The sequence below is a fragment of the Martes martes genome, assembly GCF_963455335.1.
Source record: "Martes martes genome assembly, chromosome: 7".
NCBI lineage: Eukaryota > Metazoa > Chordata > Mammalia > Carnivora > Mustelidae > Martes > Martes martes.
Genome location: NC_137894.1, coordinates 134488192 through 134630637, shown reverse-complemented (window position 1 = coordinate 134630637; position 142446 = coordinate 134488192). Strand labels below are relative to the sequence as shown.

The 142446-nt window shown below is 52.7% G+C and overlaps 1 protein-coding gene across 1 annotated transcript; it reads left to right on the top strand.

Annotated features, from left to right (window-relative positions):
* Positions 1-85649: 85649 nt before the first annotated feature.
* Positions 85650-141994, top strand: PRIMA1 (proline rich membrane anchor 1; the record flags this gene model as incomplete). Its single annotated transcript, XM_080809395.1, has 4 exons — positions 85650-85742; positions 92956-93091; positions 128524-128653; positions 141892-141994. 4 exons carry the CDS (start codon positions 85650-85652, stop codon positions 141992-141994), a joined length of 462 nt encoding a protein of 153 aa, XP_080665521.1.
* Between the last annotated feature and the right edge of the window lie 452 nt (positions 141995-142446).

Genomic DNA, 142446 nt, shown 5'->3' with positions numbered 1-142446 from the left:
GGCCAGGAGGATCTCTCAGTCCGGGGCGAAGAGCATCATTGGGATGTTGGCACCGCCCGGTCGCCCCTTCTCTGTCTTTTTAGACAACACAAATGACGAGCTCTTTCCAAGTTCATTCTCCCAACAGGGTCCTCCCGGTCTAGGGTGAGGGTGGAATGAGAGGCAGACCCCCGAGTGCTCCAGCAGCCCCTCTGCAGCCCGGGGAGATGCGCTAAACATCGCAGACAGCACGCTGATGTCCCCACACCTGTGGTTCTGGTGGGACGTACACTCCGTTCTGTATTCCCTGCTCGCCTCACTGTGCGGAACCAGATTTGTCCCTCTAGTTCTCCCAAACACATCTTCCTCCAGAGAGTGTTCTCCTAGGGCAGGGGGAGCTGCTGCGGCTTCCTAAACACAGCTCAGGTCCTGCAGGCTCTCTGGGGGGGGGGGGGTGGGCTCTGGTTCAGCCCAGGAGCCCCGCCGCTCCCATGCCTGGGCTCTGCGTCCAGGATCGAGGGCTCAGAGGGTTTGGCCCTGGGGTGAGTGGAACTGTCCCTCCTCAGCCAAGGAGAAGGACGTGGGGCAACCAACTACAGCTCCGAGGCTGAAGTCTCACGCGCCTACCGTGCTCCTTTTCCAGTGACAGCTGCCCTAAAGACCCCCTTTAGGCCGATTCCAGCTGGATTTGAAGGTTGAGACCATCACGCATGTCATATTTGTCTGCTAACACCCAGGGCTGTCATGGATGTGGACAGATACCCTTAAGCACTGTGACTCTGAGTATACATTGTATCAACTTTTTGGAGAGTATTTGGCAGGATCTATTACAACACGAAAGATGTCTGCCCTTAGACCCCGCCCTCCCACTTCCAGGAGTCAATTCGACAGGAATTTGACCACATGGGCACAAGGCTTTGTGCCTGAGGATGTTTGCAGAACTGTTGTTTGCAACAGCAACAGACAAACAAAAAGACAAAGACCTGAAACGCACACAGTGTGGCAGGTAGTACAGAAAGTTCTGGAGGCACTAGAAAGACTGTCATGAGCTTGGGGGTGCTGATTTAGCGGGACCTCAAGATGGAAAAAAATAAAGTTCAGAGTTATGTGTCTGTTAAAAAAAAAAAAAAGGAAGAAAAGGTAAAACAAAGTAAAAGGGAATGCTTCGGGAAAGCCTGGGAGGAAGGCACCCCAAGCAGTTAACGGTACTGATTTAGGAAAGGTTGTAGGATGGGTGGGGTTTGAAAGGCATTTCATTTTTTTAGTTTATAAAACTTACATTTTTTGGAATTTTTTTTTTCTCAATGAGCATCTATGTACATAAAATGCTTTCGTCTCATGTATATTTGGTTTTGCTCCAGAGTACCCACCTCAGAGTAGTCCCGCTTAGAACCTCTTCAGGAGGACGACGGTAAAATCATTTGACCAACAAACATTTCCCACATGAGCCTCGGCTCCACAAAGCTCTGAGCTGGGTCCCCTGGACAGGAGACACTGTGCCTACAGAGAAAGACACCTCAATGGACAACGACCTCCCAGCACGACAAAAGCTGCGATGGGGTTTTCACAGGGAGAGCAGGAACAGGAAGCAGGTGTAATCGGTTTCCCCGGGTGAAGTCAAGGGAGGCTTCTTGGAGGAAGTGGTGCCTTGTATTCTTAGAGATGACTGGGGCATATCACTGGGAGGAGAGTGGGGGAGTCTTGTGGGGAGAAGCATTTCTGGAGGGGAGATGTGAATGTCTAGTGCATTTGAGGGATCACACTGGGACGGTGACGGGCATGACAAGGGGCAGGACAAGGGCAGAGGAGATGCGGCTGACCCTCTCAGCCGGTTGTTGCTCTGATGTGCAGGGGCTCAGCCAGCTGCCAGCAGGGGGCACTCGAATCTCTTCAAACCACGGAATCTAGAGCCCACTGGAGGAGTTGGTCACCGGGCTTCCTGGGACCTGGGGGGGACGCTGGGCTCTTGGGGTTCCAGACTGGATGCTGAAGGCAGGAGGGTGGACAGGAGACGCCACCATAGACCTTGAAGAGAGACGGATGCAAGGGTGGGAGGGGGCCTACCCGGCCCCCTGAGGGACCATGGGGCCACTGGTGGTGTCCTACGGGTCCACTCCCGAGCCCCTGGCTTCCGCAGCCCACCATGGCGATTGCAGGGATTTTGCTGTGCTCCTCCCAGCGCGCACTCCTGGAGTCTTGGCTCTGCTCCTGAGCACCCCAAGGTCTTTCCCCTGACCTCCTGCAGACCCCCTGGAGCACTGCTCTGCGCCCGGTCTTCTTGGGGACTGTGGGGCCACCGCAGGAGCCCAGGATGGCTGCGTGCGAGAGACAGACACTGAGCACGGCAGAGCTTCGACAGCAATGGTCCCCCGCAGGAAGCAAAACAGGGCCACAGGCAGGTTGGCAAGAGCCTTTCTGGGAAGGGGACCTAAACTGAGACCTGAATATCCAGTGGAGCCAGACGTGAGAGTAGGAATGTCCCAGAGAGAGCCCCCGAGGCCGGAATGAGTGTGCGGCTTTCAAGACAAAGGGCGAGATTGGAGGCCACCCCCAGACTTGTGACCTGGGCAACGAGCTCAATGGCAGGTGGTGGAAGAGGTGACTTTGTGGGACACCCAGCGTTAGATGTGCAGGGGGAATGTCCACTCTTCCCTCAGGCAGCTGGAAATAGGAGTTTGGTTCTCAGGGAGAGCCCAGCGGAGGGGCTCCGTGGTGGGCAGGTACGCAATGCCCGGAAGTAGGTGAGGTTGCTGCCTGGTCTGGATTTATAAAGGTGACCGAGTGGTGACACAGAGAGGCCAATGCCACTGAAAGGCAGTGTGAGCATCACTCCCTAGAAGCGGGAGGCCCCACGTGCCCTGCAGGACCACAGGGTGGGGGCGGGCACTGGGCTGGGGAGGAGGCAGCGAGAAGCAAGGGGCCAGAGGGCGGGGGGGTCACAGGCTTTACTGGGGTCTCCTCGGTAAAGGCAAGGCTTGCAGGCAGGCAGACTGGGATATGAGACTGAATACTTGGGGCGGGCTGGGGACACAGGGTGGTTGCCAACTGTTGGGTACCCGGCATCAGGTGCTGAAGGCAGTGGAGGCCAGCAGGCTGTAGGGGAGCAGTCGGGGTGTGGAGCCCGGAGCAGTTGGAGATTTTGTGCTGGGGTGTCCTCGCACCCGGGAATGCTGGACGGCAGGGAGTCGCAAACAACCTTGCTGTTCATTTGGCCCTGTGATTGATGGATGTCACAAAATCTAAGGGAACACAGGACAGTGGCCCAGGAGACAAGGGACAAGAGGGGCTGGACCCCAGCCCCGGGGCCGACAATGTGAGTGAGAGGAGGAGGAAGGGAAGAAGAATGGAGAGCCCCCCAAGGTAAGGGGGCATCCAGGTGAGGAAGGTATCCAGTTCAGAGGCGTGACCCCCAAAGATGCAAAAGAACAAAGAATAAAAAGTGACTCTCACCCCCTCCCCCTCCCCTGCACCAGCCTCTTGGGTCCCCTCCCTGGAGGCAGCTGTCATTTCCAGCTCCTGGAGGCTCCTTCCAGAGATGGTCCAGGCAACAAACTCAAGGCTGCTGGATGTAGACACAGCCTCCAACACCTTCCATTGTTTGTACATTAGTACACAGATGGTAGCACGCTCCATCTGGCCACAGGATCATGGGATCGGTCCACGCCAGTGTGTAAGTGAGCTTCTCATTCTCTTTATCACTTGCATAAAGGCGGGCCCTTAACTGGCATCCCCGATTCTGGTCTCCCCCCACCTGAAGCCAGACTGGTGTTTTCAGAGCCGTCTTTAAATGCCCGCGTGAAACTCTCCTCCTTGGGCAGTGTGTCATCAGTTCATGGTAGCTACTAGTACTTAAAGCACCAGAGTTTGTGAATAATTTCATTCTTTTCCTGAAGGAATGACAGCACTTATAATGCTATCCCTCTAATAATACCAAAGTGGGTTAGGAATTGTTTGGTTGCGTGGAACAGAAAAGGTGCCAATCTGTCTGAAATAAAAGGGGAAATGTATTGGCTCTGGGTAGCTGAGAAGTGGAGAGTAGAGTCAGCTGCAGGTTTGGCTGGATCCAGGATTCAGACAATGTCATCAGGACCAGGTTGGTCTCTAATTCTTCCACATCCTCCCCTCTCCAGGCATAAGCCCCAAGATTCACTTGTAACACTATGGGCACCAATTTGGTCCCTGTCCTGAATTTCAGGTCTAGGAAGTAAGGTAAGAATCTCTTTCCCAGAAGTCTAAGTGAAAGTCTTACTTTGTCTCTGTAACAGTTAGGCAAGGCTAAGCTGCAATGACCAAGAGACCCCAAAATTACGTTATATTATATTGTGTTATTATATATGTCACATTATTATATCATGTTATATATCTTATGTAATGTAATTTTATTATATAAACTATAAAATTCTATTTCACTCTCTTGTAATTTCCATGGTGGACATTCCCGATCAGGTTGTTCAAGGATTCTGATCCTTTCCATCCTGGGGTTCCACCACCCTCTGGGGCAAGGGTCTGTAACTTTTTCTGTAAAGGGGCCAGGTGGTAAATATTTTAGGCTTTGAGGGTCTCTGTCACACAGACATTGTCTTCTTCTAATTCTTCTTCTCCTTCCTCCTCTCCTCCTCCTCCTCCTTCTTCTTTACAACCTTTAACAATATAAAAACCAGGGTCATGTCCTCGCTTCGGCAGCTCATATACTAAAAAACCAGGGGCACCTGGCTGGCTCCGTCAGAGGCTCGTGCGACTCTTGACTTTGGGGTTCTGAGTTTGAGTCCCATGTTGGGGGTAGAGATTATGTAAATAAATACGTTTTTTTAAAAAAAAACTATAAAACCCATTCTTACCTTGCGGGTTCGGCAAAAACCATCCCACAGACCACACGCGGCCCACAGGCCTTGGCTGGCTGCCCTCCCCGCTGAGCCTTGTCATCTGCCCCTTGGCCGCAGAAGGGAAAAGGAAAACCGGCAGACAACACTCCCCCTTCTAAGCCCTGGCCAGGCAGCCACACGCATCTCTTCACCTCCTGTTCCATTACGTAGCCCCAGGCACACGCCCAGGCCAAGCTCAGTCTGAACTGGAAGGACGGGAACCGGGTTCCTGTCTCAGTGATGCAGGCCTCACTGGCTCTCGTAAAAGTCACGTGCTTACCGCTTACTGAATCTGTGAAATGTACAGTTAGTTTGGGCTGCATGACAAGCCGTCTTGGTCTCCCCAGGGCACCGAAACAAGGAACCCCCTACTGGGTGGTTCAAAACCACAGAGACGTAGCCTCTCCCCATTCTGGAGGCCAGACATCGGACACTAAGATGCCAGCAGGGCCTCGCTCCCTCTGAAAGCTTGGGAGGACACTCTGTCCTTGTCATCACCTAGCTTCTGGGGGCCGCCCGCAGTGCTGGGCGTTCTTGAACTTGTGGCCATATCACTCTGCCTCCGTCTTCACGCGGTCTCTCTCCCTGTGCCTCCTCCATGCATCCTCCATGCATGTGCCCTCCTCCGGCGGGACCTCATCTGACCTTGATCACGTCCACAAAGACCCTGTTTTGGAATAGGGTCACAATCCCAGGTCCTGAGGACGAGAACTTCAAGATACCTTCTTGCGAGACACAATTCAACCCACTACACACGCCACTGAGTCTGCTCACTCCAGAGTGCGCACGCCGTCCGCCGTCCCACGGGGTATGGGCACCGGGCTGGCTGATCGCTGACCACGGCAGGGAGCCATGTGGGTCTCAATGACAGAGTCCACGGGTTGTACCTGATCCTAGGGACTGAGCACTCTGTCCTGGGAGGTGTGAAAGCCAAACTGGGTTTGAAAGCGACTCAACTGAAGGAACTTAATTCACGTCCATTAACACACGAGCACTCTCCTGGGCTGGGTGCCAGGAAGGGAGATGATCGCAGTCTTCGGGGGAGATAAATGAAAAAACAACTGGGAGTGCACCCCTAGAAGGGGCTAAGCACAAAAGGCTAATAAGAAGCCAGAGGTGGGAGAGAGAAGGAGTGTTGGGGAAGGCTTTCTAGGTGAGTAGGTAGAGTTGAGTCCATCCGATGGGAGAGCTGAGGGGCGGGTCTGGACAGCACGGACACAGATGGACACGTTCATCATTCAGGAGCGGTGACAAAGGCCCAGGGAGTGGGCAGGCCCTGAGGGAAGTGGGGGCAGGTTGAGAGAGAGAGAGGCAGGAAAGTGAAAGGGGAGGGGAGGGACAGGAGGGGGAGGAGAGGCAAAGGGAGGGAGGGGCAGAATGAGCTAAGGGAACAGGGTTCAAGACAGAGCAAAGCAAACTGAGGAGGACAAGCACAGTCTGACAGAAACGCCGCACAAATGAAGCCACTTGTTTTCAGCGAATTCGAAATTATATGGAAATACATTTTCAGATGGACTCAGAGAACCCAGGACAAGCTGCCAACAGCGGGCCGTGGCGGGGTGGACCCCAGGAATAAAAGGGGGTGGGGCAAGGGGGAGTCCAACTGGAACTGAGGTGACGTCCCTGATTTTATGAAAGAGAATATATGTATGTACTGTTTCTTTTCTTTGATGTAACACAGAGCAAAAGGACTGAGAGCCAATATGCAAAGAAGGCAGCGGCGGCCAGTTCTGGGTAGTGCGAGGAGATGGTGGTTTTTTAATCTTTACTCTTAAAATGAGCATGTATCATTTTCAATTTAAAAAAAGGGGGAGCGCCTGGGTGGCTCAGTGGGTTAAGCGCCTGCCTTCAGCTCTGGTCATCACCCCACAGTCCTGGGATCGAGCCCTGCATTGGGCTCCCTGCTCAGCGGGGAGCCTGCTTCCCTCCTCTCTCTCTCTGCCTGACTCTCTGCCTACTTGTGATCTCTGTCTGTCAAATAAGTAAATAAAATCTCTAAAAAAAAAAAAAAAAAGAGGAGAGCGGTTTTTCTTAAAAACAAAAAACAAAAAAAAAACCTCTGAAAGGAAAAATGCCCAAATGTCGCATATTAACAGTGGTTCATTCTGAGTCGTGGGGCATATGATGTCATTTTCCTATGAGTCCAATTTCCCCCAATTAAAATGAGGCACAGGACGGGGGCCAGAGCCTGAGGACCCCAGCCCCGGGGAGCCGGCCGAGCCCCCGGCAGCCCTATTACCCTGACTCGGGAGCCCCCCAGCCAGAGTCTTGTTGAAAACACACCAACCCTTCTTCCCAAGTCCCACACCAGTGCGGCTTTTTCCTTCTCGAGGCTTTTAGAAGAAAGGAGAAAAAGTCCATCTTGCATATGTTTATCTCACTCCAGGGAATTCTCTGGAATGGAGAAAAGAACCCAAGGGGCATTTGTCTGCAGGGAAAAACAGAAGAAGAAAAGCGCTGTCAGCTGGAAAGTGTCCTCTACCCTGGGAAGGGCCCTCTCCTGCGCGGCCTGTTATTAATACGGAGGTAATGACATTAGGCCGCCCATTAAGTCAGCAGCCCTGGGCCCCGCCCCGCTTTGTCCTGCAGTTACAGCCTCATTTTTTCAATCACACTTTTTAATTTGAACATCTTCCAAAAATGCCTGGTGAACACAAGAGTCCAGGGGGAGAACCAAGCACGTTTCAGCCTGTCCCGTTTCTTTCCCCGGGAAGCCGACTGAGCCTGTTGCAGCTCAAGGAGTCTGGGATCGCTCCCCACACCCTGACACTCCGTCTCTCGAGAAAGAGTCATGGGAGCCCCATCAACGTGTCACCGGCTGTCCCTCGTAATAACACAGAAGACGTGTAGAGCTGAGAGGATCCCCCGGAGATCTAATCCCAGCCTCTTCACTGATGATCTGGAGAAACTGAGGCCCAAAGGGGCCCTAACTCACTTGCAGCGGAGCCCGACCCAACTCGGAGACTCCAGATTTCCAAGCCTGAATCAAAACAGCAAAGACCTCAAATGGATATTGGTGCCTCTGTGGCGCCATCCCGTCGCCATAATAAACGGAGGGACCTTTGGCACCCAAGAGGCTGTACAGATGTGAGGGGGACCGGGGGACAGCGGAAGGGGGTGGTGGGGGGCAGGTCCTGGGTACCTACTTGCAGTTCCCAGAGTCGCCACCAGGTGGCCCCTGGCATCGCCAACAGCCGCTTCTGGGTTCAAGCAGCCTGGCTCCACTCCCAGGGGCAAGAGGAGTGCAGAATGCTCAGGGCTCCCCCCACCGTCCCCCTCACTGCAAATCTGACCAGCTGAACACTGAGAAGTGTGGGTCTTCAAGGTTTGGGAGGCGCAGGAGCGCAGGGCCTGGAGGGAGAGACCTGCATGTGTCCTGAGCATCTCGTCTCCTGTCTCTGAGCCTTGCCTTACTCGCCTGTGAATTGGTATGTTACTAGCCACCTGCTCCATAGAGTTAGGATGATGATAATGGGCACAAAGCCCATTTGGCTTTCCGGAAGTTTCCAAATGCCCGACTGCAAAGCAGATCCCCTGGGAGCTTGTTAATAAGCATCACCCGGGGTCCACACCTACAGAGTCAGATGGAGAAGGTTCGGAGCCGGCAAGTCCATAGTGAGGCCCCTCCCTCCTCGCAGGGAGGGGGCAATGCAACTGTGTCTACCATCTTCACACAGGATACTGGCGAGGGGAGCAGGTGTCCTGACCCTCGGCCCTGGCCCAGAGCCCTCCCCACTGCACCACAGCCTCTCCCCACCATGCCACTTGCCACACCTGCCTGGAAAGGGGTGATCTGGCAGTGGGATGGGGCACGCTGGGAAGCTGTCCCTTGGTGAGGGGCGTGGCAAGGCACCTGTGACCAGCCATGGCCCAGAGCCTGGCACTTGTTGGTAACTGACTCTACAAATGAAAGAGGGTTTCAAGTTATTCCTATGCTAACATTGGTCTCATCTAGGATTTCTAGAATGTCCTGGGGTACGGTTCGTACCACCAGGCAGAGATCTGGGTCTGACCCATGCACTTGCGTCCTGCTGAGGCTGCCCTGGGAAAGCACAAAGACGGATTCTTTGTGCTTTGAGGGTGTAGGGATGGCGCTTGGTGAAGAGGGCATTTGAGCCGGGTCTTTGAGGAGGTGAGAGGATGACTCCAGGAAGTGAGGGTGTGTGGGAAAAGGGACAAAGGTCTGCAAAAGGCTGATATTTTGACAGGGCTGGAGAGAAGGCAGTGGGCAGTGGGTGATGGGGTGGGCATTCTGCAGGGATTGTTCTGGAAGCCTTGTGCCTTGGTGACCAGAGGTTGAGGACAGCCCCCCGGGAAGGTGAGCCTGGAGCAGCGGGCCAGGGAAAGGCCTGGGAGGGGAGCCAGACAAATGGTAGGTGGCTGCTCTCTGGGACGGTTCCCTCCATGACACACAGGATAGATGGGAGAGAAACAGGTGAGGAGGCAGGCACAGGCTGTGAGTGCAGGGAGCACAGGTGGCTCTGGTATGAGTGAAACCAAGGACAGGTTCTCTGGAACTCCAGGACCACAGAGGGGTGGGGGGAGCAGACAGTGAAACATAATTGGGACCAACTCACTTTGTGACTGGGAACAAGTCTCTTCTCTCTCAGCTTTAGTTTCCTTATTTATGTAGTAAAAAATAACAAAAACAAAACAAAACAAACAAACAAACAAACAAAAATGTGCGTGAGGTGGCCTCAAAAGGATTTTCCCGGGATTTTCCAGTGTGGACATTCCAGAGTTGTCTAACAAGGGCATATTCTCATTCCCTCAGGAAAACACCAGCTAACAAGAATGATAGAGACATCTAGGCCGCATATAGGTCACTTCTGGACATGACCTTGACCCTGTCTGAAGAGTCTATTTCATGTGAGTTCCAGCAAGGGCTGCTGCATATGGTTGCACAGGTTGCACACTGCACAACTCCAGGCACTGCTATAACTTTAGACCAGAGTATGATGGAGGCATGCTGTCTGCTGAGAGCATCCTGGCTGTTGCATGGACATGCCACACACAGACCGCCTGGAATGCCGAGTCCCAGGATCCTGGATTCTAGGATCACATGGCAAAACCATCTCCTCTCTGTTCCTCTGTCCCTTTCTCCATAAAGTAACTGGAATGCGCAGCCTCTGAGGCCTTGTCCAGCAGCTATGCTCACACTGAGAGGACTACTCACCTCTGAGGAATGAGCAGCAGCCCCCATGGCTGATACAGAGGTCATGACCACTTCCCGCAATCTTGACAGACTCCAACACTGAAAGGGTCACGTGGCCTCTCCTGGATGGCCCCTCTCTGCCAATCCTGGGAGCCTCCTAGGAGCCCCAGGGGACTCATTCTGTGCATCGGCTGCTTCCTCCTGGCCACGGCCATGACCCTGGGCTTCATGACTGCCTTGGCTGCCAGGCCACCATTACACGTCCGGGCTGAGCGGTTGCTCACAACGGCACCTGACAGCTGGGGGGTTCTTACTCAAGCGGTCATTATCTCCTTTAAATAAAACAGCTGGATTTGCTGCTGAGGAAAGCAAACAGGACATTCATTTCAGGGACTCTAGCCCACGGACAGGGTTGATGGGATTCATTGCCTTGCAGGAACCTGGCCCATTACAGAGCATAAGTAACATAATGAGCAGCATTTCCTCCATGCCTCAGTCTGTGAAGTTCCTTTCACTCATTAAGTCATTCAGCAAACACTGGGGGCCGGCTCTGAGCTAGCTCATAGGGGTGTGGACCGGAATCAGCTCCAGGTTTTGCTCAGAATTGCTCACAGCCTGCCTGGCTCCTAGTTCATTTGATTCTTATAATCACCTTGAGACAGGAATTACGCTCATCCCCGTTTTGCAGAGTGGGAAACAGGACAGGAAGATGAGGGGGCTTATCCAAGATCCCAGAGCTAAAGGCCAAGCTAAGCCCCGGAGGCAGGCAAGAGACGCCAGCCCCCACTTTCTTTATCCCCCCTCCTCCAGGTGCTGTGGCCTGGGGCCAACACGTTCCCTTTCCTCCGGTGTCCCTGTCTGTACAGAGAAAGGGAGCCCTGGGTGATGACGCGCACAGATCCTTTGATCCCATGTCTTGCGCAGATTTGGCAAACAAGGGAGTTTGCTTCAAAAATCAAGTTGGCAGATCTAGAGCTCTAAATCAGAGTGGACCCTGCCTGACAAGCCAATTGGGCAAGCAGGTGTTTGGGCCAAGTTGGAAATACGCACAACTCACCCTTATAAGCTATAAACACATCGCGATCCGAGTTCGTTCTGTCCATCATCCCGCCTGTGAGTTGACGTCCACAGTTTCTGAGCCAAGTTTCAGCCCAGAAGCAGAAGTTCATTGCTCCCGCAGGGTCCCACGTTGTAAATCAGGTGCTGTGCAGGGAGAAGGGAGTGAGGGGCGGGGTCGCCGAGGACGGCGGAGTGGGGCGGGGTGTGGGGGAGGGGGCCACAGCCCACTAGTGAGCCGCCACAGCCCCCTAGTGAGCCTCCACATCACTGAGGGAGCTCAAGCTGCCCCATCCACCTGGTCAGCTGACCTTGACCGCAGAGCCTAAGCGCGGAGCACTGTGGTCGGGTGCAGGGGCGGTGGAGTAGAAGCCGCCTTGGGAATACTGGCCCTACTGTGGCAGGCAGCTGGCCCCTAGCCCCGCCCCTAGCTCCACCCCTACTCTCCCTGCTGTTCTGTGTCCCTGGAGGCCCATCCCTGCTTCTCAGTGGTTTCGCACAATGGTAGGCACCTGCATAGGATCAGGGTGCGGGAAAGTGAGGCTGGGGTGTCTATTCTCCTGGCTCTTTCCCCACCAGCTAGGCTGCTCTCTCCCGCAGCCTCTGCTGGGGTTTTGGCAACCTCTCACCCTCCTTGCCCTTCAGGTCCAGAGGTGGCAATAGCTCCGAGGTTTTGTCAGCCCTGAGACACTGCACTGTCCCTTGTTGATTTCCCTTAGCCCTGGCCGTGACGTTGTGAATGTCCCCTTTCTCAGACTTGCAGCATTTCTTCCAGGATCCTGGCAAAGCAACCATTTCTGTGCATCAGAGAATCTAGAACATCAACCTTGAGATGCATTAACATTTCTATCTCCCACTAAGAATAAACCTCTGCCATAACAGTGACACAAATGAGACCCTTAAATAGTGACATTTCTGGGACGCCTGGGTGGCTCAGTGGGTCAAGCCTCTGCCTTCGGCTCAGGTCATGATCCCAGAGTCCTGGGACTGAGCCCCGCCTTGGGCTCCCTGCTCATGGGGAGCCTGCCTCTCCCTCCCTCTGCCTGCTGCTCCCCCTGCTTGTGCTGTCTCTCTGTCAAATAAATAAAGTCTTTAAAAATAAATAAATTCAAAATAAAATAAATAAAATAAATTTAAAAAACCAGTGACACTTCCCTGTCGCTTTAAACTTTCTAATTCCATATCTATTGAAGAACCTGTTTTAGATTTATTTAGACCCTGTTTTAAATTTTTATATTTTATTTATTTATTTATTTATAGAAAGAGAGAGTGTGCAGGAGGTGGGGGGAGGGGCAGAGGGAGAGGGGAAATTTTTTTTAATTTAATCTTATTTTAAGATGTTATTTATTTATTTAACACGTAGAGAGGGCACGAGAATGGGGGGAGGGGCAGAGGGACAAGAAGACTCCACACTGAGCTCAGAGCCTGGTACGGGGACTCCCTCTCAGGACTCTGAGAGCATGACCCAAGCTGAAACAAAGAGTTGGAGGCTTAACTGAATGAGCTGTCCTGAGGGTTTTTTTTTTTTTTAAGATTTTATTTATTTATTTGACAGAGATCACAGGTAGGCAGAGAGGCAGGCAGAGAGAGAGGAGGAAGCAGGCTTCCCGCTGAGCAGAGAGCCCGATGCAGGGCTCGATCCCAGGACCCCGGGATCATGACCTGAGCCGAAGGCAGAGGCCTTAACCCCCTGAGCCACCCAGGTGCCCCTCCTGAGGGTTTTTTAAAAACAATGCATCACTCTTGTACATTAAAAGGAAAATATAAGCAAAACAAGTCAATTAAGGTATTAAGGTATTCCCTTTGCACTCAGAGCTCACTCTTGCCTCCGGGTCTTCACATCCATGTTTGTCCACACTGAACCAGCTCTGGACCATCATGAGCACTGGGGATGCAACATTTCTTACAGAAGTGCTCCACTGTTGTCTCTGGGATTTTTTCCCCAAGCCACTGCCCACATTCTGCAGATTCTTGTATGCAAGCGTGGGCAATGCCAACTCCACAATGACTATCAACCGTTAGCAGCAACTGTAAAGCACGCCTCCATTTCAGAGATGATACAATGTGTGTGTCAGAATCAATGAAATATGAGTTTTAATTCCATTTAATTCCATTCGCCCCTCAGGGACTTTGTGGTTTCATCTGGAACAAGGTATTGTTGCTCAAACTGATCGACAGATTTGATGTCATCCCCACCAAAACTGCAGCAAGTTATCTTGCAGATATCAACAAACTGGTTCTAAAGTTTATTTGGAAAGATAAGAGACCAAGAATAGCCAATTCCACCCTGGAGAAGAACAAAGTCAGAGAACGGATACTACACAATATCAAGATTACTGTAAATTTACAACAATCAAGGTGGCATGGAACAGGTGAAAAAAAATAGATAGATCAAAGGAACAGAATAAAGAGCCCAGAAATAGACCCACACATATAGTCAGCTGCTCTTCGAAGGAGCAAAGACAACACAATGAGGCAAGGAGAGTCTCTTTAACATATGTCGCCAGAGCAAGCAGACATCCACACGTCAAAAAAAAAAAAAAAAAAAAGGAAAAAAAGGAAAGAAAAGGATCTAGACACTGACCTTACCCCTTCTGTAAACACTAACTCAAAATGGATCAAGACTTAATATAAAACTCAAAACTATAAAACCTCTAGAAGATAACATAGATGACCTTGGGTCTGGCTGTGAGTTTTTAGATTCAACACTATCCATGAAAGAAACAACAGGTAAGTTGAACTTCAGTAAAATAAAAAACCTCTCTGTGAAAAAACAGTTGAGAGAACAAAAACACAGGCTATAGATGAGGGGAAAATACTCACAAAACATGTGTCTGATAAAGGACTTGTATCCACAATATATAAAGAACGCTAAGAATGCAATACTTAAGGGAACAAACAACCCAGTTTAAAAAATGGGCAAAGGGTCCGAGCAGACATCTCTCCAAAGAAGATACTCAGACAGCAAAGAAACCTATGAAAAGAAGCTTCACGTAGTGTGTCATCAGGGCAATGCAAATTAAAACAACAATGAGATGCCATCTCGTGCCAACAATGAGATACATAGTAACGTATCTAAGTGGCATCATCAATGATGATCCCCCAATCAGAATAGGGATTCTGATCACCTATCAGAATAGCCCAAATCTGGACCATGAAATCTGACAACATCAAATGCTGGCAAGGATGTGGAGCAACAGGAACTCATTCATTCATTGGGAATGGCAAACAGTCACTTTGGAAGATAGTTTTGTGGTTTCTTACAAAACTGAACAAATGGGAGGATGGTTTAAGGTAGTAAAACTCTTCCATATGATCCTGTAATGGGGGATACGTGATATTATATGCTTGTCAAAACCCATAGAATATACAACGGAGTGAGCCCCGATATCAACTACAGACTCTAGTTCATAGTAACATATCTAAATTAGCTCGCTGGTCTCAGCAAGCGTACCACACTAATGCAAGATGTTGATTAGGGGACACGGTGCGTGCAAGGAGGGCATATGGGAAATCTCTGCAGCACCTCCTCAATTTTCTCTAAACCCAAACCATTCTAAAAAAATGAAGTCCATTTAAAAAACAAGGAGGCACATTGATATCTTCCTCCTTGGGCTGCTGTGAGGTTTGAACAAAGTGACGAGGGGCAAGCACATGTAAAAGGTCACCAACACCTGCCAACAGCTGAGGGTGCTGTCACGTTGTCGGGTGGGCTGGGCCGGGTTCTATTCCACAGGAAGCTGACTGCCAAACACCCAGGGAACCTTCTGAGTTTACGGAGAAAGGGCCTGAATTTCAAAGAGCACTCAGTTTTGTAAGATGGAAGAGTTGAACACAACTCACCTTAGGCAAAAGAGGCTGATGTCATGAGGAAATGGCCCAAGCATGAAGAAGCAGGAGATGAGGGATAGAACTGGGTCAGGGATAGCTAGCCCCGGCAGCTCCAACACCACAGACCTGATCCCTGCTTCCGTGGAGGTGGCATTCTAGAATGTGGCTCACCATTGATAGAATTCTGTAGAAGTTGTGTAGTTTTTTAAATAGGAAAGTTTTGGGGGTGCGTGTGTGGCTCAGTGGGTTAAAGCCTCTGCCTTCGGCTCAGGTCATGATCCCAGGGTCCTGGGATCGAGCCCCGCATCGGGCTCTCTGCTCAGCGGGGAGCCTGCTTCCTCCTCTCTCTCTGCCTGCCTCTCTGCCTACTTGTGATCTCTCTCTGTCAAATAAATAAATAAAATCTTAAAAAAAAAAGGAAAAAAAAGGAAAGTTTTTTTAAAAGATTCATTTATTTATTTGAGAGAGAGAGAGAGAGAGAATGTGCAAGCAGTGGGAAGGGGCAGAGGAAGAGGGAGAGAAAACTCAAGCAGACTCTACACTGAGCACAGAGCCCGTCTCAGGACTCAATGTCATGACCCTGAGATCGCGACCTGAACCAAAACCAAGAGTCAGATGCCCAACCAAAAGCGCCACCCAGTTGCCCTGATGGGAAAGACTTTTAAAAAATGAAGCGGGGGGGAAACCAGCCATGCCCAGTGCTGGGACAAGCTGCCCTCTCAGCTCAGAAGCTTTAGATCCACCAGAGAAAAGGGCTAGAGTTCATGGGCTGGGTTCCCCCTGCCTCCCATCCTCCTCCGGGCATACCAGTGGTGGCAGGAGTGGTGATCCTCTGTGTTTCTCCTCCGTTCTAGAATGCCATGGCTGGCACCAGGTCCCTTCTGCTCTTGGCTCTGAGAGTTGCAGATCACGGCCTCCTAGGACGCAAGCTCCTACCTTTAGTTCCTGCCCTTCCAAGAAGGATTTGAGGTCTTGCAGTAATTGGAAGGAGGCCGAGGAAGGAAGTATGGAACAAGAATAAGCAGGACAATTGGCGGGAGGGAGGAAGATGGCCATGAGGGTTCACTGCCAACAGCCCTGTCAGTGGAGCAGGGACCTGCAAATGCCAAGCCAGAGGCAGCAGCCCTCTGGGCCTTCCGAGGGAGCCTCTGACTCAGCTGGGCATCGAAGAAGACTGGGGTCTTTCCCTCTCGAGTAGCATCTCGGTGATGCAGTCAACTCTCTCCCAATCCTGTCTGTCCCCTAGGAGTATGACTCCACGCTGGCCGTGTCACTTGCTTCCAAACAGGCTGTGGTGGGAGTGACAGTGTCAGCTCTGACCCTAGACCTCAACAGCTCCTTTAGCTTTCTCCTCGGACCACCATCAGCATCCCAGGCCTGCGTGTCACAGGCTGGCAGGTGACCACGGGCAGCAGAGGACGCCCAGCCACCTATCCAGAAATCAGCCAAGACTGGCTCATATCAACAGAACAGCTCAACCAACACATACATAGACTGGGGAGAAAGAAAAATGGTTGCTTTAATCTCCTAAAATCAGGGCTATTTTATGCCTCTATAGCTAATTAACACAAGTATGTTTTCTTTAATATTTTCCTGTGGGTTTCTTTGCATAGCTATGACAATATGTATTTGGGCATTTAATTAGGTAGGCAGAATTTTCGTTTTGCTTTATAGTCTAAGTATGTTTCCACATAACTACATGCAAATGGGGCAGGGGATTGGCAAACCATGGCCGGAGGGGCAAATCCAGTCCATCACCTGTTCTTACCAATAAAGTTTTATTGGAACACAGCCTTGTTCGTTAACGTATACATCGTCTATGGCTGCTTTCAAACTACAACAGGGGGTTGAGAAGTTGCAACAGAGATCCTATGGTTCAGTAAGCCAGAACTATTTACCATCCGGCCCTTTTCAGGTAACATTGGCCAACCCCTGTTTTAAACATGCTTTTGCCAAATTCTTTTCAAAATGATCATCAGAGAAGAACTTTCTATGTTCAGGACAGCACCCTATGTCTTTTTGTTTTAATCTTTGTCCATTTTAAAGATGAGAAGCATAGTAACTTGTTTAATTTGGGTGTCTTAGATTACTAGTAAGCCCAAGTATTTTTTTCTATGCTTTATTTACTTCCTGGATCATTTCTTTTGTGAATTCCCTTTTGTTCACTTATCAGCTGGAGGATTGTCCTTACTTTGTTGACTGACTTATGTAAGCTCTTTGTGTAATTAAAATAATGATTTTAAAAAGCCCAAAGACCAGATATTAGCCAATAAATAAGTAAATAAACTTTCAATCCACCTCTGTCATTACATGTCAAAAAGCCATAAACACAAAAGCCTTTGCAGAGGCACTTCCAGTCACGAACCTGTGTAATGCCCTCGAGCTCCCAAGCCCAGTTTCCTCCTCCACAAGACAAATTTTTTTTCATGGTGTTCTCCTGGAAACTGAGTGAGAGCTGAGAACCGCTCAAGAAGAGAGAGGGGTTGTTGCTATCCGTACTACCTGCCCAAACAGGCCAGCAGAAGTTAAAGCATCAAATGTGTTCCGCCTGACCATTTAAGGGTAACATGGAGCCGTGGCGTTAAACCATGTTTGTGGCCCCAAACCCCGAAGTCAAGATTCTCTCAGTTATGAGTGAGAGAAAGCCCAGCTCAAACAGGTGTAAGCCAAGCAGGACACCCGTTGGCTCCAGTAACTGTGAAGTTCAGGGCTGCAGGTACAGCTGGATCCAGAAGCCCAGACAATGTCACAAGCCCTCACTTACTTTCACTCCATCTCCTGAGTCCGCCATCCTCTGATTTGCTTTGTTACTGGGAAGGCTGTCTCCTGTGGACGCCCATAGATCCTGGCTTACACTCAAACGGCCCGGCCACCCCAGCACGAAGAGCAGACTTCCTATTCAGTGCCTCTAGGAAACATTCCAAGGCCAGACTCCAGATGGGGCTCACGTGTCCTTCCCGAGCCAACCACTGTGACCAGGGCGTGGCACCGGCTGAGGGGCTAGGTTTAGCGGATGGACTCCCCGCCTGAGCATGGGCGAAGGTGGGTCCCCAGAGGAAAAGGAGGGGCTGTTGCCAGACCACAGGCACAAACCAGGCATCTCTGCAGGTGTCTGAGGACCCACGCAGGGAGCCGGGGGTGGGGGGGGTCAAGCGGTGAAGGGGTGCAGGGACATTGCTTCAGGCACACCACCTGCCTGGTTATCCGTTTTGTAGACTGGGCCTGCTGCAAGATTGTGTTTGGGGAACAGCTGCTGCTGCTAAGTGAGTTAGGACCTTCCTGATGTAGGCAGAGGGAAGCATATCCAGAGAAGAGGCTGAGCCTGTGCCCCATCCCACTTTTCACCAGCAGCCAGTGAGGAATCAGTGGCATGGAGACACTGAGGATGCGAGTGTCGCACTCCCAGAAGGAGCATTTATTGGGCACCTACTGTGTGCTGGACTTGGGATAACAGCAGGAACAAGACACAGACCTATCCCTGGGGGGCTCACATTCAAATTGGGCAGACGGCAACAGGAAAAGAAGTAAATGCCGTGCTGCCTTACATCGTAGTCAGATGGGAAACCACACGGGAAAATGTGAGAGTTAGGGGACACCTCAGCAAGGATGGCCAGAGAGCACTTCTTGGAGGAAGTGACGCTAAGCTGAGATCCTTGAGAAGGAAACTCACAAAAGGAGCATCCTGGCAGAGGGAACGGCAGGTGCAAAGGTCCCAGCGTGGGACGGTGCTTTGTGCATTGGAGAAACAGATGCCAGCAGCTTTGGAGCAGAGCAAGTAAGCGGGAGAGCAGCTGAGGGTGAGCAAGGGGCCGGGTGGTGCAGGATGTCACAGGCCGTGGCAAGGAGGTCGGAGCACTGGTCAGGTGCAGGGAGGAAATAATCGAGGAAGACATGGCAAGCAGGTTCTACGGGGCCAGGGCAAGGCGAAGCTCAAGGGTGTGGCAATAACAATGATAGGAAGAGAGTTTCAATTCCAGCTCACTTAGAAAGAAGACTTTTCCATCAGTCAGTGGTGTCCTACTATGGAATGGGAAGCCTGGAGGTAGTGAGATCTCTGTCCCCAGAGGTATGCAACCAGGATACAATGACAGAACAGGTTAGAATGCTGGGAGTGGACAGCTCGGTGAGATCAGCCGAGGAAAACAGAACCAAACATGATAATAATGCTTGACAAAGTTTACAGTGGCAAAGGACCCACTTAAAACATTTTAGCAGCAGCCTGCTGTGATCAGAGCAATCGCTGGAAATGATTTATTTACATATAAAAATGAGACATTTCCCAACAGCCTCGAGACAGCCCCTGGGGTGCGGCTCTCATTGGACAGCGCCTCCCCCGGGTCCAGGATGCTCGGCCTGCTGGCCTCCAGCCTTGGCGGGGGGCTGATTGCCTCTCCGAGGGGAGGCGGGGGCGCCACCCTGCCAGCATTCTGGAGAGCTACTTCTCCAAAATAAACCTCGCATAAGCATTTAAATGTGCGGCTGAGCATGAAGTACAGTCAACAATTTTATTCCAAGAATGCAAATGAGTCCCTGAGGGGCCAGGAAGAGACGAAATGCCCTGGTCCAGAAGCACTTTTTTTTTTAAAGTCCTGAGTAGGGCATAGCAAATCCCACCCCCTCAAACCAGAATTGGGGAAACTGCGGCTCGGGGGTCAGATCAAGCTCAAAGATCGAGGAAAGGGCAGAGTGGGCTAGAATGAGCTTTATTCCTGTGGGCTGAGCATAGTCCCTGATGTAGGCAAGTAGCCCCAGGAAGGACAGGGAATTCAGTCATTTCGTGGAAGGGAATCGCTCAGTGAACTTGCGTGGAGTCTGTACTGGGCACCAGTGACCTGGGGGCGGGGGGGGGGTTGGTGCAGCGATCTCAGCTACCCTGGCAGCAGCATCTGCTGGGACCCCCCTCTGGATGCTGCAGTCTGGCCTGGGTCCCTCCCCACCCGAGGCTCCTCCTGGAAACCCCAGGGGCCTGCCTACCTCCCCAACCTAGTACTGATTAGCCCGGGGACCCAAGAGGTAGGGGCGCTGGGCTTCCCTTTCTCTGCTGGAGCAAACTGCCTAGTTGCTCGTTCCCTGGAGGATTATCACTCACTTGAAACAAGAAGGCGGGTGGCTTCATGGCTGCCTCCCCCAGCCTAGCAGTTTAACACCACCTGACTTCCAATTAGCATCATCAAGTTTCCCTTGACACCCACCCCCTTCCAGGCGCAAAAAAGTTTGCCCAAGGGCAAGGCACATTTTTGCACATTCGTGAGCCCATTGATTGAATATACATTTATCACCACCCACTCCGGGCCTGCTTCCTATAATGGTAACAGTTACGGGGCGCAGGCGGGGGGTGGGGTGGGGGGGTGGGGCGGCAGGCAGGCGTGATGTCCCTACCACGGACGAGGAGACCAGGCTCTAGAAAGCTCAGTGATCTGTGCATGACTGCCTGCCTTGCGAGCCTCGGAGATGAGGTTTAACCCAAGACTGATCTCAGAGCCTGGTTGCAACAAGGGCATTCATTGCTCTGGGGGTTAGAAGAGATGATCTGTGGAGAAGCAGCTGGTAAGTGCTACTGAACTCGACAGATGTCAGCTCCCTCTGTTACTGGAGGTGCAGGCGAAGAGGTGCTGAGTCACCCAGGTGACGTCCCTCCAGAGCTTAGAGAGTGACATGGAAGCGATGCCGTGGCCCCACGGACTCCACCATAAGGGAGGCACAGCTAGCCCTGGGGATTAGAGGAAGTGTGCGTCCTGCCAGCAGAGGGAATCCAGGAAGGCTGCATGGAGAAGGGGGCTTGGGCTAGCCTGGAAGGATGGGAGAATTTCCATGGGAACAATTCCTGCCGAATCTACTAAGGTGTTGGCATTCTCTGTCCCAGGCTTCGTCCTTTCAGTGGGCAGAGCCTGCCACCTTGGTGGCCCTGGGTTCAATCCCCCAGACAGTACCAGTGCCCTCCAGGGGCCCGAGTGCCTGGTCCCTGCTCTTTCCTTGAGTGCCCCTTAGGTACTCCCCTCTTCTAGGCTTCTGTGCCATTGACTGTGAGCCTCCCGAGGGCAAGGATGGGTCTCGCCTAGTGCTGCAGTTGCCCAGTGGCCTTTACACGGTCACCCCTCCTCCTTCCTGCTAACCATGCCCCCACCCACAGACCCAAACCCCTTATGACCCTGAGTCCAAGCCAAAGGGTTCTGGAATTGGAACAAGTCCCACGGCAGCTGGGAGCCTCAGCTCACCTGTAGACAGGGAGAAAACCTGTCTTCCTGGGACCGTCTTTCCTCTAGAGCCCCTGGAAAAGTCAGGTGAGATGACTCAGGTGGGAGACCTTCTGAAAAGTATGGGGCCCTCTCAGACACTCCATAAATGCACACACAGGAAATGGTGGCATTTTTTTAAGAGGGGGGAGGGGCAAAGGGAAAGGGAGAGAGAGAACCCTAAGCAGGCTCCACCCCCAGCAAGGAGCGGACCCAGGGCTCGATTTCCCAACCCTGAGATCGTGGGTAACCTGAGCTGAATTCAAGAGTCGGATGCTTAACCGACTGAGCCAGCCAGGTGCCCCAGGAAGTTCTGTTTGTTTGTGTGTTTTGTCTTTTTAATGAACTTTAAAATATTGGAAATCTTTGCTTGCTTTTTGCCTATGGAAAGTTCTGTTTTACCAAATACTCCAGCGCATGAACTCTAAATTATCTGTTCGCTTAAAAATTGATCATTAATTATCAACCAAAAGCCTTGAGGAAGCATCACCTATGCATGCTCCGTCCTCGGGGAATTCAGTCTTGTCCCCTTTGAGGAGCTCACAATCCCAAGGGGAGGGGACAGCTAGCTATGGGGTCAGAGAAGAGGCTGTCACTCAGCCTAAGAGTGAAGGAAGGCGTCCTGGGGCCAAGGACATCCAGGCTGAGACTCAGAGGGGGAGTAGGAGCTACTGAGGAGGGAGAGAAAACAGAGGGACGGCTTGCACAAAGCCTGGAGGAGTGGGGGAGAGCGGGCGGGGCCTCCCTTTGTAATATTTGTCAGCCAAATAAATATATACAATCATATTGAATTTTCTATTCAGGATTTTGTTTCTTTCCTTAAAGGAATTCCCCAGGCTAAGTACGTTTCCAGCCTCCCACTTTCCTAGAAGCATGTGCAGACCTGCCCTGCACAGAAACTTCGCACCCCACCAGGAACCTGGGCTTGGGTGACGGGGGCTGGGGAGGCGAGTAGCGAAGACGTTCAAGAAGGGAAAAGCCCAGAAGTGTCAGGCATCTCAAACTTCGCATATCCAGAATGAAGCCCTCCATCCACCCTCCAGATCTCTAACCAGCCCCTCCCCATGCAGTCCATGGGACCTTCTAGGTGCTCAGGCCAGACCTCAGGAGTCATCCCTATGCCCCGCCCCACCGCCCTCCTCTGTACAGAAAACACCAGAAAGTCTTGTCTGTTCTGCATCCCCGAATTGCCCAGGCCATCTGCCCCGAGCATCCCCACACCTCTGCACCACACCCGTGTACCCACATCGCTTCCTCCAGCATCTGACCTGTCTGGATTTCTCCCTTAAGCTACTGCCACCGCCTCTGTGAGCACAGCCCACCTCCTTTCCTGCCTCTGGCTGAGATTCTATTATGAACAAGCCATTCAGCAAAAAAGTCAAAGCATCGGCCATCCAGCCACGTGGCTTCTTCCCCACCCCCACCCACCTGTCCCCCAACAGGGACCACCACCTCTGGGGCAGAGGACACCAGGCTGCACCCCCCAGAGTCCTGCCACCTGTCTGCAGACAAGGTTCTTCCAATCAGAGTCATCGCCCTCATCAGCACCGGAGGGAGAATCACCTCCCCGCCCTGCCTGTTGTCCGGACGCGAAATAAGGTAACGGTTATAGACTTGTTGGTTCAAGGTGTGTGGATATACGAGAACGAGACCCAGAAACACTGAAGAAGGCTGCGGAACACAAACCTGGTCACCTAAGCCCTCTGCTGGCAGCGGCCAAGTGGATGGCGATGATCCTAGAAGCCGCTGAGCCCACTGTTTGCCAGGCCGGGTGCCGGACCAGGTACTGGGGACCCAGGACGAGGAAGGCAAAGCCCCCTCTCTCGAGACTCCCAGATGGCAGGACAGAGCTTGCACTTGGAGGCGGAAGTGGCCGGCTCTAAATATATCCCAGCATGGAAGGGGCAGCTCTTTGCGTGATTGAAGCCCCCTATGGAGCGTAAGTGACTCATCTCGGCCATCTGCACTTGCCTGCCACCTCCTGATGTCGCTTCCAGCCCAGCTGCCCCATATTTAACAGGAGGAGATGGGGAAGCGGTCCAGGATTGCGGGCGGGCGTGCACACGTCCCCACTCCCCCCAGTCCTCTGCCTCGAGGAGGAGCCCGTCCTCCCAGCTCCTCTCTCTGTGCCTGCTGGGTCAGGGTTGGTGGCTCCAGCTGGGACGCCTTCTTCACTTCACTGCCCACCCCCCGGGCTCCACCTCCTCTCTTGCAAGCACCCCCCGCCCACCGCCCCGGTCCTCAGGGAAGCCATCGCTGGTCTCCGAGGGGGCTGGCCTTCCTGCATGCTCCCATGAGCCTTCCCATCCTAAGTTACAATTTCTTGGTGTACTTGTCGACTCATGCCCAGGACAAGCACAAGGGAAAGACCTAAGTCACCTTCGAGTCTCCAACACCAAACAGAGCCAGGCATGTCGTAGGTGCTCAGTGACCGTTTCGTGAATAGGGGAATGGATGGGGACGCATCCCCGTGAGCTCTGTGTGGGTCTGTCCTGTCTTGGTACCACCGCACCCATCTCAGGTGGGGAACTACGTTTCCTGGAATCCTCTCTGTCATGGGTTAAATTGTGTCCCCCCAAATCCATATGTCAAAGTCCTAACCCCCCGTATCTCGGAAGGTGACCTTCAGTAGGACCAGAGTCTTTGCAGATGTAATTGGTTAAGATGAGGTCATGCCGGACCAGGGTGGGCTCCTAATCCAATAGGACCGGTGTCCTTCTGAGAAGGGCACTTTTGGGCATAGACATGCACACGGGGAGAACGTGCTATGAAGACAAAGGCGGGGATGAGGGTGATGCCTTGACAGCCAGTGACAGCCAGTGATGCCAGAGATCGCCAGCAAACCCCCAGCAGCTCGGGGAGAGGCCTGGAGTGGGTTGTCCTTCCCAGCCTCAGAAGGAACCAGTCCCGCCACCGGCACCTAGATCTCCAAATTCCAGCCTCCATGACCTCGGGACAATCCATTTCTGTTGTTCAGGTCCCCCAGCCGGGAGCTGGTCCTGCACCCTAGGGAACCAGGGAGCTTCTGGTTGGGGCTCTCCAGTGAGACAAGCTCCCTTGAGACTGGAAGGTTCAGTTAGTCTCGGGAGGCTGTGGAGGTTAGAACCGACCACTCCCTTAGATGTGGGATAAGCTCTGTCAGTGGGGAACCCTGGCCCCTAGTCGCTTCCCCGCTCCGGGGCCTCGGGCTGAGGTTTGGTGATTGTTTCTCTGGGCCTCCAGGCCCCAGTTCCCACACTCTGCAAACATGCCCTCCTCCGTTGCAGCCCTATTCTCATGTCACTTGCGGTGGCTGTTTCCCTGATCAAACACCGACGGATCCAAACTTCAGGGTGCTGTGTTGCGGGCACTGTGGCTGGGCCAGATACCGGCCAAATGCCACCCTCGCGCTTGAAGGTGATGCGGTCTGCATCCACAAGGCAAATGAATGACCCACCACGAGCATTCGCTCACGGTGACAGTCATGGTGACTGGCGCATGGATGGATGAGTTTTCATTTCTCAGCGGTTACGGTGACCCCTGGTCATGCCCACCCGAGACAGCCCCTGTTTCTGGGGCGACCCCGTCACTCACCCAGCAGAAGCAGGTGCTGCATCCTGAAACCACGGTTTGCTGCTTGCAAAGCCGGAAGGGCTGAAGAAGCGTCCCTAGGAACGTGTGGGGACCAGCTGCAGAGGCCATGTGGGCTTGAGGGTGGCATGCGCAGCGACCTCCCATCAGATCGCAAGCACACACACTTTGCCCAACTAGTCATCCTGGAAGAAGATTCCAAGAACCAAGCCATCAGGCACGTCTCCTTGCAAGGAAGGGACAGTGTGTTAGTTTCAGCAGATGCCTGGAAGGCCTAGAAACCCAGAAGGAACCTAATGAATCCAACACAAAGCCGGTGAGGGATCCTCAGACTCTGAAAGCATCCACACTTGCCCTTGACCTCCCTCCCACCACCCCAAGGGGCACTTCTCTCCACCTGCAGGGCATCTCCAGCTCATGGTACCCAAGCACTTACCCCTCCCCTGCCTCCACACCTTGGCACTCAAGTTTCCCATTGCCTTGTTGAGCCAAGGGCCAAGAGACAAATAGTATCATTCTCTACTTCCTACAGGGGAAATGAGCCCCGGAGGGGCAAAGCAGTATGTCTGATATCACACGGGGGAGGCAGGTGGTGAAGTGGAGGGTGGGCCTCTACTTTCAACATTAGAGCGGGGGTTTTCAAGCTTTGAAGGGTGGGAGCTCATGTTTAAAATGCTGATGCCTGGGCCCTGCACCTGGTGGTCTTGATTTAGCCGCTCTAGCTGAGTCTCAGGAACAGACGAATCTGTTGCTGCTGGTCCATGGCCCACATCTTGGCAGGCGGGGGAGGGAGAGGATATTAAATGCTCCCGTCCATCAAGATCTTCCCTCATCTGCCCACCTTCTCCAAGCAGTGGCCTATAGGTTTCTCCCTCTGCACACTTCAAAGGCACGTTCTGACTGAGCCTACTTTGCTGTGATGGTTCAAATCCCAAGTCCTTTACTCACCAGCCCTAAGACATTGAATGAGACATTTAACCTCCTCTTGTCCTGATTTTCTCATCTGTAAAATGGGAAGCATGCTGGCATCTGCTTCAGAGCTGTTATGAATCTGAGATGAGCTCATATACAGGAAATGCTTGGAACAATGCCCACGTGGTAAGCTTTTGATAGATATTAGCTGTCTTTAGTATTACAACCATTTGTGTGGTTCTTACTATGGGAGAGCTCTTCTACGTGTGTCTGCTTTGTCTACACAATGGGATTCTAAACTTCTGAAGCAGGCAGACCTTAGCACGGGCTGGGATATGCAGTAGATAATAAATACTCATAGTGTATAAATTAATCATTAAATGCACAAGTAATCACATCTTGTGATTAATATATGAGGGAATAGACCATAATGATCAGAGCGACAGCACTAAATAATAGTATTATTGATCACTTGTTGATCACTTAATACATACCAGGATTCCATTTCTCATTGCAATGAGAAAATTGAGGCACAAAGAACTTCAGCAATTTGCTCATGTTCTTGAACACTAAGTACTCAAGCTGGTATTTTACTCTACTTTTTCTAGCACAAGAACTCATGCTCTTCTTCTTCTTTTTTTTTTTTTTTAAGATTTATTTTAGAGGGAGAGAGCGTGCACAAGAGTCAGGGGGCAGAGGCAGAAGGAGACAAGCAGACTCCCTGCTGAGTGGGGAGTCGGACATGTGGCTTGATCCCACGACCGTGAGATCAGGACCTGAGCGGAAACCAAGAATCAGAGGCTCAACCGACTGAGCCACCCAGAGACCCTGAATGCAGCTTTTCTTAACCACAACACTGTGTTGGTTTCCTCTTGTTAAACCAAAGTTGCTAGCTGGAAGTTAGCGGGAAAGTTGCTAGAAGTTGCTTGCTAGCTTCTCCAAGGGAGTAACTGAATCTTGTTCAATTTTATTTCCCTAGTGCCAGGCAAAGGACTTTACACAGACACTAGAGGAAATGAGTATTGACTGTGTTTGCACGGATGGATGAGTGCATGGGTGGGTAGATGCGTGTGTGGATGAACGGAGGGATGGATGGGGAGGGTGATGAGTGGATGGATGATGGGTGGAGAGAGCCAGGGGGTGAATGAGTGCATTTTCCGTTGTTAGGTTGGCTGAGTGGTTGTGCGTGTGGGCAGGTAGGTGTATGAGTAAGTGGGAGGATGGGTGCATGGCCGAGTGGGTGGCATGAGAGAGTACCCTGTCCATTCATTCCATAGAGTGATAGTCCAAGAGCCTTGAGAGAGGGAAACGTAGGCAACAGATGTGCATTTGGAGATGAAAGAAGTTGAGAAATCTTTGCTGGAGGTGCTGTTCCTGGAATGGGGAAAAAGGCGGGAAGACACATCTGGGTTACAGGAAGAGGTAGCCCCTCGTTCAGCATCTTTAGTCTAGAAGGGCCAGGGCTCTGCACTGAAGGCATTAATTGGATTTCATTAACATGAAATAGATTTCCTAGAGCGGGAAAAGCTGGCTCATTAATTTCACACATGCTCTCCCGGAGGAAGGCATGGGGGAAGGACCACCAGCGCCAGCCTGCCCAGGCTGAGATCGGAGCTGGGAACATGGTGGTTTGGTGTAGTGCTTGGGTTCTGAGTACCTGCTCTGTGCCAGTGCCTAGATTGGCCATCGGGTGAGCCATGAGGAACAAGATAGAACCACTACCTCCAGCAACTCAGTCTCCGAGGAGAAGGCAGCCACACAAGGCAGGGTAGGCACAGTGACAGGGTGTTGGACAAGGGAAAGCACATAGAATGTTCCTCCTCTGCTTTGGGGGGTCCTGGGAGGTTGGGTGGAGGTCAAGAGCAGAGTTGACATAGCTGCTGCAAGGTTCATGGGGCCACAGTTTGCATGAAGTTTGCACGTCCAAAGTGGTGATTATACAACATCAAGGGAGAAGAGAAGTGGTGGCTGGGGTTCATCTAATTGCTCAAAAATATTTACTGAATGCTCACTGTGTGCTAGATGTGCTCCAGGTACTGGACAATCAGTGGAGAAGACTGGCATGGTGGTGTTGGAGCTAAGGAGAGTGTTCTGGGCTGGAATTCTAAATTGGGGACATTTGAACATATCAACGGTGGTTAATGCTAGGTCCAGATGAGGTCACCCAGGGAGAAAGTAGGACAAGTGGGGCATCTTCGTTCTTTCTTCCTCTCAGAGCAAGATTTCCTTCCACGGTATCACTGACAGGTATCTACCCAGCCCCTGCTCCCATGTTCCAATGACAGGAAGCTCATGACAAGCCAAGCCAGTCCTTTCTACTTCTGGAAGTTCTGGTTATTAGTACATTCTTTTGTGTGTGGGCCAAAACCTCCCTCCTGATTTGTACTCCTTGTCCTGGCTCGGTCTTCTGGAGACCAGCCCATCTTGGTCAGCTCCCTCTTTGCCCTGATTTGCTAGAATCAACCAAGGTGGTTCACCACATCTGACATCAGGGCCCCGGGTACTATGAGGTACCATGCATTCCCCACCGCTGTCTCCGATCTTAGGAAGTGACAAAGTCTTATTTTAACTTCTGAACTTCTGAACTTGGTGACAAGAGGAGGGACACTTCAAAATAAGAGACTTCTCCCCTCTAAACCTTCAATGAAGGACCCCCAGTTCCTCCTGCCATTCAGCTATCTGAGGAGCTGCCCGGGCTTGTATGTTTTGTCTCTGGCTGCGGGTCTCTATGCTGGAGGTCCTCACATGAAAACAGCAGCCATGCCAGGGACCGCCCAGTGGCAGTCTTGCCATTCATCTCATCCCTCCCAGTTTGTCCCTCATCTCACACAAACACAAAAATGACAACAGCATTGGACCAAGTGGGACGTCCCTCCTTGAGTGGATGGCTTTGGCCCTCTGGTGCCTTGTCTGCTCTCAATCTTCCCTCAGTGTCATGTAGCAGCTTTCTCCTGCCAGTCATGACCCTGAGAGCTTCATGCCAGCCAGGTCAACTTCTCTCCTGCTACCTCTCCCCACCCAGTATTACCCAGCGGGGAAAGACATAGACTCTCTGGGTTCTCTGTGTATTCTGCTGTGTGTAAACGACTGTCCCCGCAGGCCTGGGCCGTCCACATGCTGCACATTCCTAAGGGAGGTCTGGCCCTTGACGGGGCTCCTGAGAGAAACCTTCTGAGCTCACAGACTCTTCATCCTGATAGGAGCATCTTTGGGCCATGCCCGATAGTCCACACAAACAGTAGGACTTATGATCAGGGGCTCTGGGCCACCTGGTACTTGTCTGACATCTGGAGGGGCTGGAGACTGAGTAAGGTCAGCCATGTTGTGGTCGGCCACACCTACATGCCGACCCAGACACCAAGGCTCAGGTGAGCTTCTCGCTGTCACACATTGTTGCCCCACAGAATCAGGCAGTCTGTAAGTCTCCACATGGAAGCTGCTGCCCGGTGTCCCCTGGATCCCGCCCTACGCACCTTCACCCCTTGCTTAATCTGTGTCCTTTTGCTGTTATAAACCATAACCGTGAGTACAATAGCTCTCTGAGCCTCGGGGGTCCTTCCAGCAAAGCATCAAACCTAGCAGGGGCTCAGGACTCTCAAACACACCTGCTGTCACAGAATCCCTCCTGTTTCACTACATGTTTGTGCCCCCATCCCCACTCCCCCCCAGGCCATGAGCCAGGATCCCAGGTATCCAGGTTTCACCCCAATTCCCTACCATCCACACTGCTCCCTGTTCCATGAGGTGGATACAACAGGCGAGGCTCTAGTTACTGTATGCATTTTGGTTCCAGTTACCCTAGACTGCGTTCTGATTTTTACTTGACAAATGACAAATGTGAACCTGGGTTTCTCAGGCCAATGCTGTATATGAGGGGCAAGAAACTCAAACATAACAGTCCCATTGTAGACCATGGTCTACTTTCTGTCTGGGACAACAGAGTTATTTACACTTTTAGGGACCACTCCTTGGTCTTATGTTCTGGATGGAAATCCACAGTGAGCCAAGTTGTACAAGATCAGCAGAGCCTTGGAAGGCCCTACCAGCATCCTTAGTAAATACCAGTCCCATCTGCTCACTGCTGACTGAGCTACTTTGCTTCATCTCCCTGCTCTGATCCCTGAGAAAGGCAAGGAAGGTTTCTCTCAGGAGCCTGTCAAGGCCCCAGGAGCTCCAAGTGGCACTCACATCCCAGGCTATGGAGGGCCCGAGGTAACCATGGCCATGTCAACATGGCGGCCCCTGGGTACCACCAAGAGAAAGACCAGATCTCTCCTCTGCAGGATAGAAAGGGTGCAGAATCTTCCCAAGAGCTGGTTTCCTTGGCAAGATATTAAAATGATGGAAATCAGCCAAGTCTGAGAGCAAAGAAAATCCTATTTGGTGACTTCATAGCTGGGCCTGAGCCTGGCTGGGCCCCACCACAGACCTGCTGGAAAGGACAACTGTCCTCATGACCCATGGATATGATGAAGCCATCTCCTCCCCGGCCCCATCCCCACACTCTTTCCTCCATGTCCCTAACCTCAGTCTGATGGCTGTCCTGAGAAGGTCTTGTGTGCCTGAGATTGATGGAGTCCTGGGGATAAGAGAGGGAGAAATTTAGTCCCTCTTTTTTTATTGTTCTGGGTAAGCAAGACTAGAATCCAAGTATTTGTTTGGTGCTTCTTGGTTTGTAAAACACTTTTCTAATCATTAGCCCTCCTGGTCCTTGTGATGATCCTGGGAACTTGGCAGGGCAGGAATCAGTGCCCCCCCCCAACCTTTTCTAGACTAGAAACAGAATCAGAGAGATCATGTGGCTGGGAGGACAGAGGTGCTCCAGAATTGGGGTGTCTTCATGGCGGACACTATCCCCCAGCTGTGTGGGCTCCAAGAGGAAGGGAGCTAGGTGGGAAGACAAGTCACAGCCCCCCAGAGTGGCTCTGGGCTCCCCGGGCATGCAGCATTTGCTCCTGCTATTCCCTCTGCCAGGAACCTTCTCCCTTGCTACTGGTCGGCCTCTTACTCCTACCGCAGAGCCCCTCCTAAATGCTACCCTCTTGACAAAAATTTCAGGATATTTGCCCGCCAGCCAGATGATGTGATTCCTTGGGCCATCGCAGCTTCTGGAATGACTTCATCACACTCGTTGTCATTCTGGCTTTGCCATATACCTTCCTTATTGGATCCTATGCTCCCTGGGGACATGGGCTCCATCTGTCACGCCTTTAGCTCTGGCCCCTAGCACAGGGCCTGTCTCAGAGGACACATGCTCTTTAATGATCATTGGCTGAATGAACAAATGAATCGATCCGTCAAATCCAGCTGCCACCCTGTGTGTTTATTATTCACAAAGCAGTTGTCCCTTTTCTTTTTATTTTCTTTTGCATTTTTCTTTGCTCAAGAAGCACACGATTACATGTTTGCTGTAAGCTATTCAAGCACTACAGGGAAATCCCAGCACCCCGCTGCCTCACCCATCCCCACCCCTACCCATTGCCCTCTGCCCCTTTTACTCTAGTCCTTCCCCTGAAGGGAGCCCAGGCCCATCATCAGTTTGGGGCATCTCCCTCCAGACCTCTGGACATTCACTGACACACACTTAAAGCTATACACGGAAACAGAAGGCTTGGCATTTTGTGGATCTTTTAATGTCAACGATTTCCCATGGTGCATCTCACTCTGCAACTTCTTGCTTTGACCACGAATTGATGGGTCTTGGACTTCTCCCCTTGTCGGTCTCGGAGAGCTCCCTAGGATTTTTTAGTTGCTGACCTGTTGTTTGTTTATCTAGATTCTTCTCGATGGGCACCGAGGCTTTCCCCAATTCTTCCTTCCCTCAAATGCTGCTGTGGTCTGTACCCATCAGATAATTTCCTTTCCTCAGCGAGCACTTGCCAGATCCCTGCTGGAGCCACAGGGAAATTCTGGAATCCCTCTAGATAATGGGCACAGCAGAGGCCTGCACTTGGTCACACCGCTGGTCTGAAGATGTCCAGAATCTTCCAATGCCTGGAACCAAAGGCATTTTGTCCCACACTTGTCTGCAACGAAGTCACGGCCTCAACAGTGCTTCTCACCCCCGGGGTGAGGGACTCACTTCGAGGGACGGTGAACAGGGCTTGCGTTCTGATACTCCTGGTTTGGGGGCTTTGAGGCCTTAGAGTCTAAGCCTCCGATTCCTCTTCTCTCGATCAGGAAGAGCAGCCCTTGCTGCCAGGGCTTCTGGGAGGGTTAAATGGGATGGGACGGTGCCTGGGCCTGGCCCAGTGCCAGCTCTTCATGGGCGGTCGAGACCTTGGCTGCTGGCATCGGCTCCCCCCTTCCGAGGCTGGCCACTGCCAGGTCCACCTCGAGCCCCCTTTCTTCTCGGCCTCTCCGGCTCCCCACTTGTCCTCATTTTGCCCCTCCTAATGGCAGGTCACAGTTGAGGAATGGTTTTCTGGTATGTTTAGAAGTACGAACTTGGTGTTTCCTTATGTAAGACAGGACTGGAAATTCACCTGCTGCCAAAGTCGCTGACGGTCAGTGTTCCAGAATCCAAAATAATTTGTGTCCGGGCCAGCTCCTTCTCTGCAGCTCCTCCTGGCACAACAGAGCCAAGGCTGGAAGGGAAGAAGACAGATCAGCAAAGGGCTGAGGTGCCCAGCCTCCAACGCAGTGCAGGGGGTCAGCAGGCCTGGGTCAGGGAGCCCGCGAAGCCCAAGGGGCTGTGGTGTCACCTGGGGTACTGTCCTGCCCAGAGTCACGCAGCAAAGAGGGCCGGAGCCAGGAGGAGGGGGAAGGAAGTGGCGTGTCCCTGGGAAAGACCCCTCCGGAGGAGTGCACGGGGCCCCCGGGGTGGGGCAAGGTGGACTTGCCTTGACGGACTTGAGCTTCACTTATTTACTGTGTGATATTGGGCAAGTCACGCCCCCTGTCCAGTGTTCTCATCTGTGAAATGGGAACGCGGCTGCTCCCTCTCCGGGTTGTTGGCACAACTCACGGAGAAGTTCTCGGTGACATCTCCAGCCTGAGGCATCGGGCACACACCAGGCCTTCCTCTTAGGACCCTCTCGGAGAGCAGAGATAGGTAACGGCTTGCTCAGAAAGGCCAAGAGAAAGGACGTAATCCTCAGGCCCGAGCTAAGGAGAGGAGTCACAGGGCAAGCGAAGGAGACACAGGAGGAAAAGCGAGGACAGGAAGAAACAGCAGCGCGGTGTGCTTTCCAAAAGCACATTTCCATGCCTCTCCCCCTTGTATTTACTTCCTAAGAGTTCTCGGCCCTGGGTGGCCCGGGCTGATCTCCGGCAGTGCCGTGGAAGTCAGCGGGGCTCAGGCATGCCGTCCCCGCCGTCCTGCGGCAAGCCGGCCCCTCGCCCCTCGGCCTGCACCTGCTGCCCAGCACTTGGAGGCACACGCAGAGTCTGCAGCACGGTGATCCTCTGGCTCTCTTGCTCTGCCGGTGGAAAAGCACCCTCACTTCGCCTCAGTCTGACCCACATAGCTCACCAGTCGCCCCCCTCCCTCCAGCACCCCAGCTCCTGGGAAAGGCCAAGGGGTCCCCACCTGCCCTGGGCCTCCGGCCAAGGCTGTCCCAGGGTGTCGCAGAAATGCGTGTCACAGAAATGCGAGACAGAGAAACCGAGAGAGAAGAACACACAGACATAAAGAGAGCTCGAGTCAGTGACAGCCAGAGGAAGAGGGGAGAAAACCTCCCTGAGACCTCCAGGGCCGAGCTCCCCAAACCCAGAGACAGAGCCGCATGAGGGGGAGGATGAGGACTCAGAGACGCAGGGAGACTCAGAGACGCAGAGAGAAGAGAGAGAGAGAGAGAACAAGGCAGACAGACAGGGAGCCCGACCAAGGCACAGAGCAGAAATCTAAGGTTATTTCACAGGATGTCAGCAGGTGTTGTGGGGAGGAGGGGGCAAGAAATGGTCCTCGTTGTCAGACAAGTCAGGGGGAAAGCACAGGGTACAACAGGACCAGGAAAGGTGGTTTTTCCGTAGGCGGGTCTGTGCCTTTGACACGTTAGTGTAGACGTGCACCTCTGGGCCTCTCAGTGGGTTTCCCAGCTAATGTCGCCACTGCCGCAGCCACCAAAGATCCGCCGAGGAGAACCTGGCACTCTGAGATACGCTGACAGAGAGATTCGGGGGCAAACGTGGACACAGAGACAGAGGCCTGGAGATGAAGGGAGAGGCAGACAGACAGAAGGACAGGGAGGGGCAGACAGAAAGGGGGCGGGGTACACAGGGAGATGGAGACGCAGGGAGTGATGGAGAACTTAATTCAAAGGGAGAGGCAGGAAAGCGGAGCCGGAAGGCAGGATGCAGGAAGAGAGGCAGAACCCTAGGGACTGGAACGGTAAGAGACACACAGAGATGCAGAGAACCAACTAACAATGCTGATGTGGGCAACAAAGGCAGGAAAAAAATTATTAAATGTCCTTAGTACCTACAGCCGTTGACGAGTCCTTAAAACAGGCAAAGTGACCTTCCTCTAGGAAATCAGCTGCCTTGATGTTAATACTTTGCTAAGGGCAACAGGCAAGCTTAGCCCGACCCCAAGGGCCCTGTAAGTCCACTTCAACGTATAAGAATTCCTTTGGAAACTTCCTTTAGCTCTAACCCCTCAAGATACCTGTTAGCAAACATCCTCCAAGCCTATGACCCACCCATATACATCTGAAGGGTCTCACGACAGAGAGTTTACGAAACAGTAATAAATGACCCTTCCTAACGATAGCAAGTGCCCTCAGGGTCCTGGAAATCTTGTTTCTAAAATATCTGGGAGGCTTATCCTCTCCCTAACCCCCTCCCAACTTGAATATATAATGGGCTGTTCCTCATGACCCCGGGGCAGCCCTTTCTGCCCACGGGTCTTGTCCCTTGCCTTAATCAAACCACCTTATTGCATCAAAGATGTCTTAAGAGTTCCTTCTTGGCCATCAGCTTCGAACCCTAATGTCTGTCCTATACCAGTGCTCCCCCGAGCCTAAAGCCAGGACTGCTCTTGCTCGTGGGGATGTGTAGAGCCCAGTGGGTCCACCTTGTCCTGCGCTGGGCAGAAGCACCTCCTCCCCCAGGGGCAGTGGACTGTGCCAAACCCCGAGGACACACATCCTGGGAAGAGACACTTCACCGACAGTGACACAGAATCAGTGACCCCTCCGGGGAGGGCCTGGAATGGACACCAAGCAGGCAGGAGCACCGTTCCCTGCTGCCCTCCGCTTTGGAAAACCGAGACCATGTGTCAAGCGTTGTCACCACGGCTCCGGCTTGGCTTCCAGCGGGCAAGGCTGACATTAATCTCCAAGACTTAACTGAACTGTTTTTAAAAGATTTGCCATTAATTTTCAGGTTCTGCAGGAGCTTTCAGGTGGGGGGATCAGCAAAGGACTTCAGAGTCCGCACGTCCCAGGTGTTAATGCTGACTCAACCCATCGGGCCACTGCCCCCTCTAATCCCTGGGATTCCTGCTTCTTCCGACCAAGCGCGGTCCTAGGGGATGTCTCTGGAAACACGCACGTCTCCGCCAGGGCGGATCTCTTTGTATCTTTGTCCCTAGCGCTCTCATCTTGATTTGTGCTCCAGCCAAGATGTCCCAGAAGGCTCAGGGTCCTTCATTTGCTTCCCCAGTAGGGGACGGGGCAGTGACTGCTCATGGTGGTCACGCCACTGCCCCGTCCCCCACGGGGGAAGATCTCCTCATGAGATCTTCCCAGAGCCCAGATATGAGTGACTTCTCCCCTGCTCAAATGTCTTTCATGGCTCCCACAGGCCATGTTGTCCATCCAGTCATGCTCAGCCCTGGGGATACATTTAAGCAGACTTCTTCACGGCCCTGGTGGTTCTCCGGCACACTCTGAGGCTGTCTCCTATACTCTCCCAGGATCTCCGGATCTTTCTTCTGCACTGGCTTCCCATTCTGTGTTATGGGGTGACTTATGTATGCCCCAGAATTCACATAGTAAAGTCCTAAATCCCAGTACCTCAGAGTGTGACCTTATTTGGAGAGGAGTCTTTATAGACACAGTCCAGGTAAAATGAGATCACCGGGGTGCGCCCTAATGCAATCTGCCCTTCTGGAAAGGAAAACTTTGGACCCAGAGACAGGTGCAGAGGGAACACAGTGTGAGGAGATGCAGGACGGAGATGGCCTTCCACGAGCCAAGGAGAGCGGAACCAACCCTACCCGCATCCTGAGTTTGGGCTTCCAGCCTGCAGAGCTGTGAGTGCATAAACTCATGTTAAGGCCACCCGTCCACAGGACTTTGTCACACCAGCCGAAGGAAACTCATGTACTCTGCTTGGCCGGCTCTGCCTTTGAACGCACAGCTGAGTTGTGCCCCACTGCTCACCTCAGCCCATGACCTGGTCACACTCAGGGTCTTTTCCAACACTCCGGATGTGGCCATCGGCCGGCCCCAGGCAGTACCGAGAGACACAGCTGGGAAGGGTCTGTTGCATTCTGTTGCTTTTTCTTTCCTTCTCTGAGGAAAGACGACTCGAACACAGGAAAGATTTCCAGCCTTCCACCCCGTGGAGGCCGCTCCCTACCTGACAAGGCCACCATGGAATGCGACAAGAACTTGAAACTTAGCAAACTCAAAATCAAACTCATGATGCCCTCCCTTTCCCCATTCTGTTCCCATGTCCCCCCAAATCTGGATTAATGCTTGCGTCAGCTCCCATGTCCCCATTCAGAGTGCCCGGAGTCCTCCACACTCCCTACATCCCCTTGGTCATCAGTTCCAGTCTGTCCCATGTAAGAACTTTCTCTCATGCCTGTTCACTTTCCACGGCCACTACCGGTTCCTGATCTCAGGTCTCATCCCCATGCTGGGCTCGTTCCAAAAACTCCTAATTGGCCTTCCTGCCTCCGATCTTTCCCTCACCAACCCACATCCCCGTCTTTGGAGAGCTGATCGTGTCATCATCTTGTCCGGAGACCTCAGGCTGATAAAATCCATACCCCTGCACGTGACCGGCACCACCCCAGACTCATCTCTCAGCCCTGCCCCCGCTCTGTCACCGCACTGTTTCTCAGACCTCCTGGGCCCTCTTTTGCCTTTAGGACATCACGTGTGACATTCCCCCTGTTGGGGTCCCCTCCCCACCCCCCAGTGTTGTGTCTGCCTCTCTTTGTTCATACCTCGTGTTAGCGCTAATATCACATCGTTGTTTGTTTGTGCATTTCTCTTCCATCAGCCCTGAAACCCTTTGAGATACCCGCCCGAGCCCAGCTCTGTAAACATTTGTTGAGTGAACACCGGGAGGGATCCACGCATGGATGCATGGATGGATGGATGGACAAGTAATTATCGGCCGCGGGCCACGTGTGGAGGCTGGCCAGATGACTGCAGCGGCTGCTCACCCGCCTACAGAGGCCAGGGAGAGGGGACAACAGCCAGACGGTAAACCCCAGCTCCTGGCTCCCGGGCGGGGCTTGGCTTCTCCCAGATGTCAACTCAGTAATAAGTAGGAGCTCTTCACCTGGGGCCTATGGACCCCTGGGTGCTATGTAGCTGGAATTTGGGGGAGTCCATGAACTTGGGTGAGAAAAATTAGGTCACAGACAACAAACCTCAGTAATGCTAGCAGTACTTTGAAACCAAGAAGAATCGCAGACATTTTTGTACCATATTATGGTTGTCACAGACAGCTCGAAATAGCATTTCTGTTCATCACTTTGCTATTATGACCGTTATGAGATCCATATAGAAATAGATCACCTTTGCCCAGTCTTAGTATTAAATTATTAAAGAAACACAGATAGTACTATGTCACAAAATGGGCTTTTACAGTATCTTGACAGGCTTATTCTACTATTATTATTTCCCTGTGTTTTATCACACGCACTTACAAATGTTACTCTGAGAAGGGGTCCATGGGCTGAACCACATTATACTCAGCAGTCCACGCACAGAAGTGGTTAGGAACACCTGCATGGTAGCAGAAGTCAAGGGCAGCCCCCGAGGGTGTGGGGAGCCCAGGGGGAGAGCGCGAAGCCTCTGGCTTAGACAGCCCAGGCCTGACCACCTCCCACCTGCGCTCCTCTGAGCCCCGAGCATAGACGTCTGCTCTCCCTCGTCCAGTCTCTCTCGGGGAGAGGTAGAAGGAGAGGCCAGCCCACCGCTGAGAGCTGCCCAGCCGGGCCAGGCTCCCTCCTTAGCACCTGCCTATGCCAGCAGCAGGCTTCAGACAGGACTCCTTTGAGTGGAAATTTTGAGGCATCTGATGTTCAAAAGAAAGTTTCCTCCTAAGCCCAAAAGGCTCATTCCTCAGTATTTATGTCTCTTGGAGCTCGGGGCACAAGCTTGCCCCAAGTGCCAACGAAGAGACACAAAGACAGAAAGGTGCACGTCCTCGAGGGCAGTCAGGCCTGGAATTAGCCTTCACTGCAGTGTGCCTCCTCCCAGATGCCCCGCGGACCCCAGCACTTCCCCCTTTCCCCCCCAACCCCCTCCCCAGCCCCAGCTGCCCGGACTTCGGGACTTCCGACTGCTTGGGCATTCACAGCTGAGCCCCTCCCTGCAAGTACCTTCAGTGGAAGGGAGCTGAGTTCCTGAGGCCATCCCTCATCTCCAGACAGCCTGTCTCCCATGAAGGTCACTGTGGAGAATGCAAAGGCCCAACCTCTGGCCTTTATCTGGAACACTAGGAGGGCTCCGGACCTCGGGGCACTGACCGGTCGGGGCCTCTATTGCCCCATTTTCTCCGCCCATCCTGCCGTGAGACACTGGACCTGGCATTATGGCGGCATCTCTTAGCCAAGTGTGCCACTATTAAAGATGGCGTCAGTAATGCATGGGGCCTATCCGTGACTCGGGAAGGACACAACAAACCACAGACACCAGGCTGTGATTTGGTGAAGACTACAGACCCCCTTCTCGGTATAATGTTTGCAAATGCAAACACTAAAATGCGGAGAATTACGATTTTGCCTTCGGGTAGGGAGCCAACGGATACATCCTGGAGCCCAGCCCTCACCAGGGCCTGGAGCCTGCTGGGCTGGGAAGGTGGGTGTGCTAGCTCCGACACAGGAGGGAGACGGTGGGGGAGACTTGACTGCCCACAGTAGCTCCCCTAACAGAATCACCAGGCTCCCCTAAACTGGGAACATGGCCGCCCGGGGAGTGGGCTGTGTCAGTCAGCTTGGGCTGCCATAACAAAGCACCGCAGGGTGGGCTGCTTAAGTAACAAAAACATACTCCCTCACAGTTCCTGAAGCTGGAAGTCTGAGACCACAGTGTTTACAGGGCCGATCTCCTCTGAGGCCTGCCTCCTCAGCTTGTAGATGACCGTCCTCCCGCTGTGTCCTCACACGGTCTTCCGTCAGTGAGTGTCTGGGTCCTAACCTTGGCAGTCATATTGGATTAGGGCCCACCTGTATGACCTCATTTTAACTTAATTACCTTCTTAAAGACCCTAACTCCACACACAGTCCCATTCTGAGGCTCTGGACCTCTGGACCTTCTGAGGTTAGGACTCCAAGGTATCAATTTGGGGGAAGACGGTTCAGCCCATAGCAAGCCCATATTCCCCAGCCTCCTTGCAGGCCACGTGACTGGGCTCAGTCCCGCGAGCTGATGCACAGCAGTGCTCTGTCTGGACAGCTTCCGGGGCGGTTCCCTGATGTCAAGCCACGCACCCTGCCCGTCTTTGGTTTCCTCCTCCTCCTGGCTGGAGCGGCTGCCGTGGACGCGGACGGGAGTCACGCATTAGAGCAGCAGACTTGACCACTAATCTGGGTCCACGAACCGCTTCATGAAGCACAGCTGCGTGCCCGTTCTGGACTGTCGCCGGAAGAACTGCAGCGTCTGTGCAGCCCACACCACCGGCAGGCAATTCACTCACACGTCTGCGGGCTCAGCTGGGTGGCCGAGCGTCCATCTGGGTCTCCACTTTCTCTCATCCTCCTTGGTTACCTGCGGATGGTTCCCCCAAGACAAAAAGCAGGAGAACCAGAGGGACAAATGGAAACGGGAACCCTTCTGAGAGTCGAGTTTCGCTGGGACATTCCCACTGCTGCCCACATGCCACCGGCTCTGGCAAGTCAAATCATTGAGCCTTATGTGGTGATACAGGCAAGTGCCTAACACCTCTAATGGGAGAAAATATAAAGACACACAGCAATGCCGAGAATCTGGAAAGGGGTGATGAGAGGGACCAATCATTTACCACCCCTGCCCACATTTAGACATTGGTGCGAGAAAGAAAGAAACCTCTATCTATGTGACCCGCCATATTTGGGGATTCTTTGTTACAGGGGCTCAGTCTGTACCCTACCATAAGACCTGGGGCATACCCCGCACAGGGCAGCCAGCACTGGGAGGAACGGAAGGATGAGCCTGCAGTCCAGGGTCAGAAAAGCTGATGTCAGCACCACATCCAAGAGGCAACTGAAGCCAGACCCAGAGGGCTAGCCTGCGAGGATCAGAAACCAAGGAATGGGGGTAGAATCCAGGCAAGTGGGCTTGTTTGGACTCCGAGAGGGCATGGGAGAGGTGGAGGGTAGTGAACCTGGCTATGGAACCTCAAGGAGAAAGAAGAGAGGTGGGAGAGGGCTCAGCATCAATCTCCGCGTTCAGCAAACACTGATGGAGCCCTACTATGTGTCAGGTGCTCCACCAGGTGCTAGAGATAGAGAGGACAGAGTCCCTGCTGCTGGGAATGCAATACTGCCTCCAAAGGACGGCCACCCTCAAACACCGGCCGGCCTTATAGCGGAGCTGGGGGTGGGGCTGTCTGGGATCCAGGGGCCAGGAGCACACGGGAGACAAAGGTGCCTGTGGGAGGCACCGATGTCTCCCTGCCTGTAGGTACACACAGGAAGCAAACATTCACCTTTTGTTGTGGGGCAGTTGAGAACATGCGTATGGGCTTTGGAGCTGGACTCTCTGGGTCCCAGTGCTGGCACCACCTCGTGCTAGCTGGGTCGCCCGATGAAAGTTAGTTAGCCTCCTTTGTTCTCTTGTGTCCCCATTTCCCTGGGGGCTGGTGTGAGGATGCAGTGAGTAAATATATGTGACGTGCTTAGGACAGAGACTCATGCACAGATGGCGCTATGGTCCTTACGCCTTCTGGCCTCCATGACTTGGTCCAGGCTGTACCCACAAAGACTTTGATGACCCACAAGGAAGCACAGGCAGAGGCCTGTTGTTGGAACCTGAACAGTTGCTGGAGGAGGAGGGTTGACCTAATAGCAAATCCAAGACAGCGGAATCCTTAGTCAGCACTAGAGACAGTCAAAAAACAACCCAGTTTATACTAATGATACCCCCTCAAAAGATCAAAATCCCAGCAGCTATGGATGCTTTAGGAAGTAGGGTGACCCGGGGTTAAAGAAAGAGAAAGGGCAGCCCTGCCCACCTTTGCAGAGGGCTGGGGGTTTGTTCCCCAAAGAGGATACAACAGAAAACCACTGGACTGGGGACACCAGTTAGGGATGGCTAAAGTACACTCTGCTTAAGGCAGGCCCACCTGGCTCCCAGGGTCCCAGGCAACTAGCATTCACTTTCTGGTAAGGGATGGGGAATTTGAGGAGACCCAGAGAAAACACCCGAAAGTACCCGGATGGAACAACTTGACCAATCATAGTGAAGCCTGCGGGGACAAGCCCCTCCCACTGATCCTAAGCTCCAATTAGCTTCGTTCCCATGCTGAGGTGGGAGCGTCCAGCCAGTGACCACCCGACATTTGACAGAAGCCAAAACCAGCAGAGAAAAGGAAACTGGGGCAACGAGGACTACACGGGGGGAAGGGAACCCTGAAAAAACCACACAAACTATTATTAACATGCTCAGAATGATAAAAGAAAGATAATACCAGCAATTCTACCCAACACAGTACACACATTTAATCTTCACAAAAACCGTATGAGGTCGGCGGAGTGAATATACTTGTGTCCCTCCAAAAGACACAATCAACCCCGAAGTTCTTATTTGGAAATAGGTTCTTTGTAGATGGAAGCAAGTTAAGAGGAGGTCACACGAGCGGAGCGAGGGCCCTCGTGCAATGATTGGTGTCTTTATAACAGGAAGGAAATTCGGACTGGGATACAGAAGACGGGAAGAGCTCCGTGTGAGGGACGTGTCTTCAGGCTGAGGACTGCTGGCACCCACCAGAGACCAGCAGGCGGCTTGCAACAGCTTCTCCTTTCAAGTCTCCGGGAGGACCCAACCCTGCTCACACCTTGATTTCAGAAGTCTGACCTCCAGAAGTGAGAGAATAAATTCCTGTCCATTTAAGATGCCCACTTTGTGACACTTTGTCATGGCAGCTTGAGAAAAGGAGCATAGTAGGTATTATTGTTTTAATCCCCATTTGATGGATGGAAGAACTGAGGCCCCGAGGGGTTAAATACCTTCCCTGGGTTGTACAGCTACTAAGCGGGAGCCCCGGAGCCCCTGCAGCAGACTCGCCGTTCTGAAACAAGAGCAGGATGCTGCTTTTCTTTTCTTTCTTTTTCACTTTACGTACTTAATTAATTAAATTATTAGAGAGAGTGGGAGGGGCAGAGGGAAAGGGAGAGAGAGAGAATCTTTTTTTTTTTTTAAAGATTTTATTTATTTATTTGACAGAGATCACAAGTAGGCGGTGGGGACGGGGGTGGGGGGGTGGGGGGCGGGGAAGCAGGCTCCCTGCCGAGCAGACAGCCCGATTCAGGGCTTGATCCCAGCACCCTGGGATCATGACCTGAGCCGAAGGCAGAAGCTTTAACCCACTGAGCCGCCCAGGTGCCTGAGAGAGGGAATCTTAAGCAGGCTCCACGTCCAGTGAAGAGCCCAACACCGGGCTTGATCTCATGACCCTGAGATCATGACCTGAGCCAAAATGAAGAGTCAGGGGCTCAAGCCACACACATGCCCCGGGATGCTGTTTTCTTTAAAAAAGGAATAGCTGGGGGACGCCTGGGTGGCTCAGTTGGTTAAGCGGCTGCCTTCGGCTCAGGTCATGATCCCAGCGTCCTGGGATCGAGTCCCACATCGGGCTCCTTGCTCTGCAGGGAGCCTGCTTCTCCCTCTGCCACTCTGTCTGCCTGTGCTCACTCTCTCTCTCTCTCTGACAAATAAATAAATAAAAAATCTTTAAAAAAAAAAAAAAAAGGAATAGCTGGGGGAAAAGTCAGAGTGCTTGGAAATAAAAATATGATGGCCCTATGAGAATTTAACAGAAAGGTGGGAAGATTAACTGAAGATGATCTCCCAGATTTTATTTTATTTTTTAAGTAATCTCTACACCCAATGAGGGGTTTGAACCTACAGACCCAAGATTAAGAGTTGCATACTCTACCATCTGAGCCAACTAGGCACCAAGAAGATCTCTCAGGAAGTGGAGAAAAAGGCAAAGAAATTAAAAATAAGAAGATTCAAGTTTCCATAACCAAATGATAGGAGAGGAAGGAGGGCCAGAGAAAACAGAAGAGGGCAGTGAACAGGAAGAAGCGATAGAAGTGGGGTCCGGACTGGAAGGGTCTGCCGAGTGTCCAGCACCATGGACAGAAGCAATCCCACACCAAGACCCCACATGTGCTAGTGAAATTCCAGGATACAGGGGGCAAAGAGAAGATGTGAAAAGAGAGAAAATGATGGGGGTGCCTGGGTCACTCGGTCAGTCAGTTAAGCGCCCAGCTCATGATTTCTGCTCAGGTCATGATCTCATGGTCATGAGATTGAGCTCCGCGTGGGGTTCCGTGCTCAGTGGGGAGCCTACTTGTCACTCTCCTTCTCCTCCTCCTCCTCACCTTTTCTCTCTCAAGTAATAAATAAATAAATCTTAAAAAGAGAGAGAGAGAGAGAAAACAACAGGAAATCCAAATGTTGGTGGAATTCTCAACCGCAACAATGGAAGCCAGGACTAATGAAGGAATGTCTTTGGGATTCTGAAGAACCACTCCCAGTGCAGAACAACGTAGCTGATGGACTGCCAAGTCAGTGCTTTGTCAGACTATTAGAAATGCAAGGTCTCAGAGTGTTTACCTCCTGGACTGGCCAGTCACCAAGATGACCCCATGATTCCTGTTTCTTGGTAATCCATCCTCCCCCTCCCACACTGCGTCAGGGTCTGTCTGTGTAAAATAGTAGAAAATTGATGGTGTGTCTCTTCTTTTTTTTTTTTTAGATTTTATTTATTTATTTGACAGAGAGAGAGATCACAGGTAGGCAGAGAGACAAGCAGAGAGAGAGGAAGGGAAGCAGGCTCCCTGTTGATCAGAGAGCCCAATGTGGGGCTCGATCCCTGGACCCTGAGATCATGACCTGAGCCGAAGGCAGAGGCTTTAACCCACCAGGCGCCCCTGGTGTGTCTCTTCTAAGACTGAGTCATAGAAGACATTGTGGCTTTTGCCTCGCTCTTTCTCTCTCGGTTCGCTAGCCCTGGGGGAAGCCAGCTGCTATGTTGTAAGGACACTCGAGCAGCTCTGAGAAGAAGCTCCTGGGGCAAGGACCCAAGCCAACAAAGAATGAAGGTCTTCTGTCAACAGCTACGTGAGCAGTGGATCCCCACCACCATGGCAGGCCCTCAGGTGACCACAGCTCGTCTGGAGAGCTCTACCGCAGCCTCCTGATGGACTCTGATCCAGACCCACACAGCTAAGCCACTCTTAGATTCCCGAAATGCAGAAACAGTGTGAAATCACGCATAGCTACTTGGAGCTGCTGAGCTGGGGGGTAATTTGCTATCTATATCATCTTATATTCCATGAAATGCAACATTTGACTCTTCATGTGCAAGGCATAAATTTGATCAAAATAAAAATGGCAGTGATGATAAAGAAGAAGAAGAGGGAGGGAAGAAGGAAGGAAGGAGGGAGGGGAAACGCTATGATGAATTCTGTGTCTAGGAGAGCGGCCTCTCTGCAGCGGACCCCAGGCCACCTGGACCAGGATGGAGTAAAAGTGACAATATAACACAATGGTAATGTAGAAGAATTACACCTTTCTTTTTTTACTGTTGGACTCTGTTCACACTTCTGTCATTAAAAGGGAATCACATAATTAGCAACCAACAGAGGACGTACTGAAGAAGAGGGCCGCTATGAATGATTAACTCCAGGACAGGCAGAAGATGAAATTGTCCCAAGCAACCTGGGACGTGTGATCGCCATTCACAGTGCTCATCACCCCCTAGCAGGATTGTCTGGCGACAGAACTGTCTCCCTGCCCTATGAGCCATTTGAAGGCAGGAACCGTGCCTGTGATCTTTGTACTTTCCAGTGTCTGGTACAAAGCTGGTGCTCAAGAAACACTCGCAGGATGAACAAACGACTGGGCTAATGAACGCCGATTAAGGAGTTAGTGGTGGACGATAGAATCATACTCTGATTATGACTTTGTATCTGCTTATTACTTCGTAACTTGCTACAGGATCACGCACAAGTGAACGCTCGCGAAGTATGTCTAAATCCGGATAGATTTGGTCCTTGCAGAAGTTCAGTTTTTCTCAAATGCCTGTGGGTCTCTTTTTCTTTCTTTCTTTCTTTTTTTAAATCTCCAAGTTAAAAAATTGCTTCGGACAGTGAAAAGGCCAGGCACCACCCTTCTGTGACAACAATGCCACGTATAGCTGTCAAAGCCCCATTCCACCTACTGAGCTGAGAACACATCTGTCCACAAGTGGGCAGTCAACTCAGTAGCTCAACAACATTATTAAGAACCCCGATTCTTCCCATCCCTCCCCTGGGCCATCCTCGGGGCCCAACTTTGTCCCTCAAGCTGCTGTCCTATCACACCAGACAGGAAGGGCAGGCAATGGCTCTGAGGACAAACAGGCAAATCGTGGGCTCAGATCATTTTCTGCATTTGGCAGAAGCAGAAATTGAAGCACAGAGAGGTTAAGTAACATGCTCAAGGTCACACAGCAGAGCCAAATCAGTCTTCCTTTGAAGTCCTCTTTCTCCTGAGTTCTGCTGTGTCTCCATCTTGTACCTGATCTCTCTCCAACAGCAGCCCCATCACTCTGCCCCTTGCCAGGGAAGGATCAATGGAAGCAGGACAAAAATCCCAGAGATCTGGGAAACACCACCCTCTGGTATCACACATCACCCTCTTTTCTGAGATGCACATGGAATTATTTATGAGTGATATGACATAGAGTTTGCCAGTTCCTTTAAAATAAAAGGTGGGTGCTGGGTGGGAAGAAAACCAGCGTGGGTGAGTTTTGACAGTGGTTAAAGCTCAGCAGATCTCTGTCCTCTCTACTCTTTAGGTTTGGGCATTTCATCATAAAAATTTAAAATAAGTGAAAAAGAAATTTCTAAGTAAATGACAAAACCGCCTCCTAGGGAAGCTGCCTCCTCAGGTTCTGTCTGTAGAGTTAGTGATGGAAACAGAGGGTGCTAAAAATAGCCAAGAGATTTATTTGGTCTCTCCACATGACATCTCTGATAATTTATCATCGAAGCCTACGTTCACCCCGGTTGCTCTCTTGATGTCCCGGATGGAGCCTGGTTTCAAGTGGGAGGAAGAAATGTCCTCCCACCCCTCCACGAGTACGTGTACGTGCTCTTTCGACTAGAGGGGCAGTCTGGGAAGGAAGTGCCTTTCCCTGCCCCCACCCCCACTGTGGGCCTCAGTTTCCCCTTAGGACATTCCCCGCTTTGACTCCCTTATAGAATTCTTGCCATAGTCAGAGAAAATGCTGGAACTGAAAACACATTTTTTTAAAGCTTTCGTTTTCTTGTTCAACAGTGAGACACATGCTCATTCTAGGATATTTAGAAACCAAGGTAATGAAAGAAAATCAAAGCCACTCACAATGCTTCCCCCACCCACCAGCAGAGTACTGATGTCATTGTCGCAGTGTATGATGTTACAGATTGTCGTTGACCACACATACATTTTTGTTGTTGCTGTTAATTTACAAGAACGGGTTCAAATTATGTAAAAGGTTATGTCTTACCTTAACACGTTGGGAACCCCTTGTCCTATCATTACCAGTTCTTCCACATGATTTGATATTCTAATCATTGCTAGTTTGCACTCTGGGACGGCAAAGGACCTGTGTGTCACGGTTCTGGATGCCGGAAGTTGGAAATCAAGGGTTGATTCCTTCCTGATGGTTCAAAGGGAGAATCTGCTCCACTCATTCCTCTCTCCTAGATTCTGGTGCTTACAGGTTCTCCTTGGCATCCTTGGCTGGTGGTGACATCACTCCAAACTCCACCCTTGTCCTCCCACAGTTGTCGTCCCTGTGCATCTCTGCGTCTCTTCTCCTTTTCTCGTAAGGACGCAGGTCATTTTGGATTAAGGATTTACCCTGCTACCCTAGGACCTCATCTCAGCTAATACAGAGTAAATTCTTCTAAGTAAATTCACACCGTGCTGTTGGAAGAGTTACAACTTCAACATATCTTTTTGGGGGGGGCACAGATCAACCCATGGCACCCTTCTGGGGGGCCCATACTTGCCCTCTGAAGGATCACCAGTGGCCTGGCGTGCAGACCGCCAGCCAGCTGGTCCTCCTCCAGAGGGTACAAAGCATACGGTTGCTGCTGGAGGGCGGCAGACCTCAGCTGGACACCAAAAGGCTGTCCTGTATCTTCTCATGCCTTCCACGTTCCACCCATGCCTCCCATTGGCCAGTCACAAGCCAACAAGGTGTCTGAAAAATGTAGTTTGCATTATAGAGTAGAGATGGTGGGGAAGGGAACGGAATTGATGAGCTATACATAAATGACTGTCCTAAAGGCTTTCACTTTGTATTCTTCCATTATCTTCCAGAAAGTTTCTATCAACTTACACTATAAGTCACTGCTAGCAGAGCGTGGAAACATCTAGTCCCCAAAGTTTCCCAAAACTGTTTGTGATCCTTTAAAGCTTTGACCTCAAAGAATTCTTCCTTGTCTTCTTTTGCATTTCTTTGATTTTCAGGGATGCTGAATATGTTTCTTAGGGTTTTGGCCATCGTGTTTATTACTTGTTTTATGAATTATTGAAATATAAAGCTAAAGTAATGAAAATGTCAGATTTTATGTTCTTTCCCCATTTTTATTATGATATTTGCCTTTTTCTTATCAATTTATAACACTACTTTATGCATTAAGGATATTAATACTTGCTTTACAATACATGCTGCAAATACTATTTTCTCATTGTGACTTGACATTTAGCTTTATCTATAGCATTTTTGATGTCAGGCTTTTCAATTTACATGTGGTCAAATCTATTAATCTTTTCTTTCATGCACTTGCCTTTGGTTTTATGCTTAGAAAGCTCTTCCCCGCGCCAAAATTACATAGATGTTTCTATTTTCCCTAAGGTTTCTACATTTTTTACATTTGTTTTACATTTTACATTTACATTTACATTTTAACATTTGTTTTACGTTTCAATTTTTATATGGAATTTACTGAAGATATAGTATAAAATTAGAAATCATTGAATAATTAATTTTTCCTCTATACTTGGAAGTCATCTTTATCTTTTATTAAATTCGCATACATATGCACATCTCTGTATGGTTATGAATATACGGAGATAAATCTCCACCTATTTCTGAACTATCTCTTTTACTCCACGAGTCTATCTGATCATCACATTGTATCACACTCTCACAAAAAACGTGAGCCCCATGGCAACTGCCTCCACACCACCAGTGTCTAGAAAGGTGCCTCACACACAGTAAGTCCTCAAGAAATAAATGCTGAGTGGTAGAATGGGCCCGCCCTTCCTTCCTTCCTTCCTTCCTCTCTCTCTCTCTCTCTCAAATAAATAAATAAAATCTTTAAAAATTGTTTATTTATTCATTTGAGAGAGAAAGAGAACAAAGTCGGAAGAGGCAGAGGGAGAGGGAGAAGCAGACTGCCCAGCTGAGCAGGTGGCCCAACATGGGACTTGATCCCAGGACTCTGGGATCATGACATGAGCTGAAGGCAGACGCTTAACTGACTGAGCCCCCCAGGCATCCCTGGACTATTTCTGTGCCAGAACATGTTTTGGATCTGTTTTTAAGTCAGGTTTATTAAGGTATAACTCAGGTATAGTAAAAATTCTCCCTTTTCTAGTGTCCAGTCCATACAGTCAGGGAATTCCCATCATAATCAAGATATACAATAGTCCCATCACTGCCAAAGAACTCTATCATGCCTTTAATTAATTAAATTCATTTTTTAGTTTAAATTGTGTTCTTTAAAAAAAAACCCATAATATAAAATGTACCATCTTAACCATTTTTTAAATTAAGTTTTTAAAATTTTAATTCCAGGAGAGTTAACATACAGTGCTGTGTTTGCTTCAGGAGCACAACATAGTGATAGGACAATGCGTTCTGTTGCTCAGTGCTCATTACCTTAAGTGTATTCTTCACCGCTTAACCATTTTAAGTGTAACATTAAGTATAGTCACATTGTTGCCCAGGGATCATGAGGCCTTTTACACCTTGTAAAACTAGAACTCTGGACCCATGAAACAGCAACTCTCCCGCCCCCTGTCAGCCCGAGCCATCTGTCACCTTACTTTCTATTTCTATGAATTTACTCCTTTCAACCTCCTAGAAATGAGATTGCATAGCATTTCTCTTTTTGTGACTGGCTTACTGCCCTTAGTGTAATGTCCTCCAAGGGCATTCACGCTGTAGAATTTATCAGATTTCCTTCCTTTTCAAGGCTGAATAATAGTCCATCGTATCTATCACATGCTTTTGCGGTCCACCCCTACCCCTCTCCAAGGCCCTGATGTATCTTGTCACTGCGGTTTTGCCTTTTCCAGAATGTCATATGAATGAATCAAATGGTCCACAGCCCTTTGAGTCCAGCTTCTCTCACTTGGCGTAATGTATTTGAGGTTCATCTGTGTTGTTTGAAGTATCGGTAGGCGATTCGTTCCTTCTTACGGTTGTATAATAATATTTCATTGTATAAGAAATATTTCATTGTACAGATGTGTCACAGTTTACCCACTTCCCAGCTGGAAATAAATTTGGATTATTCCCAGTTTTAATGACTGCAGCTTCATAAAGGATTTCTATAGAGAAACCATCCAGCAGGCTGCCAAATTTACACCAGTTGTAGCCAGAACGAGAGGAACACTAGGCATCCCTGGGAATGTGGAGGTAAGGGTCCCCTCTGGGAGTGAGCGCAGGAGGGACCCACACAGAGCAGATGTGGAGGTCCTGAGTGATGTCAGAAGGCTTGTGAGAAACAGCCAGGTCCTGCCAATCACACTGCGCCAAGCGGGCTCGCAGGCAGTATGGTGGGGGGGGGGGGGTAAGGCAGTAAGGGTGTGGGCTCTGCAGACAAGGAACTCGTGGTGTGGGTCTTTCCTCTTAGGCTTCCTTCCTGGGTGACTGGGGCAACCTCGTGGCCAGCTGGCAGCCTTGGTTTCCCACCTGTAAAATGGGGACATGAGCCTGCATTCCTCCCCTGAAATAGTCAAGGCAGCGGCTAATCCAAAGTAAGTGCTTCATATCTGCTACTTTTCATCAACTACTATCTGGAGAAAGTGAGGCCAGATCTTGAAAAAGAAAGCCACGTGTGGATCCATTCAGCAGTGGCTCTCTGAAGGAAAAAACAACGCGGGTGGTGATGGGAGCTCTGAAACATGCCTGCAAATTCTCCAACATTCTTCTTTTCAAGAGATGGACTGATGCCCCCTCCCTTTGAATCAGGGTGGAGTTGGGACCACTTCCACCAACAGAGCGGGGCAGAAGTGAGGCCACGTGACTTTGGAGTCAGCCTCTGCCTCACCTGTCGGGCCTCCTGCCTTTCTAGTCCTGAACCACTATTAACTAGCAGTTTGATTCTGCTGATGCTTGAAGTTCTGGTGGTTCTACCAGCTGGGGAATCTTGAGACCACATAGAAAAAGAGAGGTCCAGGGACGCCTGGGTGGCTCAGTCAATAAGCATCTGCCTTTGGCTCAGGTCATGACCCCAGGGTCCTGGGATAGAGCCCCACATCAGGCTCCCTGCTCAGCAGGAAGCCTGCTCTCCCTCTCCCACTCCCCCTGCTTTTGTTCCTGCTCTTGCTGTCTGTCAAATAAATAAATAAAATGTTTTTTTAAAAAAAGGAGAGAGAGAGAGAGGTCCAAGTAGGCATCTTAGCCAGGGCACCACAGGTATGGGTATAGAAGGTTCCAGATGATGCCAATCCCCAGGCTTTTGAGTCATCTGCTGCTTCTGGGTGTTTCCAACTGAGGTTTCCTACTAAGACATCATGCAGACAAGCCATCCCCCTGTCTAAATTCTTGACTCCCAGTATTTGTGCATGAAGAAAAAAAAAAGGTGGGTATTTTATGTCACTGAGTTGGGGGTTGTTTGTTACAAAGCAATAGATAACCAAAATGGTGATCCAGAAGGAATTGAGAGTGAGAAAGAAAAGGAAGCCAAATAGGGAAGATGTACCTATTTCTCTAGTAGCTAGTAGAAGCCACCATCCACCTCTCTCAGTGAGGAGCCATGCACAGGGTTGGGAGAAGCTACTAGACTTTTCCGTGGCCTCAGTGAAATATCCCCCAAGAACGCACAAGTTTGTTTCCTCAGCTTTTGTGCCTTCAGAAAACCAGTGAATAACTAACTCAGCCATGATGGCCAGGAACATTCCAGACACCAGAGAAGTCATCCATGTTGCAAACCAATAACCCCACTTTCTGGTTTGTACATCAGTCTCTTATGACTTTGATAGGTGTGACTCAGGCCCCATTGAACTTCCTCTGCAGTACAGAGGAATGATCACGGGATGAATCTCAGCCCAGGACCTAAATCCCAGCTCTGCCACCATGTAGGACTCTGGCAAGGCATTTGGCCTCTGTGAGTCTCAGTTCTCTTGTCCATACACTGGGTCAAGGATGTCTCCTTCACACAACTGTCATGGGGGTTAAATGAGATAGAGTCTGTAAGGGGTCTAACACAGAGTGTGATTCATAATAAGCCCACCACTGATATTGTTTCATTCTCTCCCCTCCTCCAGCACCTTGGGGAGCAGGTACTGGACAGAGGGGTCCCTTAACCCTCCCTCCCCAACTCCAGCACCACCCTCAGAAAACCTGGCCATGGGAGGCCAGCAGAGGTTCTCTCTGCCCACCCCACACCCCCTGCTATAGTGATGCCCACGTTAGCAGAAGCTGTTGGCCAGGTTGTCAGCTCTGGCTGGCTTCTGCTCAGACCCGCAGACATCTCTGGCCTCTGCTCCTCCCCCTCCCCCCACCCCCACCCCAGGCTCCAACTCAAGAGGCCGAGAAGAGCAAATCAAATGGAAGCCGACAGAGGACACATCGCTGGGATGACAGAGTGCAGTCCCTGAAGGTAAACAGCCCTGCCCCATCAATTCGCAGGACAGGAGAGAAGACAGGGCTTGGGAAATTACAGCCCCATCAGGCTCCCATCATCTCCTTCCTGCAGCTCATGAAAGTGATCAACAGCCCTTCGCCTCTCATTTTCAAGATTAAATGGGAGGAAGCATGACTCCATCGGATTTCAGCCCAAGCCACTGGCGGCCCTGAATGCCAGAAAGCGTGATGGATTGAGTGCCTGAGACACAGAAAGATAACATGAATCTCCATATTTCATGGGAAGAGCCAGTCAGGTCCAAGGAGAAGCATGGTCCCCTCATCTCCTAGCCTCAGGGCAGACCCCCTGTGCTCCCGTGGGCATCAAGCCCCAGTATCTGGAGCCTTGTTTTTGGGACAAAAGGGGCCAAGTTTTGGTTCAGCACACACTAGGCACTCAGTAAACTCTGGTTGAATGACTAAATGGATGAATGGCTCTTCACTCTTTTTAGCCATCTTGGCCTCAGTTTCCTCATCTGTAAAATGGGACTGGGAAAATCTACCTCGCTGGGGTTGTTATGAACATGAAATGGCATCTTACAAGGAAAACACCGTAGCTGGCTCGTGATACAAAGTGCCCAGGCAAGGGCCAGGGCAGGTGAGAGAGCCAGGTCTGAGCCCAAGGCCAGAGGGCTAGGATGAGAGCCGGGAGGGCAGGCAGGGCGAGGGCTGGCTCTGAGGGACACAGTCCAGAGGTGTTTGGGGGCAAAGATGGTTCAGCTCATGCTCACCGTTTTCACCCTCTGCCGTGCTCGCTTGTCTGTGTCCTGTGAGCCTCAGACGAATCATGCAGAAGGTTGTGACCGGTGCTTAGCACACGGCATGTGGATGGTACTCATAAAGGATTCAGAGAAGGGAAATCACTTTGTCAGGAATGGTTCGGAAGGTGTCATGGCAGGGGGGGGGGCATTTGTACGAAGGCAGAGAGGACAGGGTACGGCTGGTGAGGCAGGGTCCCAGGTGTGTTTATGGACAGGGTGCACAGTCTAGGGAGGCCCCAAAGGCCAGCTGAGGACTTCACACTTAATCATCAAGGCACTGGCACTGGGGAGCTATGGACAGTTCTAGAGCAGGAGAGTGACTACTCAAAAAAAAAAAAAAAAAAGCCTTAGCTTTGTTAAATTGGTGTTTTGACTTCACCTCAAGAAGGGGTCAGCAGTTCAACGTTAGTCGGTAGAGTGGAAATGCGGGAGAAAAGAGCAGGGTTGCAGTGGGGCGAGTCAGGTGCTCTGGGTGCAAGCCCGAGCTCTCCCCTTCAAGGGCACCAGGCCCCAGGTGAGCCACTTCACTGCTCCAAGCTTTAGTCTCCTCTGCCAGGCACCAGGTGCAGGAGCAAGCACATTTGAGCTGGATTTCATTCGTATTTGGAATAAAATAGAGAAGGCATGGGAAACCTGGTCAAAGAAGTGGTTATGAAATGTGAGGGGCAGGGAGGTGGCCAGATGGCGAAGTTCAGGCTGTCACAGGTGGGCATCACCGCATGTCCTTGGGGAGTGCTCTGTGGGTACTGCCTCTGCAGATTAACCTGTCTTCCGTGGACCCCAGGGTTCTTCTCGGCCCCTCCAAATTCTCCAAGGCCCCTGAGGCCTGGGGGCCGAAAGAGGCGGGGTAAGGATTTCTTTCATTGGGAGCAGCTTCTGGCCAAGGTTGTCTGGCTGCAGATCCAGTCTGAGCGAGGGTCCCAGAGACGCCCCCGCTCCCCAGGGCCCGGATGGCATCGGGGTCATAAAATCCTTCTGTTTCTCCAAAGATGACAAGCGGGCAGAGAGATGGGAGTGAGGAGGACACCCCCAGCCCGGGGACTGGGATCAGGGAGTGGGACGCAGCGTGTTGGCAGGAGGTCCTCGGTGCAGAAAGCACGCTCTGCAGCTTGGCAGCCGCTGGCCTTGGCAGTGGTCCCACGTCCCAAGAATCCTGGCTCCCACTGCCTTTCTGCTTAAAGAGGCTGGGCCTTCCCAGAACAGGCAGAGGCCTCTGAGCCCAGGGTCCACCTGAACGTAGTCACGCCAAGAGTCCCCTACCAAAGTTGAGATGCCAGAGAGGCCACGAGGTGGGCAGGAGGGGTGTGTGTGTGTATGTGTGTGTGTGCATGTGGGTGTGTGCATGTGTGTGCATGTGTGTGTCTGTGTGTGTGTTTAAGGGAAGCCCAGGGGACAGGAATATCCCAGCAGGGCAAGTTTAAGTCAAATTACAGAGCATTAGCTGTGAAAGAGACCTCAGACCATCCAGCCCAAGCCTTTAGACAGAAGGAGCCTTGGAGAGGGGCTGGATTTCCGGCTAGAAACCATGGGAATCATTATTTAATTCCTCCAATCATGTGGTCATTTGTTATTTCAAAGTTTCCTCAGACTTACCAAGCCCCTGTTAGATTCCAGCCTTCACACCAGACTGTGGGCCCCCAGGGCTGAAGAAGAGAGGGCCCCAGCTCCCATGAGGCTGAGATCACATGGGGAGGGGCAAGGGCCAGGCTGGAGGTCATCCTGAGCAGAGGAGGGCATGGAGGCCCTGCTAGGGGTGGCAAGGTGGGTGGACAAGGAGTAATCCTGGAAGGCTTCCCAGGGGAGGTGATGTCTGGTCTGGGTGTGAGAAATGTGTAGGAATTTTCCTGAGGATCAAGGCAGAGTTAACATGTCGCCTACATGTGGACTCCCTGCCCAGTGTTATTCCCAACACACCGTGCACTGCAGTATTTTAGCATGCCAGCGCCGCCTGGAAGTGACTGGAAGAAATGGGCCCTCTGTCACCTTGGCTTGGCCCTTCCCCCACAGAGCCACAGGCCCCAAGGCCACTGAGGCACTGTGAGGACTGCATGACTGGAGAGGCCCAGTGTGACCCCAAGGGAGGCCCCGTGGGGAGACAGAGACCAAGGGCAACTCTGGGGCAGGCCCCATGTTCAACGATTGACCTCACACAGCAAGTGTGACTCGCAGAGTAGAGAAGATTTGAGGGTTCATTGGGCCATTTTACAGATGAGAAAGCCGAGGCCTAGGCTGGGAGAACCTCCTGCTCCAGGCCACACAGCAACCCAGTGTCTGAGCTGGGATCAGGCCAGCGTGCTCCCTTGGGCGGCAGTCAAAGAAAGCTCATTCCCTCCGGAACCCTGGAGCTATCATAATATGCTATTTTAAACTTTATAAAACTTGTAGATACAAACAAAAAAGAGCAAGAGCTCGATAAGAACCATAATCAAGAAGAAACACAGAGGTTACAACTTGTGAAGGCCTGTCCTTGAGTGTGTCCTGCGTGAGGTTCAGTTGGTTCCCCTTCCTCCAGGATGCCTTCCCTGACTTCTCTCCGGCCGCACGGGTGCCTCCAGGGAGAACCCTGGTGCTCTGTACCCCGTATCTTCATCTATTTAACCCAACAGACCTCTTCTCCATGGACTGGAAGCTCCTTGAAGGCAGAAGCGGTGTCTCCCTTATTGCTCTGTTTCGATTACCCAGCGCATGGTAGATGCCCAGAAAACAGGTGTTAAGTTAATGACTGCAGGATCAAAGAGCTGTGCCTATTCCTGAAGACTCGGCAAAGGAAGAGAGAGCATGGCCTCCCTCATCCAGCCATCCAACCCTCCCTCCTCCCATCCATACCTCTTTCCATCCATCATTCCCTCTCTCCTTGTCTCCCTCCCTCTCTCCATCATCCGTCCATCCATCCATCCATCCATCGATGCATCCAGAAACACATCTTGAGCACTACCACGAGCAGGCCTCTGATTTAAACAAAGGGGAATGAGGCCTGGTCTCTAAGTAGAAAGCTGGCTGTTGGCAGGGGCCTTCTTGGAAAACGATCATCAATGTTTGGGAGAAAACAGCAGAGCCATTTCAAGATGTGATTTAATCAATATTTCCCGGTCCCTGAAATCCATCTCTGTTATGGGACCAGCAAAAGACAGAGGCCAGGGAAAGACAAGACTGGAGAAAACTCAGTGTGACATCTGATCGGGGACAGACCCACCTGCCGGAACCACCAGGAATCTTTCCGTTATTAGTGATCTCAGCCCCGGGGCTCCTGACCATCGATGTCTTGTCCTCCCACACCTGAGGCTCTGATGCAAAAGGTGACAATGGGCCTCAGGTAGTGGCATGACAAATCCAAGGGGTTTGTGACAAGTCCAAGGAAGCCTTGGCCCCAGCTCGCCTCTGCTCAGCCTGCTGCATGGGCCATGGCCACGGAAGACCCTGCTGCCCCCAGAGGACATGACCAAGGGCAGCAGGAACGCCGGGAACTGCCTTCGCTTGGCCGCAGGTCATGCCTTCACGTTCTTTTCTCCTTTGAGCCTTTGGAAGATCCCGACTGCCGACGACCATTCTTCCCCTTTCCCAGATAAGAAAACGGAGGCTCAGGAGGGTGAGCCGAACTGACAAGGTGATAAAGTTTGCAACTGTCAGCGGGAAGGCAAGCTCGGTTCCCTGCCTGACTGATCCCCTAACAAGGCCTTTCCGGGACGTGACTCAGGATTGGGACATAATTAAAATCGCACATGACATCTTCCAGTTTCCAGCCCGAGTGAGAACAACCCCGTGCTGGCCCAGGGAATCTGGAACTCCATCAGGACTTGGGATTAGCCCCCCAGCATGGTCTTCCAGCAAGTACCCGAGCCAAGGATCTAGGCGATGCCCCCTGAGCCAGGGACGGTTTTTCGAGTCCCATCTTAGAAATCTGCATCATTCGATTCAAAGCAAAAAGGCATTCCTGAGGGCCGCCAGCTGTCATTTCTGTAATGAAATGAAATTCGCTTTCAGAGCCCGAGGCCATGCTAATGACAAAACAAAGCAAACAGGGGAGAAGCAGGCTCGGGCAAGGCGGCAAGGCAGGGGAGGGAAATGCCAGGAAACCTCACACGGGGCGGAGTCCCAGAGACCAACCGAGGACCCAGATGCCCCCGCTGTGCATTCATCACATACACACCACTGGGAGGCTCTGGAAACCAGGAATGTAGAGGGACAGAGATTCAGGGGGCACTTGAGAACTGGAAATATTTAAAGGGATTGTTACGTGGGGAAAAAATCAGAATTAATTTGAGTAACAGTCATCCCTCTCTGAGCGCCTAATATGTGCCAAGCCCTGCACCTGAGGCCCGTCCTCTTCTCATTCAAGAACAGTCCCACCTACTCTCATTCTACAGATGACAAAGGAGAGGTTCACACATGGCCTCCCTTACCCGAAACCAGAGTTCTGGTAAGGAAGGGAGGCGGGATTTGAAGGCAGACCTGTCTAACCTCTCTACTGCTCTCCTTCCCTGCAGTTAAAAAATAATAATAAAGGGGTGCCTGGGGGGCTCTGTTGGTTGAGGCTCTGACTCTTGATCTCAGCTCAGGTCTCAACCTCAGGATCTTGAGTTCAAGTCCCATGTGGGCTCCATGCTGGGCATGGCACCTGCTGAAATCAATCGATCGATCAATCAAACGGTGGGTGGCTCCCCGAGACAGAACTGAATCTGATAGAGAGAAGTCACGGAAAGGAAACCTGTCTCAATTTAAGGAAGAAATGAATGCCAGGGTTGGTGCCAAGTGGAGCCAGTAGTGAGACCCCTTGTCCCGGGAGGTATGCAAGAAGCAGCAGAAACCGCTCACTGGCGATGACCTGATGCTCGCTTGGCTCCTGTGTCTGAAGCAACAGAGCTATTTTTCAGACCCCACGAAGCACAACCCCCCCCCCAACACACACGCCCCAATGCTGACAAGCCCTGTGGTGATGGCCTTGCTGTGAGCTCCCAGGCGGGGACCTCGCCCACGCCTGGCTCGGCAGCGCTCAAGGAGCAGCCATGTGACAGCCCCACCCCCGCAGGCCCCAAGCGGATGGGTCCAGAGCCCCCACGCTCCCAGTTGGGGGGTACTCACGCAGGCTGCAGGGGGTAGCTGAGTCAGGAGCTGCCTTGCTGTCACCACCGCCCTGCAGCCCAGCCTGTGGCAGGTGCTGGGGGGAAACCGCCGCCCTGCCCACCGCCTCTGAGTGTCACAGTGTCACCCTCGTGTGCTCTGCACCCGGTGCCGGCTTCCATCTTTGCTGCGCTAGAGCACCTTCTAAGTGCCTGCTGTGTACCGGGAGGTGTTCAAGGAGCCAGCCTTGGAGTCCAACAGTGCATTTCCCGTCTCGCTTCCCCTCCTACCCCACCCCACCCCGCCACACCCCCGTGCCTCAGTTTCCTCGGCAGCAGGACTCAGTCATCACAGCCACAGCCCTGCTGGCAGGGGGACTAGAGGAGCGATGGGCATTAAGGGCACAGAAGTGTCCTGGCACGCACCGGAGAGCGGTGACTACCGCAGCTCAGTGAGCAGCCAAAGGCGATGTTGCTTGAGGAACCGAGGCTCAGAGAGGCAAAACCACTTGCTCGAGGTCACAGGGCTGGCAGGGGCAGAACCTGGGCTGGAACCCAGGAAAGTGAGATACCAAGTCCGGGCTGCTGGCCCTTGCTCCTCCACTCCTGGAGGCCCAGCTCCAGCCAGCAGCGCCCCTCCCCCATGCTGTGCGCTCACACACGGTGCGGGGGGCGGGGTGTGTGTGTGTGTGTGTGTGTGGAGGTGATCCTAAGGGCCTTCCCCCCTTCCTGCTCCCAGCACGGAGTAGGGGGGAGCGGGGAGCAGGGCTCTCAAGGAAAAGGAGGCTTGCGAGGTTATGATACAGCAGCATAAGGGGGTGGCCATGCGGGCTTCTTGGGGAGCCGCGTGGGCAGGTGGAGCGGGAGAGCCTTGCAATTCTGACCCATCTGAGTTGGCATCTGCAGCTTCTCGGTGGATGACCTTGAGCAAGTTTACCTGCCCTGCTGCCGGATGAGGCACTGTCGTCCTGCCCATCTCACCTGGGTTCCTGGAGGGATTAAAGGAGATGATGGGGAAGAGGTCGCAACAAGTTGTCACCGGGCATTTGGAGAAGAGGGAATCCCACTGCATTGCTGATGGGAACGTAACCCGGAGTAGCTGATAAAGGGAGACAGTGTTTCGGCCTCTCAGAAGGTTAACCCAGAATTCCACGCGACCCAGCAACTCCACTCCTGGTATCTGACCAGAAGACTGCAAAAGAGAGTCTAGCCAAGTACAAACAGACGCAGGGTCCCCGCGCCTGGCCGGCGCAGCCGATAAACCACAGACTCTTGATTTCGGCTCAGGTCATGATCTCAGGGCGGTGAGATCCAGACCCCCGTGGGGCCCTGTGCTCAGCAGGGTTCTGGCTGGGACTCCCTCTCCCTCTGCCCACCCCGTCCTCTCTCTCTAAAATAAACTAATAAATCTTTAGAAAAAAAAAAATACACACGTTTGTGGTAGTTACATTCACAACAGCTAAAAGGTAGAGACAATCCAGATGTCCGCCAAAGGACGCGCAGGTAAAGAGGCGGTGCTCTCTTCATACGTAGAATGTAAGTCAGCCGGAAAAGGCATAGAGTCCCGGTGCGCGCCACAAGACCCGTGAACTTAGAAAATGAAATGGAAGCGGCTGGACACAAACGGTCACGTATCCTATGACTCCACTTACACGAAATGTTTGCAGTGGGTAAGTCTGTGGAGACAGAAAACAGATTAGTGGCTGCCTCCAGCTGGGGAGAGAGGAGAATGGGGAGTGACTGCTTAATGAGTTTGGGGGTTTTATTTGGGGTGAGGAAAATGCTTTGGAAGTAGATAGAGGGAGTGGTCACGCCACATTGTAAATCAGCTAAATACCATCAAGTTTTTCTCTTGAAAATGTTGACTTTAAGTCGTGTTGAGTTTCACCTCATTAAAAACAAACAGGGGCTTGCCCACTCTCGCTGGAGTCAGACAGTTGCCTTCAGGTCCTGGCTCCGCTGAGCTTTCCAGATTGCTCTGTCCTGAAGAGGAGCAGAGAAATGGGCGCCCCTAGAAGGGGTGTGGGGTCAGAGGAGGATAATTTTTTTTCAAGGATTTTATTTATTTGACACACAGAGACAGAGATCACATTTAGGCAGAAAGGCGGGCAGAGAGAGAGGGGGAAACAAGTTCCCTGCTGAGCCGAGAGCCTGATGCAGGGCTCGATCCCAGAGATCATGACCTGAGGCGAAGGCAGAGGCTTAACCCACTGAGCCACCCAGGCGCCCCCAGAGGAGGACATTTTAAACCTTGGTGATATTCGCAAGGTCCCTGACAGGTGAGAGGGCAGGGGACCCAGCACGAGACAGGGACCTTTGCTTTGTGGTCGCTGGAGGGCAGGAAAAGAGTTTGGGTACTGAGTGCACAGCTGGTTGCTTGGAGGGCAAGACAGGGAAGGCAGGTGCGTCCCTTGACTCCTGGGTAAAGCGAGGCCACCGACTGAGCGAGAGACCAAAAAAACATGTGGGACAGAGGGCAAGTGTGACATTGTTGACTCAGCCTAGAGGAGTGTGGGAGCACTGGTTGGGACCAGGGTAGAAGCGCCCAGGGCACCCAGAGGCTCGGGTGAGCGGCCAGGCTGCAGATCAAAGGTCTCTGCTTGGTGACACGAAGCCATTTTTATCTCGGGCACGCCAGTTTCTCAGAACTGAGTCCTCGGTGTGAGTGCGGATCGAGGTCTAGGAACATGTTCAAATGACGCGGGAAGTGTACTGTGAAGTTGCGCTCCCAAAACAGCTGTCCCAGCTGCTGCCACCCCAGCAACCTCAGAGAGAGGCTTCTTTTCCCCGTGTGCCATCACCAGAATGCTGGCATGTCATTTAAAAAAAAAAAAATCCCTCCTAATTCAATAGGAAAGAGGAGTATTTCATTATTGTGCTTAGAGCTTTTCCATTTCTTTGATTCATGGTGGAGTGAAACATGTTTTCATAAGCTTATTAGCTATTTGTCTTTTCTCTTATTATAGATTGCCCTTTCGTGGCATATTTAGAGAGTCTGCAAGTAAATCTCAGTGTAACAATGGCCATGGAGCCCATCAGGAGGGAAGCCGGGAGCAAGCTTGCAAAAAGCAAGCCTGTGGTTCCTTCCTTTCCTGGCAGCAGCGATGGTGTGAAGAAACAAAAAGCCGGGAAACTGAGTCAGGGCCGTAAGGCAGCGTATTTTAAAGCTAATTTAAGATCAAAGGCTTTGTGGAAACTGTCACATCTTCCCTTCTGACATACACACAGACAAACACAAACACATGCCAACAACAGTGAGGAATTATTTACGGGGTTCTATCACAGCTGAGCTTTTTGTGATGACTTTTATTAATTATTGAATAACTCCATAAATAATTCATGATTTTCCTGCTGGTGAAGGCATGATCAAAACCTCATGAGTACAAGTCAAGTCAGCCCACGGTCGTCCCGAAGCTGTGATAAACCCTGATCATATTTCCACGCATGTGTGAATGAGGGCATGAGTATGCGTGTGTCTCTGTGTGTGCATACATGCCCGTGTGTGCACACACCTGCGCATATGCTGGCGTGTGTGGAAGCCTGTGAGTAAACAAGTGTGTGAGTGAGTGTACATATGAATGCATGTTGGGTGTGTGATGCGAGTGTGCGAGGAGAGGTATATATCCTGGAAGGAGTGAGTGGGAAAGGTATTTCTCTGCTGACTTTATAATCTGCCCGTTGTTCAAATTTCTTTGGTCTCTTGAGATGGGACTGATAGTTCTTTCTTCATTATCTGTACAGATGATTCTTAATAAAAACATTCAGATTTCAGATTAAAATAAAAAAAATGCATGCATTGGAGACTGGTAAGGAGCAGGGCAGGGGACAATAGGGAAAGATAAGGAATATCACTTCCTTTTTTCCCTTTATTTCCCAAGCTGGGCTTCTTAGTGCTGGGTGCCTGATGTTGCTGGGTCAGATCACTGGAGAATACAAAAGATCAAGAGGAGAAGCAGCTCCTTTGAAAGGGAAGGCTAAGCAGGCCATTGACCTTGGCCTTGCCACATTAGCAGGGTTTCCTTCCCACCCCTTCCAGGGAGGGGCCTGGGGCTCAGCCAGAGGATGTGATGGCTCTCCTGGACAATTTGAATACCCTGTGTCCTGTTCGGTAGCTAGTGTTTCTGGGTTTCTACCTATACAATCTTCATAGTAAATCCCTCCCTGACTATGACTGGGGGCCATCATTAGAGCTTTGAAGATAAGTGAGTGCTGTGGGCCCAGGATCCCCAGGTCATCACGGGAGGAGGAAAGAACTAAAGATAGGCATAGATCTCAATTCCCATCTGGTCTCTACTATTCACTGGTTGTACAACAGGGCCCAGTTGCCTTATTTCTCCTAGGCTCAGTTTCCTCGAGTGAAAGTGGGACGCTATTAACTATGAGGCAGGAACAAATGAACCAGCAGGATCTTGGGGGAGAATTCGGTGGGCTGACCCTGACACAGTAAGTGGTACCTACGTGGGTCAGGATAATAGTTTACTCATCCCCTGCTCATCCCAAGGGGCACCATATAGACATTCCCCAGGTCCCCCAGTGCCACAGATTGGCATCTGGTTGTATTATCAATTACCAAGAAACACGTGTTAAAATCTCCAACTCTGATTGCAAATGTAACACTTCTCCATTTAGTTCTCTGTTCTGGCTTCCCACATTTTGAAGCCACCATGTGTCAGCACATTTATGATTGCTCTATCTTTCTGTTATATAGCCCACTGGATCGTTACGAAATGTACCTCTTTCTTTCTCCCAAATGATGCTCTTTGCTCTGAAGTTTACTTTGTCTAATATTAAGACAGTCACATATCAGCTTTCCTTGGGTTAGTCTATATGTGGCACACCTTTTCCCCTCCTTTAACTTTCAACCTCTGTCTCTATAGTTAACGTGAATTTCTTACAGCCAGCATGTAGTTGGGTCTTGCTGTTCTGTCCACTCTGACAATCTCTGCTTTTTAATTCAAGTGTTCAATCCATTTACATTTAGTGTAATTATTGTTATGGTTGAGTCTAAGCCTACGATCTTGTTAATTTTTTCTACTTAGCTCAGCTTTTTTGCTTTTCTGTTTCTCTTATGCTGCTTTCTTTTGCACTGATTTTATTTATTAACATTTTATTTTATTTCCTCTACTGCCTTTTTAGCTATATTTCTTGTCTTTATTGTTATGGGCTGTTCTGTCAATTCTGATATACAACCTTCACTTCCTGCAGTCCCCTTAGAATCAATATTGCATCACTTCATATTTTGCTCTTCACATTTCTCAAATTTGAAGACATTACAGAGGGCACCTGGGTGGCTCAGTGGGTTAAAGCCTCTGCTTTCGGCTCAGGTCATGATTCCAGGGTCCTGGGATCGAGCCCTGCATTGGGCTCTCTGCTCAGCAGGGAGCCTGCTTCCCTTCCTATCTCTCTCTCTGCCTGCCTCTCTGCCTACTTGTGATCTCTGTCAAATAAATAAATAAAATCTTCTAAAAATTTTTAAAAAAATAAAAACATTATAGGAGTCCAATTATATTTGCTTTCTTTTCTTTTCTTTTCTTTTATTTATTTGACAGAGAGAGAGAGAGATCACAAGTAGGGACAGAGGCAGGCAGAGAGAGAGGAGGAAGCAGGCTCCCCACTGAGCAGAGAGCCCAATGCAGGATTCGATCCCAGGACCCTGAGACCATGACCTGAACCGAAGGCAGAGGCTTAACCCACTGAGCCACCCAGGGGCCCCTATATTTGCTTTCTTATCCTTCATGATATTATTGCCATGGAGTTTACTTTGACATACATAAACCTGATATTACAATGATATTATTTTTGCCTTAAACTGTGATGTCTCTCTCTCTCTCTCTCTCTTTTTTTAAAGATTTTATTTATTTATTTAAGAGAAAGAGCACACGAGCAGAGGGAAGGGGCAGAGGGAGAAGCAGACTCCCCAAAGAGCAGGGAGTCTAACATGGGGCTCAATCCTAGGACTCTGAGATCATGACCTGAGCCAAATGCAGATGCTTAACCAGCTGAGCCACCTAGGCGTTCCACTATGATGTGTCCTTTAAAATATTAACAGAAGTAAAAGCTAGTTTGTGATATTTTCCTACACCTCTAGCATTTCTTTCTTTCTTTTTTTTTTAAGATTTTCATTTATTTATTTTAAAGAGTGAGAGACTGAGGGAGGGGCTGTGGTAGGAAGGAAGAGTATTAAGCAGACTCTACACTGAGCATGGAGCCCTGCGTGGGGCCCAATCCCATGACTCCAAGATCATGATGGAAGCAGAAACTGAGAGTTGGCCACTCAAAGGTCTGTGCCTCCCAGGTGCCCCTACATCTCTATCATTTCTGATACTCACCTTCTTATCTTCAGATCAGAATTGCCCTGTTGATTCACTTCCATTCAGCTTAAAGAACTTCCTTTAGTATTTCTTGCCACACAGGTCTGGTGGGGACAAACTTTCTCAGCTTTCATCCATCTGAAAATATCTTTATTTTCCCCTTGTTTTTAACAGTTTTATTGAGATTTAATTCACATACCACATGATTCACCCATTTAAATTATACAGTGATTTTTGGTCTTTCACATTACTGATTTTTTAAACTGTGGTAAATAGTTATATAACTTTCCATTTTAGCCATTTTAATGTACAATTCAGTGATATTAACGACATCCACAATGTCGTGCAACCATCACCACTATTTCCATCACCCCAAACAGAAAATGTAACCATTAAGCAATAACTACCCATGTTTTCTATTGGCTGCCAGCCCCTCTAGTTTCCTTTCTGTCTCTATCAATTTGCCCGGTCTAGGTACCTCATATAAGTGGAATCATAAAGCATTTGTCCTTTTGCATGTGCCTTATCTTACTTTGAGTTCATCCATATGGAAGATATAGAATTCTATGTCAATGCTTTATTATTATTATTTTTTTCTGCCTTAAGGATTCTATTCCATTTTCCTTTGGGTCTCCACTGTTTCTGATGAGAAGCCAGCCTTGATTTTTGTTGTTCCTCCGTGTGTGATATGTTGTTTTTGTCTGGCTGCTTTTAAGACTTTTGTCTTGGGACGCCTGGGTGGCTCAGTTGGTTAAGCAGCTGCCTTCAGCTCAGGTCATGATCCCAGCGTCCTGGGATCGAGTCCCACATCGGGGTCCTTGCTCCGCAGGGAGCCTGCTTCTCCCTCTGCCACTCTGTCTGCCTGTGCTCACTCACTCTCTCTCTCTTTCTCTGACAAATAAATAAATAAAATCTTTAAAAAAAAAAAAGACTTTTGTCTTTATCTTCACTTTTCTAAAGTTTGACTAAGTAGTTTCTAGGTGTTGTTTTCAAGGCCTTCCTGAGCTTCTTGTATCTGTCAATTACTGTTTTTCATCAAATTTGGAAATTTTCAACTATAATTTCTTTTTAAAAATTTATTTATTTATTTATTGGACACACACAGAGAGAGAGACCATAAGCAGGGGGAGGGACAGGGGTAGAGGGAGAAGCAGGCTCCTGGCTGAGCAAGGAGCCTGATACAAGGCTTGATCCCAATTGCGGGATCATGACCTGAGCCGAAGACAGACGCTTAACTGACTAAGCCACCCAGGTGCCCCTCAACTATTATTTCTTCAAATATTTTTCTGCCTTAGTTTCTCTCTTAGTGCCTTTTAGAAGTCTAAATACATGTGTGTTACACTGATATTGGCTCAGAAGTCACTGAAGTCCTGTTCATTTGTTTTAAATCTTTTTTTTTCTCTTTGTTCTTCAAATAGGATAATTTTTGTGGACTGAATTCAAGTTCACTGACTTGCTGACCTGATGTTGAAGAGTGAATGTGAATGTGTCATTTCATTGCAACCTGTATTTTTCAGTTCCAAAACATTTATATGGTTCTCTTGTTTCCATTTCTGCTGAGATTTCTTATCTGTTTACTTAATCAGACCATCTTTTCCTTTACATCTTTGAAAATATTTATAATAGCTTCTCTAATGCACTTGCTTGCTAATTCTAACATCTAGGTGTCTCTGGGTCTGTTCCTACTGACTTCCTTTTTTTTTTCTTAATTATTGGACACACAGGGAATCAAATCACATCTCCTTCACTTTTCATCTGCATGACCAGTAGTGAACCAAGCAGAGAAGGGGTTAGAATAAATATCTAGGCTTAGGGATAAGGAATAGTCAGCCCATTGGGGAGCTACAAATTAATGAATCTCTCTGGGTCTGTTCTTTATCTGTGAAATGAGAATAATTTAGCCCAAAGGATGGCTGTGAATACTGAGGGGAGATAATGTAAGTCAGTTGCTTAGTGTGTGCTCTGCTCCGAATGATCCCCAACAAGTGACATCTTTCATTATAATTCTCATGTGGATCAGCCCTCGACGCCTCCAGATATCCTGGGTTACCCAACCCACCTTACTCATCCACTCTATCAAAGAAAGTCACATTCCTTTTATTAAAAACATTCCTGCTCAGGGGGCACCTGGGTGGCTCAGTGGGTTAAAGCCTCTGCTCAGGTCATAATCCCAGGGTCCTGGGATCGAGCCCCACATTGGGCTCTCTGCTTGGCAGGGAGCCTGTTTCCCTTCCTCTCTCTCTGCCTCCTTGTGATCTCTGTCTGTAAAATAAAAAAATAAAATCTTTAAAAAAAAAAAACATTCTTGCTCAGAGCTTCATGAACCATGAGCACTTGGATGTGACTGCTAGGGTCAGGCAGAGATACCTGTCTGTGGACCTAGAAAAGCTGAGCACCATGAACAATCAGCTGAAAGAAGCGCTAGGCAAAGAGTCTGCAAGACCGGGCTTTCCTATGACCTTGGGCAAGCCCATCATCTCCCTGAGCCCCCACAGTCCTCTACTATTAAACAAGAATAGTGACACCTACCTCTCGGGGTGATAAGGATTAAACAGAATAACATGCATAGTGTCTGGAGTACATAGTAATCCCTTGGTTCACTAGCTTTAGTTTTTATCACTCTGATTATCATCATCTTCACCATCACTGATATCTGCCTCCCAAGCTGTACATGCTATATCACTCTCCTGGTTTCTCGGAGAAGGGCTGCTTCTGTTGAGTGCAAGAGATGCGCCTTGGGGATCTACCGTGAGCCAGGGACGCAATAATGAGCATAACCTGTCCCTACTTTGGAGGACTCACAAGCTAGCAGGCGAGTCTGGGATGAGCAGATAATACCATAATGGGTGATTGAGAGGTAAGCCCAAGATATTGAGGGTACAAAGAAGGGACAACCAACTTGAGATGGAATTATCAGAAAGAGCTTCTTTTTTTTTTTTAAAGGAATTTTTTAAAAAAGATTTTATTTATTTTTTTGACAGAGATCACAAGTAGGCAGAGAGGCAGGCAGAGAGAGAGGAAGAAATAGGCTCCCTGCTGAGCAGAGAGCCCGATGCAGGGCTTGATCCCAGGACCCTGAGATCATGACCTGAGCCGAAGGCAGAGGCTTAACCCACTGAGCCACCCAGGTACCCCCAGAAAGAGCTTCTTGTGAGAGAGGTGTCTCATGAGCTTAATCTTGAAGGCCAATAATAGTCACTTTTCATTAAACACCTACTGCATGCCAGGCTCTTCACAGGCTTATTTGATCCACATGACAATCCTGCAGAGTAGCTGTTATCATTCTTTTTATATAGAAGAGGAAACAACTCCAAAAGATGTTAACTTGCTTTACATGGGTAAATATCATTTCATATGACTGATCCCCACACAAGTTTGAAGAGTAGGGCCTGATCCTAGGAAACTGGTTCCTTTGGTGGAGGCCCTGAGACCCTCAGTCTAGATGCTGTATCCATCACAGAACACTTGGGATCTTATCCAACTGAAGCTGTCAATTTCCCAGTTTCAACCACCAACCTGAGTTCTCTTAGGCATGGACACTGGCCCACATTGTGTCCAGGTGCATTCTAACACCTGGAAGCTAGGTGTGGTTGTGAATCCAACAGGTCAAAACAGTTTTACCATCAACCCCTTCCTCGAGTTTATGCCTGGGTCCCCAGCCTGCCTTGTGGCCAAAAGAGGGTTAGAACATGAATTCTTCATTTGACCACCCACAGTGACCAATTCTATCAATAAATGATTAATTACCTACTTTAATTGGCTTGGTGACTACCACCATCTTGGGCTGCCCCCCCCCCGTTTTTTCTTCCCACTCTCCTCTTAGTTTTCATAAAAGGTAAGACTACATGGAAACATCAGGAGTATGACTCTTACTGAGGTTGAGAAAGACCATGTAGAGACATGGTTAACTTGTTAAAGCTGCAAGAGGAAACCTATGCTCTTTAGAGAGAAGTTGAGGACCCCCCTCTGGAGAGGATGGTGTTCCTGTCACTATGGCTGGAAATCAAAGCATGGCAGCATAAGACAGCCCTTTGCTCATAGATTCTGTAAATCAGGACTTTAGGAAGAACTCAGTTGCAGTTCTTGCCTGGACTCCCTCATAAAGGTGCAGCCAGATGTCGATTGCTGCTGCCATCTGAAGGCTTGATAGGGGTTGGAGGATCCTTTTCTAAAGTGGATGAGCCATGTGGCTAGCAAGTTGGTACTTGCTTTTGGCCAAGAGCCTTGGTTTCTCTCCACACTGGCCTCTCCATGAAGCTGCTTGAGTGCTCTCATGGCATGGCAGCTGGCTTCCTCCAGGGTAAGATATCCAAGAGGCCAAGTTGGAAGCTGTGAGATAAAGGCTGCCTTTCATGGTCTAGTCTTGGAGATCACACGCAGTCACAGCTACCATATTCTAAGGGTGACACAGGCCAGCCCCTGATCTATGGTGGGAAGAGGCTATACAAGCACATGAATACCAGGAGGCAGTAATCACTGGGGCCATCTTGGATTCTGGTTTCCATAGACGGCATTCCCAAGAAGAGGGTCCCCCAGGGGGGGAGTAAAATAGGACCCCAGACAGGAGATATCATATCCCTCCCTAGGGTCTAGATTTGGAGGTGTCGAGCTGTCCAGCCATACTCTTCTAAACCATGGCTGCCGCAGTACGCTCACTACACGAAATCAGACTGGGGACTGATGCCAGATGCAGCCGTGGGGAGCCACTTCTGGGCAGGCTGCAGAGTCCCACCTCCAGGGCCAGCTACCTTTTGTCACCCTGCCTGCTGCTTGCTAGGCCCCAGGAGTGCAGGGGGGTTAACCCTTAACAACAAGGGATGGGAGTCAATGGATCCAAACCCCAGCACCCCCTCAGTACCAGAAACAATTCTGAGGCTCATTCTACTCAGTTTCTTGGGAGGTGCCTCATGGATAGGAGCCCCAGTTGCCCACAGAAGCTCAATAACGTCCTCATGACTGCCTTTGTTCTCCTTGTCTGTCTCTCCCTGTTCTGTCACTTTCAGAATCATCTCCATTCACCCAACTGTTTGCCCCAGACTCTACTTTCAGGGGAACCCAAACTAAGACAATCAGCTTCACCTCCTGTTCCTTGTGGGTCCCATTTTCTAAATTTACAATAGTCTCTGTTGCTTCTCCTCTTCAGCAGACACATTTTAAGGACTTGGTCTGCATCAGGCACTGGGACTCAAAGGCAAACCAGACATGATGTCAGCCCCAAAGACCTCAGCCTCACGTACAGCAGCCCTAGGCTGAGGAATGGAAGATTAGAGCACGGACCCAGTGTCCCAGGCAAGGACCTGATGTCCCAGGATGTGACAGGAGCCCAGAAAAGGGGTCTCTAAATCAGACAGGAGTCTGGGAAGTTTTCTCAGATCATTTATATTTGAGCTGAGTTGTACAGAGAATGAAAAGTTGGTAATGAGAAAAAGCAAGGGGTGGGATTGGTTGGGGCCAAGGGAAGTTCTCAAGAAAAGCACAAGGGAACAGCACCCTTAAGGAACTGCTACCAAGGCTCTTGGCTGTTGTTTGAACCCTTCCGGAGAGTTCTTCCAAATGCCCAGCCCTCCGTGGATCATTTTAGGCAATCCTCATAATTTTGTGCCATATGCATAATTATCCCCATTTTATAGATGAGAAAATGTAGGTAAGGGTTAAGTAGCTTGCCTGTGGTTACCCAGCTAGCAAAGGGCAGAGCCGTAATTCAAATACAGGTCAGTCTGACTCCAGATCCCAAGGTCTTAAGCCCAGAGTGCACCTGCCTCTATAGTAAGAGGGAAAGGTCCTTATCCGTCCTGGGCCTAGAGAGGTAAAGGGCAAGCAGCACCCCAAGAAGGGGTGGCAGTGGTTATTAACACCGTCCGCCTCCCGAGCCATGACGACTTCCTCCCCGCAAAGCTCAGCGGCAGCCCCCCAGTCTCAAACCACTGCCCCCCTCCCACACGAACCTTCCAGGGTGTAGGATTTTATCAAGGACGGTGACATTTTCTTTCGGGTTTATTCCTCTTGGAAAGCATAACAAGCATCCTCTAATGAGCAATGAGGGCCTCTAGGGTGCAATGAGATACACGATGACCATTTTTGACCCGCTCTGCTCTTTTCCAGAACAATCTTAATTAAGTGGAAGGTGCCAGTAGCTCTAGAAGAATTTACCAACTGGCTCTCAAAGTAACTCTGATTAATAGCAAAGGCACAAAAGTGTCGCCATAACCAGGTCACATGACATAATACAAATGACTGTCTGTTGCTATTTTTAAGTAATGTTTATTAGAATCCCTTGGCGCATAATAAATTTAATTTACGGCCCCGCACAGCCCGACTTACACATGGCCTCCTGTGGCTTAGCTCATTAACACACTCAGGGAAGAAATGAGATTTCTCTTCAATTCTCCTGGTCTGCTTCTCCTTTGTAATAAGGCCAAACTGTGAAACTCTTTGGGAGAGAATTTTTCCATCGTCCCCAGTAAAAATCGTCTTAAATGCTCAATTTTTTAAATCGTCACAGAGGCACACGGCCCAAATTCAAGTACGATGGCTCAGGGCGGAGATGGAGAAAGAGACAGTGAATCACCCATGCCTACGTGAGTGAGTGTGAGCCCCCAGGACGGGCGGGGCCAGAGTGGGAGGCCTGGAGATGCCTGTGGGTACCAGGAATGTTCCAGCTGGAGAGGTGGAGAGAAATGCAACTATGGTCATTGGCCTGTCCAGAGAGCCGTAGGAGAGCTCCGGGCTAGGGGACCAGAGACTCAGGGTCTGATTCTGTTTCTGAGGTTGGATTAGAAGCCCTGGGAGCGCCTTTCACGCTGTTGACAGTCTGATCCTTCCATGTCTTGGCCCACAGACCAAATTCAAAGATCAAACTATCACACAGAACAGGAATCAAGAAACTTGGTCTGTAAAGGGCCCGAGAGTAAATATTTCAGGCTTTGCAGGCCAAGAGAGAACACCGGGGGTACAATACAGGTACTTACATAGTAAGAGAGGAACTCCTTTTCATAAATTATTATTGATGAAATATAAAGTGTAAGAATTAAATACACTATTTTGTCATTTAGGTCTACGAAGGAGAAGGACGGAATTCCTTTCATGGGATAGCATCGGTTTAATTGGGGTTGGTTCAAAGGTAATGTTACCTAGCATCACACCGATTGAAAATATTCATCCGTAATAACCATTCTTAGCACGCAGACTGCACAGACAGGCAGAGGACAGGACTTGGTCCGCAGGCTGTCGTTTGCCAACCCCTGGCATCGAAGAGTGTCTGAGTGTAAAATCCGCAGGCGACCAACCCGGGTTCAACCCCTGGCCATTCCAGTGAATTGTTGGGAAGCTCTGTCATCTCCTGTACCCGCTATCGACCATGACAATAAGGCTGCTGACCCTCAGTGGTGGACACTGAGAAGTATCTGCTGAGCTCCTGAATCTCTGGGACCCCTTGATCTGGGCGGGGCTCTGCGGATCCCGGTGGGCTGGCTCACGCCCCCGAAGGCGGTTACAGATCGACCAAGCAGCTCTGCTGATCTTGGCTGGTCTTGCCCGTAGGCTTGAGGCTATTGGCTGAACCAGGGTGGTCTCTGCTGGGATGGCCTGAGCAGCTTGACCCTGTTCCATGGGTCTCCCACCTTTTGGCACATGACGTAGGGCATGTTCTTCACGTGGCCATGGGGGGAGAAGCTAACGCAAGCAAACCCAGTCACACAGCACCCTCCAAGCTCCTGCCTGCCCCACAGTCTCCAGCATCCCATGGGTCCAGAGTGGGGTTCAGGGGCCCGGATTCAGAGCGGGAGGGCAGAACCAAAGTCCCAGGGTGGAGGGCGTGGGTGCGGCGAGGGCGGGAATCACAGATGCCGACTCATCATTCTTTGCCTGTGTCCTTATTTATGAAATGGTGACAACAGTGGTAGCTACCTTCTAAGGTAGGGAGGAGGGATCCTCCCCCCGACACGAGGCTGTAATGAAAAGTCTGGGACCCTGAAGAGAGCTCTTAGAAGCTCACCACGCTGGTACCATGATCCCGGACTTCCCACTTCCAGAACGTTCATCCGATGACAAACGTCTTCTGATATGAGCCTTATGCCGCACCAAGATTGCTCTGTGAGGTCCCCAGGATGGTCCTTCATGCATCAAAAACATGTTGAAATGTCAGAGCTCCAAGAAAGCAATGTATCTCTCGATTTTCAGTTTGTGGAAGATTTCCTAGGAATGAACACTCTCATTCCAGATATCCAGGGAAACCCGTCCATGAAAGCGCTGAGCCTCCCTGTGGAGAAAGCACACAAGCCAGAGAGAAAACCAAAGCCAGGGGGTGGGGAAAGACAGAGTCCTCGTTTTAACCTGGGCGCCAGGTTTTTTTTTTTATTTTTACAAGTCAATAAATTCTCTTCTTTGGCTGAAACCAATATGTTAGTGTCCATGCAATAATTCTAATTTTAGAAGATGTCCAGAAGCAGAACTGTATTATCAGATTGCTTTCCCCGGAAACTGTGTCTACCTGGCCAGCTGCTGCCATGGGGGCACTCAGCCCCCTGCCTCCCCGGCCTGAGGCTGTTATCTGTTCTGTTCCCCATCACTGTATCAATGGCCCAGAACTTCCCAAGCCACCCCTAAGGAGGTAAGATGCCTCTTTCTCCTTGGAATATGACCCCCAAAAGGTCCCACATTATGGGAGGAAAGGGAAACCTTTGAGCCTCTTATGTAACATAATTAAGCATCCTTCCTGCAACTGCACCTCGGGGGTTGCTCTTTCTTGTCCAATGTCCTATAGGTGATGCACGTTCCACTTTCAAGAAAAACTAGCTTGTGAAACTCTGTCATACAAATCATTAAAAAGACGTGAGAGAAATTGCTAGTTGTCTAGTTGTTTCCCAAGAGCAATTTGTCTGTTAATCATTCATAAGACAATTTCTGATATTCAGCTGGGCACGTGGCTGATCTAAATAAGAAATGTGTTTTCCAGCCTCTCTTGCAGTTAGGTGTGAGCATGTGATTATGCCCAGGTCAGTAGAATATGAGCAGAAGTGTCATTTGATACTTCTAGAAGGTGCGCTTAAAGGAAGGAACATATCCTTCTTTTTCTCTGCCTTTTTCCTGCTGGCTGGAATGTGGATCTGATGGCTGGCATGTGAGCAGCCACACTGGACCATGAGGTGAAAAGAAACCTACAAGCTGAAAATGGCAGCTCAAGAAGCTAGAGAAAGCCTGGACCCTGCTCTATGGAGCACCATACTAGCCCCAGACTTCCTTTTACCAGAATAAATTTCTATCATGGTTAAGCTTCTTATGATTATTGATCATTTCTAGGCTTTACATGGCACTTTAGAGTTGACAAAACCCATTCCCATGTGTATTCTCTTGTGATCTTCCCAGGCAAAGAGAGTAATACTGTTCTTCCCATTTTACAGATGAGGAAACTGAGGTTCAGGGATTTTAGACAACTGTTTAAGATCATGCAGCTAGGTAAAAGCTGCTCTTCCGATGTAGACTGGGTGACTTGAGGGACAGTCCCTCAGCCCGCACTTGGCTTGTCTGCCTTCCATCTGTCCACCCCGTACCCACGTCCCTCCTCCCAGGGAATGCACGATGCCATTCTCTTTCTTGAAACCATTCCGTGCTTTCCCACGGCCCCCAGAGCGAATCCCAAATGTCTCAGCAGAGCTCACGGGTCCCACCATGGTGGAGCCTTTCCCTTCCACAGCCTTGTCTCTTGTTCTCTGCCCCCTCCTTCCAGAACATAGGCGGGAAACAGCTCCCCTGAGATTCAAACCCAGCTCTGCTTGATACCAGAGTCAGTACACTTTCCTCCTAAATCATGACTTTCCCCATGACTCATGACTCACCCAAGAGGGTAAAAGGGCAGCTCTGCAGATCCCTATAATGCAGGCCACAGACAGTGCAGAGGATGGATGGGCTCAGTGGGAGTTGACACAAGGGAGGGGATATTTCCTGGGAAAAGTGATGTCAGCTGGGATCTGAAGGGCGAAGAGGACTTTGCCAGGAAGGCAGAAGGAAAGGTTCCCCTCAGAGGAAACTGCTCGTGCAAAGGCGGGGAGGCATACACAGCAAATGGGTGCAGGAAACCAGTTTGGTGAATCTAGAGCGGGAAGTATAGTTGTGCTGAGACACGGACGCACCGGATTCGTCTGCAAGTCTGCAGCCTGTGGTCCCCTGTAGCACAGTCCTTCCCACACCGCGTCTGTCATCGCCTCTTCCCTTCTCTGCCCACCCCCTCCACCAGGCCCAGAGCTCCTGGAGGGAGGGCAAGGACCCTGTCTTGGGCAATTCTGATCCCCGATGCCCAAGCCTGGCACGTAATCTGCGTTCTGTGCGCGTTCGATGAGTGCCCAAAGAAGGACAGGTTCTCTCAACCATATTTCAGGGACTGAATCCTCCTACATTGTTCTCCGGGGTAGGCAAGGAGCTGAGGGCTGGGCTGGTCAGCTCAGGGGTTAGCAGGAGCTCCTCAAGCTCCCGGATGGCTTCTGACATTTCTGACTAAAGTAAATGGCAAAATCCTCATTCCCCGAAAAATCTACAAAGCTCGGAGACAGACAGGTTTCCAGTCAGAAGCCATTCTGTGAAAATCCTAATGTAAACAGCAAGAAGCCGAGTTCGGAGAGCTCTCCCCATGATGAAAAATTACCCATACGCTTCATCCTAAGACAAGATGCAATAAAACTTGGTAAATTGTTTCTCTTTTCATTCATTCATTCATTCGTTCACTCAACAAATATGTACCAGGCCGGGGGGGGGGCGGTTCTTAGTTGGGGTTCTCCCAAAGCAGAACAGGGATGAGGACTCAGGGAGGTGATCCGTTTGGGAGGTGAGCCCAGAAGGAGGCAGGAGTTGCTGGTTAAGTTGTTAAGGTTGTGGGTGACGGGGCCTCAGTCCACTGGGGACCTGCCCCCCAAGAAACCTTATAGAATGAGTCTCAGAACTGTTCCCAAAGGGGTGCCTGGGTGGCCCTGTGGGTTAAGCATCTACCTTTGGCTTGGGTCATGATCCTGGGGTCTTGGGATCGAGTCCCACATTGGGCTCCTTGCTCAGAGGGGAACCTGCTTCTCCCTCTGCCTGCCGCTCCCCCTGCTTATACTCGGTCTCTGTCTCACACACATATAAATGAATAAAATCTTAAAAAAAAAAAAAAAGAACTGTCCCAAAGAAGAAGTGGGGACATGTGTCCACACTCTGCCCTGTGGTCCAGGTCCTTCCGGAGGCATCAATCCCTCGCATTCGGGGTGTGGCCTGCTGGGTGGGCTGCCTCAGCTCTAAGGCAGGAAAGCAGAGAGGAGCCACTCATTACGGAGAGGACAGGGAGTGGGGAGACCCTAGCATGCGGACAGACTGTTCCTCCAGGCTGTTCTGAAACCAGGAATGGGCTAGGGGAGGTGGTGCACGATGCAGAAAGTGTCTGCTCCAGGACCCACACCCTGCCCTCTGGAAGCTTCTAGAGGAGACGCTTACTAACCAAAGGAAACAGACAGAACAACGTGTGTGTTAGAAGGCAATGAATCCTAGGGAGAAAAAATAGCTAAGGATAATGGGTACAGCCAGCAGGCAAGTGGGATAAAATGTTACACAGGGCGGTCGCAGGGGGTCTAGTTAAAAAAGTGACATGTGAGCAAAGACTGGAAAGGGGCGCGCGCTGCGGGCGGGGCGGGGGGAAGAATCTTCTAGGCCTTGGGAACAGCCAGGCAGGCACCCTCAGGCCGCTTGGACCCAGGGTTTGAGACACAGAGAGGCTGGAGAAAGGAAGGGTAATACGAGAAATGAGAAGGTAAGTTCTGGAGGTGAGGGGGACCCTTCCCCAGAGGCCTGGTGGCACTTGGTTTGTGAGTCACTCTCCAATATTTATGGAGCTCCTACTACATGTGGGGCGCTGCCAGGTGTCTGAACTCAGAGATGACTAAATCAGAGCCCCTGCCCCCCCGCCCCCATGCATACAGGGAGGAGAGGAGGCAGCCTGTTAGACGGGGTTCCTGGGAAGCCTGCCCCAGCCAGCATGGGGGATCAAAGCTTTGCACACTTTCTTTCCAGTATTCCACACTACAGCTCAGTGAGGTGAGTAGCAGCATCCTTGCTTTAGAATCGGGGAGGCTGAGGCTCAGAGAGGCTACAGGAACTTTCCAGATTGGATGCAGATTCAAAATTTATTTGAAGACTTAGAAGACATGTGTATTTCTCCTCCCTCTAACACAGTGTGAGACCTTGGACAATAGGACCTCAGGGCCCCTTTATGCTGTTGGCTCCTGCATGGCCCAGCATAGGTTGTCGCTCAGCTGATGAAGAGACGGGATCAGCTCTCCTGGCTGGGCTGGCATTTTGGTTTGACTGGTCTGGCCGAAGAGCTGGCCCACCAGGCAAATGTCCTCTAGAGTTATCTCTGTTTAGCACCTCCGTTGACATAGGAAAATGGCACTGGGCCAGACTGGGCTACCAAGCATACCCAGTCCTGACAGTTTTTTTCCAAAATTTTAGTCTTTTCTTAGGACTTAAGAAAAGATGACAAGGGAGGGAAGATGCAGATGGTTTTAAAGTAAAGTTCAAAATCTGAGCTTCTTTCTGATTCTCCTCCAAGTCCAAACATCTAGCTTCAAGGGATTTGGACCAAAATATTCTTGGAGGAAGAGTTCACTCAGAGTTTGGAGCAAGACAAATCTCCCCACCTAACCCCATGTAATGAATCCTGCTGGCTGAGGTGCGGGACCAACCTCAGAAGGCCCGGTGAGGTCTTGGACAAAGTCTACGGGAGAGTGGGTTCCCCCTCCCCCACTAGTCAGTCAGGAAGCCATCCTGTCTGGACAGACTCAGAGCCGACCCATAAAAGCTGACATTGACAATTACATATTTAATTCAAGCTGAAGTAATGAACAATTTGGACAATCCCGATGTCTTTTTCAATAATTGTTTGTTTATCTGCAGCATTTCCAAACATAATTAGCCTGCATGATTTCATGGTTCAGTAATGAGTAGTCGTAAAGCATTTCCTCTGTTTTCTTTGTGTTTTACTCAAAAAAAAAAAAAAAAAAAGATCCTTGATGTCAGTGAGGCTTCTTACAAAAGGACAGCATCTTTGCCCCTCTATCCTTCAGAATAATTAGAGATGTCCTTTCTTGAGCAGTTACTATGTGCCAGGCTCGGTGTTTAGACGAATTCTTTCAGTTACTTCTTCCAAGAACGCTGCAATCTAATTAGAGCTGATCCTTGAACAACACGAGTATGAACTGTACGGATGCACTTATACACGGATTTCTTTCAATAAATACAGTACGATACTATAAATGCATTTTATCTCCTTTATGCTTTTCTTAATAACATTTTCTTTGCTCTAGCTTCCTTTATTGTAAGAATAGAGTACACAGTGCCTATAACACATGAAGTATGTGCTAACTGGCTATTGATGTTATCAGTAAGGCTTCTGGTCAACAGTCAGTTATTAGAAGTTAAATTCGGGGGATTTTTGGCTCCACAGGGTTGGGGCCCTTAACCCTCCTGTTGCTCAAGGGTCAACTGTAAATCTGAAAGGTGTTATGTTTCCTCAAAGACAAGGGGAAACAGCTAGCTTCAAGAGTTAAGAAATCTGGGGCACCTGGGTGGCTCAGTGGGTTAAAGCCTCTGCCTTCGGTTCAGGTCATGATCCCAGGGTCCTGGGATCGAGCCCCACATCAGGCTCTCTGCTCAGCGAGGAGCCTGCTTCCCCCTCTCTCTCTCTGCCTGCCTCTCTGCCTACTTGTGATCTCTGTCAAATAAATAAATAAAGTCTTTAAAAAAAAAAGTTAAGAAATCCTTCAGGGGCACCTGGATGGCTCAGTGCGTTAAGCATCTGACTCTTGGGCTCAGCTCAGGTCTTGAGTTCAAGCCCTGCATTGGGTTCCACACTTAAAATAATAATAATAATAATAATAATAATAATAATAATAATAGAAGTTAGGAAATCCTTCAAAGATTAGACTGTAGAGAAGAGTAGGCAATCTCCCTCCAGAGCCTGTGCCCATGGTCAGCATCAGCCCTTCCCTCCTAGAACGTTCCTGGATTCCTAGGAGAGTGGTGGCCTGAGGAAACTCATCTGCTTACTTAAGGAACCACCCTTTTTAATTCTCCGCAGTTCTACAGATGTTCCAGATGTAAAATACGCTGGTTGCTACGGTGTTCTGCCTTATTTGGTACATGTGGCCTCAACCTCTAGAGGCCAAGGTCTAAGTGCCCCAGAGAGAGAGCGCTGAAACAAAGAGCGGATAGTATCACAATTTGGGGGTGCTACCCCAGGTCAGAAAGAGTGAAGTAGGCAGGTGGGCAGGCAGGGAAGGAAGGGTGGGAAGGAAATCGAATGCGGTGTGTCCCCTCAGCTGGTCACAGCTTTGTCAAGGAATACAGCCAACTGCTCCATCATAATAGATAGATTTGAGAAAGCCACATGGAACCATGAACGGGGAAAAGGAAATGGATTATCTCCCAGGTCTTTCCAGACCCTGGTCTCTCCTTGATCAAAGTTCATACCACAGGGGGTTACCTCCACCACACTTGTAAGTTATGTGCCTGGGCCCCTCCCGACAGCTGCAGGGGGCCTCAGATCCCACCCCCCACTGCGAGGGGCTCCATCTGAGTGTGGGATTGGAGGTAGGAGCGAAACCTTTGGGAGTCTGGTCAGGCTGGGCTTGGCCTCCACGGCTGCTGGGGCCCCACCCAAGGCGGACATGAGAGAGACCACACCGAAGCCCAGCTCTACCTGGAGGGAGGCTGACAGTCATCGGTGTTAGGACAAGGGACGATGGCGGTCATGACCACCCTCTCCATTGAGCTGAGACAGGGGAACTGAGCAAATACAGGGAAGTATGTGAACAGCATCCAAGACAGCCCGCCCTTGTGTTACTTGGAGTTACTCACTTCCTCCTATGACGCTTGGATCTAACTTGAGAACAAAATGCCATCGGTTTGAGAGGCAAGGTCTGCATTCAAGTTTTGAAGTCATTCATTGTAACGTCCTAAAAAACCACGGAGGATTAGCAAACCAACTGTGGTCCCACTGCCAGAGTTGGTCTTAGGGCCATAATTGACATTCATCATCTCCCTCCACCCACACTTCCCATTCTATGGCTGGCTCTTCGGGCATTCTGGGCTTCTTCTCTGGAGGCTCTGTGTGTATGCATGTGGCAATTGTCCAACCAGGGTCATCTCTGAGGAGAGAAACTCTAGCAGCTTGGGCTGCCGAAACCAAATACCATGGTTGGGGTAGCTTCAAGAACAGAAATTAATTTTCTCACCATTCTGAAGGCTGGAAATCCCAAGATATGGGCTCAGCAGAGTCGGCTGCTGGTGAGAGCTCTCCTCTTGACTTGTGGACGGGTGCCTTGCCTTCCCGTGGCCTTTCCTCTGAATAGGGGGAGAGAGAGAGAGAGAAAGAAAGCTCTGATTTCTCTTCCTCTTCTTATAAAGACCTGAATCTTATTAGATTAGAGTCCCAACCTTATGATCTCATTTAACCTTGATTTTCTCCCCAAAGTCCTATCTCTAAATACAGTCAAATTAGGGGGTAGGGCTTCAACCGACAAATTTGGGAGAACACATTCAGTCTGCATCACCGTTCATACTCTGCCCCATGCCCCCTAGATCCTCATGGCGATCAAGGACAATCAGCCTACTGGTACAGCAGCTTGTCTCTGACAGCTGCCTTTGGCACGAGGAGCCCAAGATTCCTGGTAGTAGTTCCAGCTTCCGGTCTAGGGGAATGCTCACTGTGTTCAGAGCAGAAACAGAAGCACAGAGTGGCAATTGGAGATAGGCTCCAAGGGGCCTATCCTACTTCTGCTCCCAGATTTGTGTGTTCGAGCTATTGAAGACATGTCTGTGGGCTCCCACTTCATCCAGGAGAACAACACCCCAACCATGCTAAACCGCTGTCTCCACAGTGATGTCATGGCTGAAGCTTCAGCAGACCACGTCATCATTCCAGAAACACTAGGCCGGCCAGAGAGAGAGGTTGGTGGACCTCCACAGCATGCATCGTTCTGTCCAACTAATTGCTGGGAGCTTCCTTGACAATGATGCTATCCAATGAGTATTAATGTGGGGCATTGTCTACTCCCATGTGTCTACTCCCATGCGCTTATGCCTTCATTGTCTACCTGACTTCCATGCCCATGGATTTCTACTCTCATTCTTTGCATGCTCCTAAACACTTAGCCTTGTAGAGAAGCCAGGGTATGTCTGCACTTCTGACCTCTCTCCTTCCACCCTTTAATAGGGAGGTAATACAATGGTGCTGTTCCCAACTAGCACCAACATATTGCATTGACCTGCATGTAAATAAGGCCCTGGTCCTTTCTTCCTCCAACAGACTGGCATAGGAAAGCCTCACTTTGAGACTCTGGGTACAAGTGAAGGAAGAATTTCCACAGAGATCAGTGAGAGAAGGATCTGGGGCATGTCTTTAGGTAATTTACCGGTTCCTTCTGGATCTGGTAGAGCCTGGTCCTAAGCCTACCACACCTATCAAATGTCAGATCGCTTCTGAGTCGCGCCTGATCTTTGCACTCGGTGGCATTTGGGTGCCTTTCAGAGGAACCCAGCCTCCTTTTCAAGTAATGGTCTCCGTGCTGTGAAAATACCCAGATAATTTTCCATCGCGGTAGCTGATGTCATCTTTTTGCTCTAACGCTCTTGATTATTTTAAAGACAATTCATACAAACTGAGCCATAACCTTGTCAACTCTCTATCGATCTCATCCCTAGCGACACCATAGCCTACTAACCATTGACATAGACAATGATGACTTAAGACACCCTAATTGCCACTCCAGCTTTGCTTCCCATTTGGTAATTGGGTTCTCTTTCCCTCTTGTGACCTACTAGGCCAGCCGACCTTTGATGGCCACAAGTCAATGTCGCCACCATGTCCCATCATTGAAGCTGGCCTTTAGAATATTGCCATCACTGGGCTTCTCAAAGATGCTGGTGCTTCCCACACTCCCACCGGGCCTTTTCTTTCTAGCTCAATGAAGGGAATGCCCTTGGGGCCATCCCAGGAAACATAGCCAAGTGAGAGCTCTCACTGAGCTAGATCCTCAGGTCTGATGATTCTAATATTTCTAGCTCTCTCTGGGCCTTCTGTTCCTTTTCCAATAGCGTGCCAAAGAAGCTTTGGCATCTCCCCTTATTGTCCTATAGGATCTTGTCGTGAGAACGAGCACCATGTCACAAGGCAAGTGCTGCAATTAGGTCATCCCTTGCTCTCCAGGCCAGGAGGAGCTGTTTCATTCTGACAGAGGGGGAGAGAGGTGCTTCTACCAGCCAGCACAAATAGGGAGATTTGGGGGGGGTCAAGATTTTTAGAGCTTGACACCCTCATGTCTCGACTCCAGATCACAAGGTCTGACTCCTTCCCTATCAGAGCCCTCACGTGGACCCAGGACACCTGCGTGGCTACAAGCTTGGTCTCCCTCAGCCACCAGACAACCAGCTCCTGGAGGCTGATTTTCAGCAAGGTCCATTTTGTGGCTGTCAAGAGATAAGAGTGACCATAAGGCATTCACCAGCATGCCTTCGGTTGGCAAATGGCTTCTGTGAGCCTATCATCATCCTTTCCAAAAAACCTCCAGTACCGTCAGAAGCCATCCATCCTCATGATCTTAGTGAAGATCGTTTTCCTGACATTGATCAAATGCGGCAGCCATGTTACCTCCCAGAGCCTCGCTTTCTACCTGCATCTCATTCCCAGTAGCCACAGGTGAAGCTTTAGAAATTGTGACGTCACTATATGCCATGCAGGACCCTGTTCGCCATCAGTGATGGGGTCCCTATTCCCTTCAGACAGATGGGAAACCCGGCTCCCACATCCCATCCTGAGGATTCGCTTTCTGGGGCCACCTGTGGTCCCAAGTGTACCACAAGCATGAAGCGATGTTTGCAGGCTGATACTTTCTTGAGGGATACAGCCCTCAGTTTACAAAAATAAGGAGGCAAGGGGAGGGAAGCAAGCAAGGAGGGAAGGAAACACAAGAGTGTGTGCTTTTGAGCAGACCGGGTCTTCAGAAGAAAACACTGCTAGTCATGCCTCCCAGCCAGCCCCTCACACACCAAAGGAGGCCACTGGGATCCAGGGACCAGGTCTGTCCTCTTGTCTTTCATTGGTCAAAATTTGCTCTGAGGGTTCAACTCCCCTGCATTTCTGAGGAGAGTTACCTGGGCCCCTGTAGGCACATGCCAGGTACTGTGCAGTGGGTTGGCTCTGAGTCTAGAAAGGGTGAGAGGAGCTGGACCCCACCCCCACCCCCAACCGTGGTCCTGCCAGGGCTTGAGGGGGCCCATGACAGAGCCTGGTCTTCCCCAAAAGGCTGTGATATTCTATCATGTTAGGAGGACCAGGAGGCTATGGGGCCCAGTGACATCCCAGAGGTACACAGATTGGGTCCAGTCCAGGAGTACTGAAGACCAGAATGTAGGATACAGGGCTTTTCAACACGTAAAACCTGCCCGGGGCCTCTCATAGAAGTGTGTGAGGGCTCAGAACTCCTGAATCCCAGGGGAGCAGCGGTGTCCTCCCGGGCGAGCTCCTCACGTCTCTGAAACTGTCAAATGGAGCAATTACCTTTACCTCAAAGAGTTGTGAGAAGGGCATTAAAATGTGATATAAAGAACATTTAAAAAAATAATTCTGATTTTTTTGAGAGGGGGGAGGGGCAGAAGATAGGAATCTCACGTAGACTCCCCGCACTCTGGCCTCGCTCTCAGGACCCTGAGATCATAACCTGAACCCAAATCAAGAGTTGGTCGCTTCCCTGACTGCGCCACCCAAGGACATTTTTTAACTGGTAAAGAGTTCCATATATAAACATGTCAGGTTGTTGTCACATCTAAAGATTGAGATGGTGAATTGAACAAAATCCCCTGATGGGCTTAAGTAGAAAGGCATTAAGATAATCAGTGTTCTTTTGACCTCAGCTGACAAATAGTGGCTCTGTATTGTGACTCATTCTCTTGCTTCAGACTCTTTCTCCTGAGAGAAAGTCACCTGGGGAAGCCCCCTCTCCAGCATTTTCTTCCCATGCCTCCTCCCTCCAAGATGGTCCCTCCGTGATGGCTCCCTGCTGTATACCAGCCTCAGACGCTCTGTCGGGCCCTTCATAGGTGCTCACAGACACCACGTACGGGATGAATGCATGAATGAACAAGTATCTCCACATCTTCGCCCAAGGGGCCCCCAACACTTGAAATACTCCCTCACTCCCCACAGGTCACTGTACCCTGGAAGCCTTGACTGTCCCCCCTCCCTTGTCTTCTGGCCTGTCCCCTGCAGGCCCCTTTCTCACACCACAGCCCTGGAGGGCAGAGTGGCTGATTTGGTGATCTGTCTCCCTGACTGTTCCCCCTGGTTTTGTTCAAAGGCACGGAGTCTCCCATTCACAGTTGTCCCCCTGCCTCTCCCGGGCTCAGAAGTGGCTCACGGAATTTACACAGAGAGCCGTCTGGGTCGGCACTCTGCACGCAGTGGTCCCTGGGAAATTGGTCGGAAACCTGGCTGCAGAGCTGTTGATATGAGCGTGTTTATGTCACTCAGGGTGCCCACAGACACTGAGAACAGAACTAAATAAATGTTTCTTAAGGGCATAAACTACGGTGTCTGACTCTGCTCTTAGTCCCCAGCCCCTGGTTCCCTCCCTCGCTCAACCTAAAAATAGGATTGTCCATGCCTCCGGGACCTTCTGGAAGGCCACTCCATCTGTCAAAGTGCTTCCCAAGCGCCGACACCCCAGGCGCCCAGCGGTTGCGCGTCCCTGCGGGGAGCGGTCTAGAAGGCCGGGGACCGCAGGTTTGGGAGAAGCGTGGCAGGCTCCTTCGCGACCGACTTGTTGATAATCTTGTTTCCAGCGGAGGAGTTGGACATGGTTGAGGTGTTGAGGTCCTCCCTGGGGCCCTAGGCAGCTCCCTCCAAGAAGCAGCGTGTGGCTGGGGAGGTCCCCGGGCTGAGACCACGGAAGGGACAACAGGGCCCTTGGCCCCGGGTGAGGCGGCTTGCACCTTGGAGCCCCTACACCCAGGGGAGTCTGCCGTTCCGAATGGGGCGGGGGAGGGGAGACAGTCCGCAGGGACCGAGCGCAAAAGGGGGTCTCCACGAGTCGGTCCTTGCCCCCTTCCCGTCGCCGTGGAGAAACTTGGAGTGGGGGGGGGGAGGGCAAGCGTGGAGCAAGACCCCCCGGAGCTGGGAGTCTTCTTCCTCGCGGGTGAATAAATAAATTATTAAGCGCCCAATACACAATAGCCTCGCTAGATGGAGACGAGGAATCACTGCGGCGGCGCTGGCGGCGGCGGCGGGGAGCGCGGGCGGGAGCGCAGCCCGGGGCGGGAGGCGGGCGAGGCTCTGGCGAGGCTCACGTCTGTTTTCCTTTTTCGTGCATTATTTATTTCGCCTCCGCCCGCGGCCCTGCTGCCCGCGCGGGCGCTCCCGCGCAGCGCCTCTCGCGGGCGGGCGTGACGGGCTGGGAGAGCTCGGGCACCCCCGCGCCCCGGGCGGCCGCGCGGCGCCACCGGGAAGGGCGGGGATCCGGGGAGGCTTGCGCCGGCGGCTCCAGGCGGCTCGGAGGCGACTTTCCCCGCCCTCCCCCTCCGCCTCGGGCCCCGGCGCGGGGTGCCGCCCCTCCCGGCCCGCGCGCGGCCGGGAGCAACCCGGAGCCGCCGCGCCCTGCGCCCCGTGCGGGCGCCCCGCGCCCGGCCCCCGATCGGCAGCCCGCTCGGCCCCAGCCGCGCGCAAACTTTTGCTCCGCTTTCCGGCGCTCCTCCCCGGCATGTGAAGCCCCCGGGCGCCCGCGCAGTCGCCAGGGTGAGGACCGAGGCCCCGCCTAGAGGGCGGGGGACCGGGGAGGCGGCTGGCTTTAAATGGGGGCCGTCCGGCGGCTCGGGAACAGTCTGCCGCGGGGGGAGCGCGGACCTCCCTTCCCCGCGCCGAGGATCGGCCGGGGCCGCCGCCAGGCAAGGTGGCGTGAGGCACTGGAGGGGTGCGGGCAGAGAGGGAAACCGGGGGTGGGGTGGGGGAGGCTCACGCCCTGAAGCGGGAGGCCGGGGCTCGGGAGAGCGCGTGAGGGCAAATGGGGTGCGCACGGAGGTGCCCATGTTGCAGTGTGCGCAGTGAGGGCCGGCGGGGCAGGGAGGGTGCCCGCAGCTTGTGATTTCCTGGTGCTGTGCATGCGGGCTCAGCGACTGAGCAGGCAGGGGTCGGTGGGTGTGCACGGCCGTTTCCGTGGGTGTGTAGGCTGGGTGAGAGATGCCCGCCGGGTTTGAAGTGTGCTCACAGTGGGAGTGAGTTGTGCACGGCTGGGGAGGTTTCTGGGGAGATGCACTAGGTTCCGTTAAGTGTGCTTGGCTCTTTCTGGAGGCGTGCACGGAGCCAAAGTGTGCACGCAAGATTCTGGGGGTGTGCCCGGGGCCAAGGGATACACATAAGGTTCGGGGAGTGTGCGCCAGGGTTCGGGGTTCCGGAATGCCGGCTTCTGTGAGTGTGCACGAAGGGTCAGCGAATGTGCACGCTGGAGGAAAGGGGCGGACTTGCTTTATGAGGGTGCCCCAGGGTGCGGGGCGTGCCCGCCCAACCCGGACCGCTACGTGTGCGGGTGCGCGCAGGCGTTGGTGCCCGCGCGGCGCCCGCCTGACCCCGGCTTTTGCTCCCCCGACAGTTCGCCCCCGAGAGCCCTGGTGCCGCGGGCCGAGATGCTCCTCCGGGACTTGGTGCTGCGCCGGGGCTGCTGCTGGCCCTCACTGCTGCTGCACTGCGCGCTCCACCCGCTCTGGGGCTTCGTGCAGGTGAGCGGCGGTGGCCGGACGGTATGGGATGCCGGGCTGGAGGTCCTCCTCCCGGGCAGGACTGGGGGAGGGGGTGTGGTGCTTCACTCCCACGACCCTGGCTTCCTGCAGCCGCCCCTCTGGTTGCTCCCTGGGAGAGTTTAGGAAAAGAAAAGGTGCGTGCTCTCCACTCTCTCTATCGTCCATACTCTGGTCCTGGAAAGATGAGGGGTTGGGGTGGGGGAACTCCCCGGTAGGCCTCAGTCCTGGGCTGCTAAGGCCTGCAGGACGGGGCCTTGGAGCAGAAGGGGCCTGGGAGTGCCTTCCTGATGATAACATTCTGTGGCAAAAATGTGGGGAAAGAAACCTTAGAGCTTCTACAAACTTGAAAAGAAAATGATGCTAAGAATTATACATTCTTTATTTCCCACCAGAATCACTAGTCAACTTCTACTTAGCCTTCTTAAACTGGGCTTACCGCGCCTGGGGCTGTTTTCTGTAGGCCGCAGAGTTGGGGGTGTGGACAGGTTGTGCGTGGTGGCCCCCCCGTGGAGATGTGGGAAGGAACTAACCATCTGTGAGGATTGCCTGGGCCTGGAGCCCTCACGGTGGGCCCCCGAGACCCCAGGGCACAGGCCAGGTGGTCACCAGCTGCAGTGACTTCTGATAGGCTCAGGGAGAAGGTCAGATGGCATGGCCCCTGGTACCTTCCAGAATGTCCACGGTCAGTGGTACAGTGGAGTGGTGAAGTGAACTCGTGTCAGCTCTGCATTTTGAGCCCCAGCTCTGCTCCTCACTGGCTCAGGACCTCAGGCAGTGCCTCTCTGAGCCTTGCTTTCTTGTCCTTACTGTGCTATTGTAAGTACTTGAGGATACCGCGCCAGGAAAGATCACTTAGCGCAGCACCTGGACCGCCCCGTGGTGGCCGTGACTTACAGCAGCCATGCTAGTAGCGGTCATGCCGCTCTTCCCTCAGCATGGCCAGCCGCTCTCTTGATCACGACAGAGTCTGGTGGGCATTTTTGAATTTTCAGCGGTTCCACAGATGCTAGAGGACATTTTTGCTGTTTTGAGCATTGAAATCCCCAACTCTGGAGGTTTTGCGGCTTTATGGGGTTCTGGTGGCCTTTGGGGGGTTTGGGATCTTTCGGATGGTTGCCCCCAACTAGGGGACGATCAACCAAAGAGGAGGGGATGGGGTGAGACCCCTTGCTGGTCTGCTGCGGGCCTTAAGCTGCCCCACTCGATGGGGCCCCGCTGGGAGCCAGCTGTCCATCGTGCTCAGATGGTGGCCTGGGTGACCATCAGGGAGCACCAGGGGCTCTCAGGCTGCGGAAGGAGCATGCTGGTTGAGCAGGTGGATGGGCTGGGGTCTCCCCTCCCCACCCCCCAGCCCCAGCCGCAGCCCCAGGCTCATCTTCTGCGCTGGCAGCTCCGGCTTGCCTCTGTCTCACTCACGATTGTTTTCCTTCCGGAATTGACAGCTTTGTTTAATGTGTGAAACGGCAGTTATTAAACTCAGCTGTGCCTCCTCAGGATTCAGGATTTTGTCACTTCTAAACACTTGGGCGGCTCGGGACCAGCTTCCCTTGTGCAACTTTCAGTTGAACCTCGGATGTGAAGTTCACTGCATTTTTCTATTCGTCTGTTTACGGTTTTCCTTAACACTCCTAGAGAGCAACGCGATCTTGTCAGTCTCCGAGGCTGGCATTCTGTGGCGTGAACTAGCAGGATTCCAACAGCAGACCCGCCACCTCCCCACTGTCACCACCAAAAGAAATAATTTTGTGACCGCAGCTCAGTTTTTTAGCAACGTCCTTCAGCCAGGCAGTGCTCACCCAAGCGCGCACGCATGCCTGTGTGTGTGTGTGCGTGTGTGTGTGTGCGCGCGCGCGTGTGTTTCACATGCTGTTACTCAATATAAATCAATTTTCGTGAAAATCAATTAGAAAAGGAGTCCTCCAGACAAGTAAAATGGGCAAGCTGTTGGCAGGAGGCTCTGGAAAAATTAATCTACAAATGAAAAGGGACTGAGAAGCCAAGGGAAGAGAGGCTTTGGAATGGATAGCTCTGGTTTTTAAGGGAAAGAGCTGAGTCCAGAAGAACAGAGGGGAGAAGAGAAAGATACAAGTGCACGAGGGCCATGTAGTTCCCTCTAAGTGGAGAGACTGAAATCTGCTACATCATAGGAGTTTCTTGAATATAGAGAAAGAGCTCAGAGCTGTCTGTGCTTTCATAAGCATTTTGCTAGAAGAATCCCCCAAAGTTGTAAACAGTTGTAAACAGTTGACCAGCATATCAAAGAGCTGTAATTAATAGGCTAATTGGTGAAGGACGAGACCTGTGGTCCCCCGGAGCTCCAGGTTCCCACCTTAAAATCAGCCTGAAGCCTCTGGCTGCCACCCAGAGGGTAAGAAACATAACCATTAAAGTTGGATGACATTTAAATTGCCACAAGGTTGGTGGGGGCATTCCCTAGCCTTCCCCCGTTCTTTAATATGTCTCGAGTTGAGATCCTAGGCTTTTGTGATTCAGGGTTCTTCTAAGTTCACTTCCAGATGATTCCTTTTTTGCAAGCCAGGAGGATGACAGGCTGGCAAATTTATTAGGTGTGACAGGAGTGTGTCTCATCAAGTTAGTGTGATGCTGGCCTGTCTCCATAAAAGATGCCAGAAGCCATCATCTTTGTGGGCGTTCCCTAGGGAGACAGGCTCTGATCCGGGCCAGCGGTCTCTGTGCGCTTAAGGGGAGCCACCAGCGGCGCTGAGCTCCCCGCTGTGATCGGTCACTACACCTTGGCTTATCTCATCTGCAGCATTGATTGGGCAACTACTGTTTGCTAGGGCCTTTGTGAAGTGCAAGAAGGGAGCGGTCCCTGGCCTCTTGGCACTGACAGTCTGGCGCTGGAGAGAAAATTAAGTAATCAGAGGCAAGAGAACTCAGCAGGAGCAGACGGCTTAGGGACGAGACCTGGTGGAAGAGCCAGAGGAGGCTCGCAGAGGCAGCGCTGCGGCTGAAGCGTGAACAAGGACAGGATAAGAGCAGGATGCGGGCACGAACAAAGTGTCCAGGCAGAGGGAGTAGCCCGGAGGCCAGAGGGGAGAACGGGGCATTGGTGGAACTTAGGGGAGGGAAGTCCCAGGTAAGGCCACTGTTGAAAGCCACTAACATAATGCCTTATAGTTTGGACACGGTCCTGAGGGCTATGGGAACCATTGAGGTTTTGAGCAAGAAATGACACAGTCCCAGACTGGCATTTTAGATCTTGGTCCAGGCCCAGCAAAAAGATGGATTTGGGGAGGCGGGGGGTGTCACAAGGGGGCAAAGACACTGGGGAGGGGAGGGTTGCCAGATTTAGGCAGGTAGAACTATAGGACATTTAAATTTGAATTTCAGTTAAATTTGAATTTGTTAAATTTGAATTTCAAATAAATAACACCTCATGCTTTAGTGTAAGTATATCCCATCTAATATTTGGGATATACTTATACTAAAAATTGTTGTTTCTTTAAAATTTGAATTTCAAATTTTGAAAAATTTGAATTTCAAATAAATTTGAATTTCAAATAAATAACACCTCATGCTTTAGTGTAAGTATATCCCATCCAATATTTGGGATATACTTATACTAAAAATTGTTGTTTCTTTAAAATTTAACAAGATGTCCTCTTTTTTTAATCTCATACTCGTAGGTAAAAGGCAGGTGCTGCCCCGTGGAGCTATGACGGTGTCCTGGTTCAGGGTGGTAGCGGTTGGAATGGGGAGAAACTGATGGGCACAGGGGCTATTTGGGACATGGCATCCACTGAATCAGAAAGCTTCACGGACTGGTCAGGAGTAAGTGGGAACACGGAGCACCATGGCTCCTGGACCACAGTGGCGGGTCCTAAACCCAGGTGACTGCAGGACTTACCTGTGCCTTAGCCCACTCTCCACAACAGCAACAGCAACAAGGTTCTGGCCCCAGGGCAATGCTGCAGAGCAGGTATGGGAAGGCAGGGGATAGCAAAACTGGACAAAAAGCAGTCGCAGGAAGTCATGATGCCAACTTCTGTTCTATGGGCTTTAGGCAAGTCGTTGGCCTCTCTGAGCCCCTGCTCCTGCTTAGTCAAGTCCAGCCAAGAACAGGTGGCTTCAGGGAAAGTTCCTTCTCCCCGTGGGACTCCCCAAGATACAAACCAAGCAAGCCAGGTGTTGAGATGGGCTCTCAATGCTGAGGTCTCCTATCAATTGGTCTAAATACAATACCACCACCAAGCACAGAACCCCCAGGTGGACCCAGAGCTGGGAACAGAATAGATCCTGTGTGTGTCTGCTGGTGGGAGGACCATCCCCCAACACATCTTTTCATTGTGTGCCAACTGAATGCAGGGCTGTGAAATCTTAGTACGTTACTTAGCCTCGCGGGGCCTGTCCTCCCCCTACTCCTCATAACCATCGATGACAGCGCTGGCCTCTCCCACTTATCCTCGTGGTGAAAGGAGAGCCATGGCTCACACACGGTAGGGCTCAGACGCACACTGCGTTAGGACTCAGGAAGCACAGACCCACCTGCTGCCCGCAAAGAGATGCTCAGGGCTCCGTGTGGGAAGCAGACATAATAAAGCAGTGGGCAGGGTGCCCCAGAGTGCTCCCAGGGAGAAGCAGCGGCCTTGGGCAGGTGGAGCCAACATGATGGGTGGGGGTGGGAGTGGGGAACGTGGGGTCCCGGAACTTGGCCAGCGGATCAAGGTCAGAGTAACCAGGTGTCAGTTAAGAGTGGCTCAGTGGCCACAGGCTTGTGCTGGACCAAACTCCAGTGAGGGACCCCAGGTGGGGCCCCCCATCAGGGAGAAGGACAGACACCCCAAACTGGATGCTTTTGTGAGGGTGATGGGTTAGGCAGTGGTGCGCACTCCCATTCCAGTGGGGCCATTAGCAGAGAGACCAAGGAACCATAGATTTTTATTTTTAAATGCCAGGCACACTCCTTTGTTCCCTCCCCCTTAAGCCTTGAAACTTGGCCCTAGCTTCCCTGCCAATAACTTTATTGCATTAAATTCTCATATACATCCATGCCCTTACAGCCGCTCACAAAAATGGGTCATCGTGTTGGGCCAGGTTGAGCAGACGTGCTCTTCTCGAACTCTCACGTAAATCACCCCTCAGAGAGTGGGAGAGTCCTTGGTTTGGCAGTGGCCTTGCATAATGTTTGCACACTGTGGAGTCCAGCAGAGAAGCGACCTGGGAGGCCAGCGCTGGTCGGAACCGGGAGGAGGGCAGCTCGATGACCACGGTAGAGCCGAGAAGGGCGCTGCTGGAGAAGCTGGTGGGGGTACCATGGCTACGCCGGGAGTTAGGGATCCCCACCAACTAACTGGGAAAGGTTCCTCATTCAAGGATCTGCTCTTCCTAGTGGGAGATGAGATTGCCTTTGGAGTTTGAAACGCAGTCAGTGGCCCTTTAAGAACACTAAAAGGTGGTGAGCAGCTGCTTCCTGGCCTCGTAGATATTAAGTTAGGGCTGTAAATCAGCCCAGCTCTTAGTGCCATCACCCAGTGGTCATCACCCAGCTTGTTCACAGCCACCAAATTGAAGGGAGCATCGGAGCCCCAGGGGCTCTCCCTGCTGGCCCGGGACATGCGTGGTAGAATTGGCCTCCAAAGGCCGTCTATAGAATGTTCTTCCCAGCGGCAGGCTGCAGGCGGCTACCTGCAGAGAAGCTGGGGTTCTGTGTTTCTACTCCCCCGAGAGCACAGCCAGAGAAGTTACTGTGTGCTTCATTGACGTGAGGATGCCCACCAACTCCTTCCCTTCATGCCCTTAAATCCCCTCGTTCCCTGGGCCAGGCACAGAACCCTAGGCTCGAGGGTTAGGGCGGGATGCTGGTTTGTGTAAACCAGCAGTGCTCATGCCGGCTAGCCAGTGGAAGTCTAGCCTCGGCAAATTACACAAAACAGCCATGCCCAGTTCCACCTGCAGAAATTTTGATTTAATCGGTCTTAGGAAAGGGTCAGGCGTGAGTATTTTTTAGAGCTCCCTGGGAGGTTCTCATGTGTACCCAGGGCTGGGAACTGCTGGTCGAGCCTGGCCCCATCCTGGCTGACAGGTGCAGAACTGAAGACCGGTGTCGGAAAAACACGAGGCCAGGAGTCAAGAGGCATGGATTCTGGTCAAGTTTTTAATACTCGTTCATTTATTCACCAAGTACTTATTGGATGCCAGGCATTCCCTGAGTGAGAGAAAATAAAAGTCTGGGTCCCTACCCCCCGTAGAGCCTCTAGTCCAACGGTGAAGACAGGTAGGAGTCAGGTAATCACCCAAACATAGACTTTTGCCCCACAGAGAGCAGCCTGGTGCCCAGAGAGCCTATAAAAGGAGCTCTGACCTGGTCAGAGGGGTTTGCCTGAGAAGCTGATGGCCAAGCTGAGTAATAGACCAGGTCTGAGAACATTCTGGAACACTGGAGCAGCGTATATAAAGGGGAGGTTGGTACGTGGCCAGGGTCCAGGGACTAGAGGAAGGGCGTTGAGAGCAGAGCAGAAGCTGAGAGCGTGGAGTGAGGTGGGGCTGGAAACATCAGGGGCCTCTGGAGCAGAGCCGTGTGGCCCCGTGAGCTCCCGAGCTGTGGGCAGGCGCCCAGGGCTTGTTAGGAGCATGTGGATGGTTTGGCCCGGTGTGTTTCCCACAAGACCCCTCAGGCTGCCTTTGCTCACGTGGCCGGGCTGGGTAAGGTTCCTCCCTCCAGATGGGGGGCGCCTTGGCCCTGCGAGGACATAGGAAACCTGTCAGGACCTGCAGGCAGAGAGAAGAAGAGGGCATGGCCTTGTGCTGTACGGAGGAAGACTGCAGGAATGGTTGGCTCAGGTTGCTGATGAGGTCAAATCGGTGCCCTGTCGCCGCCCGGGGTGTGGGAACCTTGGGCAGCCTGGGCCTCAGTTCCCTCGTTTGTGCGGCAGGGAAATTCTAAGAGTTAACCGTCAAATCCTCGTCTCCCCGTCAATAGCCAAGTCACGTGCTGCGGTCTCACAGCCGGTCCCTGGCAGAGCTGGGAATAAGAGCTTGGTCTCTAAACCCACAGGGCCGGCTTCCCACAACAGCGTTCCCTTAGAGCCACCCCAACTCCTGCCTTCTGCCTGTGGTGGTCTGGGGGCAGGATCCCGAGTTCCAGCCTGGCTCATAGTGGGTGGGGTAGGCCCGTTTTGGCTCCCAGTGGCCTCATGGTCTTCTCTCGGGCACCTGACTGTTTCTGCAGGTGACTCACGGGGAGCCCCAGAAGTCCTGCTCCAAGGTGACTGACAGCTGTCAACACATCTGCCAGTGCCGGCCGCCTCCCTTGCTGCCCCCGCCACCCCCGCCCCCACCGCCGCCCCGACTCCTCTCCGCCCCAGGTAAGTAAAGGCTCGCCTGTCTCCGGGGTTCTCTTTGTGTTTTCCGGGCCCGGGAAGAACCGGTGAGCAGAGCGAAGGTCAGCCTTCCTTCCTTTGTAATTTTCCACTGGCCGAGCAGGAGGGAAGCCAAGGCCCGACTTCTCCCTGCAGTCTGCAGAACGCCTTTCCCACAGAACGTTCCGGGATGGAAGAGGATGTCTCTCCATCGGTTAATCAGATAAAAGTCAATCTCCATTTGATGAGTGGCTCGGCCTGGATCGTTCTGAAGGCCAGAGCTTGGAAGGGGGGCAGCCTCCGGGCTGGTCTTAAAGACCCCACGGGTGCACATGCTTTCGCTTCTCTATTTTAATTCGCCCATCAGGAGGCGATCGGTAGCGAACCCAAGTGTTGGCCAGAGGCGATCGGTAGGGAACCCAAGTGTTGGCCCTTACAGCCCTTTTGCCACAAGTTCTGCTAGAAACCTCCCTTTCACTGGCTGGCCTTGATTTCATCTACCAACAATGTGATTGCCTGGTCATCCAAACAAAGGAGGGTTTCTTTAACCAGAAGTGGCCTCCTCCTGACTCAGAGGGGTTAAGTTTCCTGCTCACAATCGCTAGTTGAGAAGGTCTCTAACAAGAGATTCTGTATTTTGGATGGATGGCTCCGGGGCCAGCCTGTAATGCTGCCTGTGATCGTGTGTGTGGCTCTCCCTCATGAAACACATCTCCGTTGAATTATTTGGGGGGCATATTTTAAATAACCTTGAAAACGCTCCTTCTTGGGTGGACTGGGTCTTTAGGCTCCTGGTGTCCAGACGGTGATGAGATGCTGGGGGAGCTTTGCTGTTCGGACGTATTTCTGCATTTTGTCTGCTGGGCCCTTACCTGTCTGCGTTCGTACCCGACACCTGTGGCCCAGTGCTTCCCAGAGTGTGGCTCTCGGCATCCCTTGAGCCGTTCCTTTTTTCATTTATTTATTTTAGAGAGAGAGAGAGCATGCGACTGTGCAAGAAAGAGTGTGGGGGTTAGGAGGAAAGGGAGAAAGAGAATCTTCCAGCAGACTCCCCCATGGGTGCCGAGCCGCACACGGGGCTGATCTCAGAACCCTGAGGTCATGACCTGAGGCAAAACCAGGAGTCGTCTGCTCAACCAACTGAGCCAACCAGATGCCCCGAGGCATTCCTTTTAAAGGGTAGCTCAGGACCGACTTCAAACCTACCAAGTCAGTCTTTGGGGTAAGGCTTAGGAATTGGCATTAGTTCAAAGGTGATCCAAATGCAAGTTAAAGTTGAGAAGCTTGGCCTGGCAGGCCCTGTGTTCCAGGCCTCTGCAGGACCCGATAGCCTGGGATGCTCACGTCCTTCTCTTTCCAGAAGGAATCCCTGGGCTGTGCCATGCGGCCCAGCCTCGGGCACCTGCGTCTGGAGATCACTCCTTCCCCCTTCCCTTCCATTAGCAAACCTCCCCTTGTTGCTGTTTGGGCTCTGGGTGTGAGTGGTCCCCTGATATGCTTGCGTCTGATGGATCCACATCCCCCCTATGGGAGTCCCTTCCATGCACCCCATGCTAACCAAGCTTCTGTGCCAGACACAGAGGTGAAAAGACCATTCTGGTCTTCTGGGGTCTCTCAATCTCACAGGGAAGGCCTTGGTGTCAGCAATCCCCAAAACGTGGCCCGAGAGAACACAGGTGGCCACCAGATCTTCGAATAGTTGGGCCTCAGTAGACAGCAATGTTCACCTGGGCCTCCAGGAGAAAACAGGATTGTTCTAGGTCAAGAAGGAGGGTGTGAGGGAAGGACATCAAGCAGAAGGAACAGAGTTATGACAGTTAGGACTTCATGAGTCTCATCGTGGGAGTCCTGAGCCCTTCGGTGGGTTTGAAGGAGCGGTCAAGGGGCAGCCCGTGAGGGCCTCGTGTGCCCCGCGGAGGAGATCACACGGCATCCTGTGAATCACTGTTTGCCAAACGTGATTCACCATCTCCAAATACATCCTGTTGTTTGCCTTTGTTTTTCTTTAAATAGACTCACTTTTGTGTTTATACAAATTAATTTCCAAAGAAAACTTTATGTAACGACTGTCAATGAAAAACCGGTGTCATTTGCATACACAGAAGGTGACCCTAAAAAGAGACGCAAAGGGCACAAAACATATTCCAAAGTTCTAGCTTGTTGCAGAAGGTGCCAAGCTCAAGGCTTTCCCTCTTTTTGTTAGAAAGGGAGAGAAGCAAGTGCTAGAGAGATATCAGGGCCCTGGTAGGACCCCAGAGAGATTTTTCTCCATAAGGGAATCAGAAAGCTTGTAAGGGGACCAGAGGGGACCAAAGCTTCTCGTTCCGTCTCCGTGTATTAGCTTGCTGGGTCCGCGTGCCATTGCGGTCAGCTTACTTACCTGCGTGGACGGCCCCCCACTCTTTAGGAATCGCCGTGGAGAGCCGCGAGCTCACAAAGGTGTGCCTCGGGGAACTGGCCTGATTCTGTATTGTCTTCTTCAGAAAGATCCGTTCTCCTGACAATGTGGAGGGTGGTTTGGGGATGAGCTGCTACACTGGAGTCCAGTGCAGACCTTGTAAGAGGCTTCAAGCCCTAGACCACCCACGAGGGCCTGGAGCCAAGCTGGGAGCCGCGGAGAAGGGGAGGCAGGCAGGGAGTGCCTCGTGTTGGGTTTGGGACCTGAGGGCTTCTGGGGCTGAGGAGAGGAGGTGTCGCTTGGTCCTATGGTCGGTGAGGGTGGGGGGACTCCTTTGATTACGCGGAGCAGAGACGCATCTCGAAGCAGCTCAAGCCATACGAAAACTGGGGTGAGAGATATTAGTTTCTTGGCTTGCGTGTCAGGATATTCCAACGGCAGGCACCGTACAATGATAGTGTCGGATTTCTGCCTCTGTCTCCCTGTCTTCTGGGTTCCCCTGGGTTGTCCCTTCTCTCAGGCCTGCCCAGGCCTGGAGGACTCTAGGCTCCCAGATTCCATCAACCTTACTGTCAGTAACTTCCTACGAAGGGAGCTTCTCTTTCTGAATCTTTCAACTCGAGTCCTGGGGCTGACTTTCAGTGGGCCAGCTGGGGTCACGTGTCTGTCCTTGGGTCAGTGGTGGTCAGTCCCACGGGATGGAATGAGCTGACTGGTTAGGCCTGGGCCATGTGACCACCCTTGTCATTGGCATGCAGGAATGGAGGTTAAAGGAGTGCTGGCTTTCCAAGGGAAAAGCCAGGTAGGGGACATGGACCCTGGGCAGGGATGGGACAGAGGACGCCCCCCTGGCCATGGCCTGCCTGGGGCTATGATATGAGGCAGATGAGACCAGTGGCAGAGAACAGATTTTGTACATTCTTTCCGTCCTTGTTGAGCTCAGTCTAGACCCTGCCTACAAGTTGTGCCCAATATATGTCAGACAGAGCCACATCCACGACTTCAGCCTGTTCTCTAGTCCCCAAGGAATCAGCCTCTCCCACGGGCACAGAGCTTCGTTCACGAGCTGTGCGTGGAGCTCAGCAGGTGCCAGGCAAGGTGCCGAGGGCTAGGAAGTCAGCAGTGAGCAAGAGAGGGGCGGCTCCTGCCATCACGAAGTTGTTTGCAGAAGGGGTGTCCTTTCCTGCCGTGTTTCCAGAGACGCTCTTTCTGGGCGCGTGTCCGCCTTTTGCCCATTTGTCCCATGGATGTGCCTCGCATCCCTTCCACTCACGAGGGCCTCTCCTCCGCTGGCCAGCGTTGGCCGAGTTCCCGCAGTGGGCAGTGGGCAGGCCGACAGCCCCAGAGCCACCCAGGGACTTGGCCTCCCCGGTAGGGGCTGGAAGGGAGGGCCTGGGATGGCGTGAAAGAATTCTCCAGTAGCTATTGGCCGGGCCGGAGCACGGGGACCCGTGGAACCCTTCAGCCCTGGGCGGACTGAGACAGCGGGTCTCCCTTTTGCCAGGCGGCTCTTCTAACAAAGGCAAGGTGGTTTTTTAGGTGTTGATCTGTTTGGTTTGGGTGTGTTCGTTTTGTTTTGTTTTATCATGAAACTTTCAAGGACACTGGCCCACCCCCGGTCTCCATCTGGAACTCACTGCTCCTGGGGACAGCTCGGCTGTGTGTTCCTATGGGGGGGCCCCGCCCCGCGCCACCCTTCCCGGAAGCCCTGGGAAGTCTGTGGAGGCAGCCCTGCCTGAGTCCCACCTGCCACGGGGAAGGCGCATCGAAGAGCATCTCCCCTATCTGCCCTTTGTTTCTCAAGCACAGGTGTTCACCACCCTTAAAATGAAGGGGCAGCTTCACCTTGTAAACTTGTGCAAGCTGCGGGTAGTCAGGAGACACTGGACCAGGGGTTCTGAAACTTGAGTGTGGTCAGAAGCCCCTGGAAGACTTGTTTCCACCCAGGTTACTGGACCCCATCCCCAGAATTCCTGGTTCAGTAGGTCTGGGGTAGGGCCTGAGGATTTGCGTTTCTCATACATTCTCAGCTGCTGCTGCTGCCGCCACCGCTGGCCCAAGGTACACACTTTGAGAACCGGCATTCTAGAGCATAACAGAGATGTTAAAGGCAGACCCGGCCCTTCCACTCCCTAGTCCTGTGATGCTGGGCACGTCACATTCCCTCTTAGGGCCTCAGTTCCCTCATCTGTAAAGTGGGGCTGGGGGTACCCCCCAGGAGAAGGGGTTGCTGGGAAGACTGGAGATGACATAGACTGAATGAGGCAGGAACTCCATGCTTGAGAAGCCCTGTGGCAGCCCAGCCCTCCTGCCCTCCAGACCTGGTGCCAAATCTTGCTCATTAGCTAAGGGCTTCGGGCAAGCTATCCTTAACAGCATGGGACCTCAGTTGCTGCATCTGTAAAATGGGGCCAGTGACAACACCGGCCGCATGTGGATGGTTGGGGGGATTTGTAAAGTTAACACAGTGCAGAACCCAGAGCCCAAGTCGTACAATGAATGGCAGCTAATAGATATTAATGGTCACAGGGGTGATGATAAACGATCACTGGCGTCCAGGTTAGGGGTTACTCAGACACGGTGCTGGCGAAGGAGCATCAGGTTAGAAACTTGAGGATGAAGTTGGCTCTTTAAGGATGTGTCGGCTCTCCCGGATTTTCAACAGAAAGGGAAAGGTTTTCAGAGAGTCCCGCCCAGGGTCCCCTTCCGGGGAGTCCTTGCTGGGCTCACAGTCAGTCGGGGCTCCCCAGGCCCGCGTATTTCTGGGAGGCGTGGGCGGGGGTGAATCCTGGCAGAGACAAAGGCACACTCAAGGGGCCCGAGCAGCAAGCCCACGGCAGCCGCCAGAGCTCAGGACCTGGGCTCACTCGGTAAATGTCAGCGGTGCCCACTCGTCCCCGCGTGTGACTCAGACACGGCTGAGGCCAAGGAAGGAGACACGTACCAGCCCTCAAGGAAAAGCACGTACGCCCCTCTGTGAGACCTGCTTCTGAGGCTGATTGGGCCCAAAATAGCTGTGGCAGAACAGAGGCATGAGCCTGCATTTCCATAGTGCCTGTCTTCACGGAGTCAAGTCACTGATAGAGGTTTTATTTTTGCATTTGTTTTATTCTTAGAAAAACCAGAAGAGAGGTTAAGTGACTCCCCAGAGGTCGCCCAGCGGTGGTGGAGCTAGCATGGGGTCACCTGGCTCCACATCCCGTGTGCCAAGGGCCAAGTTTTAACAAAGAGAAACACATGGGACTGTGGAAGTTCTAGAATGCTTTTTTTTTTTCTTTTCACTCACCCAGAACACTAGAAGGAAAATGATATTTAGTTCCTGGTACTGAGGTGGAGGCTTGCCTCAGCTCATTTAAACCTCAGCCACTCCTCTGTAGTAAGTGGTATCATCCCCAATTTCTGTGCGGAGCCTAGGGCTCAGAGAGGGTGAGTTACTTGTCTCAGGCTGCCCAGCGGGTAAGAAGGGGGCGGTCATTCCTGCTTCCTGCCGCCTCCTTTGCCTACCTCTGCCCCTCCACTGCGGACAGCCAGTGTCAGGGGTCCCCCCTCCATTCCTTGAACACGCCTTGGTCCTCCCCTCTCAGAGCCTCCGAAGGTGTGAGTCCTTCCCTGTGCCAGGCTCCCCCTCAAAGGAGTTGACCTTCAGTCACGCAGACATCAGCTCGAATATCCTCCCGGAAAACCCTCCCTGACTTCCGCAGAGGTCACACCATTCCCATTTCTATCTACGGCTAAGAGTTTGGGGATCATCCCAAAATTCATGGTGAAATCAACCGCCCACCCATTCTCCCATCCTTTTGTGGGCGTGGGGTTCACAGGGGCCCAGCAGGAGGCTCCAGCTGGAGGTCTGTCCTGCGGTTGCGGTCAGTTGGCTGGGGCTGGCTGCACCTGGACGGCTTCCCTGCTCACGTCTGATGGTTGGTGCTGGCTGTCGGCTGGGTCCCCAGCCGGCCGGGTCCCCCAGAATCCATGTGCTGTCTCCTTGGGGCTCGGGCTTCCTCCCATGGTGGCCGCGGGCCGAGCCCCAGGAGCAGGTAGAAGCCAGCTGAGGAGGTGACGCATCACGGCTGCTGTATTGGATCTTGGAATCACGGGCCCAGGGCTGCTCGCGTTGGGGGAGTGGGACACAGTCCCCGCCTCTTGATAGAGGAGTGTCAGAGAAACTGCCCACATTTTTAAAAGCAGGCCACTCTCCATCTTTACAAACTCTTGGAACTTTTTCCATTATAACAATCATCCTGCCCTTTAAGAACTGTCTTTTTCCTTTATAGCAATCATCCTACCCTTTAAGTATCAAATTTGATCTTTGGCAATTAATTAATTGACTAATGCCTGGATCCTTCGCTGGCTGTAGCGAAGTTCCTTAGCGTGTGTCTGGCCTATTGCAGGACCTCAGTAGCTCCTCGTCCATGGGGTTTGCAAATAATTTTGACTGTCTGCTCTTGCCAGGCCCTGGGCTAGGTTCTGGGAATGCAGCCGTGACCTTGACAGAAGGACCCCTGCAGTGACAAAGTTGACATTTTATTGTGTATTGGCTCCAGCAGCCCAGAGGATCCTGGGATATAAAATAAACCGAAACCATCACCAATAGAGGGAAACATGTGCTACAAAGGTCGTTAAAATCTTGGGGTCTGATGGGGCATCACAGGGCAGTCACTTAGACCGCGTGCTCTGGGGACAGCAAGTGATGTTTCAGCTGGGAGCTGGTGGAAGGGAATTCGTGGGGGAGGGGGTCGAACCCCAGGCGAAGAGCATTCTCAGTGGAGGGGACAGCCAGGGTGGCGCTTGGGGTGTGTGAAGGGCCAGGTGGCTCTGGCTGCTGGATGAAGGAGGACAGGAGGAGGCGAGGCCCAGAGGGAGGCAGCACCCAGACAGCGCAGGGCCCCGGAGCCTAGGGAAGAGGGCAGGGTTTTATCTTAAGCGCACCTAGAAACCTCTGGACGGTTTGGAGCAAAAGTGTGGCATGGCCTCCTTTATACCTTACAGAGATGGGGTACCCAGTGAGGAGGCTCTCACTTGGGTCCAGGCCACAGGTGGTGGTGGGGTAGTCAGTGGTGTGGCCTGGAATGGGGGGAGGTGGCCACAAGGGAGAGGAGGTGGTGTCAAGCCCCAGTTTGATCGAAGACGGTTTGGAGGCAGGGGTGATGGGACGTGGTGGTGGCTGTGGTTGTAGGGGAGGGACAGGAGGCAGGATGGCCGCTGGCTGTAGGGGAGGTTCGGGAGGCAGGGATGCCACTGGGTTTTGTAGGATTGAGGAGCAGAGAAGCCACGGGACGTCACCCAAACCGCTCCTCCCCTTGGTCCTCAATGTCGCTGATGTCGCTGATCCCAGTGGCGGGGTCGTCAGGCAGATTCAGACAGCACGTGAAGGGTTAGCAGAGGCTCAGCTGCCCCGCCGTTTCAGCAGCTGTCATTTTAAGGACACAACCTCTGGGGCTTTAGCACAAATCCAAGGTTTAACAACCCTTCGTTGCATCAAAGAAGCCAACCAGATGTTCTTCCGGGGTGTAAGGAGTTTGGAGCCAGCAGAGGAGGCCGTCAGAGGCCTCTAAAGCTGAGGACAGGTGCGGAGGGTGAGGCCGACCCCTGGGACCGGCTTCCACAGGGCGCCGGGCTCCTTACAAAAGTGCGTGACCGCAGTGCGCAAGACCCGATGAGGGACCGTGGGCACCAAACAGGAACCGTGTCGCTTCGCAGGGGTCTTGCTTCCTGGGCTGCACTGGTGACGCCGGTCTCCGCGATCACCATGGTTTTGGACGTTAGGGTATCAGACATTCATTGTTTGCAGGATGCGGTTTCCGTCCTGTCATCTTTGAGCCACCTGCGGGCCTGGGAGCAGGAGGGCCCGGGCGCTGGGCCCGGCTCTGGCCCTTAGCATCTGGGCGCTGGTCCCTGCCCCTCTCCGAGCTTCCACTCGCTCATCTGCCAAAGCGGGACGCTGTTCCCCGAAGGCCGGGGTTGGGGTGGAAACAGTCCGTGAGGGCCTGGCTTGGCAGCCGGTGCATCCCACCCTCAGTAAACGGGGTCTCTTGTCCGCATAATCCTGGCTTGAGCAAATCTCTTATCCAGATTGGCCTCAACTCCCCCATCCACAGAATGGACTGGCTCTTTACTGAGCAGAATGCACATGTCCTTGTCCCTGGACTTGAGCCTCTGGTATCCCGAAGAGTTTGCCAGTTTTGGGCACGTTCTTTTTTTTTGGTTGGAAAAGGAAGGGTTACTTTAGTAGCTTTTACATGTAATTGTGGATATTCTTTTTTTTTAATAACTTTTAAATTAACATATAATATATTATTTGCCCCAGGGGTACATGTCTGTGAATCATCAGTCTTACATTTCACAGCACTCACCACAGCACATACCCTCTCGGATGTCCATCACCCACCCACCCCATCCCTCCCCCCAAACCCCCCCAGCAACCCTCAGTTTGTTTCCTGAGATTAAGAGTCTCTTATGGTTTGTCTCCCTCCCAATCCCATCTTGTTTCATTTTTTCCTTCCCTAGCCCCCCCAGCCCCCAACATTGCCTCTCAACTTCCTCATATCAGGGAGAACATATGATAACGGTCTTTCTCTGATTGACTTATTTCCCTCATCATAATACCCTCTCGTTCCATCCACATCTTTGCAAATGTCAAGATTTCATTTCTTTTGATGCCTGCGTAGTATTCCGTTTTATAAATATATCACATCTTCTTTATCTATTCATCTGTTGATGGACATCTAGGCTCTTTCTGTAGTTTGGCTATAGTGGACATTGCTGCTATAAACCTTCGGGTGCATGTGCCCCTTCGGATCTCTACATTTGTATCTTTAGGGTAAATACCCAGTAGTGCAATTGCTGGGTCAGAGGGTAGCTCTATTTTCAACTTTTTAAGGAACCTCCATACTGTTTTCCAGAGTGGTTGCACCAGCTTGCATTTCCACCAACAGTGTAGGAGGGTTCCCCTTTCTCCACATCCTCTCCAACACTTGCTGTTTACTGTCTTCTTGATTTTGGCCATTCTAACTGGTGTAAGATGGTATCTCAATGTGGTTTTGATTTGTATTTCCCTGATGCCGAGTGATGTGGAGCACATTCCCATGTGTCTGTTGGCCATCTGGATATCTTCTTTGCAGAAATGTCTGTTCATGTCCTCTGCTCATTTCTTGATTGGATTATTTGTTCTTTGGGTGTTAAGTTTGATAAGTTCTTTATAGATTTTGGATACTAGCCCTTTATCTGATATGTCATTTGCAAATATCTTCTCCCATTCTGTCGGTTGTCTTTTGGTTTTGTCAACTGTTTCCTTTGCTGTGCAGAAGCTTTTGATCTTGACGAAGTCCCAATAGTTCATTTTTGCCCTTGCTTCCCTTGCCTTTGGCAATGTTTCTAGGAAGAAGTCGCTGCAGCTGAGGTCGAAGAGGTTGCTTTGTTGGCGCGTTCTTTTAAGTGATTTTATTTAATATTTTTAAGTACCGAATTTTCTTCTCCCAATTCAATAAATGGAATTGCTTGTCTCCCATTCATTTGCTGGTATCCAGCAAATAAAACATGACACATTTATGTGGACTCTAATTTGCTCAGCCAACCTTTATTTGTTGATTTACGGAGCAAACATGCGCCGAGAGGCTGGGCCTTGGCAGGTCCCAGGGGCTGCATAGATGAATCGTACTTGACCCCCTTCCCCTAGCTGGATGCCTGAGCTCTGGCTCCTGGGAGGTGTTGGCATCACTTGGGACTTCTAAAAAATGACCAATGCCCCGCCCTACCTGGAGGGAGGTGACTCTTGCCCCAATCAAGGCGGAGACCCTCGGCTGTCACCAGAGGCAGGTGGCAGGGAGGGGTCTGTGCTACGGGAAGACGAACAGGTGTGTGCCTTGGCACTTGGGGCCAGAAGGCTGGTGACATTCGCACACCAGTGAGTGACATCTCAGTGCCACCACGGGCGCCGGGAGATCCCAAGAATCAGGGCCACCCTGGACCCTGACCCTCTGGGAATCCGGAGTCTGCGGAGGAGCCTGGACTCAGCACAGGGGCTGGAGATGGACAAACATGCCTGTTGGCCAGAGTGCACCTCCAGCCCACTTCCGGGGTGATCTAAGTCTGTCTGATAGAAAGTTCACCGTTTGGAAGTGTTCTGTTCTGTGCCGTGTTCAGTACCTTCACCGTGTCGTGCACCTGTCTCTCCCGAATCTAATGGCAGGGCGTTTTCGTCACCCCGAAAGGAAACCCCATACCCTCTCGCAGTCCCTATTCTGGACATTTCACATAAACCTGGGTGCTCTGAAGCAGTGTGAGCCACAGTTTCCTCCTTGTGGGGAGGAGGCCCCCTCCCGAAGTGTGGGTGTGGGGAGGAATCCCGAGGCAATGTGCAGGCTCAGCCCCCTGAGCAGGACACGTGCTCAGAGCAGGTGACCCCGTAATGGAAAGGGATCCTGCAGGGTAGGGGACATGATCCTGGCTGAAAGCCCCCCCACCTGTTGTATTGGGATCAAGAGCTGGTCTGGCACCCCATAACCCTGGCCTGGCGTGAACCTCATTTCCCTCATGGGGCTGTTGAGTGGGTCACATGGCCTCATGCCCTGGTGCTTGGGAACAGTGCCAGCCCCAGGGGATCACCCTGTCAATGCTGGCGAGTTCATATTATTGTAGAACTCACGTAGGATGTCCTACTCATGTGCAGGACAAAGTAGTTGGTCTGACCTATTGAGTTTCTGCGGGTCCCTGAGGACTAGGACTATTGATTCCTCTTTTTCCCCAGACAGCTCAGAGCCTGACCCATGCAAGGTGCGCGCTGAATGTTTGCATAAACGCATGACTGACAGGGAAGACAGTAGAAGCTCTCCAGGAGCAAGGGGGCGGGGAGGGGACTCCCAGTTTTGAGCCTGCCATTCGCCGGGGAGCATCTGGGACCATGTCTCAGTCTGGGCTTCAGAAATAGGTACTGAGACAAAAATTCAGGAACAGGTGCTATAGGCTACGGGCTGTCACCTTATTCCCCTGGGATCACCATGGGTGACCTTCACCCCTGGTCAGACCCAGTTGGGTCTACACCTTCCAAGATCCACGCCCCTCTTTCTCACTCCAGAATGTGCATCAACACTCCTGCGGTGCTCTCCTTCTCTTGGGGTAGTTGATCCCTATATTTAAAGAGCAGCAAACCGCTCACAGACATTTACTCCTTCAACAGATGTGTGTGGATCTGTCCATCGTGGCCAGAGACCAAGGACAGCCCAGCGGGTAGGACAAGGAGACCCATAGGGAAAGCTCATGGGGGAGGATCAGGGTTCTGCTTTTTGTTGTGTGGAGTTTGGGATGTGGACAACTCAGGGAGGCAGGACACGGGGACCGCAGACTAAACGGAGCACCGAGAATTCCCAGACAGTCCGCTGAGTGGAGAGTGTCTGACCCAGAGCAGGTGCCCTGCAGGAGGCGATGGGGGCCGAGCGGAGGGGCAGTGATTCCCCAGGTGAAGGCTGGGAGTGGAAATGGGGAAGAGGGGTGTATCCCTGACAGAAAGTACGGCAGGGGTTGGAGGCCACAGGGAGCCTGTGCACCCCAGGACGGCAAGTGTGTGAGGGGCACGAGAGGTGAGTTAGAGGAGTGGGGGCAAGGTACGGCATGTCGCAGTCCTGGACTCGAGCCCCGGGCAGTGCAGAGCGTCGGGGGGGGTCTGCGAGGAGAGCTTCCAGCTAAGATGTCTTCAGACGGCTAAGTGGCAGGAGACCAAAGGCAGACAGCAGGGAGGGGGTGGTGGACCACGGGAGAGAATGGTGGTCTGGGCCAGGTGGCGCCGTGAGCAAGGGGGTCGTGCCCCAGGGAAAGAAGGAGGGTAAGTACTTAGAGCCGAAACAGTCAGGCGGTCCCCACTTAGTGACCACGGGAAGGCAGGCGGAGATATGAACCAGGATCCTTGAGGGGGTCCCCAGGGAGCAGGCCGAGCTCACTGTGGGCGTGGAAGGTTGGGAATGGTGTGACGGGCCTTGCAGAGCGGGGAGGCCAAGGGAGTCACGCAAGGGAGCCGGCTGCACGTGGCCGGGAGCAGCCAAGGGCCCGCAGTGAAGGTGTGCTTTGTCACAGGCGTGTGTGCTGATGGAGGGTCAGAGACAGAGGTTCCAGGGTGCTCAGAGTGAAGCTGGGAAAGGTGATGGCAAGGCAGGCAGCCCTTTATTCATTCAGACATTGCTGAAGCATTCCTACGTTCTAGGAGCTTGAGATACGCTGTGGCACAAAATACTGCAGAGCGTACATCCCGGCAGGGGGCAGAGATCAGAGAGAAGGAGGCAGGGCACGCCTGTGAGCTGGACTGTGTGCTAGAAACAGTGGGTGCTGGGGACGTGGGGCATGAACTGGAGCACATCGGGGCCGGCCCGGGCGGCAGGCTGAGGGAGGATGGCGTGGGAGCACAGGCTCGTGTCGGAGAGGAAGCGAAGTCCGCTGGCACCCGGCAGCCCGTCCCAGGACTGTCCCGGGTGGAGAGCAGGGCCAGGCTGGGACCTGGGTCAGGGACTTGCCCCGGGGTAGTGGAGGATCAGCCAGGGGCCCGTGTGGCTGGAGCGGAGTGAAGGGAAGCGGGGGTAGGAAATGAAAATGGGGAGCAGCAGAGTGGATCCTACGGGCCCAATGTGAGTGGGTCACAGAGGAGAGGCGTAACGGGATTTGTTCCTGATAGGATCGCTGGGGCTGCTGTGTAGACCAGATTCTGGGGGCCGGGGCAGAAGCTAGACCAGTCCAGGTGAGAGGTGGCGGCCACTGGGAGCAGATGGCACCAGCTGGATGGTGAAATGGCGGGAGCGCACTGCGCTTCAGAAAGAGCCAGGATCTGAAGGGCGGTGTCCTGCGGGAGCCGGAGGAGGGGCAGAGAGGGGAGAGGGGACCCTGCGATCACTCCAAGGCGAGCAGCAGCTGTGGCGTCTTCCCTGGAGCGGCCCCAGGGATGGTGGACGGCCATGTGGCCTCATGTCCCAGACAGCCCCTGGCTGACAACTCTGATCCCTGCAGGGTTCTGATGAAGCGGCCTTGCAAGGGGCCTGGTGTTGGTATAATTAAAAGGAGACATGAATTCCGCATCTGCTGGGTGGGGGAGGGGGACCCGCCACGTGGAGCCTGCATATGGGCAGCCCAGAGGCCCCCACGGCTGTCCTGAGTGCTGGGACCGGGCCGTGCAGCCTGGGTCGGCTCCGCGTCTGCCCTCACAGGCCCTGGGGCTGGCATCCCCGGGGCTGGCATTCCCAGAGCTGCCTCCATCCGGGCATGCAGGGCAGGCCCAGGGCAGAGGCACATTGTGGAGGGACCGTCCTGGGAGGCTGTTCCTCTGGCTACCAGGAGAGAGTCCAGGTCTGTCGGAAACACGGGGACGTTTCTCTATAAAGTCAGTCAATGCTGACAAATGAACAGAGCCATAAAGAGGCTACGTATGCTCAGATGTAAGAAGCCATTCTTGGTTTCTGCTTAAAAAAAAAAAAAAAACACAACGTGAGGGCGCCCGGGGGGCTCAGTCGGTGAAGCGTCTGACTCTTGATCTCAGCTCAGGTCTTGATCTCAAGGTCCTGAGTTAGGTCTTACATCAGACTCTGTGCTGGGCATGGAGCCTACCAAAAAAAAAAAGTTTACAACCCCAAACTCTACTAACTTTGTTAGTCAAGAAGCAAATGAAACTAGAATCAGGATGCCCAGAGGGAAACCATTGCAGGTATTCAAGAGGACCATTTGCTCACTCGATCACTCATTCATTCATTCAGCAAACACCTGCTGAACATTGACTCTGGGCCAGATGCTGTGGCAGGAGCTGTACCAGTGGTTCCAGGAAGAAGTGGAGGCTACAGGGGGGCTCCGCCTTGGACAGCATGGCCAAGGAAGGCTTTTCAGGCTGCCTGATACTTGAAGGAGGCACCTTGCGCAGACTGGGGAGGGCATGCCATGTGGAAGTGCAGCACATGCAAAGGTCCTGTGGTGGGACAGCTGGGCTGGACACAGTGATCAAGGGGGAGGATGGGGAGGGTAGTACGAAATCACTCAGGGCCTTATAAACCACACTTCCCATAGTGCAGAGTTGGATTTTTTCCTCCCAAAGTGCCATTGAAGAGGCTTGGGCCACAGAAGTGCACAAAAGGATTTAGTTTTTAAGACAGTCACTGGCAGCTGAGAGGAGAATGGGTTGGAGCAGCAAGAGGTTTATGGGGAAGATGAATCAGGAAGCTACAGCAGTTGTCCAGGTCATAGAAAACAGGGGCCAAGACTGGGACAGTGGAGAGCCAGCAGGATGGGATGGGGGAGGATAGGGAAGGAAAGAAGGAGTCAAAGGGAGGAGGCCCGAAGATGAGCTGATGCCAAGCAGTGTCTGCCAAGAGTTTGGTGGCCCTGGGATCATCTGCTGAGCAAGGACTCTGATTTACCCGGCTAGTGTGAACTGAGCACCCCCCCCCCCCCATGTTCTGGGCTCTGACTCGTGCAACCCAGAGGTGAGTAAGAACCCCTCCAGGCCCTGGTTGAGCTCACTGCTCGGGGGAAGGGAAATGGGAAGTTGTCATCCAGCACAGAGGGCAACGGGTACAAAGTGCTATAGAAGGACAGAGACAGCGAGCCCTGAGCCATCAGGGATGACTGCTTGGAGGAGGTGGCATTGAACTGTCTCAGAGAGCAGTTAGGATTTTGAAGAGCAGATCCAGGGAAGGATGTAAAGGTGGGTGGGAGAGGTGCTCCAAGGGGAAGGACTGGCCTGAGCAAGGGTGGGGTGTCAGAAAGTTCTCAAACGTTTTGGGAACCTGTGATTCTCCTTTCCAGGAGTGTAGGATATCAGGGAGGGTGATGGGAGTGGAAGTGTCTCAGGGTGGTTGGCCCGAGGAGTTTTGATGTGATTCTAGAGTAGCCGAAGGTTTTTTGAGCAGCTAAATTAAGCAACCTAGGTGGTGTTTGTAGACCATTAATCTTACAGAGAGTGGAAGGAGATGGGATCCACAACACATCTGTGGGCCTGTGGGGTTCCTGGTTGTGGCAACCATCTCTTTCCAAGATGGTACCAAGATGTCGGTCTTGCTTTGTTCCTTTGTTCCTGCCTCTCTGCCCCATGTCTCTCTCTGGAGATGGTTAGGTTGCACGTGGGGGTGGTGTCCGTGGGGGTGGCGTCCGTGTGTCCTGCAGCGTGGGCCTTCCTGCAGCTTATCAAGACCAGTCATGACCTCGCAGTGGCCTCTGTGCTGCCCTTCGCCCTTTGGCCTCTGGAGAAGGAACTCAGTAGAAGTTCAAGGTGTCCTGGACCAACCTCTCTGGGAAGCTTCCAGACCATGTGTTCACGCTGGGGCCTCTGCCGACCTCAGAGCGGGGTGATGACCCCTAGTCCTTCTTCTTGGTCGCTCCTTCTCCAGGAAGGCCTCCCCTCCCTGACGTGTGGCGCTTGAGATTAGGAATGGGGCTGCAGTTGGGGTGTTGGGCTGTTGATGGGCAGAGAAGCTCCTTCCCTTCCTACTCCATCCATTCCGCCAGGAGAATGACTGGGTTTGAGAGAGTCTAAACTCGGTGCTGGAAATGGGAAGTTGCCTTGAGTACACAGTGGGTTTTTTAATTCCTTCTCCTCCTCCCCTTCAAACGCTTTCTCTCAGCCTCCAGGTTCATACTTCTCCAAGGTCAGATGAATATCCTGCCACACGCACACACACACACACACACACACACACAGGCAGGGAAACAGGAGGAAAGGACGAGGGCGGGCCGGGCTCAAGACTTGAGGTCACGGAGCTGTTACGTACATTTGTTCCGTTGTTCAAGATGGCGTCTGTCTGGTTCACACACTCGCTCCCTGGCTTGCCTTGAGCTGACTTATCCTACCCGTGGTTCTGAATCGGGGTAAAAACAGCTGCATTTGGACATGTGGGGGTATTCGTATTCTGTTGCCATAGTGACTAGGGGGGGTGCTTACTGCTCCAAGTAAACAGGGGCCCGGGGGTGATGCGTGTCGTGCGAGGGATGGTTTTACGCCATGAAGTCCCTCCCCTTTCTGCTGATAGAGGCCCTGCTGAGAGTCTGCTTAGCCATTAAGCCTTGTTTCGAACCAGCCAAGGTTCAAGTCCTAACCTGTTGTCCCAAGGAGAGCAGATTCTTTCCATTTTTGGAAAACTCAGTGACCCTGCCTTGTTACTGTGGAAGACCGTTACTGTGTCTCTGGATGCTTCTCTTTCACTGTTGCATGACGTTGGGCTAGTCCACATTCATTTATAAGGCACCGACAAAACACCTTGCCAGCAGCAGAAAAGCCAAATATCTAAGACCTTGTCCAGTCCTCAGAAGGCTCGTGCTTCACATCAGAGAATCACTAGTCATCTTTGGAGACCCACTAATTTGCAGGCCCCAGGGAGTCAGAGAATGAGTCCACTCCATCCCTCTGTCCACCCCAGGGCACCTACACCATGCTCTCCTGCTCACAGAACACTCAGTAAGTTTGGGTGTGTTGAATTGACCCAAGAATTGCAGTCATGGCTGTTGACTCTGGGTGGCTGGAGGACAGGGCTCTTATTCTACTCAATGCTTTTGCATGCTGTAATGTGAAACTGAACTTGTACACATAGTCTTATGAGGTCAGGTACTTTATTGGGCTATATCTTGACAGACTTCGTGTTCTTCCTGATTTTCCTTAGTCATGCTGTCTTAGATCCAGTGCCCTGGAAGCAGAGCCTGAGGCAAGGATTCAGGTGTGTGTTATTATAGAAGGAGTGCTTTCAGCAGGAAGTGGAAGGGAAATGAGGGAAGCAGGACAGGAAAGGGGAAGGAGTCCAGTAAGGGTATGACTTCAGCTGGAAGCTAGCTTCAGGAGAGCCCATAGGGAGCACCGGATTGAGGCGAGGTGTAGCTGTTGATGCCTCCATGTCAGTGAGTCACTGACCCCTGACTGCACCAGTGACCTGCGGGGTGGCGGGAGCGGTAGCAGCTACTGCACATCATCTTAGATGCGAGGAGAGCCTGGATACTGCAGTATCTAGGTGTGCTCTCAGGCACTTGGCCCTGCTACAGCCCCATCCACCGCTCTGAAGACCTACCACATTTCATCTTCCTGCTTTCACAATGTCTGCTTCTCTCCTCTCTGGTTCCTTTCATTCCCTCTTTGTCCCATTTCTGCTGAATTCCTGCTCCCACCAAGCCAGAGCCCGGTGCCCCGATGTGCCTACGGAAGAGGAAGTTGGGTCACCGGGGCTGGTTTGCAGAGCCCCCCTGCTCCCCGCCACCCCGCCACCCCTCCCCCACCTCCAGGCTGGAACCCTGCATTCCGGCACAGTCAGAAATACACAAAGGATTTAAGTCTCATCTCTGAGAACATTCAGGACCTTATACCCAGCAAGACAGTTTATCTCCTTACTCAACTCTAAGATGTTTTCCACCGGCCACTTAAAGCCCTGTGGGATTAGCCGGCTCTGCCTCGTCCCCCCAGCCGCTCCTCTCCCACGGAAGCCCAGCAGGAGCCCGAGCCCAGGCTGACGTTTATAAAGTGTTCCCGCCACAGAGACACAGCCACTGAGAAAGACGGCTAATTCCCGTCTTGCTTGCCTTTGTTTTTTCTTCCTAACACACATCCCACAACTTATCCATCCTCCCCCTTGGAAGGCATCCCACTAAGTGCTGGCCCTGGCAGTTCTGTCCTGGCCTGGAAAGTTTCTAGATTCTTCCCTACAAGGGTTGGAATTGGCCAAAATGGAGAGTGAAGTTTAGCAAAGACCATGGTGAAAAGATTGGATTTTATTCTACATTTGGTAAGACACCGGTGAAGGGGGTCGAGCAGGAGTGTCATATGATCTTATTTACATTTTCCAGGGAACTTTCTGGCGGCTGTGGGGAGAATAGACTGGGAGCAGGGAGGGCACAGCTAGGAGGCTCTTGTCCAGGGGAGGGTGCGGGTGAAGGGGGAGGAAGGGACAGGGCATTGGGGGGGGGCGGGGCAGAAACCAAATCCGAAGGCAGAACAGACAAGACACATTGGCTTGGACAGAGGGGCCAGTGAGGGAGGTTGTTGGGAAGGATGCCCCTCGTCTCTGCATTGAGCCGCCGGGTACAAGGGCAATTGCAAGGGGAGGAGGTTGAGAGGTGGAAAGTGAGGAGTCCCATTTGGGGCTTGTGAAGTCTGGGCCAGCCTGTGGACCGTCCAGGTGGAGACACTGAGTCACGGCTGAATGTACGAATCAGCAGCTGATGCTCTAAATATGGGAGCTCTTGGCATCTGGCTGGCCTTTGAAGCCAGGGGACTGGAGAGAGCTTCTGGGGAAAGAGTACGGCTAGAGACGGGGGCCGGGGCCGCAGCTGTAGGACCTTTGCCCCCGCTACCCTCAGCTAAGAAGCTAAGGTGGGCCAGGTCAAGGCCAAGTGAAACTTTAGGACCTAAGAACACTGCATGCGCTTTTCCTCCCATTTTTCTAGATGACAGCTTCCTTTTCCTCCTTTATTCCCCAAGAGCTAGATTAAAGCTGATCCCTTCCCCGGGTCACTGCCTGCCCCCCCGCCAGACGTATGGGAACGGCAGCTATCGTGGATGCCATGCCAGTGGGCCGTGGCCACAACCAGGGTCTGAAAAGAAAAAGAAAGAAACAATATTTAACCATCAAAGATCCCTCCCATTTTGAAAATCCTGATTCCTGTATTCTCTTTTAAGAATCCGCATCTTGAAATGTTGTTGAAAGGGAAGGCTGAGCCAGGCGCCGAGTGGTGTTCCTCAAGGTGACAGGGGGAGTCTAGGGCTGGGTCGGGTCCAGGAGGGGAGGAGCTGAGACGGTGGCCTTTGGGGGCAGGGGAGGAGGACAGGGTGCCGGGAGGACTAGAGATGGTTTCTCTTCTCTGCTTTCCTGGGTGCTTCCTTCCTCGTGTGGCCCCCAAGAAACCTGCAGCAAATGCCCACTTCTCATCCCTGCAAACTGGCATTTTTCAAATGCTTCCGATTTTGGAAAAGCAGTATCACATATATATTGTGGATAAAAAGGAGACCAAATCCCATCGAGACCATCAAAAGCTCCGCGTCCTCGCTGCTCAGGTTTTGCTACCAAATTACTTCGGGCATCAAACTCCCTTCCGGGTTTAGAAATGACAAAGCCAAAGTTGAGGTCCTTGCATTTGAAGAGCGGTGTCCCTGAGCTGGTTCGATAAACAGGGCGTACAGTGGCACTCCATTCTGCTCTTAAAAAAAAAAAAGAAAGAAAGCAAAGGGAAAAAAGACAGCTCAGTTCATACCGATGTGTAAACTTTGCCAAAACATTAAGTCAAATATATATTCTATGTCACCAACGACAGCAGCCCAATGTGTTGGCGGGGGAGGTGCTGGTCTATGGGTCTAGGAGCGTTGCTGTAACAAAATGTCATAGACTGGAGGGCTTATAAACAACGGAAATTTAATTCTCGCAGATCTGGAGGCTGGCAAGTCCAAGACCAAGGCCCAGGTAGATTTGGTATCTGTCGAGAGGCGCCCTTTCCTGCTTCGTGGATGTTCCCTTCTTGCTCCCAGGGCCCGGGGAGAGATCTCTCTGAGGTCTCTTTTATGAGGTCACTAATCGCATTCATGGGAGCCCCACCCTCATGACCTAAACACCTCTCGAAGACCCCACTTCTTCATCAGTTTAGGGGTTGGGTTTCAACTTATGAATTCTGGGGGGGGGCGGGTTGGAGGGGTTCTCACTGGGAATACATAAAAATACAGGTAGGCCCCCTCTCTCAAAGGAAACATCAGACATTGGTTTCTGTCGTGGTGGCTTCTGGGGAGAGGACCTGGGTCCCTGAGCTAACCCCTGGGCCTCCTTTCCCGTCACTGACCAATTTCTGGAAGTCTCGAGAACCTTTAGGGTTATCGATCATATTTTACGGTTCAGAAGACTCCCCAGAATTGGAAGAGCTTTTGAGACGTCACCCTGTCTGTGTGAGGCGGTCCTCACCTCCAAGGCCCCATTAATGTCCCTGTCAAAGGAAGATGATGGGACGGTCGATTATGGTGACCTGTCTGGCCAGCTGTCAGGAAAAATAAAGAGTAGACAGCAGCGGCAAGGATCTCGAGATGCTCTATGTCCATTGGATTTTAGAACAATATGTCCGGGAAGCTCATGACTATAGGGAACTAAAGGAGGGGAGAATTTATCTTGTAGGTGATATAAAAAGTTACTTCCTAATTTCTCCCTTGTGGGGAATTTTATGTTCCTTTCTCATCACTCCTGGGGTGATAAGCAAATGTCCGCTTCTCATTCCTACAAACTGGCATTTTTCAAATGCTTCCGATTTGGGGAAAGCAGTATCACATATATATTGTGGACAAAAAGGAGACCAAATCCCATCAAGACCATCAAAGGCCCCGCGTCCTCGCCGCTCAGGTTTTGCTGCGAAATTACTTTGGGCGGCAAACTACCTTTCGGGTTTACTTTGAAGCAAACTTTGCTTGAAGCAAACTTTGCACTCCTAGGTCTCCTCCGAAACTCTTTCGTGGACTAAGTCCTGCCCTCTGCCCTCAAGAGGAGGAAGTGAGGGGCTGAAGAAGGCTGGGAGTATGGCTAGGAACACCGTCATGGAGGCCACAGGTCAGAGGTCACAGCCTCTCCAGGCAATGTTAAAATCTGCTCTTCTGGCCGGACTGAGGTGTTCTGCCGGAAAAATCTGGTCTCCGCCAGATTCGCAATAGGCTATGGTAGAAGGACGGACTTGGGCATCAGATGTCCTGGAATGCTGGGGTCTCTGTTGATTTTTCCTCGCAGGGTCTGTCTCCACTTCTGTGAATGGGGACAGTGACACCCACATCTCCTGATGGATCGGGAGACTTACATCAGGTAGCAGACACCCATGCAGTGTGGCTGAACGGGTACTTAGCAAGGGGAGGTTGCTCTTACTACTGTTTTATTCTTATTAAGCTCCTTGAAACATTTTGAAAGGATAAAGATATTCCTCTATACGGTTTTCTTTTTTCTTTTTTTTTTTTTTAAAGATTATTTATTTATTTATTTATTTGACAGAGATCACAAGCAGGCAGAGAGGCCGGCAAGGGGGGCAGGAAGCAGGCTCCCTGCTGAGCAGAGAGCCCGATGCGGGGCTTGATCCCAGGACCCTGAGATCATGACCTGAGCCAAAGGCAGAGGCTTTAACCCACTGAGCCCCCCAGGTGCCCCTCTGTACAGTTTCCTGAAACCTTTGCCAATTGCTTGTCTGCGCCCAGATGACAAATAACAGACACTAGTGTAAGCTCAGAAACAGCCCGGCAGAGGTTTGCATGGACGCGGGTGGCAGTGGCCTGAGCGCGTAGGTGGTGAGATCTTGCGTCTTTTTTATGATGGCAAAGATGTTCCATGTTCACACTATGGACTTTAATGCATCGTGGTGATTGGCGTCCTACCTTCGGATTTGGGGATGGGTCAAAGGAGCCGTGCTCCCAAGTGCTTTCCGTGTATCAGGGGACGAGAGGAAAGATCATCGCTCCAGTTAGGTTCCATTGGCTTTCGAGAAGGACCCCTATGGGTGGGACTTCCCCTGGGAGCGATGACAAAGTTCTGCCAGGCGGGTCAGGGAGGAGCATCTCTGGTGTGTGGTCCCTTCTTCCACCAGAGAAAACAAGACAACTGAGCAGCGCCTGTTCTCAGCTCCTAAGTTTCTGTGTCACCCTTGCCAGCCACCCAGGCCAAAGGCCACCATTTCCTGGAAGATACGGTGGCCTGGCCCCTGCCCCTCCGGAGAGTAAATGGGCTCCTTGTTCTCAGATCTAGAATGAACTGGCCTGTGGGTGGCAGAGGCACATTGTCTCCTGTCTTGGCAGAGAGAATTACGGATGCCTTGGAAAATAAGGCATTTGACTCTTTTTGGACCCTGTTCCAGGCTGTTCCGCTGTGGAGGAGACTCCGCGTAGAGGGAGGTCATCGTGGAGGCAGCTGGCTCGGAATTCTAGGTTCCCACTGGAAGGCCATCGAGCTTAACCCCTCACATCACCTGCCGGGCTGGGCAAGGTGCACTCTGGGAGGCCGAGTCAGGTCTGCGCTGCCAGCCGTGCCCCTGGGGGAGGCATCCGTCACTGCATCAAGTGTAGGAGCCAGAGGAGAGTCCTGGAGACCTTCCAGGCCCCCCGGTTTCCAACCAGGAGATTGTGTTGCCCCGGGGAACATGTGGGCATCACAGTTGGGAGAGGGGAGCTCCTGGCATCTAGCGGGTGGAAGCCAGGAATGGGGCTAAACCCGCCACAGCCCACAGTGGCCCCGATCCAGCCCCGAGGGTTAGTGGAGCCCCGGCTGAGGGACCCCACTGCTCTAGGCTAAGGTCAGCTCTTTCGTTTGGCCGATGGGCATTTGAGGTCCAGATTGATGAAGTGTTTGCAAAAGTTCAAAGGGTTTCCAAGACGGTGCCAGAAGCCAGGTGGCCTGGCTCTTAGAGTGAGCCACGTGGCCAGAAAGAGAAGGAAATTCCCAGGCAGGAGCTTGTTGCCAAGTTGGGACCTTCTGCCCAGTCTCGCTCAGCACGCCCTGTCCCTTGGCCAGGCCAGCGTCTCAGACGTTGTCCGCGGATAGTGTGGCCGCGGGGGTCTCTCAGCCACAGACTTGGCCCCATTTCACGGCAATGCCATACCACTGATCCCCAGGGGTGCAGCCCGCCCCGGCCTTTCGCTTTGTCATCTGCTCGAGAAGGGTCCGTCTAGTTCCCAGGGCTGACGGCTGTCAGATGAGTGAGCGTGTGCGCCAAGTGTGGCACTAGAATCTGTCCCCGCACACTTGGGGACTGTCCCAGCAGCGGCTTTGGAAGCTTTTGACCCACTTTATTAGCCGTTCTGTCACTTGGCCTCTTTGGCCCTTAGGAATCCTTAGTGTCCTGACCTATGAAATGGTAATAATCCCCGCCTTGCCTGTGTCCGCAGAAGGGGATCTGGGAATAAAAGAATGGAAGAGGGGTGCCTGGGTGGCACAGTCGGTCAAGCCTCCGACTCTTGGTTGCAGCTCAGGTCATGATCACAGAATCAGGGGATTGGTCTCCCCGCCCCCCCCCGCCCCGCCCCGTCCCGTCCCCACGTCGTCTGGCTCCGCCTTCCGTGCTCAGTCCGCTTGAGATTCCCCCTCCCTCTGCCCCTCCCCCTTCAAATAAATAAATAAATCTTTTTAAAAAAATGAGTGTAAGAAAAAGGTGCTCTGGAAACTGCCATTAGAGGGGCTCGAAATGACTCTTGCTGCCTTTTTGGAAAAGGAAGCCGAACAGTTCAGCTCTCATCGCCCTGGACCAGCGCCAACCTAGGAACTTCCGGCCATGATGGAAGTGATCTATGTCTGTGCTGTCCGATGTGGTAGCCATTAGGCACGTGTGGCTATTGGATTTTTAATTAATTTTATTATAATTAATTTAAATGTAGGTAGTCACAGGTTCTATATATATATGAGTGCGGCCATGGACCATTAGCATGGTTTTTTTTTTTTTCCCTCTTTAATACTATGGTTTTTTTCCCCCAAAGCCACTGACATTTCAGACATTCTTTATTTTTTTTTTAATAAAGACAACAAAGCGGTACTGGTTTTTCTCATCTGTGTCACCAGCCCTTGGTGTTCACAACCTGGACAAAAGTCATTCACGGCTTAAGCCAACAGGGACCTTTAAACGGGACCCAGGCCCTGGCTAGAGAACTAGGGAAGGGGGATTCTGGGAAGGAATCTGGAACACAGGCAGCTCAGACGAATCTCGCTGGGCAGTGATGTCATCGGTCTGACGCTTGAAAAGGCAGGCCAGGATGTTTCCACACCTTGGCGACCTGATGTCTGGGGTTCCTGCCATGGAACCTGCCCTCCGAGCCAGAGACAAGGGTTCTTAAAGGACATGTGCCCAGGGGAGGACTGGAGGGCGGGCCGGCGAAGGGGAGGAAGCCGAGGGAGGGTCTAGGAGACGTGAGCCCGATCCTCTGGGGGACTCTGGAGGATTCCTTATGTCCTACCATTGGTCCCGGCCGGCAGCAGGGGGCTAGACCGTCCCACCTAGCCCCTGTTGGTCACTGTTCATAGACTCTCTGAGGTGTGGGGGAGTCAGTTTCCAGGCTCCCCGCCTCACGCGTATCCATGCCAGCGGCGGGAGGGCAGTCTTGCAAAGAAGGTGCTCCACGTGCCCTGCACCCCAGCACAGATGGGAAGCACCCCACCTTATAGAGTGCACCTCCATAGCCAAGACTGAGTCAGGGGGCTGCAGAAGTTGCTGTCTGAATGTCAAACAAGCAAAAAGACCCCACAAAGTACCAGGAGGGATAGGGGAAGAGAGAGGAGGGGCCAGTGGTGCTCCGATGTGCTTGAAACTGCCAGGCGAGGGATGGGACGGAGCAGCCTGTCCTACCTCACAGCTAGCCTGACAGTAATTTCCTCAACGGACTGGGAGCCAGAAAGAGCCTTGGATGCTGGCCCCAAAGTAGGGGGCTGCATCTGCCTTAGAAACCAACCTGGTCCGTTGTCAGGCAGTTAAGGAGATGTTAGTCCTGAACCTGCCCAAATGTCCTTGCCTCTGTGGTTGGGAACCACTGAACGTGCTCTTGTGGTGACCCCCAGGAGGAGATGTGACACGTCACCGTGGTCGATCCACTCCACCAATCTTCCAGGAAAGGGATGAGGCCTTTATATCCTTCCAGTGCTCTGTCTAGAGTCGCTTAGCACGAGTGGTGTGCCCCAGGCAAGATCCAGACGCGGGTCTGTCTGTCCTCCATGCTTTTTCTGTGTCATCACACTGTCATTGTTAAAGTTCTTGGACTGGACAGAGCCTGAGCCCCGTGCCTAGAGCCCTCCCACCAGGGCACTGGTGTGACATTTGGAGAGAAGCATCTGTCTGAGAAATAATACAGAAGGAGTGGAATGTTTACTTGCAAAATGGAAATTTGGGGTGTAATTTCAGGACGCTCCCAGATCACTGTCCTAAGCTTGTCGAACAGTCTCAAGTTAAGACCCCCCCAAGTTAGGTAGGGATAGACAGACAAATTCTTTCTGTCCAAGGCTGGAGAGTAAACAGTTCAGGCTTTGCAGGGCCATTCTATCTCCAGTGCAGCTGCTCAGCCTGGTGGATGCATCCAGAAAGTGGCCATGACCATAGAGGAGCAAATGAGTGTTCTGATAAAACTTTATTTACAAAAACAGGTGGTGGGCCAGATCTGGCCTAGGGATCAGAGCATGTCGACCGTTGGTCCAAGCTGAACCCCTGTTCGACGTGGTTACTACTGTTTAGGCAGAGCAGATTCTACCTGGCGAGGTAGGCCCGATCAGGTATTAAGTGCCTTCTGGAAGGGAAGAAAGCAATTCAGCATCTCTTCAGTTATCAACCGGGTACCGGGGTTCTGCTGAGCATTTAAAATATATACTCTTGGGAGCATTTTCCCATCCTGAGGTCGTGAGTGTCTCACGAAGATAAGCTCATTGTTCTCGGTCAACCAACGTGGGCTCCCACGTTCGGCACGTTATTGTGTCTTGCTTTTTGGTCTCCTGCTGTTGGTCCCTAAGGCACGTGCACAGCTAAGTGTGTCGGGAAGACAGGAGTCAGTCGGCATTTGTCCAGCAATCAGCAATTCCTGAGCTAGTGTCCATTCTCCAGTGCACTGTACGCATCATGAGGGCGGGTCCCGGCCCGTTTCACTGACCCTCATGTCCTGGTACGTAGCGTAGGGTCTGCCCAGCACGGAGCAGGCTCCTAGGAGATACGGGTGAGTGAGTGGATTGGCGCACGGATGAGGGGGCGTCAGGGCCCGGGAGGGTGGGCTCGAGTGGTCCCCCAGGCCTTTCCCGATGTGGCACCATCCTGTCATTTCTGATGCTGCCAAGAGCGGACCTTCTGGGCAGCAGTGCCTCTGAGGTCCTGGGTGGGAACAGAAGCCTCAGGGGGCCCGGGGAGGGTCCCCAGCGCAAGGGACAGAGAAAGGAAGGATTGCAGCTACAGAGAGGGAGGAATGCTGTTGAGTGATGAGGCCTGGCCTTAAGGAGCCTCACAAAGAGGACTGTTTGGGTGAGGAACAAGGGGAGGCGTGGTCTGCGGTCGCCACCAGAAGCATAATGAATTGCACCAGGCAGCGGCCTGCTGTTCTCGGCTCCCGGGCCTCCGCCCAGATCTTTCCTTCGCATCAGGAAAAGCCAGGGCTGCCCCCACCATGGAGACTGAAACCCAATTCATAATTTTCCTTTCCTAATTAGGCATGGGAATGATGGAGACAATTATTAATAATGTATTGGGTTTTTTTTAATGCCCCACTCAGGAGCCGGGCCTGAGAACGGTGTCTTGACGACAAGCAGCCACACTGCCATCACGCTGGGCGCCGGGCCCAGGACGCCGGGCAGGAATAAATAAATCAGAGAAGCGAGTGTCCCGTGGGGCTCGGGCAACAGGCCGGGAGTCCGAGATGGAAGGGCATGGAGCCCCTCACCGGGGCTTCAGCAGGGAGGTCCCGGACACCAGCGGGCGGAGGGAGGGGGGTGGAGGGGAGAGAGGCTTGGGTGCCAGCCGCTGGTATCCCCGTTCCTTCCCCTGCTGGCCTAGGCCAACCCACATAGGGCCTTTCCGTAGGGATTTCCCTCCCCCTCCCCATGCTGTAGGGCTCAGCGTCACTCTCACCTCCTCGAAGAGGCTTTCCTGATGCCAATGTTCCCTTTCCACACACGGCCTCAATCCCTCCACGCGGCCCCGTCTCCTTTGGTCCAAAGTGTATCTTCCGGCGTGTCTGGATTGCTGGCTTGTTTCTGTCTGCCCTGGAGCTAGCTGTCTGGGTTCGCACCCCAGCTCCCCTGCCTGCCCCAGTGAGGTCCGGCACCTTCACGAACCGTTTCCCCCTCCTGGCCGAGCATTGCGTTCGCCCCCGGTGCACCCTCAGGCCCCTGGCCCTGCGCTCCATTCAGACACCGCGGGGAAACCGGCCTGCCCGCCACCGTCCGTCCGGGGCACGGGGTGGAGGCGTGTGGGGCGAAATGGCCAGCCCTGCACCGGCCTCACCTGCAGTTCCCGGCCCCGCTGGATGCCCAGCAGCTCCCTCATCCTGCTCAGCTGCTGAGCTCCCGCTTCGCCGAGACAACAGAAGCCACTGGAAGGAAGGAGGCGGCCACTGATCCCACCCTGTCACCCCGCACCCCCGCACACACCCCTTCACCTTTCCTACATAATGGGGATCCTCATCTGTGCAGGGGGCCCATCCCCTGTCCTGAGTCACACTCAGCACGCACACACACACATGCATGCACACACACACTCCATCTCCCATCTTACGAGCCTTCCCTGGCTACCACCTCCCCCACCCCAGCGGCGGCTCCGTTCCTGCTCCCCTTTGCAACAAAACTCCGCCACTGAGCTCTGCATACTTGCTATTTCCATTTCCTCTCCCCGCATTCTCTCTTAAATGGCCCCACTCAGGCCCCCTCCACCACTCCCTCGTTCCTGCAACGGTCACGGTCACGGTGACTGCCATGTTGCTCGGCCGGTGGCCGGCTCTCAGCCCCATCAAGCTCGCCTGTCGGCTGCAGCGATCACAGCTGACCGCCTCCTCTTCCGTATCCTTCCCTGACTTGGCCGCAGGACTCCACGTTGCCTGTCCCTCTCCAGCGCCCACTGGCCTCTCCTCCTTGCCTCCTCTCTCCTTGGTCTCTTCGCATGGAGGCGCCTCGGGGCTCAGGCCCGACCCTCTGCCTCGCTCTGTCCGCACTCCCGCACTTGATCTCGGGCCTGGCTGCTGACAGCTCCAGCTTGTGCTCGCTTCTGAGCTCAGAGTCTCGATCCAGCGGCTCAAGTGCGCTGCTGCCACTCAAGTGCTCAAGTGCCATCTCTCGTGGGGTGTGATGGGATTGCTGGACCTCGCTCCCCACCTGCACACCCAGAAGCATGCCCGGCCCCGGCCTTCCTCGTCGTTGATGGCAGCTCGATCCTGCCTTTTGCTCAGAGTCCCCTGTAATTCTTCTCTGACTCTCAGGCACACACATCCATACTTCCATGAACTTGACCTTCCAGACGTATCCGGAATCCGCCCTTAACTCCCACCTTCACCGCTGAGCCCCATCAGAGCCACCATCCTGTCTTGGGTTATTGGCAATGACTCCCCAGCAATGACCCCGCAGCTTCCTACCCTCCCCCACCCTGCCACACACACACACACACACACACACACACGCACACACACACACAGTCTAAACATAGAGCAGTTGAGCCAAAGTGAAGTCAGACCTCCCCTTCTCCAGACTCTCCAATGACACCTCATTTCTCAGTGTAAAAGCCCAAAGCGTTCTCATCTCCCCTGTCTTTCCCTTGTCTGCTTCAACCTGGTCACGCGGACCTCCTTGCTGCTCCTCCAACATGCCCTGTCCCCGCTGACCTCAGGGCCTTTGCTTTGGCTTTTCCCCCAAGCACCTGCACGATGAACCCTTTTATCAGATTCCAGTCTTTGCTCACATGCTCACATGTTGTCCCTTGAAGCCACCATGGCTGCCCTCGTTCACACTGCTACCCACCCACTCTGCACCCCAGCACCCTCAGCCCCCCAAAGCCGCTCTGTTGAGGGGCGAAAAAGGACATGGCAGCGTCCACGAGGGAAAAAACTCTTTCTATTCCCATGCTTCTCCCGTAATAGCAAGGAGACGGTTGTAGAAGCCCCCAGCAGTCTTTTCCTCATGTGTCACTGGCCAGAGCTGTATGATGTGCCCACCTCTGAACCAGTTAGGGGCAGAACTACCATGCCGGGCTGACAGCACGGAAAATCTACTTCCTGGGCTGGACATGCCTCCCCAAGGCCTGAGCCCTGCGGTGGGTGGGGGGACACAGAGGAACCTCTGGCCTGGGTGGTGGGCGGAATTGGGGAAACATCACTGAGGGCGATTCTATCCTGTACCCAAAGCCTGAGCCAGATTCCCATGGGCGGAGAAGGGGTGGGAGCCACGCCCTCAGCTGAAAGGCACGTGCTTGCTGTTTTCATCCGGGCGGGGCTCTGGAGGAGAATTTTCTGTCTGGAAATGCGGCGTATTTCAGAGGTTTGCATAGAGTGCCAGGGGCTGACCTTGTATCTGCGGTTGTAAAGTCCGGCAACATACCCTGGCCCCTTCGGGGTGGGAGATGAGTGAGCGGCCCACCCCCAAGTGGGCCCACAGGGGAGGGCGGATGCCCCTGGCACAGACCTCTCCGTGGGCGCCCTATGCCCGTGAATGGATGGCAGTGGGCCCAGTCGGAAACAATGGGCTCTGTGTGGGGGCAGGGGGTGGGGGAGGAGGCTGCCCCACACCCCTCCTTCCGCAGTGGGGCTGGGGACACCAAGGCAGAGGCAGGGACAGGGCCATCAGCCGTACAGGAACTTCTGAGAACCCGCATCCTTCTGGGTCCTGGGGGGAGGACATAAGGCAGGGCTGAGACGTGAGAACAAGTCCGCTGCTGAACTCCTCCCCTCCTCTGAGCCCCAGCCCCCTCCTTTGACCAAAGGTCCTTCAAACAGGTTCTGTTGTCGCATGAATGTTTGAGCCCCAAGGACCGGGCAATGTCACCAGGCCTGGACCAGCTTCTGATTGGTTTCCCACAGTCAGGGCTGAATGGGTCCTCTGGTCAGGGAGTACCTTCGAGGGCATCAGCCCCTCAAAGGAAGCTGGGCGCTGCTCGGGGGGGCCCTCCACAGGCCTGCGTTCCGTGGTTGTGACCCACTGATGGACCATGAGCGGGGCTGCCAGGGGTAGACTGCGGAGGGTGGCTGCGGGCCCATCTCCTGCCCGCACCATCAAGGCCATCTTGGCGTGCGGCCCTTCCAGTCAGGAGTCGGTCAGGCAACGGGCAACCTTGGCGTGAGTCACCAAAGACTCTGAAAGTTGGGAGAGAAGTCTCATGAGCCCCCAGAGGTCACTGAACACCTCTGGTGTCACCGGCAGGGCCTGGCACTCAGGCTGCCCTCCAGAAACCGGGAGCTGCGGGAGTAAGTGGCTGTCCCCTCCAGGAGGCCACACTCAGGGTTAAGAGCCTCCTTCACAACGGAAAAGTCATGTTAAAATGAAGGACAGGGCTATAACTCCCTTCTAGGAACCACTAAAAAATATCTTGCAAAACCGAATTGTTTCCCCCACTGCTTGCTGCCCCCTCCCCCCACCCCGGGACCCTCCTGTCCATTCAGCATCTCCTGCAGGCAGCCGGCTGGGGAGACGCAAGTGGCAGGTCCCCGGTCGCACATTAGTACGTGTTGAGTTGGCCGTGAGTGCTGTCGCAAGCACACCTGGGTTCAAATCTTGGTTGTTCCGCGGGCTGTGCGGCCTCAGTTTCCCCACTTATAAAAGAGGGTATCAGCGGGCTCTGTACCGCCATGACTTAGTCATGTGCCTCGGAATCGGGGCTCAGCAGATGACGGTTGTTTCTCTTGGTGCCCTCGAGAACCTTGCCTCTGCTGTCCCATCTCATGGTCACAGAAACCTGCAAGCAATACAGGGAAGGCTGTGGTCACTGAGAGCACCTGGGGGGACCCACCTGATGTCCACAGCTCCCCTGGGGCACCGGGCCGCCAGCCCACAGGAATCTCGCTGGTCTGCTCAGGCTCCTTGATTCTGTTCACTTCTGTCCACAGCTGCTCCTTTTCCAGACACTTCCACAAGGTGTGGGGGAGTCTTGACCTCGTTTCTCATCTCTTTTCTAGCACTTGCCACTCCTGGAATTATATAATCGTTAGTGGATTTCCTGAGAGGCTCTTGGTTCCCCCCTTGGGAGGGGCCTCACTCCTTGGACCTGCGCACTCCCTGGAATCTAGGCTCCATCTTCCCGACTTCACCCAGTGGGCTGGGCCCTCCGGGCTTCTCCCTTCCGCTGTTTGCAAACTCTCGGGCGGTGAGCTGGGGCAGCCAGAACTCCCCTCCTTCGTTTCTTGTCCTTCAGAGACCTGCGCGCTTTGTTGCCCTGAGGTCTGCTATTTTGAAAACCATATTTTGTGGATGTTTCAGGCATGTGGAAGACAGCGAATCTGGCCCCGTTACTATATCTTAGCTGGAAGCAAAAGTCCCCAAACTAAGGGCTTTGTTTGTTTGTTTAAAGGTTGATTTATTTTCAAGAAAGAGCGTGAACGGGGTGGGGGGGAGGGGGCAGAGGAAGCGAGAGTCCCAAGTGGACTCCGCGCTGAGTGAGGGGCCCGACTGGGGCTGAGATCACGACCTGAGCCAAAACCAAGGGTTGGACGCCCCACCAACTGAGCCACCCCGAGCGGCCCCCAAATAGAAGTTTAAATGATGCATTTCTTGACTGGAAAGAAAGCAGCGCCTTTGATAAAGCAAAACTGAGCCCGGGTGGTTCTACGTCGTGCTCTCTGGTTGTCACTTTTATCGTCTTTACGGATGTCAAGAGAGTTTAATGAATACAGCAGGCTGAGCCTTATTGAGTCCCAGGAGACAGGGTGTTACGACCCCTGAGTCGTCAGGACTGAGGTCAGGACAGCTCCTGCCTTTCTGTCAGTGTTTGCAGAATCTTGGCACCGGAGGAAGGGGGGCGGGCAGAGGGGCAGGGGGAGGGCCAGCAGCCTCCAGTCTGTGACTTCCCGCCCTGCTTGCCTCAGCCTTCCCCCTCTGACCACCTGCCTCTTGCAGACATCGCCTTACCCCTTGATCCTTAGTACGAGTGACCTCCTCCCCTCAGCCGCAAATGACCTTCACCTTGCACATTAGCAAATCCGTACGTCTCGGCTGTTGGAGCCCGCTGGCTCCTTGAGCACGTCGGCCAGGTTCTGGCCAGCCCCGCAATGATCCGTGGGCAGCTGGTTCCAGACCTGGTAAGGGCACAGTTTCTAGCAAATCCGTCTTTGCACTCCCAGATCCCGGCATAGTGCCAGGGATGCAGGTGCTCAGTAAATGGTTGGTGGATGCAGGAACAAATGAATGAATGAATGAATGAATAAGCACCTTGATGATGCTACCTTCTCAGATATGCACCATCGGTCTGCTCACGTGCTAATAAGCCTATCACGTCTGCAAGGGAGTACTGGCCACACCATAGGAAGGAAGTTCAGGAAGAGCTTGGTGTCCCAACCCTGCCCCTGTGAAAGATGTTTCTTGATCCCCAGCATCCCTGCTTGTCCTTTTTCTGAAATGACACTTCTTAGCCTTCCTCCAGCTCCAACAGTCCCGGATCCTTCCTAATGCACAAAGAATGACTGGAGCTAGGATAAAGACGGGTGCATTCTTTGAACACAAGGGCTGTTTTCTTGGCAAAATCCAAGATTTATGCCCTGGACTAGATCCACAAAATTCCTCCCTCTTTTCATAAGCATTAGCTTCCTGCCTTGAGTAGCTTCCCACATGCATGTGCTGAGCAGTGCACTGCCGCATCGTATCGGGGCCCCGAAGCAGAGGGACCCTCCCAAATCAGACTCCCCTCTTTCTGTATCTATCGTGTCTGAAAAAACGCAAGCAAGAAGGAAATCCCCCCTCATTATCAATGGATGTAAAGACCATCACAAGAGGCGCTCTGAGATTGGGTGTCAAATTCCAGATGAGGTTTAGAATCAACCTTCTGTTTCCGGTTGATGGGATTTCTCAACAAAGGACCTGGTGGCATTTTTGGAGGGACAATTCTACCTTGTAGGAATATCCAGGTCACTGTTGTTTTCGGGAGCTCCTGGGCTTACTTACTGTGGCAACCAGAGACAGCCCTCGACCCCATATTTCCAAGTGCCCTGTGGAGGGGGACTGCCCCCGGCTGAGGATACACACTGGTGATGTGACCCCCAGCCACCAGTGGGCCATTGGTGGGCAGGTGTGAAGGTCCCCTTGAGACTTGGCCCAGAAGTGTTAGAACCTGGGATAGAATCGACAGAAACCAAAATTACTTCCCTTTGCAATGAAAACAAGGAGGCAAACCTTTTGGGGTTGGGACCCCATGACTTCAACCCCTGTTGCATTTCAGACTGTCCTGCAGTGATCACTGTAGGGAAGATGGGGCCTGGATTTACTCGGCTAAGCCAGGGACACCCCAAAACGAGTAACTAGGCGGGGAGGAGGGAGGGAACCAGGCTTCTCTTGGTGGGGAAAGAAAAGTTTGTGTTTAATATTTCACACAAAACAAAACAAAACAAAACCCTGAAGAAATTCATCACGACAAAAATAAGAATCCTCTTGAATCTCCTTTCCCTTGTTTTAGAGTTTGTTCCTATGTTGAATTTCCTGTTCCATATCTTCTCAAGTGTTGGGATTCCTAAAGGCCTTATCTTGCCCTGGCTGAGTGGCTGGCAACATACCCGTCCTGGGCATCTCTCGGGAAGCATTTCCGAATCTGCTTGGTTGTGTGCTGAGCTGGGCCCCACATCTGTGGACCTTGCCTTTGTTAACGGGGCTTTGGCACCTGTTCCTTGCAGAGCCCACCATGGCTTTCTGCGTCTCCCCGCCCAGCTGCCCCGATGCCACCGTCTGGTAACAACTCCATAATCCATAACCACACGCCCTGCCGGTTCCTCTTTCCTCATTCCCGGCAGGCATGTGCAAGGGAAAAAGCACTTGGGAAAACAAGCACGGCAGCTCCTTATAAAGTTACCCACACACCCCCCCCAGGACCCAGCGAGCCCACTCCCAGATGTTTAGCCAAGAAAAACATGAAGACATGTCTGTACCACGTATGCAGTTGTTTCTAGCAGCTTTAGCCACAAACGTCAAAACCTGAAAACAGCCTAGGAATCCACAACAAATTGTGGTTTATTCACAGATGGGAATACCACTCCACAATAAAAAAAAAAAAAAAGAAAGAAAGAAAGAAAGAAAGAAAGAAAGAAAGAAAGAAAGAAAGAAAAAAGAAGGAACTATAGAAATTTGTGGATGAATCTCAAAAACATGTTGCTGAACAAAGGGAGCAAAAAAATACACACAGCCTCGTTCCGTTTTCTGACTTTCAAGAACATGCAAATCTAATCGATGATTTAAGAAAGCAGAGTAGTGGTGGCCTGTGGGCAGGGATTGACTAGAAGGAGGCCCCGGGAGAAGTTTCTGGGGTGATGGAAATATTCTATGTCATGATAGCGGTGTGGCTCAGGCGGGTGGACGCGTTTGTTGTCAAAGCCGATCAGACCACACACTTCCGATGGGCAAGAGTCCCCTATGGGATTTACACCTCGATGATTATACGGCAACAACAATGTCCATGACAAGAATGACAATGGAGATGAAGCCACCCGTGGTATCCTTGGGAAATCATTCATTAATTCCCCACGTGTTGTGGCGTCCCTGAAGGTGTCTGTCATTCAGTGCACACAGAGCCTGGGGCATGGTTTGGATCCTTTACATACAATCACTGGTCTGGAAGACCTGCCCAGAGCTAGTAGGTGTCTATCTGTCCATCCATCTGTCCCTCACTTCCTCACCAGCCCCCTCTCCCTTTCCCTCCCTCCCACTTCTCCCTTCTTTTTCTCTTTCCTCCCCACCCACCCCCCCCCCCAAATTTCTTTTGCAATTCGTGGCACTTGTTTCCAGTTGTGTCCAGACCTTTCAGAGCCTCTGGGATGGGGCTGCGTGATGTCTCTGCTTTTCTCAGAAGAGTGAAGCAGGGGGAGGACAGGTTCACCCCCCCAGAGACTCCATGGATTGAGTCATGACCAAAAGGGCCCAATGGCATCCAGGGTCAGATGCTCTGTCAGTGACAGACTTTTCCAGATTTTGGCCACCCGTGCAAACCGAGGCAGCTGCGGGTCCGCACTGTGTGGGCCAAATCCAAGAAGGGAGAGAGCCTGCCTCTTAGAAGGAATCGGCTTCCCACACTTTCTCTCCTTCCTCCCGCCCGGTGCGCCCTGGGAGCCCTGCTCCCCACCCCCACCCTGGGAGGAAGTGGATTTAATGCCTCAACTGAGAGAATGAGATGTTCTGTTATTTTTCATGGGAAATTAAACCTGACCCTGCTGTCAGTTAGCTCATGCCAAGGGAGGATGGATGGCCCGGGCCTCGGCGCTTCACCCCTGCTCGGAGCACGTGTCTGGCCGGGGGCCAGCCATGATGTCACCTGCCGCTGGGGTGGGGGTGGAGACGGTGGGACAGGTCCCAGAGCCTTCATCCCGGAAAGGATGAGGGGGAGGCCACATCCTTGGTGTCACCCGCAACGGTCCCCCTCTGACGCAGCCGCCACCTGCTCCTCCCATCCCAGGGAGATTCAGCGCGTTACTGTCTTTCAGCCCCCAACTCTACCTCGTGCCCCGCGGAGGAAAGCTGGTGGTCGGGGCTGGCCATCGTCATCGCGGTATGTTGCGCTTCCCTGGTGTTTCTCGCCGTGCTCGTCATCATTTGCTACAAAGCCATCAAAAGGTGAGTGTTCACAGGGCTCTGTGCCTGGAGGGGGCTCTGCCCGGGCTGGGGGCCGCTCTGCCCACCCCCACATGTTTCTTTGAGCCCTGAACACTGTTAAGCATTTAATAAGCAGTGAACAGTGAACGTCTATCTGTCTATCTACCTATCTATCTATAGTGACCCCACCTGGAAGTAACAGGCCCTGCCTTGGGGAGCTCACTCCAGGCACCTAGGACCCGGGAGTCCGCATATCCTTGCAGGGTGGGGGATGCAGCCACGGGAGGGAGGCGCCCTATTGGTTTGGCGTCGAAACTGGGTTTCGGAGTCAAATCTAAATGCAGACACCGGTTCAAAAGGACCAGCTCACTCTGCCTTTCAAAAATGATCAGCAGTCACCACCCGCCTTGTAGAACTGGGGTCTGCAGCCGAGTGTGGCTGCCGTTGGGGTCTGAGGAGGTTTAAGCTATATCTGGGGCCCCTAAGTCTGGTAGAATGGGCCGTGGGGTGAACGCCTCCTCTCCCCGCAGGAATTACGGCACAGCAGCTCCCCCAAAGGTCCCCTGACCTCCAAGCTGCCCGGCCTCCAAAAAATGCCCCCCTCATCCCAGCTTCCCCGGAACTTGGGGGAAGATAGAGTCAAAAGACATACAAAAATGTTGCAAAACACCTAAAGGTCTTAGGCATTGTTCATTATATTTCTAATAAAGGTTTTGAAATTTCCCAGAGGCCCAAAGTTAAGGGGTCTCTATTAAGAACAATCCTAACATCTAAACTATTTCACTTTATCCTTTTGATTTATTGTTCTGTGTGATTTCACTTGAATAATTCAAAAGTAGAAAGAGTAAAACATCAGGTTTAAAGTCTGACAACGAGGCACGGAGGGGGACCGGCCAGATGGCAAGACATGAGGGGGACAGGGCCCAGGCACAGCAGCTCCAGGTGGACCGGCCAAGCCCTGGGGATCTCCGTCCTGGCCAAGAGCCCCTTCCTCCCCCTGCTCTCAAGCTGCCAGATAATGTCCAAAAACTATAACAAGTCACAAGGGAGTAGCTGTGGCCCCGTGTCTCCAGCAAGTGGGGGAGGGCCCCCTAACATTCCCTTAGTTCATCTTTGTCACACCTTTTTCCAATCTGCTGCATTTTACAGACAAGGAACCAGGTTCAAAGGGGGTGAAGGGAACTGCCCAGGATGGTACAACCAGGGAACAGTGGGCTCCAGATTTGAACATGACTCCAAAGCCCAGCCCTGACCATGCCTCCCTATCACTCATACTGAGCGAAGAACAGACCTCATTATTCTGGTCTGCCCTTCCTCAAGGGCGCTGGGGTACCTGAGATGTGGCTGTGCTCCTTAGAGGACAGGAGGACGGAGACAGAAAGGCCCGAGTCTTCCAGACCCTGCAGTTCAGGGGGAGGCCTGGCCTTGGAAACCAAGGTAGATGCACTGGGAGACTCCCCGGGGCCACAGCCAGCCCGATTCCCAGGTGGTTCACGGGCACCTACTGTGTGCCTGGCTCTCTGAGGGCAGAGACAGATTAAGATCCAGACCGTGCCTTTGGGCAGCTCACCTGACTGAAGGGCGGTGGGGGGTAGATATGCACATGACCATGACCGCGGTACAAGGTGGGTGGCGATGAGGCTATGGGAGGCTTGCTGGCAGCCTCTGGCAGTGCCCAGAGGAGTCATGGCTAACTCGGATCCGGATGATAGAGCATTTGAGCTGAGAGCCTGCTGCTGTGGGAGGAGGCTTTTGAGAAGCAGAGCAGGGAGGCTTTCCAGACCAAGGCACCTGTGTGAGCAAAGGCACCAGGACACCAGGAAGCTCCTGGACTGTGGGAGATGAGGTTGGAGGGTGTGCCGGACGGGGGAGGGGCTTGGCCCACCAAGGTGAGCAGCTTGCTGGGACTCGGTAGGCAAAGGGAGCTACTGGAGGTTTGCCAGGAAGAGCATCCAAGACTCACCAGTAGCCCTGCCAGGGAGGGGGCCACTGTCCGCTCAAGGACGCCCCTCCCACTGGCCTTCCCCTCAGAGACAGGCAGCATTCTCGGGCCACTTCCCTGTCTGCCCCAAACTTCTGAAGAAACATGCTGTCTGTTCCAACATCAGGAGGGCAAGAGGAGCGCTAACTCACATTACTAGCTGACTGTGGCCGTGGTGGGCTTGGTTTCAGAGGAGCTGGGGGTCTCCCAGGAGGGCGTGTGCGGGTGCACCTTCACCTCCCCTCAGAGCAGCCTTAGGGGCCTCCTGTCTGCCCTCTGTCCCCTTCCACAGGCTCTGAGCTCTTGGTTCCGGGATCTGTCAATGACCTGGAAAGACACAGAACTCAGGCCACATGGCTCAGTGGATCCCTTCAGGGGTGTGGGCGAAGCTCCTTTCCAGAGGTGTGGGCGGGGCTTCCTCCAGGAGTGTGGGCGTGGCTCTTTCCCTGGGTGTGGGCGTGGCTCCCATCCAGGGGATGTGGGCGGGGCTTCCTCCGGGACCAGTAGCAGGGGGGCCATCAGCGCCCTGAGGACCAGGACAAGGGGAGGAAATGGTGCCAGAAGAACTAGAGAGCCTGGAGAGCCTGAGACTCAAGGGGGGCTGCTTAGCAGGAGCTGTGGTTGGAACAGATGGAGATGAGCCCCCAGACAGGAAAGGTAGGGGAGACACCCTACCTTCCTCCCACCCTCTCCACCCTCTCCACCCTCCCTCGTCTCCTGAGGGTGCCTCTCACTGGCCAAACCTGAGGAACAGGGGCGCCCAGGACACGCAGTGGTAGGCGTCAGCCTCCCAGGGCACAGGGCAGGGGGAGGACGGAGTGGGTGCCCGGGGGCAGATGTAGACACGGTGTCCGCTTCGCCACAGCCCCCGGTCGGCCCCGGGACAGGGGAAGAAGACCCAGCCCTCCAGCCCTCGTCATCCCAGCCCACAAGGACAGACAGTCAGTGACGGGAGGGGGCTCGTTCAGGGTCAAGTGGAGGCAGAAACAGAGGTCAACACTCCCAGAACTGGCCTGAAAGGAGGCCTGTGTGGGAGAGGCTTAACCCCTCGGGGGAGGGAGAAGGGGGCAGCCCAAGTTCGAGCTGTGTTGGGAAGCAGATGGCCCCTGCCGCTGCCCGGGCTGACCTCTGCGGGGGGCGGTAAGAGATAGCATCTTGCCAGCCAGCTGTCTGTCTGCATTTGTCTCCAGAGTCAATGGAGGATTTCTTGCTCATGGCCAATTCTTTTTGGTTAATAATTCATTTGAAACATGCCTCCTCTCTCAGGAAACAAAAGCATTTCATGTCACTGTAAAACCATTAAAAGGAAAAGTCAGTGATAAACCCGGGTCTTTTTTTAACTCTCACAGCCTGGAGTCCTAGGGGAGGATTTCTGAGAGATCCTTGTGAATGGCCCCAACACAGCCTTTGGGAGCCAGATTGCTGGGAGGATGGTTCTAGAACCAGTGGGGTAGCAAGGTGGCTCTGGAGACGCCAGCTTGGCTTGGCATCTGGGGTGCAGGCTGCAGGGTCCACAGGCCTGCACAGGAACGGGAGGAGGCAGGAGCAGGTGCAGAAGAGGCACCATGCGGTGCTCTCACTGGCCATGACCTTGGGAGGTGGGGTCGAACCAGCACTTCCTCCTCACAGACTCAGTGAATCAAACTGCAGCCTGTGAGTCAGCAAATGCACCCAGAGTCCCCGCTCTGAGCTGGGTGATTGTGGTGCTCGGGGGTCAGGGGTGCTCTAAAGTGGGGAGCCCAAGGAGGGGCACCTCCCCCAGACCCAGGGCCCTGAGAGGTTTCTTGGAAGGGGAAGGGAGTTAATCAGACCAAGGGGCTCAGAAGGGGAGCTGCTCACCCTGGGACTAGCTTCCCCTGCCAATGACCCCAAACTCTGCCGGGTACCCGGCCATGGGAACCCACACAGCTCACCCTTCAGTGGCCTCCTTGCCATGAGCATGCTGTGAGCAGCTTCTTTTTTTCTTTTTAAGATTTATTTGTTTATTTGAGAGAGAGTTCCAAGCAGACTCCGAGCTGAGCATTGAGCCCGACGTGGGGTTAGATCCCAGGACCTTGAGATCATGACCTGAGCTGAAACCAAGAGTCAGCTGCTTAATGGATTGTGCCCTTCAGGCTCCTTCCTTCCCAGCTGCAAGGGTGATGGAGCCCCAGAGCCTTTGGGTGCTCTGTACCCTCGTGCCTCCCCTCAGGCCTCCTCCCCGCCCCCAGGCCTGGCACGCACATGGCCTCAGACAGCCTGGAGTTGTTACAAGAACCGGGACTGGGAGTCCAGGCCTCTGAGCTCCGTTCCCAGCTGCCTCCCAGCTCAGTGAGTGTCGCTGCCCTCCCCTGTTTCCTTACCTGGAAAACGAGGGTCCTCTCAGTCTCTGTCCAGCTTCTGAGCCTTTGTTTCCATCCCTAGATGGCCAGAGGACTGCCAGTAGGAGATTTCACTGCTCAGAGGTATAAATGTTGATGGAAATGCTTGCCAAGGTCTAGGCCAGGCAGTGGGGCTGTGCTTGGCATGGGGGCTCCCATCGTGGGTGCTTTGGGCACAGTCCCCGCCCTCGAGATGCACACCTCGTAGGGGGGAGCAGTCGGTGTTGAGCAGACCACCCTCGGGAGAAGAGTATCCAGAGGGACAACCAAGGGGAAATAATGGAAAGCAGACACAAGGAGAGAAGATGTTGGTCCGGGACAGGATGGAGACCTCCAGGGAGCAGTGATTGGTGGGAGTCACCAAGACAAAACGTCAGGTCGGCGGGAGGAAGATCACAGGCCCATGGACTCTGTCCTGGGGCATGTTTGCTCCTTCTCTGACAGCCACCTCGTTTGTGCAGAGAATACTTATGCTGCAGAGAGATGACTCCCATCCCCACCAGACCCCCCGACTTGAGTCACCCCAGCGCCCCAGGCACACCAAGAGCACCTTTCCTCCTCCTCCAGCCATCCATGCATGGCACGGACCTTCACCTTCTGCCATCGATTTGCCATTAAGCCTCTTGATGGCCGTCTAGCTCTGATTTACAAGGTACTGGCGGACAGGAGATAAGAGGCTGCAGATGGGCTGTGGCCAATCCTGCACACCGTTGCTTGCAGGCAGGGGGCGAGCGTGCTGCTCGTGGGAGTGAGCTCCGGTCCGAGTGTGCCCGGGCATACACACTGTGGCCAGGCCTTGGTGCTCCTTGGCTTGGTCTCCAAACACGTATGGAGCGCCTACCGTATGCTGGGGACTAGACTAGGTGCGAGGAATATAGAGATACACAGGAGGAGTGAGCAGTGAAATCTCCTACTGGCAGTCCTCTGGCCATCTAGGGGTGGATACACAGGAGGAGACCTCACCCCTCCCCTAGTAGGGTACGTAGTGCACGCATGCGCACGTGCCTGGGTGGCTCAGTCCAGTAGGCGTCTGCCTTCAGGTCAGGTCCCGATTCCAGGGTCTTTGGATCAAGCCCTGCGTCCCACTCCTGGCTAAGCGGGGAGTCCGCTTCTCTCCCTCCATCCCACCCCCCCCCACCCCAGCTCAGGCTCTCTCTCATTCTCTCTCTCAAAATAAGTAAAATCTTTTTTTAAAAATAGCTGCTATGCAAATAAATAAATAAGGTGCTTTTAAAACCTGAGTGCTACAAAGGAGGGCGAAAATCTGAGAGAACTGGAAGAAAGAGAAGAGCTTGGGAGAGGGGGTGCTCCCGCACCCCAAGAGTCAGAGTGCCGTGCCTGCCTCCTGACGCGACTTTATGGTGGGAAAGAAAAGTTAGGGCTTCCTACATCCACAACCACCTTTTAAAATTTTTGTCGAGGTAATACACAGACGTGGTTCAAAACATCAAACGTGCTACAAGCCTGTTAAGAAAGACAGTAGTCCCCCAGCTGTCCCCCTCTCTCCCTGGAGCCACATTCTTGGGAGACAAGGGCTTCTGGGTGTCAGCTCTTCTGCTCTTTCTCTCCATGCTCTGAGCAATGTGTGTATGACTGAGGATTTTCTTCCCGTTTCGCACCTTATCTGTTGACTTTCCAAGAAGAGAGGCTCAGCAACCTCCCACGGCCCACAGACGTACAGAGCACCGCCCCGTCCCAGTCCCCCTCCCCTGCCCACAGGGGCCTCCCAGGTGGGGGTCGTGACTACCGGCCACCTTAGCGCAACAGCGTACTGTCTGCAGCCCAGTTCCCTCGTGTGCGGCCATGTGCTTGCTGCCCTGGGGTCAGCGACACCTCCTCTCCCTGGGCGCTGCTATCTCAGGTGATCCATCCTGAGGTGCCAGGTCTGCCTGGAGGACCACAGAGTGGGGGAAGCGAGTTTCCTATGGGGTCTGAGCCAGAATGAGTCAGACCGTCTGTGTCACGGGAGGAAACTGAGTCCCGGCCGGGGAAGAGAGCTGGCTGAGGTCCTAGCCCCCCTCAGTGCTCCTCGAGCTCGCAGGGAGCTCCCTCAAGCCACACGCCGCTGCCGTTCCTCTCCCAGCTCAGCCCTCTCTGCTCCTCACTCAGGCCCCAGCTCGGATGCCACCTCCTCTGACAGCATCGCAGGCCGCTCTAGATCCTTCTTCCCTGCCCCCGCCCTGCGGCTGGAGCGTTCCGATTTACGTTTCTGCTTTCTGCTCTAGGCAGGTTAGTGTTGGTGTTTACACGTGCATGTGTGAAGGCCCCGCGTGTGTGTGAAGGCCTTGTGCACAAGCACGTGCACACTTGCACACACATCAGAGCAGGGAGCCGTCGTCTCCCTCCTCTCGCTCCCCTATGGCCTCTGGTGCGTAGTCACTCCTCCATGACCTTCTGTGGCCTGAATGGAGGCTTGTTGACACAGACTTGCCAGATTCTTCCTTCTATTTATTTATTTATTTATTTATTTAAGAGAGAGCACAAGCTGGGGCGGAGGGGAGGGCCAGAAGGAGAGAGAATCCTAAGCAGACTCCCCGCTGAGCACGGAGTAGGGTGGGGGGCGTCGATTTCCCAGCCCCGAGATCATGATCTGAGCTGAAATCAGGAGTGGGATCCTTAACTGACTGAGCCACCCTGGGGTCCCCAGATCCTACCTTTTAGATTAACAAATGCTATGGAGAATTTCAGTGGACTCAGTTTTTTTCTCTCCGCCTGGGTAAGGGAGGTGGAATCTGCTTTACCAGGAGACAGCAGGCCCCGGTTTTAAATGCTTGGCCCCTCCCCTCCCACCGGTTTGGGCTTCCTCCCCCCTCTGCCAGCTCTGCTCCCCTCCCACCAAGGCCCAGTTGTGCCTTTTGCCTTCTTGCTGGCCTCTGGCTGGGGGCTGGCGTGCGCACGCAGTGACTCAGCGCCCCCTCCCCATCCCCGGGTGACCTGCCTCCCACCCCCTGGGCCTGACATACTCGGGCAGTTCTTCCCCCCACCCTGGCCATCTGCAGCCTCCCCTTCCTCCCCTGCCCTGGTGCATACACCACCGGCGCAGCCCTCTCCCCCTGGCCCCTGCAGGCCTGCACAGTCAGGATCAGAGCAGGGCAGGAGGAAGACAAGACAAGGCAGGGCCCAGGGCCTGGGGACAGGAGTGGGACATTCTCATCCAGCCGCATCTCACGTGAACGTCCGGAAGCGAGACATTCACCTTGAAGGCACCTCGGATCCCGGGGGTCTTGAGACTGGAGCTCTCTCTGCCAAAATCTCTTGGGCCAGCGGGGCCCACGGCAGTGACCGGACACTGGAGTCCCAGTCGTTCCCATCTGTCACTTCTCCCTGCTGCCCCTGTACATTCCTGTAACGACAGCAGCCCCCAGACGCCAAATCCAGCCTCTCCGGCTGGCCATCAAGAACACCACGTCGGACTGTACTGTGAGTTGAGTCAAAGCTCGTGTGCTTCGAGGAGGGACCACCTCCGCCGAATGCTGTGCACAGATACGTGGCCGTGACCACTCCGAGACCATCTTACCTCCTTCGGGACCTCGGCTGGATTCAGGCAGTGACGGCTTGGGCTTTGTTGCAGGACCAAGACTCAGTCTTCCAACTCCGGAGCTGGTGGTCTTTGCTCCGGGGCCCACCGTCACCCTCCAGGTGGCCCAGGGCTTGCTTCTCCCCAGTGGTGGGGTCAACACCCAGGCTTCTCTGGAGTCCCGCAGGCAAAGGCATCTCTCGTCCTTACCATTTGCACAGCCCCCACTCCGAGGAGAAGAGATGGGGCCCAGAAGGAGCAAGGGCCCCCTGTGTCCCCCTCTGCCTGGGGCCGAGATGCTCATTTGGGCTCTTTTGTGTCCCTTCACCCTGCCACCAACAGGGGACCCACCTGCTGTTATGGGAAATCAAGGTCCTGATGGTGGGAGGCCGGCAGCAGGGGCTCGCAGCTTTGTACGGTGGGGGCGGGTGGGCAGGAGGGGGACGTGTGGCGCTGTAGGCCAGTCATGGCCAGAAAGGCAGGCCGACAGGGCACGCTCGGCGCGCGTGGATGGGAGAGCCAGAGGGGTCCCTGCTTCTCGGGGCCCTTTTGTCTCCAGGAAGCTCCATCCCTCCCTGAATTCATCTCTGTAGACATGCTGGCTGGAGGTCGTGGGACCGGACGAGGGGGAAGGCAGGAGTTCTCAATTTAAGGAGTCCTCGGACGGCTCCGCACCGCCCTTGGAGTGAGAACCAAATGCCCAGCCCTCCCGCCTGGGTCCCAGGGGCGAGCACAAGCCCGTGAGCCTCATCATCACCTGCCTTCGGCTCGCTCAGCCAGACAGGGTTAATCAAGGAAGCCCCAGGGAGGTGGTCCAGCCCGGGGCTCGGTCGGAGGGTGAGGGTGCCCGTCAGCTGCACGCCTGGCTCACCTGCACACAGGGGAGGAGGGAGGAGATGTGCTGGGTTAGAGATGAGGCCGCTGCTTCTTACGGTCAGCAACCACCCTGGGTGGCCCGCAAAGGCTTTTTCTGGCTTCTTGACCCAGGTTTGGAGAAGCCTGCCGGCGACAAGGCATCTCGTCGTGGAAGGGGGTGTGTGTGTGTGTGAAGGGTGTGAGTGGGTATGAGTGTACGGGCACTCTCGTATGTGTATGTATGCGTGTAGGGGTGGGGGGGTGTGTACGCAGGTGGGGTGGGTTCTTCTGATCGTGTGCTTCGGGGGTCCGTGCAGAGGAGGATGGACGCCTTCAGAAGAGGGAGTCAGAGACCTCTAAACCTCACGGAAAACAGACCCTTCCATGGGATTCGTGAGACAAGGAGCGAGCTGGCAGCCCTCCGTTGTCGGGCTTCTCTAAGCTGTCTTTGTTCCCAGCTCTCCCAGCAGGAGCAGCCGGCCGGTGGTGGGACGTGTCTTATCACTGTCAGCAGGACCCGGGAGGGGCACCTGGGTCCCGGGCCTCCCTGCCCAGGCTGGCCGTGCTGGCGGTCGCGTCTTCTGCAGAGGCCATGGCTCATGGCCTAAGAGCCCCGGGCTATCAGGGCGGTGCCCAGGGGCTGCTGCTGCCCGGCCCAGGGCAAGGGGAGGCAAGGGTCTCAGAGTGGAAGAACGTCCGTCCGCCAGGCAGGAATCCTGGGCCTGGCCAAGGAAAAGCTCACGCCCCTTTCTCTTGATTTTAGGAACCAGGCCTTGTAGGGCATCATCCGTGGCCATCCCTTCCTGCACCCGGGTGCAGATGGCTTTCTTTGGCTTAGCGGTACCAGCCCTGGCTGGCTCACGGCGCTGCAGACCCAGGCTGGGTCGTAGTGAGCCTCTCTGGCATTTCCGGAGCCCCACGGGGCACCCATTAGGTAGGAGGTCTGTGCCGCCTGGAGAGCGCTGGCTGCCGCCAATCCCCTCCCCCTACCTGGGACAGCTCCCCGCTGACAGCTTTCCAACAGCAATACTGAGAGCTAACAAACACTTATGGAGCACTTACTGTATGCCAGGTGCCCATCTAAGTGCTTAACCCACATTAACGTATTTCATCCTCCCCACAAGCCTACGAAATGGACACCATTCTTGTGCCCATTTTGTAGACCAGGAAACTGAGGCAGAGAGGGGTTAAGTGGCTTGCCCAAGATCACACAGCTGGAAGCGGTGGGGACTGGGTTTACTGAGCTAGGATATCCCGGCACTGGGGCAGCGTCACCCTGGAGTCCCCTGCTAGAGGAAGGACAGTGCGGGAAGGGGGCAAGGCAGAGCCATCTCCCGCTGTAGCTAAAACGCCAGACTCCACTGGGCTTCTGGGCATCCCAGAAGGGCTTTGGGAGTGGGCTGGGGCCGCAGCCCAGAGAGTACAGTGGTTGAGGGCTCTGCGCTGGTGGAGGAGGGGAACAGACCAGGTCCGTTTCTCAGGAGACTCCTTGGGACAGGGACCGCCCCCAACCCCCACCTGCCCCCCTTGCAATGCCCAGACTCCTGGAATGCTCCTGGGGTGGGGGTGGGGGAGGGGTGCTGCGGCAGTCACAGGTGCCACTTCGCTGGGTGAAGCCTGTGCCCAGACCCCCTTCGTCCTTTCCTGCCTGGGAAGTGACCGGGGCCGTTGAGAAGGCTGTGGGGCTGTCTCCTGGCCGTGTCCTCAGTGTCCCTCCAGCCAGGCTTGCTTCCTGCCAGGCCCTCTCTGCCAACCTTTTCTTCCAAGGCCCTGGGGAACACAAAGAGGTCTCCCAGCCGGCAGCTGGCTTTAGAAATTCCACCTCTCCTCCTGGTGGAAGAAATCCTGCTGATTTCTACCCTCATCCGAAAGAGGCGGAAACTGTACCCTCCGTGCCTTGCCCGTTTCCATGGGAGTGCCAGACCCCTTTCTTCATCTCTCCATTATCCACTCTGGAAAGCCCTTCAGCCGGACCTGCTCTGGTTGGCTTTTTAGACCAAGCCCAAGATTGATCATTTATGGGGGAGAAAAGCAGTGTGGGTTTGGGCTCCGAGATTTTTGTCTGTCCCTTTTTCCTGGAATCCTGATTCTGATGTCCGTCCTCCCCTTTGTAGATGGATGACAAATGGAAATGCACATCCAGCCCAATTTCCCAGGCCATGCAATCTCAGAGTCGGGAACGAAGCCCACCCAGCAAAATCAGAGCTGCTCGAAGCCCCTGGAAAGGGGTGGGTGGCCCAGGGCAGAGAGGAAGGAGACCGAGGAGAAACAGGCCCAGGGACAGAGGCTGTCATTTCCACAAGCCCATCACAAACAAGGCAACTGTCTGACCCCTACAATCCTGGGGGTTCTGGAAAGTGTCCCTGAGCGCCTCCATAAATGGGGTTTTCGGGATGCACTGGGTTCAAGCAAAATGAGAACTCTTGGAGGACTCTTGAGAATTTTTGGAGTGCTCCAGGAGGAAGGTGGAGGATGGCCTTCCTGAGCTGACGGGAGCCCCCCGTGTTGGGGGACAACGCCTGCTGGGAATGCTGACTTAATGGGAAGATGTCTGGACCAGGATAAGGTAGGAGCAGGGGGTGGTCCAGGCCCGGATACCCGCCAGCTGGGGGTCCTTGGGCAAGTCACAGCTCTCCTTAAACATCAATGTCCCCATGAAATGAATCCCTTAACCCCAGGCCTAGCTCCTTCTGGGGACCACTGTGAGAAGGGACAAGAAAGTCTGTAACCGAGAGTGCTTTGCACAAAGGGCGATGGGCCCCAGGAAGAAGTGCTGGTTTGTAGCTCACATTTCTAGAAGCCACGGTGGCTAAGCCTGACGCCCAGAGCGAGTGCGCTTTGGGTTTCTTTCTGGGTTTTGTGAGCTAACTCTCCTGCAAGACAATAGGGAACAGGTCATAGATGTGATCTCGGGGTGTCGCCTCTGAGCGGGCCTGATAATCCCACCCATGGGACTACCGATAACCTCCCTTCACCCTGCCTCCCCTAAACTAATTCACCCAAGACTTCATCCCACAGGCACCCAGCTGGACACCGAGTACCCGTTCTCCACAGCCTGGGTTTGGGGAGGCTCTAGGGACGTTTGAGAAGGCAGAAGCAACCAATCGCCAGGCTTTCAAAGATGGCCAGGGACGTTCAGTTTAGACAACACACAACAAAGGCCAGGTCAGGCTCAGCCCCGGTGGTCATGGGGACACAGGAGGTGACTGAGCTTACAACCCCGTGGGCCACAGAGTCCCCCAGGAGACAGCAGTATTGCAACATGGGATTGGGCTCCGTGGCCTGCGCGGCCGAGATCGGGAGGCTGAAGCCAGCAGGCCTAGCACCAGGGGCTGGGGCCCTCCTGAACCAGGCCGGAGAGCAGGTGGGCTTGGAGCCAGGCCAGAGAGTAGGACCACCGTTGCGGAACCGCCTCATGTGAGCAAGAGCCTTCTCAAAGCCTCCCTCCCAGCCTTCCTGAGCCGTGCACGGTTAAGAGAACAGGCTCTCGGGGTTAAACAGCCTCTGGAATGAGCCTCAAGGGGCCCAATGTGAAGTGTTTGAGAAGCACTAGTGTGCGCTCATTTACTTTGGACATTCACTGCCGCCACCATCAACACAACCACCATCACCACTACTGCCATCACCAGGACTCCTGACAACATCAGCAGCATCGCCATCGCCATTACCACAACCACCACCAGCACAACCGTAACCACCATTATTACCACAACCACCAACCAACACGACCAGCATTGTCACTACCTTCTTTACCACCACCACCAACACAACCATAACCACCACCATTGTCACCACCACCAACACAACCGTAACCACTGCCATTGTCACAACCTTTATTACCAAAAACACCACCAACACAACCACCACCACCCCCCTCACCATCACCTCCACCACCCACTCCACCATAACCACCACCTTCACCACCATCACCAATTCCACCACCACCCCCCTCACCATCACCTCCACCACCCACTCCACCATAACCACCACCTTCACCACCATCACCAATTCCACCACCAACTCCACTCACATTACTATTCCCGCCACCTCAACCCCCCATCACTACCACCAGCCTCACCTTCACCACCATCCTCTTCATCACATTTTCCACTTTCCTCTGACTACATAGAAGCCAGGCTGCAAAATCCAACCTCTGGCCCCTCTCCTCTTTTCACTCTGCACCCCCAAATATTCTTCTTCACATCTGCTTGCTCATAATCAAAGAGATCGATCAAAGCCTTTCAATGTCCTACTAGACTGGCTGTACATTCTCCGTTCTCATTTGTCCGGAACAGTCCCAATTCACACCTGTTGTTCCTGCTTCATTATTAAAAGTGCTCGTTTCCCTCTCAACCATGCCCTGGTGTGCGTGACTCGTGATATGGTCTCCTTCACTGAGACCACCTCCAGCTTCTGATTGGCCCCCACCAGGACCAGCAGCCCAAGGATGCTAACCCAGATCAGAGCCTGGTGGGCCCCCTGGAAGGACACGGTACCCCCGCCCCAGTCACTGGTCATTCATGCCTGTCCCTGCCTCCCCTCCCAGGAAACCACTGAGAAAAGAGGAGAATGGCACCAGTGTTGCTGAGTATCCCATGACCTCCTCGCAGAGCAGCAAAGGGGTGGACGTGAACAGCGCCGTGGTGTGAGTCTGCAGACCCCAGACCCGCTGGCCAGAGGGGCACATTGGTGGCGCTGGTGGCATTAGTGGACCCGGGAAAGCAAGTGGACCCGAGCAGACACTGGGCTTGTCCAGGACTTCTGAAGGAGAAACCATCCTCTTCCCAGCCTTGACCCCGGTTACCTCGCGAGCAAGGCAGCGCAGACACCGGGCTGAGCCAGGATCCCCTGTACGCAGCTCCTGGGGACAGCCCCGCACCCCAGGCCCCGCACATCTCCTCCCTGTCTTGTCTTTGATTTCCCATCTCCCGGCCGCGCTCTGACAAAGGCAGGGGGGGGGGTCTGTCTGTCTGTGCTGGGCCAGGGACGCATCCTGCTTTGGCCAAGAGAAAGGTGATCTGGGGCCACTCCCCTGCCAGAAAACCTCTCCTCCTCCCCAGCAAGCCCATCCACGTCCCCATTCACCATGCATCCTGACAGA